Source organism: Bombyx mori, chromosome 4, assembly GCF_030269925.1.
Source record: "Bombyx mori chromosome 4, ASM3026992v2".
In the NCBI taxonomy this organism is placed as follows: Eukaryota; Metazoa; Arthropoda; class Insecta; order Lepidoptera; family Bombycidae; genus Bombyx; species Bombyx mori.
In genome coordinates this window covers 16,907,619-17,051,797 of record NC_085110.1, presented here as the reverse complement: position 1 = coordinate 17,051,797, position 144,179 = coordinate 16,907,619, and the positions used below count along the sequence as shown (strand labels likewise).

Sequence of the window (144,179 nt, the reverse complement as noted above, 5' to 3'; positions counted from 1 at the left end):
ATGTCGTGTAGTCCAGGCTTTATTTTATTTTATTTTTATTACATACATGGATGGACGAGGACACCTGGTGTTAAGTAGTTACCGGAGCCTATAGACTATAGAAATTTCGAACAAATTTCTATATATAAAATCCTTGATGTTGAGCTCAACATCAAGGAGAGACTATTGTTAACAGTCCAAATGGGAATCTTCAAGTTCTTCGGGCACATCACTCGTAATGAGGACTCCATTGAGCGGTTGGTGGTGCAAGGGAAAGTCGAGGGCAAAAGATCTTGCGGACGATCTCCAACACGATGGACTAACCTCATAAAATCTGTGACTCACTACAACATAAATGATTGCTCTCACTCTGCGAAACATCGTGTCACATGGCGTCGCATCAAGAGAGCATCGGTATCGCAGGATCCGACTGATGCATGACCACTGCCACTCTTTCAAGAGCGTACGAATAGGAAGGAAAGGAATAGACTATAGACATCTACAATTTAAATGCCGCCACCAATCTTGAGATATGAGTTCTAAAGTATAGCTGCAATAGCTACTCCACCCTTCAAGCCGAAACGCATTACCGCTTCACGGCAGAAATAGGCAGGGTGGCGGTATCTGCCTGTGTGGATTCACAAGAGGTCCTACCACTAGTATAAATCGATAAAACAATGAATGGTGAAAATAATTGAAGAACGTACTTTGTTACACTCCTGCTGATCAGTTACGACGTGTTCTGCTTTTGAGAATAAGTTGAGGACATATTTTTTTATATATCGGTTAAAGAGTCTCTTAGTTTTTACCGCTCACCTAGTAGCGAAAGATGTACAAAGCTGTTGATGATCCATCTGATAATCACCATCATTGATGTTTTTATTTCACTGTCGCGTCTATCAGACAGATTTCTAACTCTAAATATATTATTTAAAACAAAACTGACTTCATCAAAATTGGTTAGTTTAATTATTATATAGTTTAATTATACTATTACTATCGTAGTTAACATCTCAGAATTCAAAAGTTTTATTGAATAAATTTAATGCACAGACAAACATATGTTAGATATTTACAATGACAGCACACTTAATTTGTAACATATTTAAAATTCCCAATATTTTTTTATTACTATATTAATATGACGATTTCAAACTAACTGTTACGTTAAAAGTTTTCGGCTACTTACCGTAATACCCATTCCATTTGCCATGAAAAGATAAAAAAGTAAATTAAAAACAAAATTAGAGGTAACAAATTTTCCGAGATGGCAACACCTACGTGCCGTCCCACGCGCCAGGCGTATTTTAATATTCTCACTAAATTCTTTCGTTTCTCGAATCAATTTAATATAGTATACGTTATAATGAAACTTTAATTTAACATTTCTATCGTTGTACGTGTAACTCGCGCCGCTTCGAAGCGACAAACGTCTCCGAGAAATGTTCATTGTGTCCTACTCTTTGATATTTCCATTAAAATTAAATTTCTGAAACTCATCACTACAATGAACCTTTCAAGCGATCTTTAGACGAACGAGGACCGCTACTTATTATTTTGTCTAAATATATAATAAAAAAAAATACTTAGAAATACGCAAATTTCACAGCGGCTTAGTTGAATTATTCTCGGAAAGATTATTGTGAGGCGATTTCATTGATACTTCTCTGAGCGTCCGCCCCGGATGCTTTGTTAGCATTTTAGATATAAATTTCTTTTTTCTTCTCTAACGTCATTGTTCGTATTTGTATTTTAATATACGAACACACGACAGAATTTTGTAGATAAATAATGCTAAGCGTTTTTTTTTGTTGTTTGTCATTTGTTAGTTGAATGGTCGGTTCCAGAATGTCTGGACGTTGCACGAGATACAAATTTGAATTCGCCGTCCTGCCGCGGCTCGATTGTAGTCCGTCTCTTTCGTTCTTGAAGAGATTCGAATCGAACAGAAAGTGATAGTTAATTTGGTGGCTTATAGTTGACATTTCATTAGGTTGGTATGGTTATATTAATGGCGGGTAAAGATGCGTTCCATTCATCATTTATGGATGCGTTCTTTTAAAAAGTGAAAAATATTTGTCACAAAGCAGCCTCGATATTAACAAAAGTGTTTTGTGACAGTTTCAAATAGGACAGTTGTGTCGTGATGCTTAATCTATATATTAATTAATAAGTGAAACAAAAACTTTGTATCCTTTTTTACGAAAATTGCGCGGACGGAGTATCAAATTTCCCACACCTATAGAGAATATAGAGAAGGAGTGCAGAATGTTAATTTTTTTTTTAATTATACATAAAAATATCATTAAATCAATAAAGAAAACATTACACACACTACTATGTATTTGACACAACACATATATACACACATATACTCTGCGTTTATTGTCAAACTTTTGTTATTGTTGAAAGTCTGTGGTCAAACTGAGAATAGATTAGATATAAAGCACAAGTCCGGCCTCGCGTGGAGTACTGCTCCCATCTCTGGGCCGGGGCTCCCAAATACCTGCTTCTTCCATTTGACTCCATACAGAAAAGAGCCGTTTGGATTGTCGATAACCCCATTCTCACGGATCGCTTGGAGCCTCTGGGTCTGCGGAGGGACTTCGGGTCCCTCTGTATTTTGTACCGCATGTTCCATGGGGAGTGCTCTGAGGAATTGTTCGAGATGATACCAACGTCTCGTTTTTACCATCGCACCGCCCGCCACCGGAGTAGAGTTCATCCATACTACCTGGAGCCACTGCGGTCATCCACAGTGCGTTTCCAAAGGTCTTTTTTGCCACGTACCATCCGGCTATGGAATGAGCTCCCCTCCACGGTGTTTCCCGAACGCTATGACATGTCCTTCTTCAAACGAGGCTTGTGGAGAGTATTAAGCAGTAGGCAGCGGCTTGGCTCTGCTCCTGGCATTGCTGAAGTCCATGGGCGAAGGTAACCACTTACCATCAGGTGGACCGTACGCTCGTCTGCCTACAAAGGCAATAAAAAAAAAAGATTAATATTGTTTGTCTTTATTACTATTTATCTATAGTGTAGTTTTGGCGAAATCTGTGATTATATTAAAAAGGTCTAATAGTGTTTGACAATATAACCATAATAATGTTTATAAATAAAATTTCAATTAATTATAGTCGAAATTCGACTATTGCGGGACCACTAGTTTTAACAAAACGATCAGGGTGATCAACAACGTTCATGTAATTAATTAAATGGATGGCACATTTACTTTGAAGTATTCAACATACGGTCATATTTATTAGAATTTGATTTGGTAGGACCTCTTGTGAGTCCGCGCGGGTAGGTACCACCGCCCTGCCTATTTCTGCCGTGAAGCAGTAATGCGTTTCGGTTTGAAGGGTGCGGCAGCCGTTGTAACTATACTGAGACCTTAGAACTTATATCTCAAGGTGGGTGGCGCATTTACGTTGTGGCTATGGGCTCCAGTAACCACTTTACCAGGTGGGCTGTGAGCTCGTCTAACCATCTATGCAATAAAAATAAAAAGCCGCGATCAGGCAACATTTAAAGTTATTAGTTGAGCTAAAATCGCTTTCTCCATGCGCAATATGTTCCAACACAAACACCTGAATATGTGAAGCATAAACGTTAGACAATAATTATAATATCGTGTTCCCAACACTATACAAGGTGTTGTTCAGTCGCCGGTCGAAGACTTCGATTGTCATTGTACGAGGAGGAGTGTCACGGCGGATGTGTATGGTAATGCGATACCATAAAATGCTTAGACCCGGATTCGAAGTCCCGTGTTGCAGGTACGAACGAAGTTTTCTGTTTAGATAATATTAAATATTTGACATAAAAATCGTGATGTCGAATATGGTTTGCAGAAATCTTTTTGATGCTGTTTCGTCTCTGGAATACGTAGGTTAGAGATATTTTATTGGCGGTAGGACCTCTAGAGTCCGCACGGGTAGGTACCACCGCCCTACCTATTTCTGCCGTGAAGCAGTAATGCGTTTCGATTTGAAAGGTGGGGCAGCCATTGTATCTATACTAAGACCTTAGAACTTATGTCTCAAAGTGGATGGCGCATTTACGTTGTAGATGTCTATGGGCTTCAGTAACCACTTAACACCAGGTGGGCTGTCAGCTCGTTCACCCATCTAAGCAATAAAAAAAACGTATTATCTTAGAATAGATCGCGTATGCATAGATGTCTATAATCACGGTGTGTATACCTATTGCCATCCGCCTTGAGACAAGAGATCGGAGATTAATGGTTTTACAAGGGGTAAAGCCATTTGACGAGGAACACCTGACTACTTTATTGACATCAAATAATAATGCAAAGTTATAAATTTTACGCCTTTTTTTCTTACAAGATGCTCCTTGATCCTAGAAGTGTTTTTTTTAATAAAAAATCAGCTACGTATTTATATTGTAAAATCAGTAATTGTTTGCAGGATTTGAACGTCGGTAAAGTCGCGTTGTTCTATTTATTCTATTTATTTTTTCGCCTACGTATTCGTTGGAAGCCTAAAGGGCCATTCCAGCTACGCGCGGACAGGTAAGTGAGCTATCGGGTTTAGTCTGAGAGAATTTGCTAACACTACACCGAACAAGAGCAGTACTCCGGTCATCGTTCTCGTCAAACCCGTCGCTTGCGACGTAGGGCTCGGCGAGTAAATTAATCCACAGACACAGCCCACTGAGTTTCTCGGGTCTTCTCAGTGGGTCGCGTTTCCGATCCGGTGGTGGATTCTGCGAAGCACTGTTCTTGTTAAGGTTAGCGTTAGCAACGTCGTCAGGTTTGAGCCACGTGAGCTCGCCTATTAGTTAAGGATACGCTGAAATAGCCTCTCAAGGCTATCAGCTTAGGTAGAGAAAAAAAGCAGTGCATCGAAGTTTTTTTTTACGATTGAGGGATTACTGTTGGCCCGGAGGCCTTTCCAGTTTCACCAGGACAGGCTTTTGCTCGCTCTCCATCCACAGTAAAGGCTCAGCCAGACCTAGCTTAATGTTAACTAGTGTTCGCCTACTGGTCCAAAATGGATCACTGATACCTCAAGATTAATATTATATAACATAATTTATCTTTTGTCTTGTTATCGAAATCATCTGTACCCGTTTAATTGAAATTAAAAGAAAAAAATTAGAAAAAAATTAGAAAAAAATTAATTAGCTAAAAAAATATCACAAATATTTAAAATATAAAATTATTTTTCGTTTACCGATTCTTTATATTTACGGTTATAAAAAATAGCTTGGGCCTTTCTTAAGTAAACGATTCAAAATCTATCATCATATTAATATTATATAATGTTGTCTGCTTATTTGCATTTGAATTAACAAAAAGAACATTAAAAGATACCTATGTAATAAGGTACGTTTTTACCAAAGCCCCAATTCACAAACGTCATAGACCGAATTCCTATTTCGGAATACTAAATACCTACCGTTTGACGACGTAGCTCCGTGGAAGTCAATAACGTAATAAATTCCTATTGAATTATATCAAAGAGACTTGAAGTGGCGCGGAGTGCTGCTTTGATATTTGTACCAGAGCATTCGTTGGGTATTTTTTTGGGTACCAACTGCCCCAAGCACGAGGGTCATTGAAGTGTTTCACGGTGTAGCGAACTGTAGTGACCGTTCCGAACATTAATAAGGTCGAAATAAAAGGAAGCTTTATGGAGCTGCAATTAAATTCGGTTATAATCCTTGCGTACTAAAATGAAGGTTTAGTTTATTGCGGTGGGATCTTGTTAGGGCTTTGATTGGCAATTTTCTTAGAGCGCTTAATTGTTGAACGAACTCACGGTCTTCTTGGAGTTAAGTGGAGTCGGGGTCTCAGTTTTATTGTACGATGTCTCATCCTGGAAGTTGGAAGGCCAGATTGTTTCTCGGTAAGACTATGTGGGATGCTAGTGGCCATTTATGAGCACTGACAGAATACTGTTAAAAGCCCAATGGCATTTTGATTTTGGTTGATATTTAGTATCCCGAGACCGCTGCTATTGCTTAATGGCGAATAATTAATAATTTTACGACACCTCCGGGAAGAGGCCGATATCACAAATCCTTCTTCGTCGGTTAATAAACGAAAGAAATAAAAGGGGTCTAGGACAGTTTCAGTCAGTCAGTTCTAGGATAGTTTTCCAATTCTTTGTTTTACTGTTTTCTGTTAATGTTAAAATCAGTACCTATACGTACACACCTACCTGTACGTACTTGAACTAGTACGTTGCATTCTGAGCCTGCCTAAGTACCTTCCTACTTATTTAGCGAAGCAGTCATGAGTTTCACTTTGAAGCAAAGGAGGCCAACTGATAAATCAACGTGATTGAAACATTTAGTCGGAAAGTAAGCAGCAGGGTAGCACTCATCCGGGCTATTAACATCAGATAGGCTGTGGGATAGTCCATCAATAAATAGCCAAAACTTATTTTCTTTAAACACAGCTTTGATATTTTTAAATTACAAGGGTGAGGCAACTCCATCGCCATCCCTTAGACAAAATTCACACAAGCCGTTGTTAGTTAAGAAAACAACGTATTCTAATACTATTGTGCGTTCGATCTATCAATGTCTGTTCACCCCTTTCACTAGGCGTCGAACCGAATCGAATCCTGACCAAACGGCCCGAGGCCAGAATCAGGAAACGGGTTATTGAAACCGCTATACGCCTCTCTTTTCCTCGATATAGAGAGCGAACGGGACGCATGCTTGAAGCAGGTCTTGTTAGTTGTTCGACAGGTTTCACAGAACGTGGGTGAGTTTCGGTATTATCGTCACCGTTACGTTACGAAGCTCTAGGCGACATAAGGGAAGATAAAAATTTAAATGTATTATGTGCAAGGGCACTTTTTTCCTACCTATTCGCTGGGAGCCTGAGAGATTTGACTCACATTAGCCCTAGCAAGTGCTTTGCTAAACCTGAAGTCGTCGTGGCCTAAAGGATAAGACGTCCGGTGCATTCGTATGTAGCGATGCACCGGTGTTCGAATCCCGCAGGCGGGTACCAATTTTTCTAATGAAATACGTACTTAACAAATGTTCACGATTGACTTCCACGGTGAAGGAATAACATCCTGTAATAAAAATCAAACCCGCAAAATTATAATTTGCGTTATTACTGGTGTTAGGACGTGTTGTGAGCCCGCACGGGTAGGTACCACCGCCCTGCCTATTTCTGCCGTGAAGCAGTAATGCGTTTCGGTTTGAAGGGTGGGGCAGCCGTTGTAACTATACTGAGACCTTAGAACTCATGTTTCAAGGTTGGTGGCGGCATTTACGTTGCATATCTCTATGGGCTCCGGTCACCACTTAACAGCAGGTGGGCCGTGAGATCGTCCACCCAAGCCATAAAAACTACCACTGGAATCGCGACCCACTGAGTAGAACCGGGCGAGACAGTAATTGGGCCATGGGTAAAGTGGACTTTTTATGTTGTAATGTATGATTTGCAATGTGGTAATGTCACAGTCGTTATAAAACGATATTCGATCCATATCTCAAGCATTTAGATGGTAATGTCTACAGGCTACAATACCGACTACCACGAGAGCCGTGTACTGATTCATCCATTGAGCATTAATAATAACAACATGCAAATGCATTGTAAATTATGCACCTAATGTGGAATATGACTATATATTTTGTTCTAATACTCGTAGAGTCTAAATTGTAACACATGGAACAAGCCATAATTTATTAACCAATTTCTTTGGTAACAGCTAATGAATGAATCGCCAAATTTTCCCCGACTGGCCACTGAGCTAACCAACGCCTTCAGCTTCACATCCATATAAGTGTCACCCTCATAAATAAAAAGAGAGGGACAAAAAATAACATTCACATTCCGATTACGAAATAATAGTAATAAAAAAAAAACAACAAAAGCGGTGCCTCATCGTCTGGTTGAGGCAGACATCGTGGCACCTACCTGAGCCATCCTCGGTCCCGTTCTCTCATTAACGGGCTCACGTCTAGTCAGAAAGAGATGGAGATACCTCGTCCTTCTACTGTGAATGAGGGATTAAAAATATAGTAAATGCAGTTTGTTTGTTCTAGCCGCCCGTACGAACCCACGTCATTATAGTGTTATCTCTTATAAAGAATATATTTTTAATGCTCTCATTTTTTTGTGTTTTTTTTTTCGATGCGTGAGGAATGATATTTCTTATATAAATTGAGTGTAAAACTGTAGTATGCGTTAAGATTGCAGATAAATTTCGAACAGTGAAGTTCTAGTTTGTATGGATATAGTTGGAAAGTTTGCTGGATATAATTTCAGTCAGCATAAATCTTTTTGTCTATACTAAGTAGTTTGTGACTCCGAATGCGGTTGAGATTTTAAAATGACTAAAATATATTGGTGATTAAACTATAAAATTGATTTATCTACGTAGCGACTTGTGTTTTACAATCAGAGCCTATTTCACACTGATTTTAGCATAAAATTTGTTCGGTGATGCAATTTTGGACATGGATCGATAACCTGCGATACACTAAATAGAAGCATTGTGGAAACATTTGAAGATCTACCACTAAAGGATCTACCAACCAAAGCCGTTTTAGAACTAATAAAACAGGCTAATGTCTCCAAAACTTTCGCTCCACTAGCGCATCGAAATTCATTCAGCAATTATATTTTAGTTATTAATTATTTAAACATATTTAGGTATATTTCTGAAAACATAATACGTCACAAAATATTTAATGTTTTATAAGTCAAAATGTTTTATATTCTCGAATGTTTTATCTGTTTCAAATTCGTTATACTACAATCCACCATCCAGCGCGCAAAGTGACCAAGCTATTTATTGTAGCTTTTATTAATGCAAGAGGCACACGGTGTAGGCATTTTTATTTCCTTGTGCCCCCGAATGGAGGGACGTGGGAATCAATACGGTCATTCTTGGATCCTTTGCATGTCGTTTATAAAGAATATTTTGTTTTTTTTTGTCTATGTTTGAAGGGATAGAACATATTGGATGCTCGTTGGGGTGGTATACGTGGCTTAGACTAGAAGCAAGGCTGAGTTCATCGAAATATGCTTGGTAGAAATTTATCATACGCAGCATTACTAATTGTATACATGTATCTTATGTTAATTAATTTCATCATAACTTTATTAGAATGTTCCAAGGGAAAAGAAAAACACTACAACATGCTTAAAGCAATAAAGTAAATAGATTTTCTGTTTCTGATTTTTTCTCAATTCTGGTATTTGTTCAGTAAGTTGTGGTATAATTTTTAGCCAATACCTACAGCATTTAAAGCGTTGATTTGGTTCAACTTAAAAATAAACTTAGTGCGTCAAAGTTAGCCTTTTTTATTTTATTGCTTAGATGGGTGGATGAGCTCACGGCCCACCTGGTGTTAAGCGGTTACCGGAGCCCATAGACCTCTACAACGTAAATGCTGCCGCCCACCTCGAGGCATAAGTTCCAAGGTATCACTTTTAACGGTACAACGGCAGCCCCACGTTAGGTAGGCAGCGGCTTGGCTCTGCCCCTGGCATTGCTGAAGTCCATGAGCGACGGTAACCACTCACCATCAGGTGGGCCGTATGCTCGTCTGCCTACAAGGGCAATAAAAAAAAAAAAAAAAAAAAACCGAAACTCATTACTGCGTTGGAAATAGGCAGGGTAGTGGTAACTACCCGTGCGGACTCACAAGACGTCCTATCACCAGTGCGTTGATCTTAAACTCACTTCGTTCTAGACATAATTGGAAACAATTGGTCGTTAAATTTTCATATCATCGTTTAACATCCAGCCAATTGCGAGCACTTCGAGCTTAGATTCCCCGATCGAGTGGACGCACTCAAAAAGTAACGACAAAAATGACTCGACAATGTCTCCCCTATGATTTATCTAGGCGAGTGTCCAACAGCGACCGTCCCCTCGACACCTGCCAAATCGCTAAGCCGTCCAAACCGCAGTTCCCATAAAATAAGATTTAAAACACGGCCCATAAATAAAAGTTTACCTTTTTAATTGTACTCGCCAACATTGTGTAACGTGCTTTAATTAGTCACGGTCAGTGTGTACACGCCTTTAGTCCGTATGCTCGTGTAGTTAAGTTTCAGTATAACGCTATCATACAAAATTGCCATGCAGTAATTGCTGCATATATCACATAGTTCTAAGTGGTTAGCGGAACCTTAAAAAAAAGAACGCTAAAATCAACCCCCACTTTTAGTTTTTTTTTCCTACCTAAGCTTGAGAGGCTATTTAAGCGTAACCTTAACTAGTAGGTGATCTCACCAACGGCGGATCCAGGGGGGGGGGTCATGGGGTTCACGACCCCCCCTGAGCTAGTTCCAGGACTTGAACTAACTTGGACTAATTGAAGAACATCAAAATTTAATTATAAGTGCTTAGCTTGCCCACGACTATGTGACCTTGGATCTCACGGGGCTCAAACCTGACGACGTTGCTAACATTAACCCTAGCAAGAGCCGTGCTTCGCAAAATCTACGAGATCTAGATCCGGCGAGAAACTCAGTGGGCTGTGTCTGTGGGTTAATTTACTCGTCGAACCCATTGCTTGCGATGACAGGCACTTTTAATGAGGAAACTCAATAGCGTTATTCTTATTACGAAACATATACTGGATCATGATGCTTATACGTAGGATCAGAATGCCCTGACATTGCTCTGGCAATTTTAGCTTCAATCAAAAAACAAGTTAAGGCATTCTCGTTTAGGTATCTAAAAACTCCAGTAGCAGTATTAGCCAATATTTTAATTTCTTTTTTTTTTAATAGCCAATATCTTGTCAATCACAGCCCGACTCTTTCTGTGATTCTGTATGCTTAGAGCGTCGGCTTGATTGAAAGTATTGACCCTAAGCATACAGAGTAATAGATAAACTAGTAATATATAGTAGAAGTAATAGATAAACTAATAATTTATTTAATAAAAAATCAATTTTAACAAACGAACGTGTGACATATTCGTACTGTAGAAGAAGTATTCGCCCCAAAATCCACATTCAGCAGTTAAAAAATATTTTTGTCGTCATAAAACAAGATAATAAGTTTAATAAGAAAAATAAAATATCGGTGAAATCATACGGACGTCGTCGTGACGAGTTGTGTATCGTTTACGAGTCGCTACCAATTATAAAGTTTTATATCACGCGTGGCGTGGTGCAAGTTACAAAATTACAGCGGGCTTAAGTTTGGATTGTGACGTCGACCGGGAGATGTTTCGATTCTCGAACAACGACAGGGCCTTAATGAATCATTGCAATTTTAATTCATTGCAGTTTTAATTATTTTAATGACTATGAGCATCTATGATCACACCTCACATGTTTAAAAGGAACACGTAAATCATGCTCGCAGTTTTCACGTCAAATTTGTTCATCGAATAAAAGCAATCACCGAACTATAAATCGCTCGAATCTTGTTACTTAAGGCAGCATACAAAATACGTAAATACATCTTCTTATTTATGAGACAAGCTAATAAAGGCCTAGATGTTTACGATTCACGAAAAAACGTATTGCTTTTGCCTTGTCAAGTATTGCACGAATATTTTAAGCACAATAAGGATTAACTCTCTTTTATATCTTATTAGAAATCTTTTTGAGTGTTCGTGAAAGATATGGATAAGAACCTCGCTCATTAGTTCAATAAGATCCTCAGTATAATCCGTACATATATATATATATATACTATATGTCACTAAAGACTCTTTTTAAACCTGTTATTCATTTTAAGCATTGTATTCTCCTCTTGTAGTCACCAAGCCCTTTTAAAGGATTAAGTAATCGAAAATGTTATTTGGAAGACTTCTGAAGACTCTTCGACCCGAAAGATATTTTCGAATTGTCTTAGCAATAGAGACTTTGTTGTTGTATCTGTGAGGACGTCACATCGGACTCCGACAACACTTGTTACGCTAAACAAGACTGGAACTTGTCTGCTTATGGTTTTTAAGGTAAAAAATAGCCCATATTTCCGATCTGTTTGAAACGTATCACGCCAATTAAAGGAGCAAAGACGGACAAACATATTTCTGTTTTTTTATTACGTATTTTTGTCGCTGTTCTTTTTAAGACAATTTTTTTTGTTATTAATGTTGGTTAGGCGCAGTGTGAGCCTGCACGTAAATACCACATCTACTGCTAATCAGTCGAGCGCTCTGATTCTATTAGTGAGACATCCCTTATAATTATGTACTATGGGTAAAATCGAAACATTGATCTCAAGTGCCTTTTTTCCTACCTATGCTGATAGCCTTGAGAGGCTATTTCTGCTTTACCCTAACATGTAGGTGAGCTCACGGGGCTCAAACCGGAAGCGTTGCTAACACTGGCCCTAGCAAGAGCAGTGCTTCGCAGAATTGCGACCCACTGAGAAGATCCGGCGAGAAACTCAGTGGGCTAAAACTCATGTCCTTGACACATGAGTTTTAGAGTTCACGCGTCGTTCTCGTTACGACATCTATGAATTCCGGTATCCACTTAACGTCTGGTGGGTCGCGAACTCGTTCATCAATTTATAAATTTAAATAAATATGATAACTAGCATAGATGGCGCTTCAAACATCTCTATTAATTCCTACTCTCTATTCTAATAAGAAGAAAATATTCAATTGTAGTTTCAGTTGACGACACAGTATGTATTTAAATACTTATTAATACAGTCAAAATAATATGTCTCGTGTCTTGTGTTTGAAGCTAACACATAATAATTAACTGGGTGGTGTTAAAAATACATACAATAGATTTGATCACAATTTTTATTAGTAGGGTTACATTTTAATCGGTTTATATAATATTTTTGTAGACTAAATTATCAAACGATATTATCGTATGAGATAGTAACGGTCGCCCGCATTGTGAGCATATTGGAGTAGGTAACGCTATCCGGACGATTCGTCACAAGGTCGGAGAGTTATTGTGCAATATAATTAAAATTCTGACCTCTGACCTAACCTACTCTTGGCCACAAAGCGTATAGATGTGCCAAAGAATGGCATTATCTTAGAACATCTAAGTCTCAATAGATTGCACTACTCTTATCTCATCACACAGGATGGGTGCGATTCCGATCCGGTAGTAGATTCATTCGCGAAGCAGCTACTCTTGAGCTGTTAGGTCTTTTTCGGAGGCGTTCGGGCAGCTGTTAGCAAATCCCACCCCTTCTGGCTGAGCCTTTGCTCGCCCACCTGTCCTGGTGAAACTGGAAAGGCCACCGGGCCACCAGTAATCCCTCAATCATAAAAAAAGGATGGGTGTCCTTGAACGCTATTAGAAAGTAATATTCTTATCAGTTTCACGAGCGACTTATTAGTGTTGACTTGTAAAAACACATGTGCATTATATCGCACTAGAGGTCCCGCAGTAGTGCAGTAGTCGAAATTCTACTAACTATAATTCATTGGAATTGTAAATTTGTGCACTATTATGATTGTATTTTCAACGCCAAGACTACACTAAATATTAATAAAGACAAACAATATTTAATCCATTCCATAGATTATACACTTAATATTTTGATCTATCCTCAATTTGACCACAGACGTCAAGAACAAAAGTTTGACAATAAATAAATAGTATGCCTGCGTGTGTGTGTCAAATACATGGTAGTGTGTGTAATGTTTTCTTTATTGATTTAATAAACCTATTATGCATTATTTAAAAAAATATTAGCATTGTGCACTTCTTCTCTATATTCTCTGTAAGTGTGGAAAATTTCATACTCCTCCGTCCGCGCAATTTTCGTAAAAAGGGATACAAAGTTTTTGCTTCACGTATTAATATAGGTATAGATAGGGAGAGTCTATCTATACTAATATATAAATCTACAGTGGTATTTACGGATGTTCCGTTATAACTACTGAACCATGCATCCGATTGACTTGAAACTTGGTATCCATTTAGAAAATACATGTACTTAATGGATAGGCTAATATTTATATGAGTGTTGGACTCCCTAATAATAATGTTCATTTTAAAAGCGCAGCGAAGCGGGCGATTACGGCTAGTTTTTAATATAATTAGACAAGGGATGACAACATAGTTGTTTTTTTAGACGCCAGAGAATCTTGGCAGAAACCGGTGGTGCAGTATTAACCGAAACGGGCTGACAATGCAACAGCATAAGCTCCTATAGACACAGGTTACTGAGTTCCTCGTCGGATATTCTCAGTGGGTCGTGATTTCGATCCGATGGTCGATTCAGCGGAGCACTACTCTGCCCGTAAGCTACTCAAGTTCAACCAGTAAGCTCATCTACAAATCCGTGCGTAGCTGGGATAAGCCCTTACTTAGGCTATCAAAAATTAGGTAGGGAAAAAAACAGGACAAGAGTTTTCTAAATTACCAAAATTTTCTCGTTCAGTACGGCAATCAAATAGTTAACAAAGCTACGTTTTGCTTTAATATTTCTCTGTCTACACCGAAACATTGAAAATACGATCACAAAAAATCACATAAATAAAGTTAAAGATGCCTACAACAGCAATTTCTTCCGCGCAATTTATTAAAACTGACATTAAAGCAACGCCCACTTTATCCCTAACATAGCATATTAGTCCCTAACCCTTTTTTGGAGACATATTCTCTCTATCTATAATAAGGGAACAGAGTAAGAGACAAGACGATCCCCTGAGTAATAAAATCGTCAATACCTCGTTGCTAAATTTGACGTTTATTGTGTTTTCATACAAATTATCGTTGTTGTAATTTATATCGATGTATGAATTGATTCTCGATTGATTAATGTTCTCACGTCGCTTGAGCTGTTGTTGCGTCTTGTGTAACAGATTCGCAGATTCACTATGTCATAATTTACTTCAGAATCATTGATGCTAGGGTGGAAAGCCTCGTACCAAATTTGCGTGAAGATGAAACCTCAATTTAGTCAGATTTAAAGATACTTTTGTGTATGTGTTGAATCATATTTTTTTTCATTTTGAAACGGTATTAAATTTAAGCAATAGGCAGAGACATAGGACTGAGGAGCATGAGTGATAGTAATACTAACCAGGTAAAACATCAGGTATTTCGTACGGTCTTATCTGCCTACAAAGGCAATAAAATGAGTTTGTACATTTACTTTTTTTTTTTTTTTTATTGCTTAGATCGGTGGACGAGCTCACAGCCAACCTGGTGTTAAGTGGTTACTGGAGCCCATAGGCATCTACAACGTAGACGCGCCACCCACCTTGAGATACAAGTTCTAAAGTCTCAGTATAGTTACAACGGCTGCCCCACTCTTCAAACCGAAACGCATTACTGCTTCACGCTAGAAATAGGCGGGGCGGTGGTACCTATCCGCGCGGACTCACAAGAGGTCCTACCACCAGTAACAAGAGGTCCTACCACCAGTAAAAGTTCTTGATTCGAACTTACCTAATATTATTGCATGTTCTTATATTGATTGACATCCTGAAACACCAACGTGAAGCAATAAACTGATTAATTCCAAACGAGTCCAAACTGGCCATTTAATATCCAACACTACATTTTATAAGAAACGTCCGTCGAGGATTACAATCTTAATTTAATTTAATATTTTAAAGAAAACGCATCAAATTTCTGCTTTTCGAATACATAAACAGGATCAGTCGAGGCATGGCCAATAGTTTTGCAATAATATATTTTAGCTATTCTAAGTATCTGGAGGTCGGAAATCACATATAAGTAGAATCACACTTTTGTTTTTTTGTCTCGCAAAAACCAAACATCGCGCGGTGAAGATCTTTCTATAGAGCACTCGGAGGAATAGGACAGAGGGTATTAAATCGCACGGTAAATCTCCCGTAACAGGGACTGACCAGATCAAGTCTGCAACGGATTGTTCTCTACACGTGAGCATCAGCCGTGCAGCCGAAAGGGAGAGGTGAGGCAGGTTGGTAAAGCTATCTGACGCGCACCATCTCTCTGCCAAGAGTCTGGCGAAGAAGAAGGGAGAGAGAAAATATCTCTTATTGGGTCTCGTAGCCCGTAGAAAGAAAGAAAGAAAGAAAGAAGAAAGAAAATCTTTATTCGCCAGAAATATAGTTTATAAGATATAGGACATAGCTTCATATATTTCGCCTGTTTAGGCATGCGAAAATTTAATTTATTTTTATATTAATTATAACACAAAATTTACTAAATCTATCTATTTTTACATTCTATCACTTCTTATTCTAATATTTTATTATGTACAACACTTATCATTTAAAAATTCTTGCACACTATAATAAGCCTTATCTATCAGCCATAAATATAATTTTCTTTTAAATTGAGTTAGTGGAAGATCTCTTATGCTGTTTGGTATCTTATTAAATATTCTGATAGTCATAGGATAACAGTTTGTATGGTAGTAACGAGTATTTATACTTGGTAACATTAGTTTAGTAGGGTATCTTGTATTAAATTGACAGTACTCGCCACACGATTTATATAATTGTGGGTGCTTTTTAACAAACAAACAACATTCTTGTATATATATGGATGGTACAGTTAAAATATTATGTTTTTGGAAGAATGGTTTACAAGAAGTCAGAGGATGAATATTGCACATGGCACGAACACATTGCTTTTGTGCAATGAACACTCTATTTATGTGACTAGAATTTCCCCAGAGGGGTATACAGTATCTGATATTTGAGGCGACATATCCATGATAGGCCTGTAATGCAGTTTTTAAATTACATATTTTTGTAAGTCGCCAAAGTGCATATGAGAATCGATTAATTTTACTACAAGTAATATCTATGTGAAGATTCCAGCTACATTGATTATCCACATTTAATCCTAAAAATGTTATGCTATTACATTCATTTAGTGTGTTATTATTATAAGTTATATTTAAGTTATTAATAAATTTGTGTCTATTATAGAATTGTATATATCTCGTTTTGTCTAAATTAGCTTTTAAGTTATTCTTATTCATCCAATCTATGACCTTACTAACAGTAGCATTTATCTCATCATTTAAATCTAGAGTAGAGAGAGAGAGAGACCAATATAAACGCTTCAAATCACGATTTCTGGTTATGCTATAATCTGACAGGCTTGCAGCATCAGCGTATATCAGATAATCGGTATGTGGGCTATCAAGAACGAGCCTGAAGATGTAACGTGGATATGGTCGGGTGACCTGAAATCTGGGTAGATTGACCTCAAGGAAGGTTATATCCACGTAGACGACACCTGTCTGCCATGATTTGGAACGTTTCTGCTCGTACGAAACATTAAAAACCTATAAATTTCGAAACACATAAACGAATGTGTCAACTTTCTCTGATTTGATGGAAGAAAGCAATATTTGTTAAGATAAAAACATGAACTCTGAATAAACACAGCCGTCTGTCTGTATGTTCATTAAATAATTCAGTGTGTTGGGTATTTAAAGTACTAAACTGAAATTCACAGCGAAATATTCAAATGACACGGAATATCGTTTGGAACCTCTGGGTCTGCGGAGGGACTTCGGTTCCCTCTGTATTTTGTACCGTATGTTCCATGGGGAGTGCTCTGAGGAATTGTTCGAGATGAGATGATACCGGCATCTCGTTTTTACCATCGCACCGCCTGCCAGCGGAGTAGAGTTCATTAATACTACCTGGAGCCACTGCGGTCATCCACAGTGCGTTTCCAGAGATCTTTTTTGCCACGTACCATCCGGCTATGGAATGAGCTCCCCTCCACGGTGTTTCCCGAGCGCTATGACATGTCCTTCTTCAAACGAGGCTTGTGGAGAGTATTAAGCGGTAGGCAGCGACTTGGTTCTGCCCCTGGCATTGCTGAAGTCCATGGGAGACGGTAACCACTCACCATCAGGTGGGCCGTATGCTCATCTGCCTACAACGGCAATAAAAATAAAATAAAAAAATAGCCGAAGATGCTATATAATGTTACATAACAATATGAGTTATTTTACTAAGTATGATACGATTCACCTAATTTATGAATTACGATTTTTTTGTTTATTTATATGATACGCGTTGTTACGATCTTACAAACCTCCTACGGATATTGAAAAAAAAAACTGTACTAAGTGTCAACTTCATTCAAGCAAACAGCAGAACACAGAAAAATGTTCTTTTTTAATACAAAATGTTACATAGTTTTATAATATCAAATAGGCAGGTTCGCTTATGACCCAGTCGGTGTTAAGCGGTGCTTATCATGACGCAACCTTTTTCTCTCTCTAGGGCCGAAGGCCAAGCCTTCTACGAGGTTCTCGCATTTAAGGGGCGCGCGGGATATGTGGGACTGGTCCGCGATTGCGTACCATGGTCCCAAAGAAATTTCAGGGCCCTACCTACCAAACGACTCCCCTTGCACTCTTTCACCCGATGTCCGATCTCCGTCCGGGGTCAGAACTCCGTCAGAGTAGGGGGGTTCCCGCGGTCAACACTACAACCAGACTCGCGGCGCCACCTCTAGCACGCCCGACCGACGAGTCGTCGAAGCTATAGTCCACGATTCCACGTCGGCTGTTTCGGTACGGCAGCTTGACAAGCCATCCCAGGCGGTGCCGCTAGTGCTCCGGAATACCTCGCTGGACCAGAACCAGAACATGACGCACCACCATGCAACAGAAACTCAAACTCTCAAATATAAAACATTTACATGTATAGCTGTTACTCGCGAGTTTGTCTTGCGCGTGGTTAATGAAAAGTGTTAATGTCGTTTCCCGTGGGAATCAAATCTTATTTCGTCATCGAATGTAGCCTATTTCACTGACCTGTTTTAATATAATCAATTAAGAAAGATCATCTGTTGCTTTATGTCGACTTGAAAGTAGGACAAACAAACATGCTATCACATTTTTATTGTTAAATAATGTATGGAATATATGGATTAACGGCTGGATTGCTGTTGGTACCAAAACACAGAAAATCAGCGTGAAGTGGGGGCCTCCTAGAGGCCACCGCGTTTCGACTGGTGAGTGAGAGTCCCGGCGCCCTTATCCCTCTACCTCGGGGCCCAAATAGCAACTGGCACTTTCATTATACTACACGTATCGCAACAGATTTTCTAGGGACTGTTGCGCTGCGTGTGGGAATGAGTATCAGTTGGCCCCTTCCTGTCTTTTTATTCCCTGTCCCACAATTCCTCACCCTCTATGACCTTTCTCCTTCCCTTCCCCACCCCTTATGCTATTTTTGATTTTTGTGATGGCGACGAGTGATACAAATAAAATACCTCAGGAGGGTACCAGTCTCTTAGAGACTGGAGAATCCCTCTCTGAGCGAGAGCGAGAGATGCTATCCTCTCGCTCTGGCTCAGGCTGCCCATCGTATTCTGGGGGGGCACATCAAGCGTCGTTTATCACAGCTGCTGGGTGCAAACTGAGCCCAATAACGAGGAAGTCCCCCTCCACTTTAGCAGTGGATTTTTCTAACATCAGGGGACTTCACTCAAACTTAAATGCCGTCCACCACCATCTCAAGACGGAAAGGCCAGATTTGCTTTTCCTGACGGAGACGCAGATTTCCTCCCCAACTGACACTTCATACCTAAAGTACCCGGCCTATAGCCTGGAGCACATTTTTGTGCCACGCGCCGGCGCGTGTGTGTACATCAGGGAGGGAATTTGTTACCGTAGGCTCAGCAGTCTTGAAGGCAGAGACCTGTCGACCCTTTGGGTGCGCGTCGATTGTGAGGATCATATTCGCGTCTACGCGTGCCTTTACAGGTCTCATAGCGGAAATTCGGAAATTGACCGGCTCTTCGAGCATCTGCAGGTGTCCACTGACAGAATACTTGAGCAGATTCCTACCGCAGAAATTGTGGTTTTGGGCGACTTTAATGCCCACCACTCTGACTGGCTTGGGTCAACACGTACTGACCATGCGGGAAGGTCTGCTCACGATTTTGCCATTGCCAATGGTCTGACGCAGATGGTACCTTCTCCCACACGTGTGCCGGATGTGGAAGACCATTCGCCTTCCTTATTGGACCTTCTGCTGACCTCTCGCCCCGAACCCATTCGGGTATGGGTCGATGCTCCTCTCGGGTCATCGGACCATTACCTAGTTCGGAGCGTGGTGCCTCTCACCGTCTCGTCACAACCACTTCCATCTGGTAGACGACGTGTTTGGCACTACAGGTCAGCAGACTGGAACGGGATGCGCTCTTTCTTTGCATCCTACCCATGGGGGCAGATTTGCTTCAAGTCAGAGGATCCTAGCACCTGCGCTGACTCGGTTGCCGGCGTCGTGCTGCAGGGCATGGAATTATTTGTTCCTAACTCAGCGGTGCCTGTCGGTGGCAGGTCTCGGCCCTGGTTTGGTGGGTCCTGCCGTGACGCACATCGTCGCAAGCGGGAATGCTACCAGGCTTGGGCTAGGGCAAAGGCCGCTAAGGATGTAAACTCTGACTCACTCAAGAAGAAGTACAACTCTGCTTCCAGGTTCTTTAAGAAGCAAATTGCATTGGCAAAATCAAATTACGTTGGGAGAATTGGCGAGAGACTGGCGCGCCTGCCATCTGGCTCTCGTGCGTTCTGGTCTCTCGCCAAGGCTGTCCAGGGTAATTTCTGTCGGTCGACGCTTCCACCTTTGCGCGGGGAGGATGGTTCATTGGCCTATTCCGCAAGGGAGAAAGCCGATCTTCTTGGCTCTATCTTTGCGGAAAACTCGACTCTTGACGACAGGGGGAACACTCCTCCTACCATCCCGAGGTGTGAAACCACAATGGCGGACGTCCACTTCACACAGTGTGCTGTGCGGAAAGCACTATTCTCCCTGGATGTCAACAAGTCGAGTGGGCCCGATGGAATATCTCCTATTGTGCTTAAGGTGTGTGCTCCAGAGCTGGCACCGGTTTTAACGCGCTTATTCAGACACTCTTATGTCCTCGGCGTTGTCCCACATTCATGGAAGACGGCTCTAGTACACCCGATCCCTAAAAAAGGCGACCGCTCAGATCCGTCCAACTACAGGCCTATCGCTATCACCTCCTTACTCTCCAAAATTATGGAATCCATAATCAACCGCCAGCTCATGGGCTACCTGGAAGAGCACCAGCTGATCAGCGACCGCCAATATGGCTTCCGCAAAGGCCGATCAGCTGGTGATCTTTTGGCTTTACTAACTCACCGTTGGGCGCAGGCGGTTGAGAGTAAGGGTGAGGCACTAGGCGTTAGTTTGGACATTGCGAAAGCCTTCGATCGGGTTTGGCATAAAGCCTTACTATCGAAGCTTCCTTCCTATGGGCTTCCTGAGAGACTTTGTAGGTGGATCGGCAGTTTCCTTGCGGAACGGAGAGTTAAAGTCGTCGTAGACGGCTCATGCTCGGACCCCCGGACCGTAAATGCTGGTGTTCCCCAAGGCTGCGTGTTATCCCCGACATTGTTCATTCTGCATATCAATGATTTGTTGCATACCAGTGGCATTCATTGCTATGCGGATGACAGTACCGTGGATGCACTGTATTTCGGCCGCAGCAATATCTCTCGGGATCACGTCGATGAGTGTCGGAACAAACTTGTGTCTGAAATCGAATCATCCCTTGTGAAGATTTCCGATTGGGGGGGACTAAATCTAGTCCAGTTTAACCCTTCTAAGACTCAAGTTTGCGCGTTCACCGCTAAAAAAGCCCCCTTTGTCGCATCGCCACTCTTCGGAAACACTCACCTTTGTGCCAAGTCGAACATGGGCATTCTGGGCGTAGACATTTCGAGTGTTGTCCAGTTTGGCGGTCATTTGGAGAGCAAGGCTAAAATGGCCTCCAAAAAACTCGGAGTACTCAACAGGGCCAAACAGTACTTCAAGCCGCCTCACCGCCTTAAGCTGTATAAGGCGCAGGTGTGGCCTCACATGGAGTATTGCTGCCACCTTTGGGCCGGGGCTCCGGGTTATCAGCTATCTCCCTTTGACCGAATCCAACGTAGGGCATCTCGGATTGTCGACGATCCTGTACTTGCCGATCGGCTAGATCCTTTGGCACTGCGTAGGGATCTATCTTCCCTATGCATACTTTACAGAATTTACAATGGGGAGTGTTCCGAGGAGTTGTTCAATTTAATAGAAGCCGCTGATTTTCGCAACCGATCGTCTCGCCGGAACTATCATCCGCACCATCTGGATGGTTGGCGTTCCACTACAATGCGTTTTAAAAACAGTTTTCTGCCACGCACAGTAAATCTCTGGAATTCGTTGCCATCAGCGGTCTTCCCCAACAACTGCGACATTGGGTTATTCAAGAAAAGAGCATATTCTTATCTGAAGGGTAGGCAACGCACTGGCGTAAACGCTGGTGACCGTGGGTGGCGGTGAATCACTTACCATCAGGTGACCCGTCTTGCTAGTTTGCCTCTTAGTTGTTATAAAAAAAAAAAAAAAAAAAAACGCATCACGGCTAAAAGAATATAGCATTAGTACTCCGGTGAATCGCAAGAGATGTTTAGCAGCATTAGATCTTACAAATGTCACTAGACAACGCTCCACAAGACGTCGTCCGGTGGTCATCAGTCACATTATCATCAACCCTCTCGGAGGACAAGTAGTCAGGAGCTGGCATAGACGGTGCCATTCACGTGCTTCTCTGGAATACTCTAATAGAAACAGTATATGCTTAGTTGCCCAGTCTATCATCGCCTGGTTGGTATTTGGTCCAATGGTGTACGTGTAAGAGTCGAGCATCTCTTTCCAGGATCCGTCGTTGTCTAACAGCGAACGACTTAACAGCAGAGGGGTCGCAGTGTGGTCTTTGTCCTTGCGTCGATAGCCCTCGATGCTGAGGGTCGTCGCCTCGTTTAATTACTTTCTCCTGGATTACTCTGCGCCACTCTTGCCTATCCTCGGTTCAATAACAACTTGAACTGGAGTGTTGAGAGTAGAGCGTATCTGGTCTGACCATGCCTCTTGGCCTTCTTCCGCATACCTTACCTGTTACCCACAGCTTCTCAAAACTGTCACCTCTCTTCCTGGCAATGCATCCAAAGAACTCGAAAAACTCCTTCGCGCGCGTATAGTGTTGATATTGTAGTTAAATTAAATACAATGTTCACGTATGCTCATTATGTTGGAAATGCCGAAAGATGCGTGGGTGGCTGTCCGCTTAAACCGCATTCACGATCGGCAGCTAAAAGAAAAATAATAAATGACAGTCGTGTCCGCGAGATCGAACTAGTGCGATTCAAAAGTGTTCGCGCCGAACTAGTAGCCGAACATTAATATTCATAGAAAAATTAAAACAAGCTGACCGTTTGGTAATAAATAATATTTTTACAACTATTTTATAGGTTTTCTGGTGTCATTCTAAATATCTTGTGTTTCTATATTTGGAATAAGTGTTTGGCTTAATATCATGAATTTCGAACATAAAACAAAACACATTATTTTTAATTGGTTGGTTGACCTGGAGATTAGGAAGATACTAAGAAGCAGAACTGTGAATTTGATTCCACGTCTCAAGGTATGCATCTTGTTATGTCAATGGGCCACGGTAACTCCTTAGTTCCACACAGTATTAAAAACCCTTACAAGCTTTTGAAATTACCCTTTTAAGCAATTATGTTGGTCTACATGGTATCGCTGGCTTGCTGCTCCAGAGACTTAGGGTAGAAGTTAGGGAATGAGACAAAAACCCTGAAGTGTCGTACATTTTTTAATACGCAATGACATTTGCAACCAAGAATGTATTTAAACCATGGTTCAAGCAAAGCCTAGTGCACCAAGAAATAAGATATTCGTTAGCTGCGTAACAGATAGCGAATTAAATTACAACTAGAGGTCCCGCAGCAGTCGAAATTCGACTATAATTAATTGGAATTGTAAGTTTGTACACTATTATGATCGTATTTAATACTTCTATAATCACAAATTTCGCCAAGACTACACTATAAAAAATATTAACAAAGACAAACAATATTTAATCTATTCTCAATTTGACAACAGACGTCAAGAACAAAAGTTTGACAATAAATAGTGTGCATGCGTGTGTGCGTCAAATACATGGTCTGTAGTGTGAGTAATGTTTTCTTTATTGATTTAATGTACCTTTTATGCATTATTTAAAAAAAATATTAGCATTGCGCACTTCTTCTCTATATTCTCTATAAGTGTGGAAGATTTCATACTCCTCCGTCCGCGCAATTTTCGTAAAAAGGGATACAAAGTTTTTGCTTCACGTATTAATATATAGATGCGTTTCCAAAGATCTTTTTTGCCACGTACCATCCGGCTTTGGAATGAACTCCCCTCCACGGTGTTTTCCGAGCGGTATGACATGTCCTTCTTCAAACGAGGCTTGCGGAGAGTACTTTATGGTAGGCAGCGGCTTGGCTCTGCCCCTGGCATTGCTGACGTCCATGAGCGACGGTGACCACTTACCATCAGGTGGGCCGTATGCTCGTCTGCCTACAAAGACAATAAAAAAAAAAGAAGATAATATCACACTTAGTGTCATAAGTTAGGTAGCAAATGTAATTAGCGCAAATTTCTCAGATTATATCTTTATAAGAATGTAAATGGGATAATAAGCTAAACGGCACTTTCTTCCACAAATGCTTATTACGCTTTAATCTTTCCATAACTCAGGATTGTTACTTTTACTTTTGTACGAAAACCAGTTAAAAGGATTACAGCACTTGGCTTAGTGAAAATAACTTTCTTTTGTGTCATGGCTGTGTTACAATTAGATTGTTCTACCGCTGAATGGGTTGCGTAAATCGTTTTTCTTCTTCCACCACTACTGCAAACTTTGAATACTGGCTCTTTTCTTACATACTTTCTGGATTACTCAAGAGTATCTGCCTATTATTAGCGCAGACGGGTAAATGAACTTGGAGAGCAGCGTATGTCTAGTGAACTCCCAAGTTCAGATATCGTATTTCGTGTCGAACCAGGATAAAATTTAAGGCTAGTTTAAGTAAATTTGGTCGCAAATCGATCAATTTTTATTCACAGCCATCACAAAAGAGGCCAATTGAAGAAAGGCAATACCAAATTTGAGTTTAATAAAAAAAAAAAAAAAACAGCAACGTCAGACAAATTCGAAAACGGAACAAAATAATGGCATCTGTCAACGAACGTCTCCGAAAAAAAAAACCGATTGACAAAGCGCAAAATCGAATTCGCAATTCAACCCCAATAATAGTTTATATTAAATTTAAAACCCTTTTTAAGGACAATCGTATGATATTTATTGCGTTTTTTTTTAACACAACGACGCTCCAGATAATGACAATTGGAATTGTGAAAAAAATATAAGAAGGCAAGGGTGTACGGTGGGTAACTTGAGGTCATTATTGCTCACACCCTGTACTTCCTGTTGTGGATTTGTTTAGGGCTGATGCGATGTTCTTAAAGAAATATTATATTTGTTATCTAAGTGCGTTTTTATGCGTTCGTATTGGTATGTTAACAATTCTATGACTTTCATTAGCATGTTCGACAGGTATATCATTCTCTACAAGTATTCTGCTCAGATTCATAATTTTTAAATATTATTCTACTGCTCTTTTCGCAGGTTTGATAGAAGATTTGTCTTAAAGAATTAAGCTGTGCCTTTATTTATTTGTATGTACAACAAAAACAAACATTTACTATTCATCACAACGTGAATATCGCCACTAACTTGGAGACTTGAGGTCTGTATGTATTAAACGGTAATTACGCAAAAAAATAGGGCATTTTTAATGTTACTCGCCGACGTTATTCTTTCGTCGTGGAAATCATTGGTGAATATGATTTTTTTATGATTGAAGAATTACTGGTGGCCCAGATGCCTTTCTACTTTCAATGTATTGATTAGAAATTGGTACCTTCTCGCAGGATTCGAACATCGACACGCATCGCACGATACAAGTGCACCAAGCGTCTTATCATTTAGACCACGGTGACCTCGAGAAGGTACAACAACACAGCAAACAGATAACAGATAACAACAAGTTGAAAATATGTTACCAAAGCGTTATATAGGTACATTCAAAATACATTCCCCTATAGATTTGACTAACGCACGTTGGCACATTAAGGTGTATAAATTATGTAAAAATTAAGGCATTCCTTCATTACAATAATTAGTTAGTTACTTTAATTAATATATAAAACCGATCGAGCGAACGATCTAATCGAATTATGTTAATCTTTATATTTACGAGACGTATCGTCTATGATTTTTGTTCGACTTAATGTACAACGTAATGATTTACTTTCACGTTTTGTCGTTATGATTTTGATTAAATCGCGACTTTATTTAAATTTAGGTATATTTTAATTATCCAGAATCGTTATCGAGATTCTCAAAAATGTTATGTTCTATTGTAAAGAATATTATGAAGTTGTTTTTTTATTTTATTTTTGTCCTGTCGATTTATGTTAATTCTATTAGCTTCATTTTGGTTTTAATTTGTGTCTCCTCTCTCTTTCTGGTGTTTCAGGTCGCTTCGTTCCTCATCGGTAGCGCTATGACATGCTCTTCTTCAATAACTTGTCTGGGTCTGTGGCATGGAGATGAGAAATTAAAAATCATAGAGTAGTGAATCAGTTCTACTACCATGACAGTTGTATTAACCTTCAAGTTAACAGTTACGACAAAAACACTAATTTTAAGGATTAGGTTAAATTGGTACCTACTATATTGAAATGGATTGTTTTGCCATCTTTGTTTTTTAATAAAAAAATATGTTAATATATTTTATGGGGCGATTTCACGGTATACGCAATGATGAGCGATTATGTGAATGTTCATTCTTGATTAAAGAAATTGTGATAATTAGAAACATTTATTTTTGCATAATACCAACCCTACAGGGAATAACCAGTACAAAAATTTCGCGACAGGTCAAAGATCGTAGTGTCAGTAACGAACAAACATCCTCTAAGCCTAAACCTCAAACGAATAAAGTCTATATTTCTATAACAAAATCCAATGGAACTTCATAAAAGCACCTTACACGAAAATCATAGTGTTCAAATTGGCAAATCCCTCGAGCGTATTTAGTAAAATTTGTAGTTTATAGTAAATGTTGTGGAACTTATGTTACGGGAATAAGGTTCAAATTTCATAGCGGTATAGTCGTGAGAAAACCAGCGAATGCCGAAGCCCAGCTGAAGCGTTGACAAGCGGATCATTGACGTGTATTGAAACTTAAGAATCTAAGACACAAATAATAAAAATGTACCAATTGTATTGAAGTTTAGCGTATCTTTATCCCATCGATGGATATCGGAAGTAAACAGTACCCATTCGTTTATAAAACTTAGGACAATAACGTTAATACAGTGGCAATAGCAACGGTCTTCTGAATATCATATCGAGCAACATACAGGGACTGTCTTTGCAACAGACACTTAGGAAAGACTCCAAAAAAGTATGAAATACAGTCAGATAAATGTGTTACGTCTTTAAGTTACTAACATAGATTATGAGTAATACTAACAATAAATAATAGCTTAAAAAAGCTATGGGTGTTTTTCAGGATATTATCAAAATAACCTTTCTACTCATATCTGTTCATAAAATATTTATGACTACTGATACCATGCTTTTTTTACAATAAAATCATTTTTTCTTACACTATTTTTAATTCAAATTTATTAAAATATATTTTCTATTTTTTAGTTGGATTTTCTATAAAAGTGTATTTTGTTAGTTTTTTTTAACTATTATTTATTGGAACGAAGTTCCTTATTTTTCCTTTTTTAGCTAAATTTAATTTTTTTTTCTCTTTTTTTTAAATATTGAATTGTTATTAGTCCTTAATAAGTATACCAAATTTCGAGTTAATCCGACATTTTAAAGGGGGCCAAATCATGTTCAAAGATTCCATACAAACATACATACGTCTGAAGCTAATAAAAACGTGTTAAAATGTATGGTTTTTACTGAAATAAATGAATGCGAGTACGGACGGGCGGGTAGGTACTATCATACTGCCTATTTCGGCAGCAAAGCGGTCACGCGGTATTACGGAAGGGGGGAACAGCTGTGATGTAATACTAATTAAAGTAACGACCTCACGTCTCAAGGCGATCACTGGTATTCTATGGGCCCCTGTCACTAATTAATATCTGTAAAATCTTATAACTGTGAAAACAATGTAGGTAATTTGTAAGGGATTGCTAATACTCATGTCAAAAATAGTAGTCTCCTGTTCCTGTCCTCATAACTACAATGTAACAAAAACACGAAATTACATTTTTATTCTTTTAAAATGAATTACAAAAAAATACCTATAAACTTCTCTTTTGCTGGATGATGAATTATTAATAATTTTGATAGAAAATCATGTAAGGAATTTACCATTTTTAAGATTACCTACTATAACTCTTACATTCGTTAAACTATTTAAAAAGAATAAAACTAAAAACGACGGGATTTGAGTTATATTATATTATTTTAAAAACGGCGCTTGGTTTAAAGTGTCCAAACATGCACTGAAAGTAGCTCGCCAATAATTAGATAACAATAAATTATAATAAACGGGAACAAATCACGTAGGTACGGTCATGCGGCCTGTTCTGAGATTCTCTGTGTTATAGGTACAAGAGACTCATAAACATATTTATAAATGTTTCAATATATATACATATAAATAATAAACGCTCAGACAAAGAACAAACAAACCTGTTTATCAAACGATGCGGGAATAGAACCTAAAACCCTCGACGCTGAATGAATGTAACTAAGCACTGCGCTATTCAGTCAGTCGAAAATATAAAAATAATAAACGGAAATTCCACACGATATAATACAAAACTATTTAAAGTAAAGTACCTACTCCAATTATCCGGGTTCCTCGTGTCCGGATCTAGCACCGATCTGTTACATCCAACAGACACAAATGTCTCGCTCCACAACCCGCCTTCGCACTCCGGTGCTAAGAGACGAAAATCAGTTCGAAGGATGCTCTTACTTAAACGATATAATTTATGAGTCGAAATGATGCCTGAACCAATATTCCCACTGAGTTTCTCGCCGGATCTTCTCAGTGGGTCGCGTTTCCGATCCGGTGGTAGATTCTGCGAAGCACTGCTCTTGCTAGGGCCAGTGTCAGCAACACTCCCGGTTTTTAGCCCCGTGAGCTCAACTACACGTCAAGGAGTACGGTAAGGTACGGAAAAAAAGAACCAATAGTGGATACGTTTTAAAGAAGAATATATATAAACCCCAGAGGCAAAAAGGCATAAACAGCAAATACTAATGACGTTAGTATGTTGACTTAAATTATACAAACAGTGCTTACGTTTTTACCTACCTATTCGCTGGCAGCCCAAGAGGCTATTCCAGATATGCCCGAACGGGTAGATGAGCTCACGGGCCCAACCTGAGAGATTTTGCTAACAGCCCTAACAAGAGTGCTGTGCTACGCAAAATCTACAATCGGATCGGAATCGCAACCCACTGAGAAGATGCGGCGAGTAACCCGGTGGGCTGGTGTTCACCCAATGACCGATATTAGACAGTATCGCTGACACCGCAATATAGAGATTCATATTATGTAATATATGTATTTAGAGATCTATAGATTAGAGAGAACTTTACGCATTTAAAAAAAAAATCGTTTGATAAACACTCGCCAGTAGCTAATAATAAAAAAGAATTGGGACAGAAGCGGCACTAGCGTTGCCTTTTCTATAAAAAAACCTATAAGTAGAGAAAGTAATGTGTCTTCTAAGTTACCTTGCTGTTCAGAGCGCCTTCTTTGAAACTAAGAACGGCAATGTTATTTATAGTCCAACCTCCGATGTGAGTGGAATTATTATTCTAAAAACCAAGAATAATTGTAAAAAACATTTAAAATACGTAAGTGCGAAGTCATACGTATCTCAGTACTTTAGATTACTCTAGCGTTCATCTAGCGTAGTGTAGTAGTACTTCGTAGTTAAAAAAATCTTCTTTCTTTTTATTTGATAAAAAAATTCTTGTTAAAAATACATTATGCTTCGCAAAGATAAATCACAGCAGCAAGATTAAATTTAAATAAAGTTTGCTCCAATAATTTAAAAGTACCTCGACCGAAAATACCGTCACCAACCTTCGACAGAAGCTACCGACGAATCCTATGGGAAACTAAAAATCGGACATCGATAATCCCCAAATAACAAAAAAGCAATTGTTGATACAATGAACAATAGTCATTATTCCCATCAACACAAGATCCGTATTAACGGTATACCATTCATCAAACACTCGAAGATTTTAAAGAAACCTTCTGTAGCGTGCGTTGTATAGGGCGGACTTCCAAAAGCCATTCAGTCTAGGCTCAATGAGAACCCGCAAAGTCTGAATTGGGAATTAGATTGTTATCTTTGCTCTGACCGCTTTTTCATCGTATCCGGTTTAAAAGGATTCCGGACCAATCAAATTCACTTGAACGGAAAACAGTACATTTCTTCCGTCAATAGCTACCTTTTATGAACTAGTTTAATCTTCTTCGTAATTGAATTGTCATATATTAAGATTACGAGCATCTGCTCGCTCCGAAACGACGTATTGAGGCGATTTGTAACAACTAACCACAGGGTCTATAGAATTCATTGAGTTTCGTTAAGTAAATTTTGGAGAGCTTAATCAGTAACGTGTGTTGGCTTTTGTTGGTCATTAACGTATGAGATGCCAGATGGACCATTGACTTTCCGGGTACTATCATTGTTAAGGGTTTAAATATGGAAGGTTTTGAATTTTAGTAGAAGGATTGTATTTTTCGGAAGCAAATCACGAGCGGACGATAAGTGTAACTTGAACAATGAGAATTCTTTGAAATCCGTTTGTTTTATTTAAATATTTATTTGCGAAGAATGCTAATAGAATATTTATAATGCGCACAGGTGATAAATTTGACAAATTTTCAGTAGATTTTAATACGGAAAGCTGTTGACAGATTTTGACTCGTTTTAATCTCTCATCGACAATTAAATAAACTATTGTTTATTTGTTATTGCCTTGATGGGTGATCGAGCTCCGGCCCATCTGATATAAAATGAGTTCTAAATCTCTATTTTACAGTATAACGGCTGCTCCATCCTTCCAACCTCAAAGCATTACTGCTTCACGGCAGAAATAAGCAGGCTGGTAGTTTTTACTCCCGCAGGATTATTAAAAGGTTTATTTATTTATTCATTTATTTTATTAGGCTCACAATACACATCATGTAATATGTTAATATGTAAGTAGTCATAATTAATATCATTAAAGTTTAAAAGGGCTCTATGACATCTGAACAATCCACAATCCACTGCACATCCACTGTGGGATGAATTAGCTGTCATTCTCATACTGCCAATGTTTCTCGGCGACAACATCTACTTTAAGATCTGATGAACCGTCAGCTTGGATTGCAAAAAAACATGTACCCTGATTAGAAGTAGCCTAAAAAATCCTATATATTTTTGTTCTTGAAGTAAATAGATAAAAACACTTCAAAACTAGTTGCATTTTTAACCGACTTCAAAAAAGAAGGATGTTCTCAATTCGACTGTATGTTTTTTTATGTTTGTTACCTCATAACTTTTGACTGGATGAATCGATTTTGATGATTCTTTTTTTATTAGAAAGCTGACGCTTTTCGTGTGGTCCCATTATAATTTAGTCCAGTTCTGATAATGGCATCCATGAGAAAACCATATAGGTCTTAAATTTGCATTAAGTACGTGCGCGACAAATAGATGAATAACTCAATATCACGCCAACCGATTTCGATGATTAGGTATTGTTTTTAGTGTACATTAATTTGTTTTGGAATATCTTTTTTTTCCTATTTGAAGTCGGTTTTTGTTAAAGCATTTCTATTTACAATTATCGTATATAATGAACATTAGGTATGTACTAATGAAAACATCTCAGTCCCCTGTTTGCATTCAACAATTAAACAAATACAAATTGAGTTTATGTCGAAAACCAGAAATCGGAGATTAACCTGACAGGTTTCCATGAGAGCAAATTACGTGCGAGATTGGACTCTGCTACTGATTTTATCATTGCACCTAAACAAATACTTATCGAACGGATAACGGAATCGAGTTAAAAGCTTAGTTCGTGAAAGCTAGAGTCGGTTTTTGAATGGCACAAATGCGCGCAGTTGACACAAAGGCCGTTCCAATTTTTGCGCTTTACAACGTGGATTAGTGTGTGGTCCAAGGCAAAGGATTAATGTCAAACTAAGACAAAAATATGAAAATGAAAAGTAATTGCTAAATGTAGTCATAATTTAAAAAATAGTGTAAAATTGTCGAATGTTGACCATAAAACAGCGTGTGACGCAATTTGTAGAAAATAACCGTCAATAATTATTTTAGTTTTCGAGAAACAAACAAAATATGGAGACGTCCCTATGTCTCATTCGGTGACCTTGTGTAGGATAGCCAGTAGTTGCAGTATCATCGCTGGTACTAAGACCTGTATTCTTAGTGCGAGCTTTTTGACGTTCTCCATAACGTTAGTTAGCTCAAATTTATAATATAACGTCCTTACTATCATCACAAAATTCTTTAGTTACCTTTTTTTATAAGCAAAGTGAAATATGTATATTCTAGAATTCTTCGCCTATTAGAAACTTACTTAATAAAAACAGTTTTTTATGGCATGACAACAAAACCTTTGCGTCGGTTAAAATGTAGACATTCTCAGACTCTCAATCTCAACATGCTAACGGAATGATTATCTGTGTGCTTAGTGCGAGTTTTTTAACGTTCTCGATAGCGTTAAAGTTAACTCAAATTTGTCTGTAGTTGGAACTGAGCCCCTAGCGCAAAACTTAGGCAAACGTTCCGACTCCATACAAATTTGAGTTAACTTTTACGCTATCAAGAAAATTAAAAAAACTCGCACTAAGCAAACTGATCACAGCCCCTTTTGAATACGATCCTTGTCCTTTTGAATATTCGAATTTAAAATCCGTATATAACGAATTTATAGGTATTCCGGTCCAACCGCCGCCGACTCACACCAAACGCCATCGGTTGCACTAAATCCGACACAATAAGTGCAGCAAATGATCAAGATTAAAACCACGGATTTTCCGCTCGATAGAAAACCAAAGAGCACTAATTTTAAGGGGATTCTTCATTATGAATGAAGTAGCGCTCAATTAGAATCAACCGAACGATAGTGTTGTTGAATGTCGGTGTTTATCGATGTTTGATCGACTGGTGCACAGCCGTGCGAGAAAAATATACTAAACTATTTATTTATTTACAATTTACACTTACGTCCGTCAGTTACAGTAATTAAATAAGTCAGTCACTTAAGAATTACAAAATTAGGAGTTGTTTTTTATTGGCCAAATAATACGATAATATTTTTAAAGGAAATCAGTTTTGTGTTTGATCTGACCATGTTTTTTTTATTTATTGCTTAGGTGGGTGTACGAGTTCACGGTCCACCTGATATTGTGTAGTTACCGGAGCCCATAGATATCTACAACGTATAAGCCGCCACCTAACTTGAGATATGAATTCTAAGGTCTCAGTTTTTATAGTACAACGGCTGCCCCGCCCTTCAAACAGAAACGCATTTTTTTTATTGCTTAGATTGGTGGACGAGCTCACAGCCCACCTGCTGTTATGTGGTTGCTGGAGCCCATAAACATCTACAACATCTACAACGTAAATGCGCCACTCACCTTGAGATATAAGTTCTAAGGTCTCAGATAGTTAGGACGGCTGTCCCACCCTTCAAACCGAAACGCATTATTACTGCTTCACGGCAGAAATAGGCAGGGTGGTGGTACCCACCTGCGCGGACTCACAAGTGGTCCTACCACCAGTAAAAAGTTTTTGTTTTTTTTTCCAGTTTAGGTGGATCGTGATTTTTTAGATCACTAGGGCAGTGAAGTATTTCAAATAATAGCTTTATTTCGTTGGTTAGTAGTTCGGAAAACGATTTTAAAATATTATTGGAAACCGTAAATCTATGTTGATGGTATATTTTAAGCTCGCCCGGGTAGGTACGACAATCCTGTCTGTTTCGGCCGCGAAACAGCCATGTTGTTAGAACTTATATCTCAAGGTGGGTGGCGCATTTACGTTGTGGATGTCCATGGGCTCCAGTAACCACTTATCATCAGGTGGGCTGTGAGCTCGTCCACCCATCTAAGCAATAAAAATAAATAAATAAAAACCCTAACACAGTCGCCACTCGAGGACAATCATTGTAAACAGAAACCAAAATTACATTTACAACAAACGAACGTCTCTGTTCACCCCAAAAGAACAGTGGCCAGTCACGTATTATCAGATGACGTCATCGACACGTCCACTCGATGACACCGGCAGTCAGTCGTCGATTATCGATAGGCGCGTGGCTCCTCACTAGCCGTGGGAAACGTAAATAGACAGATCGACACCTCCTACGTATAATATCGTAACTCTGTTTTATCAACTTTACAGTATCGCAATTCAAAGTTATGCAAGCAGATTTTTGATGATAGTGAAGTCAAATCAGCTCATTTAAGAATCAAAATTGGCATACAAATATATTTTTAGGAACGGAATATTACCTCTAAAAAGGTATTTTGAATTTTTTGCTAGAATTTCTTAAAAGTCACATACGGTTTTCTACTACGGAAAATATCAATGGTATTTCGTTGTATGTAGTACTTACTACACTTTACGTTGATATATATGTAGGATTAAGTAGGGTATGTTACACGTACGATAACTTACATTGGAACTTATCAAATAATAATGTGTCTTGGGTTACAGTTACCATAATATACAATGGAACAAAGACGTTTATAGCATTAGTGCTATTAAGGGGAATAATTAAAATAAAATAATTATCTTCCATTATACTGAAATATAATGTATTTCGTAATCAAAACAGTCTAAATAAACATTCCCTCTAAGAAAATAATCTTAAAATATTAATCAATGGTATTGTTGTTATTTTAATAGTATGTAGTAAGTATTAAGAACATGAAATAAAATCTTTATATTATCATAAAGATTGTATTTATTGTTTTATTAATTTACGGATTGTCTAAATCAATTTGCTTTATCCAAAATAAATAGTATTTTGCTTTAAAAAATACACGTATTATTTAAAAAATGCAATGAAATACTTATATCTGAAATTTAAAATCAACTAAATAAAATCTCTTTCAAATTTAAAATATAATACATATTATTATTATGAATTATCTATTCATCCCTGCACTCCTTATCAACTAAATAAAAATATCTTTTACTAACAAGAAAAAAATATTTATTCATTACTTGAATATTCGTAAAAAAATCAATCAGTATTGTGCAGTCTCTAAAATCTAAAATTTTTAGTACAAAAATAAAAAGAAATTAATAAAAACTATGTAATATTAAAAAAAAACCATTAATTATTACAAAATTAGTCTGTATCTAAATCCGGAAAACTATCGTTACCAGTATCTGATAGGCTTTGGACAAAATCATAATGAGCGCTGCGTATGATTTGAGATTTGCACATGCTCATCAAATCATATTTTTTCACCTGAGGTATCATCGGCAGCCTATTGGCATACAGTACATCTATATTGATTACACATTGTCTCCTGGTAGACGCTTTTATACATAAAGCATGGTAATTTTCGGCAGCTAAATCATATTTATATAATAATTTATAAGGATCTTCAGGTTTTAAACACTCTTATTTTATTCCATTGAACTTTTTCTCCATTAGTACTTTTAACCCCATTGTCCTTTAAAAACGTTTTGCAATTAAAAAAATCGGTGTGTTGTAATTCTTCTACAATATAAGGCTTTCCTTTTTGCTTAGCTCAGCGTACTAAACAAAAACACTCAAATGGTGTATAAGCAAGTTTATTCTTGGCACATTTTTCTATTAAGGTGTGAACGCTATCGCCCTCATTTTGGTTATGACCAACTTCTAAAAAACAATGATGTATTGTCACTTTAAAAATAAAAGCGACAACCGAAGCTTGCTTGTACCTTGATCCTTACGTTTGGAGATGTACTCATACAAGCCACTTCGTTTGCCTCGCGATTCCCTTGGACTTCATGCCACATAAAACAAGTACCTTCCTGTTCAGCCACATTAAAAACTGTAAAATTAAACAGTTAAAGCTTTCGTTTATAATAAAGGATACTTATATTACCATTTGGAGCAGTAAGAACTTTTGAAAGTCGAAAGTGGCGACTAATAGTTTACCATCTGATACTTTGGCCAGTTCTTTATCGGTCGAGTTTTTTTGGCGAGCTATCTCTTTATTTTTAATATGTGCTTCATATAATTGTGTTTCAGATAGTGTCAGACTAGATATATTCTTATAGATATGACACTTGTCACATTGGTACTTCTTTGGCATATAAAAACTAAACTTAAAGTATGCATTGACGATGTCGGGATATTGCCGTTCAGAACTAGCTTTTGAAGAGTATGTTAGTGTATTAAATCACTCATTATACAACTCAAACAAGCGATGGAAATTTAGATCTCCGTCTAGGTAAATTTTACTACTTCCTTGGCGAGAGTAATGAGACTCTACAGGCTGAAGAGATTTTATGTGATCGGATATACTTCTGATAACATCCCTAGTTATTACTTTGCGACGCCTTCGCAGATCCGCTTCTATCAATCCACTTACCTTACCTTTTTTTCTAAAGACTTATAGACAAATTGTTTACTTAATGGAAATGTGTTTAGAAACATCTTCTTGTACACAGTTAAATAGTTTTCCTGGTCGTCTAAAACAGCCCTTGGTAATCTATAAATCAAAGTAAACCTACGCCTAGATTCCATGTCAGTGAAAATCCTTAGTTTTTTTGTTTGACAACCAAGTTTTCAATAAAAGCTGCTGCTGCTAAACTGCTTTTCACAGTTTCCTAAATCTTAAAATCTATTGAAAATCAATATTCTGTCATCATCACTCATTTTCGTTGAACATTTTAGTCTGCAGTAGGTACATATGACACATAGGACCCAAAATAGGACAAATCCATCAATTGGTTTATCTCATCAATATCTGCGTCAAAAAGGGGTGGTAACTCTGTAAAAGAAAAACAAAAATATCTTTTTATTGAGATTTTTTGAAAAGAATACTATAGTAAGTTATGCTTTATATCGAAGTACAATATCTTAAGTGTGACATAGGATAAAAAAAGTATGTGAAATTCCAATGTAAAATATCGTAAGAGCAGATACGGGACTCGTTTATATTTTTTTCAATAGTAAAGTATCGTAAGTATTTACTTACGATATTGGAGAAGGATCTAAATTCAACGTATAGTATAGTATATATATACTTACGATATTTTACTGTGGTATTATACTATTTCATATTATTATATTTTAAATAAATCATAAAATCATTATTCATAGTGTAAAACATATATATTACCTTGTACCCTCGTAGTATTTTCCACAAAAGGGTTGGATGTAAACACATCATCACTATAAGTTGAATTATTAGCGTTTACCGGTTTTTGCCAATCAAATTATCACATTGTTTTACCGGTTTCATTACTGCATCAATCATTCGTTTTGACCTAGATGACACAGTTGATAGTTAATCTTATACTTACTGTCCATTAAATAATATAAATCAGTACATTTTTTTAAAATGTGATATTGGCCGCGCTCGAGCTCCTCTCCAGCGTATACAATCGGTACTACTACTTACCATTCCTTCGCGCGGCTAAACGATCACTCGCCTCCCGCGTACAGCACATTAACTGCACTATACGATATATTACTACGGTAAATATGAACATACGACAATATGCACTCTCAATATCTTTGGTTCTATTGCAAATATATTTTTTTTTATTAGATGAAACGATAAACGATGTTATAAAGTATTTGAAAATCTAAAAATGTCATTTTCGTCAATTTGTTGGTTACGATAATATACGTAGGAGCTGTCGAGATATTACTATGATTCTTGTCGAAAAACTAAGATGTAATGTGACTTACTTTTATTCAATACATTCTTTGCTTGGCGCAGGAATTGCTTAGCGGCAAAATAGTCGTATTGGAGCTCTACATATGTGGACTTACATGTGCCTTATTAACAGATAATAAGACAGAATAGGCGTTAGCAACGTAGATTATATTATTTAAAAAAAAAAAAAGAATACACGACTACAATTCATTCAACTTATAATATTTAAGTATTACAATAACTTGGCCTTAAAATTTGTCGAATCTCTTATTATTTTCTGACAAAAGATCAACGTGACATTTACCTAATAGGTAATATATTAAATTTTATTCCTGATACTCATGCACTTATATCGTAGATATTTCGTTACAAAAGTACATATTTAAATCTCAATAAATCATATCGGAATCAGTAGCACACGATTGCTTTTATGGAATATATTAAGTGTATTATCTATGTTTATGGATGTCAAAAAATATCACCGATTCCACAGAAAGTTGTCAATCAAGAAAAAAAAATTTGAATTTTAAATTGTCTTCTTTCTATTCGAAATACAAAAAATATAGCTCTCGTTTAATGCAACAATAGAACCAGGAAAAAATCGATTTATATTTTAAAAAAAAATTAGCATGATCATTTTTATCGATAACGGATTTCGAATGCGTGTTACAAAGCTTTATGAAATGCGAGACAAATTATCAAAACGGTTGCAAACGTCAATCGTATTACCATATGACACTGTGGATACGTGTGTAATGCAATTATATGCATATGTAAGGCGGTATGCTAATACAATTGAATAGAAATGGACTTTTGGAATCACGGTCATGGTTCAATGTTGTATCGCTTTTTGTGTTTATTGTATGAGCTGTGAAATTGATCCAAATAGAAATTGTTGTATTAGAAAATTTCATTGTACATTACGGTACTTGTCTGAATACTTGTTTGAACGTTCTGTGTAAGCTTACTAATGAATACAATGTTTTGTTTAGTAAGTTTCTACTATCGCTTCGTGAATATTTGCAAAATCAAATTGTCTGGTCTTAGAATAGGTACATGTATTAAAAGAGGAACATTGTATTTTTTAGGGTGTACGATAGATAAGTTGTCAATAATAGACTTACTCAATTTTGTTGCAAAAATGTAGGTCACTTCGTTGTAATAGACGTAATAATTACTAATATTACCTAAGTGTTGACGGGAGGTCACATATTATTTGCATTTATTCACATATTATTGTTGGCAGCTAATTTCATTACTGCTTATTATTTAATTACCTACATGGCAAAGGCGTACCTACTTGACATGAAGCTATGTATTAAGACGGGTTTTTACCACATTAGATTATACCATACGGCCCACCTGACCGTAAATAGGTACCGATGTTCATGGGCATTAGCAAGAGCATCGTTCTAGTTGTTGGCTACTATTGAAACTACATAAAGAGTAATTTTGCAATGAATTCCGAATGGTACGCGGCTAAAATAACACTAACACAGACCGTAAAAGTGACTGGATTTAGGTAGTAGTAGTGGTAGGTGGATAAATGAAAGTAAAGTGGAAATTATGGAATTGTCTCAAACGATTGCTCAGACAATTCTCCATGAGACATACAGTAAAAACTCAGGAAGGCCAAAGTCGCTTCATCGATCCAGATATATGAAACTATCCGCGATAACGGAAGTTAAATAACCGAAATACGTTATTTTGTAATAGTAAAATGAACATGTATAAGTACAGTAAAATGAATATAACTGATATTTGGAAGCCCTCATCCAAATATTGGAGCAGTAGGTACTCAACGCGATACGTTAAACTCATCTATCCAAATCAAAAATTTTAGCACCGCATTTGTGCTTAATCATTTAAGCGTACGCTATCAACAAAAAGGCCATTACATATTTATTTGCTTAAAGCATTAACATTCGAACGCGTATCAGCGTAATGGACCATTCACCTTTCAGTTATTAAAGTATTTATAACACTTGTATAATAAACGGATTCGTAACGGTCTGTTAGTTTCCGTTCGTGAATCCGTCGAGCGAATTTGAATCACAGAAGCCGCAGCTATAAAACTTCACGAAACTACCTGCTTTACACATGTCACGGAATCAGCATGACTATGGCATCCGGCAGGCCCCGATGTCATATGCAAAAATCATTTATAGGCGTTTAAAAGAAATCTTTATCAGCGGCGCATGTACTGTGCGTCGCGAATCAATGAAAAGAATTTTATTGGCAATAAAATTTTTTTTGTATACGAATGCAGTTAATTTGCTTACGTCGTATTGTAGACCGCACATTGTGAGCGCGTCTGTCGCTGAACGCCCTTAGGGCGCGACCCACTGCCCTCGTGTCGCCAACATTTCACACAACGTTACAATTCAATTATAATCGAACGCCTTCATTGTGCTATATTCATGAACATGGTATCGAAAAGCGTTGCATTTGTCGGTAGCCATGTCGATTTCACGACAATTCCTAATTTGAATATTTGACAAGAAAAAAAATATCGATTTTTACAAGCAATCGAGATGTCTTACATATCAGTTACGAATTAGCATTTAACTTATACTGTTGTTATTATTGGATCATATCTAGTGTGATGGACGTATGTTAATTTTTCACAAAGAATGAAATTATATTTTTAACGGTCACAGAAGTTCCTTGGGATACATCGGATATGTTATTCTTTCATCTGGCTTCCGTTATGAAATCTATTCATGTGAAAATTATCTATGATATTGATTGTGGTATCGATTTTGCCCTTAAGTTATTATCAAGAGCCTAACAATTTTTTTTTAAATATAATATTAAGAATAGTAAATTTAAAATGATAAAGATATTTAGCTACTGTAGGTATTGTGATCTTAAACCATTTTTTTTTTAAAGTACGTGCGTATAAAATCCAATAATTTATGAAACAAATAAATCTACCTTCACTTATTTCTATGCATCCCGAAAAATAACATCTGTATTTATTTTTAATTTCAGTTGGATATTTTACTAATTCTAGGGTTAGAGAATACGAAGCTGTGTGCACTATACATCACATCAATACCAATAACTAGTATTAATTTTGATAAAAATCAAAAATACTTAATAAATAAAATTCACACAATGAGATTTTAAACGAATGATGAAATCAATTAACTTAATAACAATAATTTCAACTAGGCTTATACTAAGGAAGGTAAGGAACTGATCTTTATGGTATAATAAACATTTACTCTAAAACCCACACTAACTTCTAGGAAGTGACGATTTAATTCTTCACTCTTACTTACACAGAGTGCATACGATTTGATATGTAGCATATTTATTCTGCCAAGCGTAGCGCTTTAGATTGGTTCGTACAGTATGCGTTTAGAACCATTTTTAGTCTAAAATGTCGACAGGAATGAATGAATGACTTCGACGCAATGGGGGATTTTACTTTACCAGTCCAAGGCCAGTAATGATGATGACTTTGCAGCATTTAGTTATATCTTTAAATTGGCAGCAGATTTGTTATTTAGGAAATACATATTTGAGACGACAGACTGAAGCAAAGAAATTTTTATCAGAAATCTCCAAACGCTTGAAGGAGGCTACACGTGATGCTAAGGCTGGCTGGTACTTTGCACAGAGAGTGAGTCTGGGTGTCCGACGAGGTAACGCAGCCAGTATCTTGGGAACTGTGCTTCCTTCAAGAGCATTGGAAGATTTGTTCTACTGTATGAATTGATTTATGTTAAATTATTTTGATTTGTTATTTATTAATAAAGAAAAGAAATGGAAATACATATTTAACTGATGTTCACGAAGTACTTCGACAACGTAGTAATGACGTTGTGTAATAAAAAAAAACCCTGAAAGTTTATCTGTAATTAGTCGTGGCAAGACGTATTTCTAGTCCGCGAGGCTAGGTACTAACATACTGTCTATTTCTGACGTGAAATAGTCATGTGTTCCCTTCTACAGAGTGGAAGAGGCGTCAAACAGTACAAATTTACAATACATTTCTACCTTGTATCAAGATGGTTATTGGAATTCACGTTGTGATGTTTACAAGCTCCGGTAGCTTCAATGGAAATAAATGCAATAGAAGAAGCGATTGATATTAAAGAAAATCATATCCTATTTAAGTGGTCTCTACAAAAAAAAACATTCCTTTTTTATTTTAATTTTAATACTAAACATAAGGTGGTAAGAGCAGTGCTTCAACTATATTAACAATGTTTGATGATCCTAAAAAAACAGTTAACATTTGCACGCTTAAATAAAAATACATCTTATTTGTCGGCTACTTAGTCTAATAAGAACTATTAATACCTACTCAGAGAGCGCTCAAATATACCAAGCGCACTTTATATCTATAAGGAAAGCTTACAATTATTTTTATTTCGTCTTTAGATAGCCGAGCCACATCATATCGCTTACAAAACGTAAAAAATATAATATATATTCAGATTGAGTATTTTTTAGATTCATACAATAACATAACATTCTTTGGTTCGTTACTCGAACAAGCGTTATAAAGAAATAATGCTAAGTGGCCATTGAAAATCTCAGGTGAATCGACCGCAGGCTGTCATACGAAAATATTCTTGTTTCGTGCGGCAACTCATCGTAAACAAAAAACGAAGACAACGGAAAGAAAGAGACCGCGGCTCACAACGCGCGCAACCAATTTGCATTGTACGCCTGGCTAGTCAACGTTTAAATTCTTATTTCGAATTTCGAACTGTTGGTTTCGTTCTGCATAATAACATCCGTAAGGCAATGGCAGTTGCTTGGCCAATCGGAGAGCGCGGCATGCACTCGTGGGCGTAGAGGCGGCCGCCTATTGGTGCTAACGTTCGGTTTTATCACTCGATTTGTCGGTAGTGCGGTGACCGCAGTCGCGCCGCGCGATTGTCAATTGTCGCCATTGTGTCGAACGGGAGCCGAACGCACGGAGCTCGCGCGGTTCATTCGCACGCGATAACGTCGAATTCACTTAACAAATCTAAACAAACAACCGCGTTGATCAATGAAACACATGTTAAAGTTATCGTCTCATATAAAATTCGTATAAAGATCTTCAGTGTTGAGTGCCGACGGAGCGGTTTCCTTCGAAACGTGGACCTAAAACAGCGAAGTGGATTTAGAGCTACATCAACGTGCCAGCGGTCACTTTATGAGGTAAATGAAATTAAATTAAAACTTATGTTGGCGCTATTTGAGTTTTCAAAAGTTATTTCGAATGTCATTGAACTTGCGACAGATCTATTGGTTTTCATGTTTGTTCGGCGGCCATTATTAGATGCACAGATGTTTTGATTTGAATCACTTCGCGTATTTTTGTTGTTTGATGTCCCTGAAGGGAGTATTAGGAAATTTTTTAATTACGAATTGAATTAGATTTTTGTTAAAATTTAGGTGTATATTATATTTTTCTAAATAAAACTGTTTCATTGGTTTGAAATGTTCGTATCAGGAGTACTAAGTATGTAGGTAGCTATATTATAAGTGTGATTTTAAAATTTTGTATTTACGATAGATATTTTTTTATTATTATTATTAGAGTAGATTAGATTATAGATAGGTATTTCTGACCTATTTTTGAGTAATAATGTTCGTAATATTTCTAGGTATTTCTTGTTATTTAAGGATAGGTATACATTTGTATCTTTGCAGTTGATCAAGTTTCAGTTCTATAATGTAGGAGAAGCGTTGGGTTAATTAAAATGAGTCTATGATATGAAGTCTCCAGTTGGATGGAGTTCTGAGAAAAAGTCGACGTTCATGAGTGACGGTGATCCCTCACCATCAGATGAGCTCTACACTCGTCTGCCTAGAAAGGCAATAAAAATAATTAGTTTATTAAGATAGATTTTATTAAAAGTTTCAAATTAGTTTTGGTAAGGCGTGATTTGTATTGATATGGGTATTAAATGTGTATTAAGTGTAATTACGTGCTTCTTCAAACGCACGGAAGTGTACAGGAGTAGATAGCGTCTTATCAATACTGATGCCCATGAGCGACGGTAACCATTCATCATCAGGTGTACAGTATGCTCACTTGTCTATGAAAGTTATAAAAAAATTATTGGGCCAAAAAATTATAGGAAATTCTGTGCTGTTTGAGTTATTGTGAATATTAATGTGTATGTGTGTGTGTGTGTGTGCATATGTTTAGCAGGAATAGGGTTTTTAATTCTACGCTCTACGGGAAGAAAGCTTACGGCTTCTTTGGTATTAAGTGGTAACTGTGAATACCGCTATTGAAACACGAAGTTGAAACCTCGGTTGCGTTGCAATTTTTTTTTATTTTTCTTCCTACCTGTGCTGATAGCCTTGAGAGGCTATTTCAGCTTCTCCTTCACGTGAGGTGAGCTCACGGAGCTCAAACCGGAGGGTTGCTAACAGTGACCCTAGCAAGAGCAGTGCTTCGCAGAATCTACCACCGGATCGGAAACGTGGCCCACTGAGAAGATCCGGCGAGAAACTCAGTGGGCTGTGTCTGTGGGTTAATTTACTCGTCAAGCCCGTCGTCGCAAGCGACGGGTTCGGTGAGAACGGTTAATGGATCGAGAGGATCCGTAATGACGTGTTTAGGGCGACGCCGACTGTTTACCATTTGATCCACAGGATCGGATATGACCCAAAACTCTATTCCCATGCTAACCGTCTGACGGCTTCGTGGCTGAAACGCACAGGATGCTGATACCAGCCCGTGCGGTCCTACAATACGCGTACTAAGCTGCAATAAAATCTATGTCCGTAGATATATGGATTGATACTGATGTACCTATGACTATTAAGATTAATTGTCATATGTGGTTATGTGGGCCAGTGGAAACCACTGTGAAGCAACATGTCATGTCAATGTCACTGTACGTCTCAATCAGTTTCTTTTCAATCAGGCTGCATTGTGAGCTCACACCACCACCGTCATTCTGCTAGTGCTTCCGCAAATTGGGATTTGAAACGATGGAAATTTCGTATTGGAATTTCGATCTCTTGTCTTGAAACGGGTTGCGAGATTCACATTGGGTTCTGTCACCCACTTAGCCGATGCGATTGCTTCTCTATCCATTTAACGCAAACAAAAGATTAAAGACAATCCAATTTTTTTTGTGAGTGTATAGGTAAATTTTATATATCGGCAAACATAAAGTCTACCTATACACTATGGTAGAATTACCAAATACAAAGTTTTAACAAAAAAGAGAACCGACATCTGCAAGATATAACCTCGTTATATCTTGCTGAAGTCGGTCAATCATCAATGTAGTTAAAGTCAACTGTGGATGAGTTAAAAAATAATAATGATAAAATTCAAACGGGAACACGCGAGAAGCACCTGTTAATAAGTTTTCAAATAAAAAATAAACCTCAAAATCGATTCACGTAGAAAAAAGTTCTGATAGATGACACACATAATGTAATAGAGTCGGATTGATAACTTCCTCAATTTTTTTTATATCAGTTAAAACACAGTGCATGTCCCCGCTGCTTAAAAGTGCCTAATCTCGAACTTGCATAAGTAGGGTGCACATGGAACGCATCTTCTGGGCGAGCAAGGGCTCAGCCAGGTGTGGTGAGATATGCTAACGGCGACCTGAGCGCCTCCAAAGGAGACCTATAAACTCAAGAGTAATTGCTTCGCGAATGAATCTACTACCGGATCGGAATCGCGACCCGCTGAGAAGATCCGGCGAGAAACTCGGCGGGCTCATGCTTAGGTCAGGTTGCACGTCGAACTCTTTGCCGGTACGGTTATCGGGGTTTCTAAGCTCCTAGTGTTAGAGCTAAATGCGAAACGGTTATTGGAGCTGATGGATCCATAAAGACGTGTAAACGTATTAAGCCAAGATTTCCTTAAGCTAAGCTTCATTAAGCTAAGTTAAGATATTCCTCTACATATCACCTGCGTCAGAGCTAAGCTGCACTGAATTTGAAAACAAAATTCCGCCAGTAGGCGGTAAACACATTACAATTTCCGAGATACCGAGTGGTCTTTATGATCGAACGTGACCGGTGCCAGACCACTGTCCTAGATATAGTTAGTTATTAGCGCAACAAGAATTTCACTTGCACTATGGTCAAGTTCCAAATTACAAGCCATAACAAGCTATGAGGAATAAAACATTACATACAATAATATGGCATTTTACTGGTGGTAGGACCTCTTGTGAGTCCATACGGGTAGGTACCACCACCCTGCCTATTTCTGCCGTGAAGCAGTAAAGCGTTTCGGTTTGAAGGGTGAGGCAGCCGTTGTAACTATACTGATACCTTAACTTATATCTCAAGGTGAGTGGCGGCATTTACGTTGTAGATGTCTATGAGCTCCAGTAGCCACTTAACACCAGGTGGGCTGTGAGCTCGTCCACTCATTTAAGCAATAATTAAATTAAAAAAACATAGGTAGGTATACCAAATTACCAAGTGCTATTTCCGATTCTGACCGCGTATCGAAGAACCCAGTCCCCAGAGTACAGAATGTAATGAGGAATCAATAACGCGTTACTGAAGCAAATAATGATATGGAATATTCTAAAAACCGTTGAACAATAATAAAATACTTAATTGCATTTTCTGTACAATAAAAAAACAACATTTTAAAGCCTTTACTTTCCACAAATTATTATTTTACACAGTATTATTGAAGTTTATGAAGTTATAGGACATAGCTTGAACAAACTGTACTCTGCTACTTATGATAAGTAGGTATATTAGAGAGATTGAAAACATTTTTTTGTTTATTGCTTACGAGCGTGCACGAGCTCACGGCCCATCTGGTGTGAAGTGGATACTGAAGTCCATAGACATCATTATATCAATGTCGCCACCCACCTTGAGAGATTAGGTTTCAATTGAGTATTAACGTTTTTATTACACGCAGCTACTCTTTCATTGTGCAATTCATTCGTGAGAATTTGTTAAGTACGTATTGCTTTAGAAAAATTGGTGCCTGCTTGTGGGATTCGAACATTGACACAGTAGCATCGCTCGATCCGAGTGCATCGGGCATCTTATTATTTAGGCCACGACAACTCCGAACTTCTGTCCATTGGCTGTTCAGTGCTATACCTATATAAGAATGACGGGGTTAGGGATTAGATGGAATAGTTGAGGTACTTACTATTACTAGGTCGAAGATACGGAGATATTTTAACTCGAATAGGCCGGAACATATTCATGTGCTATGATGAATCAACCAAAATATTATCATAAGCGCCTCTGCTCAAGACGGTCGGAGTAATTAAGTAAATATGAAACGATTTAATAATAAATTCTAAGCACTTCCATACGTCGGCTCCCAACAAAGACTACACCCGATATTTTGGTATTGTAAAATATAAAAAAGATATTTACAGCGGTTGTTGTAAAATCAATGATTTCGGTGCACTAATGAGTGTTGTTTAATTGGCCTGATGGCTTCCTGTGGAAGGGCCACCAATAATAATAATTATTATTATTATTATACACTGTCCTGCTGACGGGCCATTCGATATTCGGTGTATACCTAAGTTCCTACTTTCTGTAACATGGAGTGGACTAGCTTACTACCAGATGGTGAGCGGTTGCTAGTCTCCGTAAATGCCCAGCCTAATTGAACTTTACGAGAATCACGATCATGCTGTAGTTTAAACCAAGCTGAATAACAATATTAATGGGACTTTTAATGGTCTGCACATGGAGATTTAAAGCTAGCCTTAAAAAGTCCTATTAATAAATTTTAGCACTTAGAAGTCGCGGGTTGAAGGGCTTCTTGTGAGCCTGCACGGGTGGGATACACCGCTCTGCCTGTTTCTGCCGTGAAACAATAATGCGTTCTGGTTTGAAGGGTGGGGCAACCGTTGTACTGTAGATAGTTAGAACTCGTGTCTAAATATTTCTTGAACCTCAACTTTTAAAGGATATTTTTTGTGGTTGCGTCAGTAGATCTTAGCTATCTAGAAATAAATGTAGTCGTAGATATAGAGCTGGCGGGTGCCGAAAAATACTTATTTTAAAATAAAAGTTGAAAGAGTCTCCAGCATGTAAGTTAAATCATGTAACAGTTCGGTGAGTATTCGGGCCAACATCGTTATGTATTTTAATGGTACCATACCAGAAACTTTCCTCAAATTGTCAGTAACAACTGCATAAAATTTCAACCCAACGAGATAAACAACCCGTATAGGCACCTACGTATTGAACACAAACAAAAATAGTAAATTAACCCATAGACACAGCCCACTGATATTCTCGCCGGATCTTCTCAGTAGGTCGCGTTTCCGATCCGGTGGTAGATTCTGCGAAGGCCTACTCTTACTAGGGCTAGTGCTAGCAACACTCCCGGTTTGAACCCCGTGAGTTCACTTACTCGCCCTGTTACGCTGACATAGCCTCTCAAGGCTATCAGCTTAGGTAGGAAAAAAAAAGTATAGAAACTATAAATCTTTAAATTGCAACAGGCTCTACAGGGACACGACTTCTGAAAATTCGAAATGATTCGAGTAATTAATATCCAATAGTTAATTTCAAATATCTGTAATGGATTTTGCGTTTAGACAGAACTAAGATTTTGCTGGTTACCTCTAAAGACTCTTGTAACCTCATTTGAAGAAGATTATGTCATCCAGCTAGGCTAACATCGAGGAGGTAATGTGGAAATATGGTTTCACAAAGCAGATATGAGCTAGCATTCACTAGCAGATGATAGTGACAGGGATAGGCGTGGTACTAATATTTGCTGGGATTAGTAGTTTTAGTAACAAGCATAGAAATGAATTTAAGACTTCTGTCACGCAGAGATTAGATGCGATTCACAGCAAAGGCTGAAGTTACTCACTTATACATACATATAAATAAAATTGGAGTGTCTGTTTGTAATATTGAAATAGCCTCTTTTTACTACATGCATATGAATATATATACGGTACATACACCAAAATAACATTTTTTACAATTTTTGTCTGTCTGTCTGTCTGTTTGTTTGTTCCGGCTAATCTCTGGAACGGCTGAACCGATTTTGACGAGACTTTCACTGATAGGTAGCTGATGATATAAGGAGTATCTTAGGCTACTTTTTTAGACTAGCTCCGCCCCGTGGCGACACCCGCGGTACGACAGTAACCGCGAGTAGCATCGCGAGACTCAGCTAGTTTAGAATAAGCCTCTTGTAGGGTACTGCTATTTCTAGGTTAATTAGCTTCAGGGTAGAACTGCTTCAGCCGACACAGATGTTCCTTATCTCATAGAAGCAATCGTAGCAGTAACTCAAGCGAAGATATTCGCACAACTTCAAAAACAAATCCTGTCTTTGTTTAAAACGAAGATTCTGAGACAAGTTTGCGACAGTGGTCATGTAAATTTGTACAGCGCGAGCACTTTGTAGTCGCCGTTTCAAAGTTTCTCTGTTCTGGCCGCAGTACAAACAATCGATCATGCAGCTTGCGTTGTCCATTAGCACTCGCTTACAGCCGACGATTTCACTGTTACGTTGCTGAGACAATGGGGATCGATGCCTTGAAAATCTTGTTGGAGAAAAACCCAATTTGTCGTATTGGAATATTGTAGACTGTCTGTGTGGACTGTCTTATTGGAGTGTAAGTGAAATTGAATGTTTTTCGCATTTTAATGACAAAATCTGCCTTGCTTTTAATCAAATGATAAGGACATGCGAAACTGGTTTCCATCTACGACATCGTTATCTTACGGTTGAAGTGATTTTTTTCCCTACTTATTGGCTAGTAGCCTAAGGGGCTATTCCAGCTCCTCACTGACGGGTAGATGAGCTCCAGGACTCAACCTGAGAGAATTTGCTAAAACTAGCCCCAGCAAGAGCAGTGCTACGCTGAATCTAACACCGGATCGAAATCTCTGAGAAGATCCGGATGAAGTGATCTATTCTCATTTTATTACGATAGTCTCGCTGATGTATATCCTAATTCTATCCCTTGTTGAAATTCTTTAATGAGGTATGCAGAGTTTTAGCTGAATCCCTTGCCAGTCTAGGCTAAAATTTAATTAAACAAATCAAATATCCTTAACTTCTTCTTCTTCTTCAACCCGTGTCCACCCAATGCTGAGTGTACCTAGCTCTCTTTGAATGCACCCCATTCTCTTCGGTCTCTTGCCTTTCTCATCCAGTCTCTACCAACTACTTTGACCAGGTCATCGGTCCACCTCGTTGGCTGTCTGCCCACGGTACGACGTTAATTTGAAATCTTGTGCTGACATTAGTGACGGAACCTGAAAACGTCTCAAGAAATACGATCTCAGAGTGATTTTTGTAGTTGAATAACGCGTTCGTGTACCTGCTAATTGCTTAGACAAAGTGCGCCGCAGATTGTGATGGTCGCTTCACGGCCTCTAAGTAGTTTGCAGTGTGTAATGTAAGTGCGACTCGAGGAATGCTTGGTCAACGATCCGTGACTTGGGATCAACGCAGTTTCAGCTTCAAGAAATCATAAAGAAGGAAAATAAGCGCTTTTATAATTTCTTTGAAAAATATGATTTGAACCTTTTCGATTTAATCTTACGTTTACCATTTTTGTGTTTCCGAGGTTTTCAATATTTCTAGTTTCGTGACAAACATTCGTTTGATGAACAGGTTTGTTTGCTCTTTGTTTGGGTGTTCATTATCTATACACATATGTATATATTTTAGCGTATATAAGTATGTAAGTCAGTCTCTGGTAACCATAATATAGGAAGTCCTAATTTGGGGTCGGATGACCGTGCGTGATTTTTCCCCAGTTTCTTATTTATTATCTATATCTTATTATAAATAAGATCGTGAAATAGAGTATACTGCCAAACGACGGGATACATACCCTTTAACCGGATTTTACCCGGATACATAGTATTTTTATCGTCCAAACATAATTTTAAATGGTTTGTCCAATGAAAAAATGCCAATTAATAGCTCGAGGTAAAATACAATTGGCGTCATAACGTAGCGATTTCAACTAACACCTAAATCCAAAACGACCACGGGAAAGGTTAAATTCCAAACATTTGAACAGTAATGTGGAATGTGGGCCAATATTTGGACATGAATTCACGAGCTACCGTCAAATAGTTACAAAGAATCCGTTGGTTACGCGGCCCTTTTTCTTGTGCCACAAACAATCAGAGTTTGTCACTTAGTGCCTTTGCGTTGCCACCGGTTTCTGTATTGCTCTCGAAAATGCTTTGTCTACTTTGAAGGTAGACGATCGTACTGCTCAATACTGATGGTGAGTGCTGAGTGTACGTCAGTTAATGCCAGGGATACAAATGCACATCCAAGTTGCTGTTGACTAAAGAACACGATTCGAAAAGGACTGTTTTATTGTTATTTGCGACGAACTAGGATGCCTATGTTATCTTATTAATAAATTGTATACCAAAAATTTGGTAGCTATTTTATAAGGTTATCATGGGTTATCCGGCTATCGTTCTTGTCGAACCCATCGCTTGCCACGAAGGGTTCGGTGAGTAAATTAACCCACAGACACAGCCCACTGAGTTTCTCGCTGGATCTTCTCAGTGAATCGCGTTTCCGATCCGGTGGTAGATTTTGCGAACCACTGCTCTTGCTAGAGTTAGTGTTAGCAACGACGTCAGGTTTGAACCCCGTGAGCTCATCTATTTGTTAAGGTTATGCTGAAATGGTCTCTCCAGACCATTAGCTTAGGTAGGAATAAAAAAAAAAAATGGGTTATACAAAATTTTGACCCCATGTCTTCAATAAATGGCGGTATTCACACATATTGTTAATTATGAACATCGTTAATTCGCTTATTACGTGTCGGCCAATTAAAAAGTACATACACATTCCTAGTATTTCCGATATTCTAGTCTGTTCGCATCCGAAAACCAATTTTTAATTTTTCAGTCCTATCATAAAAACACATATTCATATCTGCGTCCTACATTGTCAGATTTTATGGTCACAACGAATAAGGTGTTATTAGTCTACATTTAAACATTTCGTTAGCTACCATGTTTAATATATGCACACATAAATATATAAAGCCGTAAAAGTAGCTTTAATTATGTCGCAAATATGGAAGAAAATACTATAATAAATTCATGTTACGGACAACTGTATATTATTAGATAGAATCTACATACGGGGCACTTCCCTCTAATTAAACAAAACTGGATTGATGTTAGTAATAACTTGACACGTAACTTGTTGTTTAACTTGGCTAACGCTCGTCATTGTTAGTTAAATATGAAATATCCGTTTTTTGATTAACAAATGATTATTTCTTTTATTTGAGACGCGAAGTTTCCGCTGGTAAAGTTATAATTGAAATAATGAAGCCAATGTAATTTTGTTTTCTTTCGCAATGTATACCTAACTTATTTTTGTATGAAAATAACACCTATTTTTACGTATTTATAGTCGTAAATTAAATAAATCCGTTTGAGGAATAATCGCCCTTTTTGAAGTCCATATAACTTTACTGTCACGATAAAAGATCTCTTTCCTTTTTTTTCAATAAACACTTTAATTACCCAAATCATAATCTCTTTTGTATTAGCTGATATCACCTAATATGAAATAATATTATTTCTATACTGCAGATGTGTTTTCGTGAACACAAAAATTACTTATTACGTTAGTAAAATTAATTACTGCATGCGAATTTGAATCGCGGCATAATCGCATCGGCCGTGGACATCAGGCATCTAATTTCTGGCTAACTCGAATCACACAGTATACTCGTAAATATTGACTGTAGTTAACCAATAAACCGTGGAAGCGATCAAATATCTTCAAAAGATTGGTACAGGTATTGGTGGTATTGGCCCAATCACAATTCGCTCTGTCTATCACTTAACTGCACGAGAAACACTAATTTTTTGGGAATGCACTCGCGCCATCTATCCTTCGTTCATCTTTCTGTACTTCATCGTACGTAACGTTATAACCTATACGCTATTTTGGCGTTAGAGCTATAACATTGTGAAGTTATGTCAAAATATGATCAGTAGTTTTAATACTTGTACATCTGGTGTCGTTAAGACTAAGTGGCTACTCGAGTCTATATGTTTTATAACGTGGATTCCACCATCCACCTTTAGATATTACGTCTGTCTCAACTGCATATAGCTTAACAGATGTCCGCCCTACAAAACTTACCGCAGGTTTGCTTTGAAATGTGCAGAGTCGTGCTACCTGTCCGCGCAGGATCAATATAACATTAAATTTACGTTTATTAGTTACTAGCGACCCGCCCTCGCTTTGCTTCGGAAACATTAAAACACACATGAAACCAAAAAAAAAAAAAAAAAAAAAATGAAAAAAAGTAGCCTATGTTCATCAGGGACAATGTCGGCTTCTAATGGAAAAATAATTTTTCAAATCGGTCCAGTAGTTTCGGAGCCTATTCGAAACAAACAAACAAACAAATCTTTCCTCTTTATAATATTAGTATAGAGTATAGATAAAAGGTTAAAAAAATTCAAGATAGCTTTTCCCTACGTATGTGTACGTTACCTTTGCATCAATATATTACATTACATTATGTAATAGTGTTAGCTTTTAATTGTTAACGAATGTGTGTTTAGTTTTAAATTAATTAACACTGAGTGATTAAGATAGTGTAGTTAACACCTGTGTGCTTAGTGCGAGTCTTTTAACGTTCTCGATGGCGTGAAAGTTAACTCAAATTTGTATGCAGGGTCAATGGTAAAAGATCTCATGGACGAAACCCCATGTGCTGGATTGATCAAGTGAAAGACTTTACCAAAACCCCACTTAACGATTGCGTGCGCCAAGCTTCAGTTGGCGAACTATGGAGAACATCTGTCAAGGCTTTAATAAACAAGGATTTCACATGACCACGACTGCTCTGCCAAGAGCAACCGACTATGATGATGGAACAGCGCCCCTAGCGGCAAACGTAGGAAATCGTTCCAATTACAAATTTGAGTTAACTTTTTCGCTATCGAGAGCGTTAAAAAACTCGCATTAAGCACACTGGTTCATTTGCCGGTGGCGGGGTCGTCTGTGTGCTTTTTGCCTCAAAACAATAGAGTTCGGGCTTAAAGGGCGCGTTGTACTCACAGATCATAGATGATCTCTGGTTGTACAACTCATTTATTATAAATACGAAAGTGAGTTTAGTATTTTATACTTTACACTTTAGTTTTATAAATACGAAAGCGAGTTTGTCTTTTTGTTACGCTGTCACGTCTTAATTACTCAACTAGTCATCAAGAGTCCATTATCAAAAAAATTATAGAGATTAGATAGAATAAAACATTAAATTTCAAGATAAATTGATAACGTACGAACTTAATTTAAAATTTCAATTGCTAAACCATATCCCGTATGGTCTAGTGGCTAGGATACCTGGCTTTCACCCAGGAGGCTCGGGTTCGATTCCCGGTACGGGAAACCTTTTTGGTATTTTTTTATTCAATATTATTATCTCTAGATTCTTTAACTTACCTTTAAATCAACGATTATGTCTGCACAAATATATGTACTACTTTATCACAAAATAAACATACCTTGTGAATGAAAGTGTAGCTGTAACTTTCATAGAGCAATTTTATCTCTCAGGCGGTTTTGTCAAAGTAATGCCACAATCTATACAGTTCTTAACCACAACCGTGCATATATTTCTCACATAATTAAAACAAAATTGTTCATTAGCTAATCCGCGATTAATTAATCTAATCAAATTTTGTTATTTAACGAATACCCTATAATTATTTATCAACAATTAAAAATAAATTTACAATCGCGTAAAATACAAAACACAATCACTTGACGTTCACTCTTATCATTTCACGAGTGAAAAAAAAAAGCGTTTTGTAAAAGCGCCTCTTCAGAATACATCTCTCTGCGTCATAATCCGCCAATTTATCAATCTCCCCTAGCGCTTCACAATATTAATATTTTCCACTTTGACGAACGCTATAATTGTCGGGCGCATATTAAAAGTCACATTGTACACGTGTTCGGTTCGTTGTTACGTAGGGATTAGATATTGGGGGGCTCAGGCGTAGGTGACCGAAGAAGACACCTTGGCACTCGATACGTGAGCGCTTTCAATTTAATAACCAATTTAAAAAGTATTAAATATTTGAATGCTTAAATTGTTTTCTTATTTTTTCACTGACTTTTTTTCCTTACCTATTCGTTGGTAGCATAAGAGGCTATTCCAGCTATGCCCAGACGGTTAGCAACGAGCTCACGGGCTCAACTTGAGAGAATTTGCCAACCCTAGCCCTAGCAAGCGCAGTGCTTCGCAGAATCTACCACCAGATCGGAATCGCGACTCACTGAGAAGATCCGGCGAGAAACTCAGTGGGTTAACGCCGACTGTACTTTTGTGGTAGCAGTTCTATCATCATTGAAGCGTGTAGAGCTTAATGATAAAGCGTTTATACCTATTCTTATAAGTATAGCCTCTAACTTTACGAGAAAAACAGCTACGTATGTTTTGAAACGTATTCCCATGATGGATTTCCGAATACTAAAACAAATTATAAGCACTATTATTAAACGGATTCATAACGCTTTAGTTTTAATCAGTTCCCTCATGATTCCGATAGAGTAGTGAGGTCTGATCAAGACTCAAGTTCAATATAGAAGAAGATAGAGGCGAAGAGAATTACAGCGGCTAACACCGTTCATTCACCTATCGATCTTCAGTGGAATAAACATAGCCATACATAACATTCTCTTGTGGTCATCATCCTGCCTATTTCTGCAGAAAAGAATCAGTGCGATCCAATTCACCCGCCCATATACAATACAACGATATATCTAAATATATGTCGGAGCATCGGGAGGTCGGGTTGTCACATGTGCTCGTTGATTCGTGAACTTGTCAGCACAGAAGTATTCAGTGGGCGTTGAACTTCAGGAAACGTTGTAATATGTAGACTATACCTACTGTTAATTTTTTACTATTCCCATGATCTGTAAGCGGAGTTCAAACGTTCACGATTGACTTCCACGGTGAAGGAATAACATCGTGTAATAAAGATCAAACTCACAAAATTATAATTTGCGTAATTACTGGTGGTAGGACCTCTTGTGAATCCGCGCGGGTGGGTACCACCACCCTGCCTATTTCTGCTATGAAGCAGTAATGCGTTTCGGCTTGAAGGATGGGGCAGCCGTTGTAACTATACTTGAGACCTTAGAACTTATATCTCAAGGTGGATGGCGCATTTACGTTGTGGATGTCTACGTGCTCCAGTAACCACTTAACACCAGGTGGACTGTCAGCTCGTCCACCTATCTAAGCATAAAACTGTACTGTTTAATTTTTACAATTTTAACCATGCAGACATTTTGGGGGTTGCAGTAATAAACTAGTAAATTAGGCCAATAGGTTTGATAATGACCACCGCGGGCGACCGGTGTCAACAAAAGAATTACTTGACATTCACTCGACATGACAAATGCATGACAAAAATAACATTTTCATAATCTGAAAATGTCATGTATCGTTATATACATTATATCTTCTTCGTATGCCCGACTATAACCATAACGGACTGGAGGCTTGGGTTTCTTAGGTCAGGATACTCCAATACTTACCTAAAAGCAAATTTATTTAATTATAGTTGTATTCCACAGTGCCGCTGGCGCGATGTGCGACCGGGCCGGCTTCGGGAGCTCGATGGGACACTTTCCCATGAGCCACATGTCAGCGATGGGCGCCATAGGCACCATGGGCTCGCTATCCATGAACGGGCAGCCGCAGCAGAAGAAATCCCAGGAGGAACACATAAAACGACCAATGAACGCCTTCATGGTTTGGTCTCGGTTGCAGAGGCGGAAAATAGCTCAGGACAATCCCAAGATGCACAATTCAGAAATATCAAAGAGATTAGGTAAGTTTTCTTTTCAGATTCATAGGCTTCAATATTTAATCAGTGATTATAGTAAGCACTTGTACAAATTTATTGTAACTGTTTAAATGTTGTTATATTTAAAATTGATCTTAATTTTTATCAACTTTTCGAAGTCTTGAATATTTTAGAGAATTGTAGACGTATATAGACAAATCTACTATACCCGCACTTACATTAAGATATAGTGACAGCACAGATTTTAGTTTACATTTAGTTTTGTCGCGCCTAATAATTCTACTTGTACACATAGGAAAGTTAGCATCTAGCAAACTATGTTTATGTAAAAACATTTAATATTCATGAAGGCTTCATTGGTTTTATTTAAACACGTTTTTTGGCTTCTCAGGTAATGTACCTATAAAGAAACTCTGAATTTTCTATCACTTTATTCATGGACGATCGCAACATAAATTTTGAACTAGCTAAGATTTCCTCTACGGTATTGTAACAAGACGCTATTTGCTTGTACTTGCAGACTTTTAGAATTATCATCGAATTAGCCACGTCCCTATTGTGTCCTTTTGTGTCACATACAATCTGAGTTTTACCAATGAGGCATTTCAAAGCAAAGCAACCCTAGCGTGCTGGTACAATGCTGATTTTCGTAAACTGTAATTAGAGATAATTACGTCGGACCTTGTATCGAAATGCCTCAGCCGACAGTTCAAATATAAAACAAACAAAAAAAAATGTTTTTTCAAATAAATTATTAAAAAACATTTGTGCAATTCACTCGTGGTAGAAGATAATTGTAGGTTTTAGTAATGATCATAGTGATACAAAGTTTTATAATTATTTTAAATTTTATTCGTATATATTATATAGATCCATTCAGAATTTATTAAGTACAAATATAAGGTAAGAATCAGAGCACAAAGAGAACCACGAATATAAGAAATACTATACAATGCTGCCTTTCTCATTTTCTATGACGTGAAATCTTACGAATTTATGTGTCTGTCTCTTTTTACTGTCGCTTTTTCGTTTCATCGACTTCAAATCACAATATTGTTAGAGAAGTTTTTACTTCAAAAAGGCTTATTACTGAAACTACTTGTCAGTACAATATGAAGAAACCACAGTATCGTATTACTTAATTAAACAAATTAAAGAAATATATGTTTTTCTGTCTACGCACATTTGTGTTTACAGTGAATTATTAAATCTCATGTATCCAAGTCTTATAGCAATGTAAAGAATAAACTCGGTTTGTATGACGAATGTTAAACATTGTACATTGGATTGTTCAGTGTGAGTGACGTCACCTATTGTGAAAAATATACAGCGCGTGTTTGTTTAAGTGTAATTAACTATCGATACGTGAAAACATGTATTCAATAACGCCAATTGGAATATTAATGTAGTTAATTATTATTATTATTATTTATTAATTTCAAGCTAACTTTGTCTTATTCAGATGTTGACGGGGTATTTTGTCATTTGTTTCATTCGTATTATCGGTGATGTATATAGAATTGTTTTTGTTAATTTCTGTGAGAATGAATTGGTAGGCTAAAATTTAAGGTACGCACATTATGTAGTTAACATTGAGACGACCAATGCTGAGATTTTCTTCTGTGTTATAAGCATACCTACGACGAGTTTATGTACAACGTACCCCATTTATTTTTATTTTTATTGCATAGATGGTGGACAAGCCCACCTGGTGTTGACCGGTTACCGGAGCCTATAGACATCTATCTACAACGTAGGTAAATGCCGCCACACACTTTAAGACATGAATTCTGAGGTCTCAGTATAGTTACAACGGCTACCCCACCCTTCAAACCGAAACTCATTACTGCTTCACGGCGAAAATAGGCGGGGTGGTAGTACCTTCCCGTGCGGACTCACAAGAGGTCCTGCCACCAGTAAGATATGCTTCAGTAAAGCTACAACGTAGCGCGACCGAGACTCACTATTTACTAAAAAAAAACCAACGACAAAAAATGACCCACGTCACACAGCTCGAGACGAGATCGATAACAGTTCTGAAGAATACAAATCTCGTGCAAAATAATGAGCAATCAAAGTACTGTGACGCGACGGGTGGCCGCCACCGAAATAATTAAAGGACCGAATGTAAGCAAAAACCTTTATTCGAAAATGCACCCAAAGGGGGTTCATATTAAGAGTGAGTTTTAAAAAAAACCCAATCGCAATTCTGGCGGTGACGGCGCAGTGAAACACGACTTTTTTTTTGGTACTGTACGAAGCGCCTGTGTCTGTAGCTACTGAAAATGTTTTTAATTTTGTTACAGCGACTTTTTTTTGTTTCTATGTTCGTTAGCATTTTTCTAGACATGTAGATAGTATTTACATACAGATTCTGTTGTTTTATTAATGTTAAACTAACTAAAAAAGTGTTAGCAATAGGTGTAGCAGTTTCAAAACTTATATAAAATGTTATTAATTTTTTTATCACAAGTAAACAAATTTCTTTAGCGGTACTTGTTTAAAGTTTAATAATTTAGTTGCACATTAAGAGTTTTTATACCACTAAGACCAGTAATAGGGTCGTTTTCAAATTTGGGGCCAAAAGCGAGCTATTTGATTTAATTCTCATAACCCTAATGTTACCGTAATCATAAGTACAGTAAATTTGTTGCTGTGACAACAGGCATGTGGTCCTATAACTATATATTCGTAAGAACTGTCAGGTAAATTATGAGTTATACATTAAAAACTACCCCAAATCTCATTCGTATCACTGGTTCGAAATTCAAATTCTAACTCATTTGCTATTTTTCCAGTAATGCGTGTTGAAATTCGGCAATTTTATTTAATCAGTATATAATTATAATAAAGGAAAACTAACTTGATATTAGAACATTATTAAAAACAAAAGAAGTACGATTTCTAAGCTTATTAAAGAAGGTTCCTATTTAAATTGTCATCCGTGTTGGCGTTATCAAATGCGTAAGATGAAAAATATAAATTATTCTGAACATGCCTAAATACAAAAAAAATATGGAAAATTAGAGAAAGTTTAAATTCATGAAATCGTTACTTTTTTGGCTGCAAAATTGAAAACGACCCAATACGTGAACACAGTGAAAAATATATTATTATAATATGTAGTAGGTATCAGTTATATTTGAAACTCGGAAGCAAAGAAAAGCAGCTAAACGAAGATATCAAGAAATTCGTGTTAAATGAAAAATAATACCAGCACTTTAGAACTAAGTGGACACTTTTGCTTTTGTGGATTTTAACTTTGAAAACAATATTTACATTACTTCGTTTTTCCAAATTATCTAGATGCTTTAAGGTTATGTAAGTGATGAAAGCTTTTTTTTATTGCTTAGTTGGGTGGACGAGCTCACAGCCCACCTGGTGTTAAGTGGTTACTGGAACCCATAGACATCCACAACGTAAATGCGCCACCCACCTTGAGATATAAGTTCTAAGGTCTCAAGTATAGTTACAACGGCTGCCCCACCCTTCAAACCGAAACGCACTACTGCTTCACGGCAGAAACAGGCAGGGTGGTGGTATCACCCGCGCGGACTCACAAGATGTCCTACCACCAGTAAAAAGCTAATCGTAATATGGTGCAAAACATAACATCTCTGTTTTATCTAACCCGTTTTAATTAATTTTGTTATTTGGCACTGATTTGTCTTAAATAAACACAGAGTTTTCTTTCGATGTTCAGTTAACATATTTTTCTGTTGTCCCTATGCGCGCGCTTCCGAAGCTCTAGCAACGCTTTTGTCCTGTGCAAACTGTTCATGTTTTATTCATGCACTGTCTTCTGGGACGCGTTTGCCTGAAACTCCCCCTAAAAACATTTTCATTGTCAACATTATACTTTCATTCAATTTTTTGTGTTACTGAAATACAATGTTAATATGTAAAAAAAATGTTTGTTGCCCTTGTAGGCAGACGAGCATACGACCCACCTGATGGTGAGTGGTTGCCGTCGCCCATGGACGTCAGCAATGCCAGGAGCGGAGTCAAGCCGCTGCCTACCATTAAATTAAGTTGCTATATGCGCTTAAAATTCTAATGCAATCCTTCTTGAACATAATATAACACATTGGGATTATTAATATAACTGGTGGTAGGACGTCTTGTAAGTCCACACGGGTAGGTACTACCACCATGCCTATTTCTGCCGTGAAGCAGTAATGCGTTTCGGTTTGAAGGGCAGAGGAGCCGTTTTACTGTAAAATTGCCACTTAGAACTCATGTCTCAAAGTTGATGTTGGCATTTATGTTGTTAATGTTTATAGGTTCTCCTAAACATTTAACTTAATGTTTATGAGTTCTGGTAAAAACTTAACACCAATTGGTCTGTGAGCTTGCCAACCCAACTAAGCAATAAAAATAAATTATAAAAGACACTTTTTTAAATCATTAATTATGAGTTGTGACGTATGTGTATAAGCGTCTTTAGGCAGACAAGTCTGATTCCAGTACCAGTACTACTCATAATAGGGAAGAGCCGATTTAGGTAGGCGTGGATACCCCAAAATCCCTGGTTGGGCTTAATATAATCTGCAGTTACTAAGGGTAGGATCATGGAAACTCCTCGGAAAGTGTGTGAATGCCATAGTTTAGGCTGTAAAATATACTTCAGTTCTTGAAGACATTATAAACCTAGGTGATTAAAATAATATAATTTAGGTCCAAGAAAAAAATATGGGTCTGAAATATTTAAACCTTTTGATGTGAAGCTAGTCAGTTTCATAGTTACGCCAATCAATTTCTAGTTATGGTACCTAGGGGATCGGGTAAGTAGAAAATAGCTGTCGGGTTGTTAACATACAAGCATGAATCCTAGTTTACACCGCAAAAAAATTACATTTTGTTTTCTTCATAACTCAAAATAATTAAACGAAATACAGGACTCTATAATTTACTCCTAGAGTGGAGTGAGTCGTACTATTTTTATATAGTAAAACAAACATCTGTCCCGAACCTGCCAACTGAATATAATACCTACCTACGCATTGTACACGAAACGCCAATAATAAATCGTTGCACAAAACGCGTTTTGTTTACGAAATCAATCGAATTGTCGATGAGCGCAACAAAGGTGCGCTCACAATGCGATCCGCAGAGACTTTTTAGTGGCGCTAGTGCGGACACACGGTCGGGAAGATTGGTGAGCAAATTTTTTTTTCCTACCTATGCTGATAGCCTTGAGAGGCTATTTCATCTTCTCCTTGACGTGTAGGTGAGCTCACGGGGCTCTAACCGGGAGTGTTGCTAACACTGGCCCTAGCAAGAGCAGTGTTTCGCAGAATCTACCACCGGATCGGAAACGCGACCCACTGAGGAGATCCGGTGAGAAACTCAGTGGGCTGTTGTCTATGGGTTAATTTATTCGTCCAGCCCTTCGTCGCAAGGGACGGGTTCGATGAGGACGGTTACCGGTGCTAGTTTTATAGCATTCTCGATAGTGTAAAAGTTAACTCAAATTTGTATACACTTGAAACGTTTGCCTACGTTTGCCGCTAGGGGCGCTGTGCCTACATACAAATTTGTGTTAACTTTTACGCTATCGAGAACGTTAAAAAACTCGCACTAAGCACACAGATAATCATTCCGTTGGCATGTTGAGATTGAGAGTCTGGGAATGTCTACATTTTAACTGACTCCATCCATGTCTTCGTCGGTCGACCTCTTCCCCCTCTACTTTGCACTTCCATTCTAGTCACATGCATTTTATAATATAAAACTGAAATATCAAGCGCAATGTATAACTCGTCAACTTTATTTCATTTTCATACAGTTTGTATTACGTTGAGGGGTAAAGCACCTTACGGTTCATTTGGTTTTAAATAGTGATAGGAATACTTAGACATCGAAAAATTGCGACCAAATTGCGACATGAGTACGAAGTCTAAATATAAAGTCTGTTCTAGCCTTAAATCGAAACGCATAACTAGTTTGAGGCAGAAATAAGCAGAATGATAGGATTCACCCGTGCGAGCTGGCATCAAATCTTACCATCACTTATAAAAATTATTATGCACAATTTCAAGTCAATGAAAAAAAATATCATGTGAACGTACATTTTGTTGGCAATCCCACGTATCCGTGTGTCGTTCTTTGTTTGTTTTCATCAAAGTCTGATGCACAGACTTCCCTCGATAATTTCCACCGGCCAACTGTCGGGGGCGTGCGCAGTTTAATATTAATTAACGCAGGGCCCTTTCGTTGTAGACGTGATGGCTTCGACGGTCGAACGCACCGTGCGTGTACCGCAAATATTAGGACCCGGGTTGAATCTTAGATGGGTCGCGTCTGGTGAGATGCTAATAATAATTAATTTATATCAGAATTCACCATGCAATCAAATTACAGACTAGATAAAACTGTTGAAGATAATAAAAAAAAAAAAACAAGAATTGTTATGGATTTTATCTGAAACCTCAAACTTCTTTGGAATGCATCATAATTGCAGACTGAATACAAGGGGAAATGCAAAAAGTCGAAATCGTTTGTCGCTTTTTATCTGATCTGAATTTATTTAGTATTATTTTCTTTGGGTTTCACGTGTCGTAGAAAACGTATTTTGAAGCCATCCTCACTAGACTGCCATCTTTACTAAGCTAACTACTTGAAATGTACCATAATAAACTAAAGAAAAAAAAACAACTTCTATATGTATTTGCAACTTAAACAAAAACACTATTATTACAATTCTCACAGTGTTTATATAATATATATAAATTTATATAACATGGAATATTCACAAATGCCACGATCTTTTTTAATGGCAACATTACAAAGTCACTATCGGTCAATTACAAGCTCATTGGCTACGCTACAGTTTCCATTACCTAACATTCATCCATTACATACAACAAAAGCAACACATGCTCTCGACTCTGCCTGTATACCAATTTACAGCAATTTTCCTCGCTCCCAACTATGTACGTTTCTTTTTTTTTTGTGGTTCTGTAGAACATTTTTTGTTTCAAAAACTGTCTCGTTTTTTGCGTTAGATGCAGTAATTAAAGTCTCGAAAATGCCATTGGACGCCGTAGAAGCAGAATGCGGAGGCATGCCCAATAGTAACACCGTGGAAAATCGGATAAAGAACAACGGTCGAACATAAAAAGTGCTCTTTTAATGTACTGGCAACAAATACCCGCACTTTGAATAGAGAATCTATTAGATGGGGTACAGTTGAGCGTCGATTACAATGACTTAGGGCTCTTCTTAATTTAAAAATTCGAGTTTACTTTTTGTTTTTAGAAGCTATTCGTCGTTTGTGTTGCCAACATTTAAGATATTACGAAAATGGAGTAAAATAAAAATCTTCTTTAAAACTATTCCTGTATTGCACAAATAGTTTAACGGGCTTACGAAAGGTTATTGAGACAGTCACACTAAAAGGCCATTTCAACACATTTACTCCCAAACTTCTTATTGTATTGACTGTGAGAACTACAAAGGTTATCGGCCTTCCAAAATGAAATAAAACTCAAAGAAGATATTATCTGAACTATAAAGCTTTTAAAATTTACGAAGGCAGAGAACGTGTGCCTTACAGACCATGAAAAATATTAAAACCTATCAAATTACAGTCGTAAAATTTAGACGAATTTCGTAGCAAGCGCAAAAATTTGTAGGCCGCTTTCGTCCGCGACATTATATTTAGCGTATTAATTTTGGTTTAAAATGTAGAAATTTACGCTACATTAGACCGTAAGAGTAGTTTCAATTACGTTTACGAATTGCGCAAATCAAATATGTTTTTTTTTACAGATATATAATATATACAGTTGGGTTCTCAGTGGGTCGCGCTTCAGATCCAGTGGAAAATTATTCTGCGAAGCACTATTCTTGCTAGGGCTAGTCTTAGAAACATCCTCTGGTTAGAGCCCCATGAGCTCACCTACTAGTTCGGTGAATCTAGTATACTACTATACTATACTAGAATAGATAAGTAAAAAAAAAGATGTGTGGTGTCGTGGGATACCGGATAGAAAAGAAGTTCCTTATTATATTATAAAAATATTAATTTAAAGTTCTATTCGAGGTATAAAGAAAATAAAACTGGAGGTTTCGCAACAACCCACGGTCATTCGGTAACGTGCGAACTTATTGTGGTACACTTCATTCACGGTTGTTTGCATAAGAGTTAGTGTATTACGCAAACGAACGCTCTGAGATCGTGGTCAATGAATGATAAAAAAATATGTTATTTTTTGTACGTTATTACAAATTTAAGTCGTACACTGTGTGCATTACTAATAAAAATCTTACGTTACGGACGTTTTTTCCCGGTTAGGGTACCCCTCCGCATCGTCCCATAAGGAACTTCGTTCCAAAAAACCTATTAATACAGTAAATTCGAAGACAAATGAAAATTTATAATTAATTTAAAATAGTACCTACACTTGATCGTGTTAATATAAATTGTCTTATATTAAATTTTATATAGTCGCATAGAGGGAAGGGCCCCGTGGGCAGAACACCAGCTGATGGTCAGATCTAGTAAGATCTAGTAAGACCATGCGGTCCATGCCACCCATGATCGAACACAGTGGAAGAACCTCACATCGTCTTTTCGCATTAAAAGTGTACAATTTCCAAATTCGAAATGGAGTTAATATGCGGAATCATTAGGTATCACCTGTATTTTTCTCATAAATATTGTCAAAAGAGCGTAGCTAGTTTAGGTTTAGTTTTTTTTTTTTTTTAGTTTAAGTACCTATGTTTTGACCACTATTAACAAAATTAATATATAATTTTATATTACTTTAAAAGACAAATAATGTAACTGGTAAAAAAAAAAAAATACATGTTGCAAAGATGATTAATATTAAAAATATCACATGTTACTTAAACCTTTAAAACACTCTCCTGTAAAATTAGTAAGTTTTGAGATTATAGTTTTCATGCGAGGCTACGACATATAGTCGCGATTTTCAGCAGTGAGGGAACGATATAGAAGATTTAAGATATTAAATTTTAGCAAGAAACAGGTTTATATGGTTCAAATACAATTGTATCGTTGTTTTGAGAAGCAAATGTATTATTTACTAGTGGTCCCGCAGTAGCCTAAATTCGACTATAATTAATTGAAATTATAAGTTTGAACATTATTATGGTTCTATTGTCAAAGACCACAGATTTCGTGGTGGCGTAAAAAAAAAAAGTATTCTGCACTCATTCTCTATAGGTAAGTGTGGGAAATTTCTTTATTCTCCGTCCGCGCAATTTTCGTAAAAAGGGGTACAAGGTTTTTGCTTCACGTATTAATATATAGATACACAATTTGTTAAAAAAAATTAGTATTCTGCACTCCTTCTCTATATTCTCTATAAGTGTGGGAAGTTTCATTTTTCTCCGTCCACGCAATTTTCCGCAATTTTCGTAAAAAGGGGTACAAAGTTTTTGCTTCACGTATATAATATATAGATAATTTTTCCGCTAGCTCCTGTGAGCACGCACGCGGTCTAGTTTCGTGCGCGTTATCTCGAATGAACAGGCGGCTCGGTTACCCCAACAAAAATACACTTGTCTCCTTATTGTGCTACGATGTTAATTTTTTCATAAAATAATTTTCCTAGCAGATTTTTGTATTGAGAAAATAATATTTACCGTGATACTAAATTTTTACGCTAAGACGGTTATAAAAACACTCATTTAGATGCGATTTTCGTAATCCGTATGCGCTCTGTGGTCTCTAGCTAAGCGATAAAGCTGTGAAGCATTTTTTAAGGCTTAGGCACCTGATGTTAAGTGGTTGACTGAGACAATTAATATTGACAACGTAAACGCATTACTGCTTCGCGGCAAAAATAGTACGGTACATAAATCATAATTTTTGCTGGTTTGATTTATATTACACGAAGTTATTCATTTATTAAGTACGTATTTCATTAGAAAAATTGGTATCCGTCAATAATCTAATAGTCTTCACTAACACAAACAAAATAAACTCATCGCGATGCATAGATTTAAATTTACGAATGAAATATGTATATTTTTCAAATGTTTTAAACGTTATTAATTCCAATATATTCTCTTTTATGTAATAAAACATAGAACATATTCTTTCTATGCATTTTATTCGAAATTCAAAAAATGGACTGCGTTGTAGGTATCAGTTAAAAATAGCAATTCAATTTGCTATCTTGAGTGTGAAATGCGATTAAGGGATTCCCTGGAAAATGGAGTTATATTGTCCGATAATAGCGGTTACATTTTTAAAGACTATTTATTATACTTCTATAATCACAGATTTCGCCAAGACTACACTATAGACAAATAATATTAAAGATAAACATTAATATCCTATTTTCAATTTGACCACAGACTAAGCATTAACTAAAGTATAAACAAAGAGTATATATAGATATGTGTGTGTGTGTCAAATACGTAGCAGTCCGTGTAATGTTTTCTTTATTGATTTAATGTATCTTTTATGCATTATTTTAAAAAAATATTAGCATTGTGCACTCCTTCTCTATATTCTTTATAAGTGTGGGAAATTTCATACTCCTCCGTCCGCGCAATTTTCGTAAAAAGGGATACAAAGTTTTTGCTTCACGTATTAATATATATGTAGATAAATGTCGCGTTATTACACGTAATGTCGCTTATACCAAACTGCCTTTTCCCCCTCGATATAACAAAACATTTGAAATCATTATCATCGTAAAATTACACAGAGACAAACATATTTAGACAGCATTAAAAGAAACAAACGTGTGGCACTCGGGAACTGCCGCGGTAAAGCTATTGCATAGCACTTTTTATCAACTTATGCAATTACAATTAGATAATGATAATTTAATATTAAAACAATAATAAAACAAGACCACGCTATATTAAACATTAATAAAAGCAAAACCTTAACTGTCCCCTTCACACTCATAAGCTAGACCGCCGAGAGAGAGATGGGCAGACTTTTCATGATGCGCATGCAGTGTGACGTCACGCCACGCGCTTATTCACAAACACTACACAAACGCAACGTGCGAATGTGTTGAACGCGAGCTACATGGTAGGGGAAGTGAGGGGTGTAAGGTTTTTTTCGTTACGGAATTTCATGATTCGGTCGCCGCGCTCAAGGTCCGCGATAAAATCTATGCAATAGCTTAAAAAACAATAAAAGAAAAAGAAAAAAAAATATGTCTAATAAAATCATGACCTAAATAACGTTTCTTCAATTTTACGGGAAAGGGTGGGGCGGTTTCTTTGTGGAGGCTCCCCCCTCGAGCATTGTCGCAGGGCACACAAGCTTTCAAAGTAATGAAGAACATTTTCGTCCGATTCCAGGCACAATGCCCGCTTTAATACAACGCTGAGAGAACGTCCTTTGTGTGACGTTTTCATTGTATTTCACGTGTGTGTACTGTACTCCACTGTACCGTATTGTACTGTACTGTTGTTTTCGTGTATTCGTTGTTTTGCAGTGTACGACAATGTATGTTAAGGGATTAAATCCTTTTTTTGTTTCTGCGAAGTGTGATTGCATTGTTGTTTTACGTAGCGTTTGATGTCAGTGTTGTACTACGACTTCGTAATCCGAGGTGGCAGTAATGTAAGGATAGCTCGATAAAATTGGTTGCAAAAACTTTTTAATGATACAACCTCCAAAACTGTTAGGTACACTCTCGTGTATATCTCCATCAGTATTATGTGGGGCATATATTATCTTCATGAAATCGTGTGAACGGAAATTAGTAGGTACTTATTGTTTTAGGATGTTGTTAAAGTGGTTTTTTTTATAATTGTGATAACTGACATTGGTAATATCACACAGTCTGAACAGAACATTGAATTACTAAACGATTTATACTATAAGAGGTCTTGTACGAAATAGATAATATATGTATAATTAAAACTAACACAAAATGTGTTAAGCCAATTTAAAACAGATTTGAAATAAAATAAAACAAAAGTCATTCAATACAATTCACCAGCTAAAGTTCGCGTTAATTAAGTCACCATTTTTCTCTTAAAACAATTCTCTAATACCTAATTCAATAACTGAAAACCGGAAGGGAGTTGTTCAGTGTTGCTAGCGGCGTCATTGTTCGCCCGGTAACGAACAGTCGCTGTAGGAAATAATTATAGTGCACTGGCAACACTTGCGACACGTGACGCGTCTTTGTACACGATCGTTGCACGTTATTGTTAATTAAAAGGAAATGTTCTTAGGGCGAACCGAAATTGGATGCGAATGTATTTCTATCAAAAGGCATTAGAAGATAAGTTGTCGCTCTGCTTTCATGTTTAATGTAAAGAAAAACCTTTCAATTTCTCTGATTTAGAACATTGCTCAGCGCTAACATTAATCTCTTCAACACGAAAATGCAGATTTTTCTTAACATCATCAGTACCTAACTTAAAGTATGTTCATGAGTACCTATCCATGATTGGCCACATGTCAGATGTCGTCGTAGCCTAGCAGATAAGACGTCCGGTGCATTCGTGTTGAACGATGCACCGGTGTTCGAATTCCGCCAGGTACCATTTTTTCTAATGAAATATGTACTCAACAAATGTTCACGATTAACTTCCACGGTGAAGGAATAACATCGTGTAATAAAAATGAAACCCGCAAAATTATAATTTGCGTAATTACCTACTGGTGGTAGGAACTCTTGTGAGTCCGCACGAGTAGGTACCACCATCCTGCCTATTTCTGCCGTGAAGCAGTAATGCATTTCGGTTTGAAGGGCGGGGCAGCGGTTGTATTGTTAAAAGTGAGACATTTTAACTCATATCTATAGGTGGGTGGCGGCATTTACGTTGTAGATGTTTATGGAAACCGGTAACCACTTAACACCAGGTGGGCTGTGAGCTCATTCACCCATAAATGCAATAAAAATAAATAAATAAATAAACTTTTTCATTTTCTTTCTTAATACCTAATTCAACGACTTAATGTAGTAAGTAATAATTAAAACTCTACTCGAATCTAAAAAATCTGTAGTTTTACTTGACATTGTTTATATAAGGGATCGCTCTGTCACTTTATGAAATTAATTCAAAAATAATGGTGCAATGCTAATAAAATCCTCTATATTACCTCAATATTCAGATAAAAGTATTTTCTTAGGTATTTTTTTGTTTATACGTCATCAAAGAAAAAAATTGCGCATATTTGAGGAAATACTCCAATTTGAACCGGACCAAAGACATTTTTAAGATAAACGTCCATCCAAATTACGAATTACAGCAATCGGAACGTGCAATAGCCCGTATTTTCCTACGCTATTCCACTCAAACGCTTACAAATTATTATATTAACACTACCTGACCCGGTTGTTTTGCCATATTATATAAGATTTCTAGGAAATTTCTAGTATAGAAAAAAAAAACTATGTAACTATATTGTAAGTGTGTAAGGATGTGGTAAATGAGTGAAAGAGCCATATAGCGCTGTGAACGATTAGGGAATATAAAAATAACAAAACCTCATTCAACCACATATGGGTTCCAAACCGTAACGCGCGGTAAAAAGCGTACTCGCGCCGTGGAGTCCCGGAGCTCCACGACGAAGCAGACAAAATCCGCGACCGCCTCCCGCCCGCAGGTAGTCGTGACACCGGAGTCGGACTCCGCTCGCCGCGTAACCCCGCCGCCGCGTCCCAAGCCCGCGCCCGCTCCTAAAGCAGCTGCCCCGCCCCCGCTGATTCTCCAGGAAAAAACTGCGTGGAACCGCGTTTCCCAGGCCCTTCAGGCAAATAAAATTAATTATACCCATGCGCGTAACGTCGCGCATGGGATTCAGATAAAGGTCGCAACGCCGGGCGACCATAGGGCCCTCTCAGCATACCTCCGAAAGGAGAACATAGGTTTCCACACCTATGCTCTTCAGGAGGACCGCGAGCTCCGCGTAGTGATACGCGGAGTCCCTAAAGAACTCGACATCGACTACATTAAGGAGGATCTGACCGCTCAGGCCCTCCCGATAGTTAGTGTGCACCGGATGCACAGCGGGCGGGGCAAACAGCCCTATAATATGATACTCGTGGCGTTAGAACCCACCCCGGAGGCCAAAAAGAAGATCGCATGTCTCACGACAATTTGCGGCCTATCCGGGATCTCGATCGAAGCCCCCCATAAGCGTGGCACTCCCGGGCAGTGCTACAGGTGCCAACTCTATGGCCACTCAGCGCGTAATTGCCACGCGCGCCCCCGCTGCGTGAAATGCCTCGGCGATCACGCTACGTTAGATTGCGTTAGAGATAGGGAAACCGCGACCGAACCTCCCAGCTGTGTCCTATGCCTTAAGCAAGGGCACCCCGCGAACTACCGTGGATGTCCCAGGGCTCCGCGGAAACGTCCAACCCACCCAGCTCCGCGAACCGTCGGCCCAAAGACTTCGGCACCTTCAGTGCCGAAACCCGCCTTCGTGCCGGCTGCAGTTCCCACGGTCTCGGCGTGGAAAAAGCCGCTGCCGTATACGAAGGCGGGAACGGAAACCGCACCCCCGCCCCCGCTCGCGACACGCCCCGCGCCTCAGCCCCTGCTCGCACCTCGCCCCGCGCCCGCGTTCCGTCCCCCGCAACCCTCTGCCGCCAACGACTTCGCGCTCGTGCGCGACTTCGTCACCGCGGTGAACTTCGACCGTCTGCGATCGTTCGCTGACGCTATCCGTAGGTCGACAACCCCCGAACAGCGGCTCGCGGCCGCGTTCGATCACATGGACGTTTACGAGTCCGTGTCGCGTACGTTATAAAATCTTTACCGGTAATCAATGGCGCAAAAAGGTAGAGAAAAACCGTATTCCCTTACGTTAGCATTCTATAATGCTAACGGACTCGCGCGGCAACGCGATCAAATTTTCGAATTCCTCCGCGATAATCTTGTAGATATTCTATTAGTGCAGGAAACCTGTCTGAAGCCCTCGCGTCGCGACCCGAAAGTCGCGAATTACGTCATGGTTAGGAATGACAGACTCACCGCCTCCAAAGGCGGGACTGCCATTTACTATAGGCGGGCCCTGCACGTTGTCCCTCTCGATACTCCCTCGCTCTCACATATCGAGGCGTCAGTGTGCCGTATCTCGCTGACGGGACACCAGCCGATCGTCATCGCATCCGTTTATCTCCCCCCGGACAAGCCCCTTCTGAGCAGTGACATCGAGTCACTGTTCGGCATGGGAGACTCCGTCATCCTGGCAGGCGATTTAAATTGCCACCACACTAGGTGGAACTGCCATCGTACTAACGTTAACGGTAGGCGTCTCGACGCGTTTATAGACGACCTCACCTTTGAAATAGTCGGTCCCCCAACTCCAACATGTTATCCGTATAACATCGCGCTCCGTCCGAGCACTATAGACCTGGCATTGCTTAGGAACGTAACTCTGCGCTTGCGTTCCATCGAAGCAATGTCAGAGCTCGACTCAGACCACCGACCTGTCGTTATGCAGCTCGGTCGCCCCCACAACCCAGTCACTGTTACGAGGACCATGGTGGATTGGAATAAGCTGGGCACGTGCCTAGCCGACACCGCTCCGCCAATCCTCCCTTACGGCCCGGATTCGAATCTATCCCCCGAGGACACCGTCGAATCCATAAACATCATTACCGATCACATATCTTCCGCGATCATTAGATCTTCTAAAGAAGTCGATGTGGAGGACAGCTTCCACCGCATCAGACTGTCCCCCGATCTTAGGAATCTCTTAAGAGTTAGGAACGCGGCAATCCGGGCCTACGATCGTCTTCCCACGCATTCAAACCGGATTCAGATGCGTCGTCTACAACGCGAAGTCCACTCCCGCTTAAGCGACGCGCGTAACGATAATTGGCATAGTTATTTAGAACAACTCGCGCCCTCCCACCAAGCATACTGGCGACTAGCTAGGACTCTCAAATCCGAAACTACCGCTACTATGCCTCCCCTCTTACGCCCTTCAGGCCAACCACCGGCATTCGATGACGATGACAAGGCTGAGCTGCTGGCCGATGCACTGCAAGAGCAGTGCACCACCAGCACTCAACACGCGGACCCCGAACACACCGAGTTAGTCGACAGGGAGGTCGAGCGCAGAGCTTCCCTGCCGCCCTCGGACGCGTTACCCCCCATTACCACGGACGAAGTTAGAGACGCGATCCACAACCTCCAACCTAGGAAGGCACCAGGCTCCGACGGCATCCACAACCGCGCGCTAAAATTTTTGCCAGTCCAACTGATAGCAATGTTGGCTACAATTTTAAATGCCGCTATGACGCACTGCATCTTTCCCGCGGTGTGGAAAGAAGCGGACGTTATCGGTATACATAAGCCGGGCAAACCGAGAAACGAAACTTCTAGTTACCGTCCGATTAGTCTCCTCTCGACGATAGGAAAAATTTACGAACGTCTCCTTAGAAAACGCCTCTGGGATTTTGTTACCGCGAACAAAATTCTCATAGACGAACAGTTCGGATTCCGCTCAAAACACTCGTGCGTACAACAAGTGCACCGCCTCACGGAGCACATTCTGATAGGGCTAAATAGGCGTAAACAAATCCCGACCGGCGCCCTCTTCTTCGACATCGCGAAGGCGTTCGACAAAGTCTGGCACAACGGTTTAATTTACAAACTGTACAACATGGGAGTGCCAGACAGACTCGTGCTCATCATACGAGACTTCTTGTCGAACCGTTCGTTTCGATATCGAGTAGAGGGAACTCGTTCTCGTCCCCGTCAACTGACTGCCGGAGTCCCGCAAGGCTCCGCGCTCTCCCCGTTATTATTTAGTTTGTATATCAATGATATACCCCGGTCTCCGGAGACCCATCTAGCGCTCTTCGCCGATGACACGGCTATCTACTACTCGTGTAGGAAGATGTCGCTGCTTCATCGGCGACTCCAGATCGCAGTAGCCACCATGGGACAGTGGTTCCGGAAGTGGCGAATAGACATTAACCCCACGAAAAGCGCAGCGGTGCTCTTCAAAAGGGGTCGCCCTCCGAACATCACTTCGAGCATCCCACTCCGTAGTAGGCGCGCAAACACCTCCGCCGTTAGTCCCATCACTCTCTTTGGCCAGCCCATTCCGTGGGTCTCGAAGGTCAAATATCTAGGCGTCACCCTCGACAGAGGGATGACATTCCGTCCCCATATAAAAACGGTACGCGACCGCGCCGCGTTTATTCTAGGACGACTCTATCCAATGCTTTGTAGTCGAAGCAAACTGTCCCTCCGCAATAAGGTAACTCTCTACAAAACTTGCATACGCCCCGTCATGACGTATGCAAGCGTAGTGTTCGCTCACGCAGCCCGCACCCACTTGAAATCCCTTCAGGTTATTCAATCACGATTCTGCAGGATAGCCGTCGGAGCGCCTTGGTTCCTTAGGAATGTGGATCTCCACGACGACCTGGAGCTCGACTCTCTTAGTAAGTATCTACAGTCGGCATCGCTGCGCCATTTTGAGAAGGCGGCACGACATGAGAACCCTCTCATCGTAGCCGCTGGAAATTACATACCCGACCCAGTAGACCGAATGGTAAACCGTCGACGTCGCCCAAAGCACGTCATTACGGATCCTCCTGATCCATTAACGGTGCTTTTAGGCACCACAAGCACCGGTCACCGTCCTCGTCGAACCCGTCGCTTGCGACGAAGGGCTCGACGAGCGAACTAACCCATAGACACAGCCCACTGAGTTTCTCGCCGGATCTTCTCAGTGGGTCGCGTTTCCGATCCGGTGGTAGATTCTGCGAAGCACTGCTCTTGCTAGGGTCAGTGTTAGCAACTCTCCGGTTGAGCCCCGCGAGCTCACCTACTAACGTTAGGGTGAAGCTGAAATAGCCTCCCAAGGCTATCAGCATAGGTAGGGAAAAAAAAAAAAAAAAAAATCAACCACATAATGCGTTATTAAAACAAAAAATAAATGGTCCAAAAAATAAAAATACTAATGTTAGGGGTGGACAACCCTTATCACTTAGAGGTATGAGGAATAGATAGTAGCCATTATTAGACTTACTGAACATGCATATAAAATTTCATAAAAATCGGTCAAACCGTTTCAGAGGCGTATGTTAACTAACATTGTGACACGAGAATTTTATGATTAAGATAATAAATTAATCTAAAAATCAACAAATAATCCATCCATTTTTCATTTAATTACGCAGCGATAGAACAAGATAAATAACGCAAAATGAAATCGCAAACACGAATGGAACAAAAGCCGTATGTATTGTAATAACAAATACTGTGTTCAATAATAAGTGTTTTGCATTATAATAAGTGTTCTGTATTGTTAGTTCAGACAATGTCTCTCTCGCAGAACTTTGAGAGTCGAAGATGCGGGAATACGTAATGTTCTTAGAGCTTAGTTCACACTGTACAATCGACGCCCTAGTATGGTAATTGGAAATTTCTATACCCTTAGTGTGGTACATGCTTATATTTAGTTTGAAGTATGGAGGATTTCGAGCTGAAATTACCTATTGAATTGATTAGGTACATGCAATGTTTTTACGCTAATTTAATAAAAAATATAAAACTTCAGAGGTGTCAAGGGACACCCGGATGGAACAAAGTTCCTTTCGATTAATTAGTGAAGGAATTGTAATTTTTTTTTTAAGTTATAATAATAAATTACGGCATTATGAAGAAGAAAAAAACAATACTATGAACTAAATTACTATTGTTGAAACGCTATCTCGAGAAACTGTACTCATTACGCGGACCAATCGGATACGAGCAATGTCACGCGATAAGCGCCTACACGTTGATTGGTCAGAATGACGGATCTAAATAGTGTCGTGACAACTTTTCGTAAGAATTTTTTCCGTCTAGCCCCCTTTCACAACGCGCGATAAGGAACTTCGTTCCAAAAATCATTTAAAACTATTCCGCTATCGTCTTAGTGACAAACAAGTTTATTTTGATATTTTATTTGTTCCGAAACACAAATATTTGAAGCAATTAAATTTCCAGTCTTCGCTATATTGTTTTTTTGTAAATATTAGTTAATCTTTTACATCTTCAAGAACAATTTGGTACCGTGCCATTTAATGTTTTATTTACCCTGTGGTGAATACGCAATGTTAATATGCAGGTTTTTTTTTATTGCTTAGATAGATGGACGAGCATACGACCCACCTGGTGTTAAGCAGTCACCGGAACCCATAGACTTCTACAACGTAAAGCCGCCACCCACCTTGAGACAAGAGTTAGAAGGTCTCACTTTTAACAGTACAACCGCTGCCCCGCCCTTCAAACCGAAACGTATTACTGTTTCACGGCAAAAATAGGCAGGGTGGTGGTACCTACCCGTGCGATAGACGTCCTACCACCAGTAACAAACCAGGACGGCGATAGGTAGCTAACTACGCGTGCCGGTTCTTTGTAAGCACTACCACCACTACTAATGCAAATCCGTATCGTTCCATAATGTTGGAAGTCATTCTTAAGCACTTGTTACCTAAGTGCGTGTCCTTAGAAAAAAATTAATAGAGACACTATCGCATCACTTGCTTCAAGTTTTTCTAATACTTACGCTTTTATTAGCTTCGGACTTATGTATGTTAGTATGTATATTTGTAACGGAATCTTTGAACATGATTTTGACCCCCTTCAAAACGTCGGATTAACTCGAAATTTGGTATACTTATTAAGGACCGATGACAATTCAATATTATGATGAAAATGAAATGATGGAAAATGGAATGATGACATAATGAAAAATAAAAAATCGTTTAAAAAAAACTAACAAAATACGCTTTTATAGAAAATCCAACTTAAAAAATAGAAAATAAATTTTATTAAATTTTAATTAAAAATAGTGTAAGAAAAAAATTATTTTATTTAAAAAAAAAACCTGGGGTGCATGGTATCAGAGTTAAAAATATTTTATGAACAGATATGAGTAGAAGGGTTATTTTGATAATATCCTGAAAAGCACCCCTATAGTAAACTATTATTAATTTAATAATTAAAGTCAAACAATTTCTAAGACTCAGTTTGAAAACATATTACAGACATGCCAATAACAAATAATACTTAGTGAATATTAATAAAAAGATATTTAATTTTCATATTTCGTTCCACATCTGTTCCATTACAGAACATCAATTATGTAGTGTAGGCTCGAAATATTCGTTTTAGCTCACAAAGCATTGGGCACGGGCGGATCATCTCAAGGCGATCGCACCGAGCCGAATATGAAACACTAATTGTGTATAATCTTTAACTGACAGCCGTTAACGAAGATCGCCCGAAAGCGACAGATATTTGCAAGCCATTTGTTCTATACAACATTGTCGTTGTCATGTTTGTTTATTGTTTGTTATGCAAATCGTTGTCGGACGCACCAGGGCTCTGTATACGTGTTGACTTTTGTTTTCATAAGTTACTTTACTGGTGGTAGGACCTCTTGTGAGTCCGCGCGGGTAGGTACAAATAGCAATTCACACTTGAACCTTATGTCCTAAGATGGTGTCAATGTTTGAGACATCGAATAGTTGCTAGTGAACCATTTTATACCACATTGGCTATATATACGTCTGCTAGTTTACAACAATAGAAAAATGTAGTTTAATTTTACCAAAAACCAAAGATAGGTAACTAATAAGATAACTAACTAACATTACTGGTGGTAGGACTTGTGAGTCCGCACGGGTAGGTACCACCACCCTGCCTATTCCTGCCGTGAAGCAGCAATGCGTTTCGGTTTGAAGGGTGGGGCAGCCGTTGTAACTATACTTGAGACCTTAGAACTTATATCTCAAGGTGGGTGGCGCATTTACGTCGTAGATGTCTATGGGCTCCAGTAACCATTTAACACCAGGTGGGCTGTGAGCTCGTCCACCCATCTAAGCAATAAAAAAAAAACTTAAATTCTTGGCGTCGATATCTGAGTGTGTGTGTGTGTGTTTTTTTTGCGACTTTCTAGACCTCTCCAGTTCGAAGCTGGATAATTAGATTAAGGAGATTATAACGGACAAAAACTTCGTCGAAATTTTGCTTTAGATGATGCATTTTGATGTAGACGTTCAGGAATCATAAACAATTCGAATATTGTTGTTTCGTATGAATTTATTTTCGGCAACCTGACACCAATATGTAGTTTTTTTATTAGCCTTGTAGGCAGACGAGAATACGGCTCACCTGATGGTGAGTGGTTACCGTCACCCATTGACGTCGGCCATGCCAGGGTAGAGCTAAGTCGCTACCTACCGTTAAGTACTCTCAACGAGCCTCGTTTGAAAAGGACACATCATGTATTTTCCGCAATCAATGGCTTGATCTTGTTTTTCACTAAAATACAAGAAGATAATGTATTTTTCTATTATTACAGTAATATCTAACAACATTTCTCGACTTCGTAAGTCAATGGTTGTTTATTCCAAATAACCAAATGTACGTTCTAAAGCTACGTATTCGTTTCCTGATCACTGCGGAACTTTTACTTATGCAACTTCGAGTTTCTGAAGCCTTCGTTAGATTAATTCTTAAATTATCAAATTATATTCACTATTATATATTATAATTATATACACTACCACTAAATGATAATTTAAAAAAAAAAACCAATTATTAGGGCAACACATTCCATAAAGATAGGTAACCTATTTACTACTTTACGCAACGTCAATTGTTTGAAAACAAATGCTCCTTAACAAAGCTTAGTGAAAGGGCGACTTGATTGATTGAATACAAACTTTGTAACCAACAATACAATTATCAATTACTATCGTCTTCGAATACGTAAATAGATTTCAGGTTTAATGACTTACCTTCGACTATTCGACATTGAACAACTGTTGGAGTTTTTGTGTTGACTGTGCCAATGACCTACCAAAGGACGAATTTAAATTAGCAGATCATTACTAAGACATAATGAAGAAGATATGAGTTTGGAAGGCTCCTGTTGCATTAATTCGCAGTAGTGCTCAATGATTTTTTTTTTTTCGACCACCCCGGTCGCAGACCTAGAGGTAGACCCAAGACAAGGTAGAGGGACTTAGTGCTGAAGGACAAGAGAGAATGCAATGTTGCTGACGAGGATGTCGAAGACAGAACGAAGTGGAGGAGTAAAGTCAGGAAAGCTGACCCCACCACCATGTGGGATAAATAGCTGGGAAGAGAAGAGTGCTCAATGATTTTTTTGTCCTTATTTTTCAACTTCCCCAACTTTTCCGGTAGAACGGTTTTTATTCCTAATGAAACTGAATTTTCTAAATGATATCTCAAGGCTTGCTGCAAGGAAGAATGCTTGTCGAAATACATAGCTTACGTTCCGACAATGGCTAACAAATGCCAGCGGGCGCTTTGTTAACCTCTTTAAGCTAATTAAAAAGGGAACTAAATTTTCTACTGTTACGATTTAATGTGGTGACAATTGAAAACGTTATTAATATTATAGTTTTTCAAAAAATATTTTGTATTTCTATACCAAAATTAAATAAACGTTCACTTAAATATCCGGTTAACTTAAATATCCGGTTAAGTTAAATATCCGGTTAACTTAAATATTCTTAGTCTCGAATCTAATCTGCAGATGATTAAACTTTGTATTTCACTTCGGAGGCGGATGCGTCTACTCCCGACAAATCAGTCATGGGCACTGTTCAGCCTCTGCCCACCGAATCTAGGCTTTGCCAATCCAATAATCCAGTCTGCGTTACAATGTACATATTACAGCAAACCGAGTCTTCATCACGTATAATAGGGCATTCATCTGTTGTAGCTATTATAGTCGCTAAGCACGCGATCCTATCATCCCGGCCCACAAAAGACGAGAACACCCACCCCAAAGTATTGACAGAATAATGAGGAACCGGGAAAAACTTCTGTTGCGGAATGAAAAGCGCAAATTCGTCATTAGGCGGCGTTTTCCGCCATTGTTCTCGCCGTCTCCTTTCCCCGCATCTGGGGTATCGTTAGCGCGAACGAGACGAGACTTGGTCCTCGGAGGCTGATTGTTCCTTTCTATGTTAGAGACATTGTTTTCGCTTTTATACCCGTCTGAATTGGGATTGTCTTGTCTGTTTCAATGGACGGTGGCGCCCCTCCACGGTGGATGAATACAACATTCTATAAATGGAGGGAGACAAAGGGTTGGTCTCTTGAATCGAGCTGGGAGACAGGTCGTTCGGGCCTTCGATTATATTGTATCGATTGAATGTTATTGTCTGCGCTATGAACGATGCTCCGGGCAAATTACTTTTCAGTTATCTTTTTTCTTTTTATAAATAGTTCTTCAGCTTGCTTTCCTTTTTGCTGAAATCTTTTAAATTATGAAGACTTAAATATATTATCATGTTAACCACTAAATACAGAGCTGCTAATTTCTTTGTTAAATAATCTTTTAACAAAACCGCCTTTCTAGAAAGTATACAATAGTTTAATGATTCTCTAAATATTAATATGAATGCAATTTATTTAAAATCATATTGAAAGATTTGTATATTCGTTCTGTGACAAACATATCGTTAATTAGATTGATATGAATTTTTATATAGTTATTGTTAACGCTTCGGGAAAGGTTTCAGGCATTCTTATTATTAACAATGTTTTCTACAAAATATATTTCGATTGATAGACGATCGTCGAATGAAAGCAACGACAATTAATGGTATTGATTGAAGAAATTAAAAAATAAATTGAAATAATAAAAAATATGGCTTCAGAATTACCCTTCGTAATAATAGAACCAAACCGTACCGTAGCGCATAAGTAATATAAGATTTTCATTCACGTAAATTACCCAACAATGTTAGCATAATAATTGAGTCTCAACGAATTAAAACCTTAACATTTGTGATAACGAAAACTGTTTAGTATTTGAAACTTCGGAAAACAGTAAACTCATTGTTCAAATGCAGTCTTAACATTAATCATATCAACACTTATTGGTACCTATTTCTACTATAGCTGGTAGATAAAATTATAATAACTGTATATTAATTGGTAAGAAAAAGTCATGAAGTCAAATGTCTTACTGGTGGTAGGACCTCTTATGAGTCCGCACGGGTAGGTACCACCGTCCCACCTATTTCTACTGTGAAGCAGCAATGCGTTTCGGTTTGAAGGGTAGCCGTTGTAACTATACTGAGACCTTAGAACTATATCTCAAGGTGGATGGCGCATTTACGTCGTAGATGTCTATGGGCTCCAGTAACCACTTATCACCAGGTGGGCTGTGAGCTCGTCCACATATCTAAGACATATAAAAAGTGCAAAAGCAATAAGATGATACGTGCATTTTCAATGCAAAATGGGTCACTTAACCCGTTATGGTATGTTCAGTGTTAGGTATTATATAACGAACTAGCTGACCCGGCAGACTTCGTAGTGTCTCAATCTATAAGTAAAAGACCTAAACTTTTGCATAAAATAAACTTAAAACAAACAAAAGGAATCCGTCCGACGGGGGACATATCAAAGGAAAAACAATATTGTTATTTTTATTTAATTCCGAGCATATTCATATTTATTTACCTTTTAAACCTTCCCTGGACTTCCACAAATAATTATAGAGCAAAATTAGCCAAATCGGTCCAGCCGTTCTCGAGTTTTAGCGAGACTAACGAACAGCGATTCATTTTTATATATATATAGATAAGTAAAATCTTACAAAACTATCGGTTTCCATCAGGAGCTGAATGGAAACTCCTGACAGAAGACGAGAAAAGGCCGTTCATCGATGAAGCCAAACGTCTCAGGGCGATGCACATGAAGGAACATCCAGATTACAAGTACAGGCCGCGGAGGAAACCGAAGACTCTCAGGAAGGAGGGGTACCCGTACTCGATACCGTATCCCAGTGTGCCCATGGACGCGCTCAGAGCGGGTGAGTGACATGTTGTATTTTTTTAATGTTTTTTCATTTTAAAATCCGAAGCCATTATGGCCTATAGGATAAGACGTCCGATGCATTCGTATGTAGTGCGTCAGTGTTCGAATCCCGCTGGCAGGTACCAATTTTTTCAATGAAATACGTACTTAACAAATGCTCACAAGATTGACTTCCACGGTGAAGGAATAACATCGTGTAATAAAAATCAAACCCGCAAAATTATAATTTGCGTAATTACTGGTGGTAGAATGTCTGCCTATTTCTCTCGTGAAGCAGTATTGCGTTTCGATTTGAAGGTAGACGTTGTAGTGTTAAAAGTGAGACCTTACAACTCATATCTCAAGGTGGGTTGCGGCGCTTACGTTGTAAATGCCGCCCAGATGTGGCTCAGCCCTGATTCTCTGTTATGTTGAGTGTTTTTGTTTAATTGCACAGGAGGGCATTTAGTTCAGTCATGATGCAATTTGTGCCTAATCGCCAATAACTTAATGAAAAAGTGAGTATAATACATAATAAACCATTTAGAACGAACCCATCGCGATATTAAAATCCAAAAGTAATTTCTGAACGTATTTATTATATTCTTGCTATATCAGATTTCATTGGTTATGCTGTATAACTATTGTAAAAATAAAAAAAACATTTGGTTAGTTTTGACTGAATTAAAAATACTAACATAAAAGCAATAAATCCAATATATACGTTTATATATTGGGCATTCGTAGTAACAACTTCATATCAATACTTTAGAAAAGGTCAACGTTCCAAAAAACGTTCGCCGAAATGTACATAGATAATTAAAGGCAACCTCAATAACAAAAATGCACCACGGATGCACGAAAGCCATTTTTTTCTACCAAAGCTGATGGTCTAGAGAGATCATGTCAGCGTAACCATAACTAGTAGGTGAGCTCACGGGGCTCCTGACTATGTTGCCAACACAAACCCTAGCAAGAGCCGTGCTTCGGGGAATCTACCACCGGATCGGAAACGCGACCCACTGAGAAGATCCGATCCGTAAGCCATCATTACGTGCTGTAAAACGAAATTTTACAATAGTCGTAGTATTATTTTATATAAGGCTCAATCGATTTATCTATTGTTATGGACTTTGTGACGTCAAAATAAGGTTGTTGACAAATCTGACTGACCGGTACACGCTCAAACACCAATGCCGACAGAAAAACAACTCTAAAATCATATCTCAAAGAGAATATCTAGCAAAGAATACAAAAAAAAGTTAAATTACAGACCGTATTATCAATGCAATCTAATCCAAGACAATTCCGTTACGTCCGAAAAACGAAAGAATGGTCACAAAAATAGCAGACGAGCTCAATGGCGCCCTCCTGCGTCGAACGATACCATTCAATTCAGACGATGTCATCGGATCCGCCGAGATTACACAATCGCGCTGCCTCGTTTACACGTGCTCTACACTTGATTGATGATTATCTACTTGCAACTTGTTACTTACATACTATCTACTTGCAAGTTACAGTTTTATGAACATCCATGTTATAAGAGTTTCGATTGTGTATATAGAATTAAAATATATTTAAAAACCAAGAATTTATTAAGTTTCTAAATTCAATATTTGAGAATTGCGGACAAATGAAGATTTTGATTTTAGCCGCCATTTTCGCGCATTAGTGACTATAGCATATTGCACTGGTATAGATGACAATAGTTAGTATAAAATCTGATAGTAACCTCTACTCTAACCACAAACGTAACTGTGTAGATTATAGCTGACAACAAGTTTTATTATCATAAAATAAAACTCAATTAATCGATCATATTACATACCTGAACGTAATTTTTGCAGAGCGTGGGCTTTACGTTATTAAATTGATAATTAACGCAATTTTCATAATTTTAAAGCGAGTAGTATCGCGTCGGCCAGCAGAGTCTATCGAGAAACTTGTTGTTCAGGGTAGGGTCAATGGTAAGAGATCTCGTGGACGAATCCCCATGCGTTGGACTGATCAGGTGAAAGACCTTACTGAAACCTCACATAACGAGTGTGTGCGCCGGGCCTCGGTTCGCAAACTGTGGAAAACATCTGTCAAGGCTTTAATGAGCAAGAATTCCACATGACCACGACTGCTCTGCCAAGAGCAACCGATTATGATGATGAGTATACACTACTGACTTGTTCACGTTTTCGGAACTACGCTTTATAACATACGACAGTTACTCGCACAATCAAAAGGCTTCGTATCAAACGCGGCACAGAATTGGTCACTAGCCTCGTTCCGATAACAAAAACTACGCCTATAGTCACGATTTTTTGTCGTGACGTATAAAATAAAAGCAGACGCGGCAGACGTACGATTTTACTTTTTATTTTATTTTAATACCACCTGAAATTCGGTGAGACAAATTGCATTTGCAAAAGTGAAAAAACAAACTAATTGCCTTGGATGAGTAAACAGGCATCTAATCTTCATGCTAACATAGATATTATATATGAATAAAAAATTATCAATGTTGTACACAGGATTACCAAAGACATAATTTATTTATTTATTGCTTAGATACCCATTTAGCTCACAGTCCACCTAGTGTGAAGTGGTTACCGAGCCCATAGACATCTGCAACGTAAATGCCGCCACCCACCTTGAGATACAGTTCTAAGGTCTCCGTTTTTACATTATAACGGGTGCCCCACCCTTTAAGCCGTAACGCATTACTGCTTCACGGCAGAAACAGGAAGAATGGTGGTACCTACCTTTGTGGTCTCGCAAGACGTCCGACCACCGGTAAAAGTTTCCTATTGAAAATCAAGAAAATTATTTACTAATTATGAAAAAATAATATAATAAGACAATCTATAAAATTGTAGATTTTGCGTAATGTAAGATTTGTTGATTTAATTTATTTATTATATGCTTTAGTTTTCAGTAAAGTAAAATGAAATAGATTGAAATTATCTTGAAAAAAAATAGACAAAGATTATTTTCTTCACATAAATAAAAATAGCACAAGAACAGCCCTAACTATAGCTGTATAAAACGTTATGTAACTATATAAGGCTAGCCACACATCCACCAACAATAGCAGCATACGACACACAAAACCCGACGCAAGAATATTGAGCGCCCGCCGACAGCACACAAAAGATTCCAAATATGAAATACGAAAATGGAACGCATAGTTTAAACCGTCTTGGCTGCTTTTGACAGTTGACAGTTTTCACTGTCATTGAAAGTGACAATGGGGGTTAGTTTGAGGGTGCGTCAAATTTCGCTCGCGCCCGCTACTCGGGGTTGCATTGACATGCGATTAAAGTTATTGAAATATCACGATTTTTAAAGTACTTATGGTTCAGTAAAGGGTTGTTATTCCCTTTTCTTGTTCTGTTCCGTTTTAATTTCGCTCATCTTTGAGCGTTATCTATATATTATTAATACGTGAAGCAAAAACTTTGTACTCCTTTTTACGAAAATTACGCAGACGGAGGATTATCAAATTTTCCACATTTATAGAGAATATAGTGAAAATGTGCAGAATGCTAATATATATTTTTTTATTATTCATTAATAATACGTTAAATCAATAAGAAAACATTATACACACTACCATGTATTTGACACACACACATATTTAAACTCTGCTTATTGTCAAACTTTTGTTATTGTTTAAAATCTGTGGTCAAATTGAGAATAGGTTAGTATTGTTTATCTTTAATATTATTTGTCTATAGTGTGGTCTTGGCGAAACCTGTGAATGAAGAAGTATATTAGTCTTTGACAATAGAACCTTAATAATGTTCAAACTTATAATTACAATTAATTATAGTCGAATCACGACTACTGCGAGACCACTAGTGTGAATAAATGGCTTAATTTTTGATCAGTGATGGTTTTTCACAAATATTTTACATATACAACCTTATATGTATTTAATATATTCTTTACGACCTCACAATTTTTTTCATAATAACCAATTAAATTTTTTTTCTCGAAGTATTTTATCGGAACCAATATATCGTGACACTTGTTATTCGCGAGTGCTTGTTGAAATCACACAAATTGGTCGCATATCACGCTCCGTCGACTCTAATAAATGAAGCGTGGAAGCATCGCCGACTCCGTCGGAGCTGCGGTCGCGCGACTTACCGTGGGCGGAGTCGCCACGTGTGCCGCGACCCTTACTCAAGGGTTGTGACAAACACTAACATGGCTTTTAAGTTAATTGCTGCAGTGGATTTATAGAAACAAGCTAGGGGTGAATAATTACAAGTGCTCACGGGATTAAGATTTTTTTATCGGCGCGGACAAGTATGCCGGCTCACTACCCATCTCGGGACTATTATTTGAGTATATGACAACTACTACATGGGTCGCCTTCAGATTTCAGCAAATATAGATGTTAATAGCTCATATAATCCACCTTTTGTTTTCCTACCTATTCTAGTGACCTGGAGTCATACTAGATACACTGGGTGAGTAGGTGACCTTACGGGGCTCTAACCTGAGGATCTTGCTAATATTAGCCCTAGTAAGAGCAGTGCTTCGCAGAATCTACCACCGGATCGGAAAGAGGATCCGCTAAGAAAATCCGGCGAGAAACTCAGTGGGCTGTGTCTTTTGATAGTCCACCAGAAACCTACATACCTTTCATATTTAAATTTCCATTAGACTGTAATATTATAGTTCAAATGTGATTATACAATAATCAACGAAAAATTGATATTTAATCAAATATCAAAACCCGGCCTAGCTTCGTTGTTATTGGCGCTTAAAGAATCAAACACACCCATTTATGGAAACGCGCGCCACATGCTGTATATTAACTACATAACGACACTAAACATTATCAGTGGGACCGACAATACTAAGCTTCACCACAATCGGTTTAATATTTTAGGAACGAATGGAGAACAAACATACAAACGTACAGTCAGTTATAAGCGCAGTAGCTTTATCTAGTCTCTTTTTCTCTTCTCTTCTACAACCCGTGTCCACCCAATGCGGAGTGTAGATCTCTTCGAATGCACCCCATTCTTTTTGGTCTCTTGCCTTTCACATCCAGTCCCTACCAACAACTATGACCAGGTCATCGGTCCACCTCCGGGCTGGCTCCGGTAACCACTTAATATGGGCTCCGGTAACCACTTATATGGGCTCCGGTAACCACTTAATATGGGCTCCAGTAACCACTTAAAATGGGCTCCGGTAAGCACTTAATATGGGCTCCAGTAACCACTTAATATAAGCTCTAGTAACCTCTTAATATAGGCTCCAGTAACCTCTTAATATAGACTCCAGTAACCACTTAATATGGGGCTCCGGTAACCACTTAATATGGGGCTCCGGTAACGACTTAATATAGGCTCCGGTAACCACTTATATGGGCTCCGATAACCACTTAATATGGGCTCGGTAGCCCCTTAATATAGGCTCCGGTAACCCCTTCATATGGGCTCCGGTAACCACTTAGCATCAGGTGGGCCGTGAGCTCATCCACTCATATAAGCAATAAAAAAAAAACTCTTTGGCCTGCCTCTGCCCACTTTACGACGTCCCATGCGAGATCTCCACACCAGTAATTTTGTGCTCCACCGATTGTCAGAAACTTACTTTACTTAGCAGTACTTTATCTAGTAAATAAGCCTAAAAAGCAATCGAATAATAATTCTTTTATTTTCCTTCAAAAATAGAAACGGCCTATAAAAGGCCCGATTGCACACGCGTCATGCACGTGTTAAGCAGAGGACACATTTGCAAACATTAGGGTCGGTGCGCTCTGCTCTTAGGGCGATAAATCAAGGTTCGCGCCGCCCATAACCGGCTATTTGACCTTAATTGATACTGTGAGCTTAAGGTTCCGAAGTCTTATTTAACTAATGACATATACAGGGTGATTCAAGTGTGTATGTCAAAACTTTAATCGAAAACTAAATAGAATTGGCCAATGTTGTTATTCTATGTAGCATTTTGGTATTCGCTACGAAAATGCAGATTGTTCTTATCTGTGAATCAATTCTAAGTAATATTAAAGAACAGACTAAATACGTATCAGACCACTTACGGTGTATGGCGCGATAATCACAATGAATGTCCACGGCTAAAATTAAAAATTATTATTTTCATCACTACTACGCTACTACACTTTGATTTTTTTTCTAGAATTTTCACTTTACAATAAAAAATTTAAAAGGAACACACAGTTGTTAATGTTTTAAAAAACGAAAAAACGACGATAAACACGTATGGTATGGTAATCTGCCTGGTATGGTAATCTGCCTATAAGGGCAAAAAAAAACTATATCACACCAAGTTTATGAAGTCGACGTGGCCTAAGGGATAAGACGTTCGGGGCAATCGTGTTGAGCGATGCACCGGTGTTCGAATCCCAGGCTGGTACCAATTTTTGAAATACGCACTCAACAAATGCTCACGATTGACTTCCACGGTGAAGGAATAACATCGTGTAATAATTACGCAAAATTATAATTTGCGTAATTATTGGTGGTAGGACCTCTTGTGAGTCCGCGCGGGTGGGTACCACCACCCTGCCTATTTCTGCTGTGAAGCAGTAACGCGTTTCGGTTTGAAGGGTGGGGCAGCCCTTATAACTATACTTGAGACCTTAGAGCTTATATCTCAAGGCGCATTTACGTTTTAGATGTCTATGGGCTCCAGTAACCACTTAACACCAGGTGGGCTGTGAGCTCCCCCATCAAAGCAATAAAAAAAGGACGTAAATTAATCTACCTAAAAATTTTATGCAAGTTAGGTCACGTTTTTTTTATTGCCCTTGTAGGCAGACGAGCATACGGCCCACCTGATGGTAAGTGGTTACCGTCGCCCATGGACTTCAGCAATGCCAGGGGCAGAGCTAAGCCGCTGCATACCGCTAAAACGTCAACGTCACGTCCTTTCATTCATATTCTATCGACTCTAGCTGGTTAGTACCGGGTGTGTGAGATCACCTATACACATACATTAAAAAATAGCATCTTGTTATAGGTACATTAACACTGTGCTTACTGGTCCCGCAATAGTCGAAATTCGACTATAATTCATTGAAAAAATAAGTTTGAAAATTATTCAGGTTTTATTGTCAAAGACTTATTCTATAAATCACAAATTTCTCCATGGTTACACTGTATACAATATGTATATCGTGTCAGATTTCATAAATTAGCGAAAAATTATTAATTTTCACCGAATAAATTTACGAAAAATACACAAAACGAACAACCTTGTACTTTACACAACGGCTTTTGTCTCCACAAAACATGTTGTTTTAATATGAATTAATTATGAAACTATCGACGTACAATCACGCATGTTTGTCCAAACGGAAGCAAATGTTTGCGCAATCGAAAAACCAACTTTTTGTTCGCTGAACACTATTTAGGAGTCCGTCGATTTTCGCACGATTTTGACAGAGTCAAACGATGGGACTTCATTGCTGATGGGACTGCAGGTCCTGCAGTAGTCGAAATTCGACTATAATATAATTAGTTGAAATTAAAAGTTTGAAAATTATTATGGTTCAATTATGAAATACTATTATACTTCTGTAATCATAGATTTCACCAAGACTACACTATAGACAAATAATATTAAAGATAAACAATATTAACCTATTCTCAATTTGACCACACACTTTAAGCAATAACAAGTTTGACAATAAACAAATATGTGTGTATGTCAAATACATGGTAGTGTATGTTATTATTTTTTTAATTGATTAAACGTATTATTAATGCATAATAAATAAAAAATATTTGCATTCTCCTCCTCTATATTCTCTGTAAGTGTGGGAAATTTCATACTCCTCCGTCCGCGCAATTTTCGTAAAAAGCGGTACAAAGTGTTTGCTTCACATATTAATAAATAGATAATAGGAAATGCATTTAGTTAATAAGGAATGCCTGGTTACGAGCTCAGGTTTCTACTCAATAGACAGTTGATACAAGCTTGTTGAGTTATTTGTTGAATATATAAGCAATATTTTTAATAATTATCTCTGACTACTGCGATTCTGGTGATGCCAAAAACTTCCCGATAAGAACTACAAAATATTGACAAGATTAATTTGTAACATTTTTTTTTCAAAAACAAAAGTAACTTAGATGAAATGACAGTTGAAAATTGCAAATCAAAAAAGTTATGTCACTTTTTATATATAGACTTTTACTAAATTTTACGAATTTTATTTTAGAATTGTTCAATGCTTTTACAATTATGTATATAAAATTGCTATTCACGACAACAGTTTGAAAATATTTCATAATTATATCAAAATATCACATTAGCAGTAGTTTTAAGCATCAATGACTTCTGAAAGCTCGAGAAAGTTCTGAAAAATTACGCAGTTTATTGTTCCTTGTAATTTTACTTTTGCCCAAGGACCGGCTGTTGCCCTGTTGTTTTTTTTTAAATAATTTCTAAAAGAATGTGAGCTAATTACGAAGCCACAGGTTCATATTGTACGGACAGCCAACACAAATGTTTGCACAACAGATTCCGAACATTGTGTGTCCAACATAATTCGTGTCGAGGTATTCACTTGTACAATTACAATGGGCCAATATTTACTTTGATTGGGCGTTGGACAATCGTTAACGAAATAGCCTATAGAGTTTCATAAAATCAGAGTTTTTTTTTTAATATTACAATTTATTAAATTTTATTTTAATTGTGTGCAAAGTATTAAATTTTAATTGTGTAATGAATGTAGGGATAATACATTAAAGTCAAATACAATATGTTAATTTAAAATATTTTCACAGCTGCCTTTACGCGAGTTAAAGTAAAATAGCTGGATATTTTGACTTCCCAATAAGAATATCTAAAATAATAACGAAAATTTAGGTTACATATTATAATTTTGATGAAGTCCTTGTCTACCACACATTACTTACTATATTTTAGTTAACTTATAGATTAGAAAGTAACGACATTGACAGCGCTAGTAGTACTTCTATTTTTCCAACACGAAAGACAAAGGTATCATACCATACAGCCTAAGCTTTTATTTTTATAAAAAATATAATATCAAGCGAAATGAAATGAAGTTGATTACTTTTAAACATTAATCAATTGGCATGAAATTAAATGAAATTAAATGTGATGATATGTGATGAAATATAATCTCATTAAAGTGGTGGTTTTTAGAGGACTTTTTGGAAGATCCCGAGAAGCTACTTCTAGCAGACACCGCTAGTTGTAAGACTAGGCAAACAGAATGACATACGTTTACCTTATCATAATCTACAGATATTGCTAAAGTAGCCATTTCAATATTTATAAATTATAATCTGTGGATATTATTTATAATCTACGGACATTACAATCAGCGAAAAGCTGCTTACACCCTGCGCTTTCATCAAAGCTCTTTCGTGTCGTCTTTATATTTTGCTCTCTATACATCCCACACTGGTATGTTTCAAATTACAAGCTCTATTTACTAATATTTCCGGTTTTCAAGTGTCGCCAACTTTCTTAGAATTTATTTCGCGTTTAAATCTCATTATTAAAATGAAAAACGGAAATTAAAACTGTTATTTCATTAAAATAGAAAAGAAAAAAAAGAAAAATTGAAATAAAATTTAATTATGTGGTTTTTTTTCTTTAATACTTAAGGTTCTTCTCGGAACTTTTGTTTTCATGGCCTATTAGTGTACAAAAGATTAGAGAATTATGTTAGAGCATTAAAATAAGGAAATGTTGAAATTAAAAACTCCATTGCTTTGCGGTAACGGCTTTCATATTTATAAACCCGAAGTCCGAGAAAGGTATTCATTCGGAAATGGCTAAGTAAGAAACCTTTAACATCCGGCGGAGTTGACGTTCTTGTCCGTGACGTCACGTAGAAATGCCTTGAGGTGTTCTTAAAAATACTAGTTTTTGCTCATCATCATCAGCCTTTATCTGCCCACTGCTGGACATAGGCCTTCCCCAATGCCTTCCACATAATGCGGTCTTCCGCCTTTCGCATCCAACGACTTCCCGCCGTACGCACTAAGTCGTCAGTCCAGTTTTTGCTCAGTAGTTCGAAACTCAACCAGAATCAACGACACCTCTAGATTCCTATTAATTTTACGTGTGTTTTGTTTTCGATATTTAGAAAGGAAAAAAGTTATTTCCAATATTTTTTAATGCTTGAAGCTCAAAGTTGATTTTAACAAACTATTTAATAGCTATAGTGATCAAAAAAGAAGGAACAATCGGTTGACAAATATATTATAGAAGTAACAAGGTTGTGTAAAAAAATATTTTAATAAACAAAATAGACATTGGTTTTTCATACTTAAATATATTATTGTGAAGATTAATTGCTGTAAGCTTACAGTTAATTTCGATGTTGAGACAAAAGGTTTATTAGCGACTGCGTCGTGTGAAATAAGTTATGTTATTTTATTATTATTAAAGAAAGAGAATGTTAATATTTTTTTATTGCTTAGAAGGGTGGACGAAATCACAGCGCACCTGCTGTTAAGTGGTCACTTGAGCCCATAGACATCTACAACTTAAATGCGCCACCCACCTTGAGATATAAGTTCTAAGGTCTCACGTATAGTTACAACGGCTGCCCCACTACTGCTTCACGGCAGAAATAGGCGGGTTGGCGGTACCTACCCGTGCGGACTCACAAGAGGTCCTACCACCAGTAACCAAAAGCTTCCGCGAGAGATATTCGCATATGTCAAGAAATTCTGCGTCATGAGCGATGGGGATAAATTTAGGTAGAACTATCTATGACAAAATACAAAAACTAATTAATATTGATTAAATTAATATAATTAATATGCTTTATAACGGACATTGTCAACGACAGTACCAAAACGCTTTTAGTGACACAAGTGCACGTTATTATCAGGTAGTTAATGGTCCCATTGTGTTCTGTCCGTGTTTGTTATATCTCAAATAATAGAATTAAATACGAGTTTTCTTTTATTTGTATGTTCACGCCGTTGTTCGGGTGTGTTGCCAGCAGACGTGTGGTAATGTTCAAGTAGAATAATACCATTCATTTTTCTTCTGAAATTCGGGAAAAAAATCTATTATAATATAGTTTCACTAGCCATTTACTCGATTAACAATAAGAAATGTATTAGATGGTTATGAAATTTAACCGAAAAGAAAAGAAGCTGTATTTTGTAAATTAGGTAGAAAGAAATATTAATTAACGTAGATTCAGAAACATAATTTTTATCTTCTTCAACTTCTTTATCTTATCAACTTCACACGCATGCAACAAACTAAACGTTAGAGAAAAATATACGATGCAACAAATAATAGGAGTACAACACAACCCACACGAAGATAAAGAGATTTATAACTCACAGGGCGACATTTTTTTTCCGAACAGCACAAGTTCTATTTTCGTTTTATTTATATGTAAATTAATGAAATTCCAATAATCTAAAGTTGTTGTCACAATTCGTTTTAAGGCAACTTCTGGTGTAACTAACCACCAAACAGCAGCAATTCCATTATCCAAAAAACAAAATGACACCAGTGTAACGATGTGGATGTTCCTCCAACTGTCATACCAGATTATGGTTTAGTGAAATAAAAGCCTACTAAAATAATATAAAAGTCTTAATGCGTAATTGAGCAAATTAATATGGTTTATTATCAACATTAAGGCCCTTACAAATCTTATAAACTCGAAAGAACTAGATATCTAACCAGACATGAGATTTAAGAGCCAAGACGGGAGAACTGTAGACCAAAAATACGACATAGACACAAGAACAACACTTGCAACTGCACAATTTAATAAAAACAGAGAGAACGAACGACAAAAACCTTTTTATAGAATTTATCTGTGCCTCTTCAAAAAGATCTTCAGAGTAACTCGCGATTTTAAACCAAACTCCTGAACAATCAACGACGGAGAGAGGAAATCAATAATACTAGGTATTGTAGAGGCGGTGGAGAGATGGAAGAAGTATTGCAAGGATTTTGCCAATACCGATCCGACTACACTAGGATTTGAGGAACTAGAACTTAATTTTGAAGTCGTCGCGGCCTAAAGGATAAGACGTCCGGCGCATTCGTGTTAAGCGATGCACCGGTGTTCGAATCTCAGGCGGGTACCAATTTTTCTAATGAAATACGTACACAACAAATGTTCACGATTGACTTCCACGGTGAAGGAATAATATCGTGTAATAAAAATCAAACCCGCAAAATTATAATTTGCGTAATTACTGGTGGTAGGACCTCTTGTGAGTCCGCGCGGGTAGGTAATGTCAAAGATAGAGCACGCCATGAGCAAACTGAAAGTAAATAAGGCTCCAGCGAGACAGCACTTTTGTTGTCTGGCTGCCTCTGAAACATAGATAAAATACTTACTACAGCAAACTAGCAAAGAACTTGATTTCAGTATAAATAAAAGCAAGATCAAACTGATGGTGGTTGACAGATCCAATAGAGTTCAGCTTACCGGCTTACTAGATGAGTAGTCTTTCTAGGAATTCCAATACCTTGAATATGAGAGGCTGTCAACAAGAAATTCGTCGACGCGCTGTAATGGTCCAGACCCTAACTAAGCTTTTCAAGATAAGGAAAGATCAGAACATCAAAAGAAACACTAACATTTACTGTATCCGCACGTTGGTCTTCTCCATATTCTTTTAAGATTCCGAAGGTTGTTCACAAAAGGTATCGAACAGGGTACGAGTCGACGTTTTGGAGATGTGGCCTGGCGAGAAATGCTTAGCACTCCTAAAACAGCTCGACATACTAACGTTCCCATTCTAAAAGAACTCGGGATCGACAATCACCAAGCCTTCTCTACAATATGCCTCTGTAAGGTAGTTACCCCAGTGCTTTGGTCACATAGCGTAGTGAAATACAGATAATCTAGAAAGGCGCATAATTATGGGCCACGTAGACGTAAAAGTCTTCGGCGAAGAAGAAGCTTAGACGTTGTCTGGCGTTGTGGCCTCAAAATGCCAATGCCTCAGGCTCACCATTAGGCTGAAGATCATAGCAAGCGGAGGAGTTTGCTGTAGCGTTTACGTCGAAGGCAGGATCCTCATTATTGAGAAAATTACTTGAGGAGGAAGAAGAAGGCCCTTAGAATATTCTTTTTTCCGCTTTGGAAAACAATTACTACATCCTGTATTACTTACTAGAAATCCAGCTAATGTAGCGTTTATGATATATTACAGACGTCAAAACAATATTTGACACAATAATATATCGGAGCACCATTATAGTCTAAAAAGGACCCTTTACTAATCCGTACAATAATCCAATAAAAATGCCTATTCACTATTAGCATATTACATACTGGCAGTTTGTTACTGAACGGAAGTGACCAATCGCGTGCGCTGCCGGAAACTCCTCCCCCCACCAAACTGCTTCCGGTCACGTGACGTCATTTACATGACAGTTGATCGCGAAACGCCGCTTGGAGTGAACGTATGCAGCGAGATTATTTTTAGTTTATGATATAAGGAAATGACTTCGTTTGTAAATTTTCTGTTTTGTTTTCAAAATAAATCTAGGTATCATTCTGAAAATGGAACTCCATTTCAATAAAATTAGTCTGTTTTTTATAGAGCTGGGATGAAGTACTAATAGATATTCAGGTACGGGTTAAAGTTGATGAGTCAGGCAATAGTACTTTTGGGGAATATCTAATTTAGGCATCTGCCTAAAAATCTTCAATCGGAAACATAACTCAAAAACAGAAATCCCAACTAGAGTTCATCCATGATTCTAATCGAAGCTCGCACAAGGAAACATTCTAAACAAAACATGATGATTTGCACGAAACACAACTAATCTATCAATTCAACCACGGTTTGTTAAGTACGCCGACAGTCGGACACTGGGGTGAGGCTTGTGATGCGACGTAAAATTTCGCTCGTCATTTGTTGGCGTCGAATTCTGATTTAGGTAATCGATTATCGTCTTATTATACGGCTGTGACGAGGAAAAATGCGTTTGAATATGGAAAAAACTCCATAAAGGCTTTCTAGCGATTTTCCTATATTTAAATTGCATGCGAAATGGAAACTTAGCAATTCTTAGTAATGTTTGCTCCGAACACAATTGATAATTATACTGCTGGGACATATTTTATGATAATTATACTGCTGGGACATATTTTATTCTCTACTTTACTACAAATTTCATTGCAGACTTCAGTCAAGCTTAAACCAGTAAGGATTTCGTATAGTTATATGTATGTGCTTACATTCATTGCTATTTTTCTTTCTAACTAGATCAGGATACTCAGACAAATGTTCATAAAACCGGGGTCCAAGACAGAATTAATAAAAGAGAAAAAAAAAATTGGTTGTCTGTAAAGTCGGTTTACTGACGATAGTTGAACGTGACAACGTCATAAGAAAATACTGATGGAATGGTTTCATTTTTCAAATTTTTATTCGCGGAGGCAAGGTTTAACGCGGAGGCCGATTGTGCCTCTTTGTCGCTCGTTGCGCGCTCTCGGTTGCACTTCAAGCCTTAAATGGAACACCTCAGAGCGAGGTAACGCCGCATGAGTCATGTTTTTTCGTGCGTGCAGCCGGCTCCATCGAATTATAAGACGTTGTCACGGCAAAAAGCCTTGATAGATTTTTAATTCTGTAATATTTTAAGTTCACAGGTAAATGTGTGGTACTTTAATACTCTACAAATGAGACTTCTGTCAACCGAATTCCTAATATTATTGTATCAAAAAATGAAAAATACTTTATCGAAACAATAGACACATCGTGATTACGTTGTGCAACGCGAATAGGCATTTAGAGAAACCCACTATTTAAACGATAAGAGAAACGAATTATTTTCCCCTTTACTTCCATCCCCGCTTCTAATACGCTCTGTTATCGCAACGAATCCTTACCGAAACATCAAAGCACGAAACATAAAATACACGACAACAGATCCAACGACAAAAACCCAATTAATGCGATCGAAAGGTTTAAATTAACTCTGAAACCGATGCAGTGCAACATCAAAAGTGTAATGTAAATGACTAATTTTAATTAACAGGTAACGTTGAACTTTATTCGTGGAAAGCTCTGAAACTTTGTCAAAGGTACGTTCAGTGCGACGGGTCGGTACGGTACGGTAGGTACAGACGATACCGTGGAAGTTTTCCTTCGACAAAGAACCTCACCTGTAAGTTTGTTGGTTTGGAAAAAAAATGTGGATCCAAATAGAACAACTCGAACACGAGGTTTGGATCTTGAGGGTCCATTTTGCGGTTCTAATCAGGATTCCGAACTAAAAACTTTCTTGTGCTATTTTTACTAGAAGCTTCAGTTTTGAAGTTTCTTGTTTAAAAAGTACAAATTAAAAAGTACTCAAAAACGTAGGTACTTAGCAATGAGTTAGGGTAATTCTTGTGTTTATTGACATGAAAGTTTAACTACTTTTAAGAAATTTAGTAACGGGTACCTCAGGTTTGCGGTGCACATCAAAACGGCTTGGAAGCGATTCGATTGTGAAGCATTTAATAAGGGCCAAGTTCACGATCGATAATTTCGATAAAGAGATTACACCTACTTTTACTGGTGGTAGGACTTCATAAGAGTCTGCACTGTAGATACCACTAACCTGTCTATTTCTGCCATGAAGCAGTAATGCGTTTCGGTTTGAAGGGTGAGGCAGCCGTTGTAACTATACTGAGACTTTATACTCATATCTCCAGGGGGTGGTGGCATTTACTGTGTAGATGTCTATGGGCTCCGGTAACCACTTAACACCAGGTGGGCTCTGACCTCGTCCACGAAGGTCTGCAATTAAAAAAAAACACCTAATAACGGATACCAAACTTTTGATTCTCAACGGTCTGTCTGATTATGCTAAATCAGTCAAAGCACGAATATTGATTGATAATTGACGAAAGCTGTAGATTTTTTCCCTACCTTATCATTGATAGCATAAGGGACTATTCCGACTTCATGCGGACAGGTGGGTGAGCTCAGGGGCTCAACCTGAGAATTGCTAACACTAGCCCTAGCAAGAGCAGTGTTTCGGTGAATCTACTACCGAATCGGATTCGTGACCCACTGAGCAGATCCGGCGAGAAGCTAGGTGGATTGTGTCTATGGAAGTATTAGTACTCGTAGTGCACCGGATAGAAAATCGCATTTAAGATGACAGGCCAGATTAGAATATATACGACTGATTTTCTAACGGTAACATAGAAATGGAGATACTGACTTGAGTGTGACCATTAATTCCAACGAGAGAAGTAGAGACCTTAATATAAGAAGATAAGGATTGGCTATAACTCTTACGTACAAATGATGAAGAAGTATCTGTTGTAACCAGGCTGGGGTCGTTTACCTGGATCATTTGATTAATAGCCGACGCAAATCATTACCACACTACTTATTCTATTTAGCCTGCTAATACTAAAATCACTAGAATATTCGAGACCCGTAACACTAAATCCTCGTTCGATCCGAATTACCTGGACCATTTTGCATGCACAAACGGGATCTTATCGCTAAGGTCACCATAAATCACCTAAGAAAAAACACCTGACGTCACGGAAAATAAGAATTTTTTTCCGTGAAATTTAACACATTCAAATAGCCTTATTGAATAGGAAAACCCGAATGGAAATCCCATTTAGGGGTCGTGTCCGACCTTTTCTATTTATCGTGGACACAATAAGGGTGCCTACTCTGTGCTTAATGCAAGGAGCGGGCCGGACTTGAGCGGGCTTATGGCGAATCATGTATGAAATTACACTCATTGTACATGTTTCTTTTATGGAAACTAGTATGTCTGATTACGTGTTTTTTCATCGGATTTATTTCGAGTAAGCCCTTGGAATTTTCGCTAATACGGGTACAAAATAAAAAGGACTTTTTTCCCAGGTTTTGTTTTTGTCTTAAAGGAATTTTCTCATATTAGGTGTGTCGCATAAATCCTGTTATAAGGGTTTCCAAGAGTGTGAGAGATCGTACCTACTACTGCCACGTACACCTGCATAAACTTCATCATAAGCACTAGTGGTGTTTTAACCAACAGGATTTTTCCAGTTTTGAAGTCGTCGTGGCCTAACGGATAGACGTCCGGTGCATTCGTGTTGATCGATGCACCGGTGTTCGAATCTCGGGCGGGTACCAATTTTTCTAATGAAATACGTACTCAACAAATTTTCACGATTAACTTCCACGGTGAAGGAATAACATCGTGTAGTAAAAATCAAACCCCCGAAATTTTAATTTGCGTAATTTAATGGTGGTGAGTCTGCGCGGGTGGGTACCACCGCTCTGCCTATTTCTACCGTGAAGCAGTAATGCGTTTCGGTTTGAAGGATGGGGCAGCCGTTGTAATTATACTTGAGACCTTAGAACTTGTTTCGGGGTGGGTGGCGCATTTACGTTGTGGATGTCTATGGGCTCCAGTAACCAGGAAGGCACGTCGCGGAACGTTGTAGATGTCTATGGTCTCCAGTAGCCACTTGACACCAGGTTTTTGGGCTGTGAGCTCGTCCACCCATCTAAGCAATTAAAAAAAAGTTTCTAGTATGAAGCAATCATACACTTCGATGATTAAGCTGGATAGAGCATCTTCAAGTTTGAGAGTGCAGAATTTCCGGCGATAGGCGATTTCGATAATCGCTTTTCTAAAATGTATGGATTGTCAGCTGCTTTTGCGGGTTTCCTTGCAAGCCAATTATCATGATAAAACACGAAATAATTTTAAAATTTTAATTGATAGTTTCTGTGACTGGACATAATTAAAACAACCATTACCATCTTAATTCGCGGATACATTTTATTTTAATTTTATTATTGTATCGTCTATAGTCAGTTAGTTACTTTAGTATGTAATCCGTGACCACGAAACTGTAAAATATTCGAGACTTTGGAAATATTAATATAAAAAACGCAAAAACGTGAAATTAAGCTGCAATTTAGTTATAATTATGTCTACGACTCGTGAAAGTCGAAGAAAACGCGTTTCACACGAGTTTCATAAATAAAAATTGGATAGCATTTTGAAATAGACACTCTGAATCGACAAATGCCAATAGATATCGCCATACCCACAGGAGATGACAGCGAATTTAATTATAAAATATAATAAAAACATCTCCAACGTCCCTTATCAAAACGTTGTTAGCGTTCACGAATACACATACAATTTCCACCCTCATGCCTGCCGACATAGAGCTCACGATTCTTTGACGGAACAACATTTTAATTTGCGGTCGCGCCTCATAATATATTATAGATAGGATTGACGCCACCACAAAGAGGGTGTCTCATATTTTTATTTATTTAAATTCTATTTTCGAATATTTTACGCGGCAAGACATGAAGTGTATATCGAGTCTCATGTAATAACGTCACAAGTGGGTAGACTGCGGTGACATCCTAATTTGGTTGAATTATACACGTACTTAACTCGAATATTGACATTCGTATTGGAGAAATCAATTTGTGCCCCGATTTGTCTAAGAATGGATTTAAGTACTTAAAATATATTTAAAAAAAAAATACTATGCTGCTATATTATTGTGAATGCTCTCTTTCTCTTGATCTTCTCAGGGGGTCGGGACTCTGATTCGATAGTAGATGCATTCGAGAAACAATTTCCCTTGAACATTTAACACTAACTGTTCAAATTATTTTATAAATCAAATCAAATCAAATCAAAAAATTTTATTCAACATAAATGAAAGTACATACTTGTTGAACGTCAAAAAAACTACCGCCAATTCACAAGAACTAGCCTCCGTCCTGAGAAGAATTGGCAAGAAACTCAGCGGGCATGTCTTTATTTTTTTTACATATGAAATTATTATTTATTTATTTTTTAATATTAGATATTTTTTTTTAATATGATTTTTTTACAATGAGTAATATAACGTAACAATTACTACAATATTGAAATGCCTGGAGCGAGCAACTCATTCCCACTTTGTGCAATCTTCTAGATAATCATTGTATATTGTTATATATATTTGTTTCGTCTATAAATAATAATAAAAAAAAACAATTAACAAAAATACGTCGATAATCTCAACTTTCGTTGTAGAGATATATTTAATAAATAAATCAGAATAAATAAACCAACCCTAATAAACAGAAACAAATGCTTGTAATGAATACCGATCTCCACTCGTAATAGCAACTCGAATCAAACCGTTAAAACGCTTACAGCATTCCGCCACTATTTAATGATAATTCATAACAACCGACCAATGCAAACTAACCCGTACCTAAGGCGCATTTAATATAAACCTCTAAGGAACTGACCGTCAGTTAATAGCACTCGAGGGCAGCCGGATTATTCATAGTACAATGAAATAATTAATTGGTGCTCGAATCTGAGTTCCCGGCGAGCCATTATGAGTGTTGTGGAAGCCGGACTCAATGGAGCAGTGTCCATTACGGGGCGGCCACTTGCCGACTGAGGTGTGAAACTGAATTAGACGTTTTGAATGTTATTAGCAGTTCGAATTTAGAAATTCAAATAATTTTTTTTTATAGTTGAGGTTTGTTAAATGTACGTGTGTGCTGTTTTTTAGAAACATAAGTACCTACATATTTGGCAAATAACTTTTCTCTTTTTTTCCCTACTTATGCTGATAGCCTTGAGAGGCTATTTCAGCTTCACCCTAACGTGTGTAAGTGAGCTCACGGGGCTCAAACCGGAGTATTGCTAACACTGACCCTAGCAAGAGCAGTGCTTCGCAGAATCTACCACCGGATTGGAAACGTGACCCACTGAGAAGATCCGGCGAGAAACTCAGTGGGCTGTGTCTATGAATTAATTCGCTCGTCGAGCCCTTCGTCGCAAGCGACGGGTTCGACGAGGACGGTGACCGGTGCTTGTGGTAACTAAAAGCACCGTTAATGGATCGGGAGGATCCGTAATGACGTGCTTTGGGCGACGTCGACTGTTTACCATTCGGTATACAGGATCGGGTATGAACTCTTCTCGAGTGCTTCTAAAACTTACGAATGTAAAGCAAATAACAAAAGTAAATCATAACGTTTACCAATATTTTACAATTAGATTAATGAATATTATTAATCGATGAATGGCTTAATTATTTTAAATATATTTCATAGGTATGGCCGGTGGGGGCATGGGTCAAGCGATGGGAAGCTACTACGGCGCAGCTTACGGTCCGCTTGGAGCCAGCATGGCGGCAGCCGCCGCAGCCGCTGCTCAGCAGAATGCTATTTCAGCAGCCTTGACCCCTAATGCTCAGGTAAGAAGACCTAAATACTTTCGACTTGATTATTTTCTGGGAGAGATAGTTGATCGCCCGGAGTCCTGTACAGCTTTTACAAGGGGCTGAAAGTGCTTGAGAGTTTCCGAAGGTCGCCTATCTGCTTAAGGACAGCTTCTTGTAGAATGTATTTACAGCTAGATCTGTAACTATACTTGAGACCTTAGAACTTATATATTTAGGTGGGCGGCGCATTTAAGCTATAGATGTCTATGGACTCCAGTTATCACTTAACACCAGGTGGGCGGTGAGCTCGTCCACCCTTCTAAGCAATAAAAAAAATTGACGTTCTCTTTCTTTAATAATAATAAAATAACATAGCTACATCATCATTTAACATAGCTTCAACAGCACAATATGCAGTCGCTAATAAACCTTTCCATCCCACGATAAGATCCTAAGATAATAATAAAAGCTATATAAGCGCACTTTTGTAGGTAGCTGAACTAAAAAAGTAAAAAACAATTTGAATTCCTTGTTAAGTGTGCGAAGTCTCAATTCAGTCCAACTCTTGAAAGAAAACAAAAATTACGTTCAAAAATTCTGAAGCATACCAAGTCATTAAAAGCGTGCTAAGATCGTTTAAGCTTTTGATAAGGTACAAAATAATAAATCGCAAATTATGCTAAAATCATAACATTAAATATTAAGCGTGAAATAAGGAGATCGTGCTAGAATAATTATTGTCTAACAATACATATCGCTCAATTAAAAATAGTTTTAAAAGTATTGGCCAAAGGTTCTTAACGCTATAAACATCACTTACGCTCTTTTTGGAAAACGATACTTTTGAAACTACCCCCGATCAGTTATGGAAGTCGTAAAATATTATAAATGGAATTAAGATTTTGTCTTAATTTTGCTGACGCATGAATCTTCAATGGTGCCGCCGCTACCAACAGGTTCCGACATACCGGAGGCTGCGTTCAGTTGAGGATTGATGTCGGCGATAATAACTCTTGATAAGGTTATTAAAGTAATTTATTAGATTTTTAGCAAAATTAGGGCGGGTAAACTTTTTTAAAAAAAAAAAAACTTGAATAGTCGCTGCTAAATTGAAAATTCAGACAAATTTTTATATTAGAGTTGACAATTCACCTTTTTTTGTGATAAAAACATATCGTTTTCTAGTATGGCGTGGATTCACATGACGAATGGTATTAGGCTTCCTCAAGATCCTCTGATTTAAAGAAAATAGTCTAACTAACCAGACAGTTATCACGTAGGACCGACGGTAGTTTCCAAGGGCAATGAAAATGATAATGGCATCCCGGACAATAATAATTGCAACTCCCGATGATCGCGCTAAAATCGTTGAACCACTGAGTGAATTATATGAGATTCGCTGAATATCAGAATATTGCCCCTAACTACAGAATCTCACTAATTATATTGTGACGACTCGTCGCTTTTAAACCGTAAACAATAGCCAAGGAATAGGGATGTCAATTAATTTGTAATTTAATTTATATAATTTCAATAAGGAATTTAAACTGGTTTTACGGATAACTTTGGTATCTATGGTGTTCGTCTAATGATGGAAAGTCGATCATAGCAACTGAGACCTCAAAACTCCGATCCGTTGTATCTATGTACAAAGTTTTTGTGTTTTGATTCGTTGACTCTTCAATAGTTCCTAATATAATTTAAAAAAAAAATTGCTTGACAACCTGCCTTGAGAAGCTGATGCGAAAAATATACTTAGGAGATTTTTTTTCCAAATATTCACAGAAAAAAAAATCGGTTGGAAATATAAAAAATGGTACTTAGCTATTTTGTATTGAAAACTATTCCGTAGCTCGAATCCGATAGCTGCTTAGCTTCAAAAGGACAAGTCAAGTTATTCACGCACGTTTAAACTAATATCGCGACTTTAGAACCTCTACAAGACACAAAGGAATACTACTGACGTTTCAAACCTCTCAACCCGGAGATAAAAAAAAGAATATAAATGTCAAAAATTATTTCATCAAAAGGATGACAACCCTAAACCGGTATTATCCGGAAATATTCGGATGAATACATTCATAGCGTACATTAATCTTTGCACAAGCTTTTGAAATGTGCCTTATTATTAATCGTATGTCTGTTTATGTGTTTTCGTGTTCTTAATATTAATGTCTAATGGATAATAATTTATTTTATTACTGACAATAAGTACCGGAACATTATTACTGATACCATTATTACGCTAAAGTTCCGAATCGATTTCATTGAAGATTTATTGTTTTATATTCTTGGAGTAAATGGGTAGTTAGTACCCATCTGTCGCACAGTGACTACTGAAGACTATTGAGATCACACATAGAATATCGTCACTATTTTTTAAATATAGGGTCAAAATTTCAATCTTGTTGCAATGCAAAATTGTTGTAAAACAATTTTCTCGCTTAAAAACGGAACGCTTCACTGATCTAAGGCAGAAATAGAGAAGATGATACATACGCTATGTATCAAATTCAAACGGAAAATGTGTAAGAAGCACTGATGAATTTATGGATGTAGGTTCGAAACAACTTCACGTAGGTTAGTTACGATGACCTCGTAACATCATCCAGGTCATTTAATAGTCTACTCCATAAAATTAGCAAAAACCACTAACCTTAACCTTCCATTAATCTCATCATAATTCAATTCTCCACAAATCGTAATACATCATTTTCACAACCCCAAAACCGCCCCTAACAAAATAATCCCCATTAAAACACTACACTTGACATACTACTTAGACAATTGAACCTACGCAATCGGCCCTCGTCTCAGGGTTGAAACCTTCAGACTACCGTAGTAATATTCACAGTGCAAACTTTAATTACCATTGACTAGGTACTACTGTGATACTTCCGGACCTTTAACGGTTGGTACTTGACCTTCGACACAGAAAGACCTCCTTGCTTTCAGTACATGCAACTCCTGAGCTCAGAAAGTGACATGTGTCGGTAAAGAGGACTTTAGTAGCAGCATTTGAACGTAGTGAAGGTTCGTGGATAAAGGAATCTTGTTTGTTGGATCTGGATTAAATTTTGCGGTCAAAATCAGCATTTTTACTTAAGATATTTGACATTCAATCTTTGGGTATTCACTCGTATATCTCAAATGTTTCCGAAATATATTCTTCTTTGTATTTCCTAGATAATAATTATTAGTTGTAGTTATTTGTCGACATTTGAATATTGTGGAAACTACCGTGTATTTTTCTATAAAACAATATTTCAGGACTTTCCCCAGGTAAGTCATCGCCAAAGACGTTCAATGACGAACCATACATTATTCTATTGTAATCACATAAACTCTAAAGTATTTGACGCGTCGCGTTGGTACATATTTTTATTAAAAAACTATTTTTCGTTTAAAAGTTTCCGTCATCCCTAAACCAGCCCTCGATTTAAAAACTCCTCGATCTTCCCCTCTCGTGTGACGTTTAATCTTATGTCTGTGACGTAAATGTTTAGCGGGGGCGGTTCACTGTTTGCACTCGATCAGACGAGGCGTGATGAAATCGCATTAAACTTCAACGAATCGAGTATGTTCATTATGATTTTGAAGTCGTCGTGGCCTAAAGGATAAGACGTCCGGTGCATTAGTATCTAGCGATGCACCGGTGTTCGAATCCCGCAGGCGGGTACCAATTTTTCTAATGAAATACATACTTAACAAATGTTCACGGAAGTACCAATTTTTCTAATGAAATACGTACTTAACAAATGTTCACGATTGACTTCCACGGTGAAGGAATAACATCGTGTAATAAAAATCAAACCCGTAATATAGTTCTTTATGCATGTGATAAACGCGCCTGATTAACTTCTTTAGCGATAATTGCAGCTCAACGTTTAAACTTTTCTTTAATAATTTTGGACATCAACAGCTAAACATAAAGGCACACTGTGTCACCATTATGTCAATTTGCTCAAAAACTGTCAATTAAATTTGACATGACATTAATTATACTTCCGATTAGTAAAAGTACAAGCTAAAGTACAACACTTGAACTTTTAAGAATGTACAGTCGTCTAAGCACTGTATAAGCTTTGGTCGGGTATGGTAATTGTAAGTCAACTGTCGCAGAGATAAAATATGTCGCTACACATGCTGCGTACTTAGTGCGAGTTTTTTAAATTCAAAATTTGTAGGCATTTGTAACAGCACCCCTAGAGGCAAACGTAGGCAAATGTTCCAACTCGATAGAAATTTGAGTTAACTTTTACGCTATCGAGAACGTTAAAAAACTCGCACTAAGCACACTTATAGTTAATCGTATATTAATATAGATGGATACAAGAAAAACATCGATATAATTTCGAGGTAGGGACCAAATTATCACGCGTCAAATTCTAATATCGAACTTTGAATGGCAAAATTAAAAGCATTCCGAAATATGGGTTATCTGTAACTCAATCGATTAACTGCATTAATAATTGTAATGCATGTTAGCTTTCACTTTATAATTGATTTTTTTTATTGAAATGAGAAATTGGATTTCATTGGGCTGTATTCAATCCAAAGTTTGTGGGTGAGACCGCGGTTTGACTTTGGATTCTGGATATTGGCTGTCTGGTGAAGTTGCATCAGATTTTTGCGTGAGAAATGCGCACGTTGTGACGTCGTTTGATAAGAATGGGCGCCAATCGTCATTATCTGTGAATACACTTCAAAACATATAAATTTCACTGGTGGTAGGACGTCTTGTGTACCCGCATGTGTAGATGCCACCGTCCTGCCTATTTCTACAGTGAAGCAGTAATGAGGTTTGAAGGGTGAGGAAGCAATTGTACTGTAAAAAATGAGACTTTAGATCTCGTGTTTCGAGGTAGATGGCGGCATTTACGTCGTAGATGTCTATGGGCTCCGGTAACCACTTAACATCAGGTGGGCCAGGTGGCTCGTCCACCCATCTAAGCAATAAATAAAAGATTTGTTTTTTATAATAAACATGTTAATTCAAGCATTTATATGTAGTACCAGCTCTGGTCCCATTTGTATTATCATGCTTTTTCGTATAGTTTTCACAGATGCTTTAAAGGTAGCTATTTTGTTAGGGCAGTAATAACTTTGGCACCGAAATACACCTATAATTTACGGAATCCAACGCGAATTCAAATTAAGACTGGTGAAGCTGTGATACATTACTAATTGTACCCCAAAACGTGTCGGCGTTATGTATCAGTATTTCACGCCCACATAATATCTAATAAGTTTTTCATCGATTCCGTTGGGGATATATCATTTAATTAAAACGATCGAAGGCCTCCGGTAGCGGGTCCCGGCGGGGAGGCTATCGATCACGCCCTTTGTGCCGCCTAATAGACTCCCGAACTAGCGAATGAAATAGCAGTTTTTGGTTCTTTCTTTTTTTTTTTTCTCAATCATTCGATTAACGTATCGAGAAACGTGCCCTAAACTCGCGAAACAAAATAATCAGTTGCCATTCAACGGTAGCGTTCGGGTATACTGTGAGTACGCTATGTTTAGTGACGTCATTTACGTGTTTTTATTTATTTATTGCCTAGATGGGTGGACGCGCTCGCCTGGTGTTATGTGGTTACTGGAGTCCATAGACATCTACAACGTAAATGCGCCACCCACCTTGAGATATAAGTTCTAAGGTCTCAGTATAGTTACAGCTGCCCCAACAAACCAAACCAAAACGCATTACTTTTTACGGCAGAAATAGGCGGGGTGGTGGTACCTACCCGTGCGGACTCACAAGAGGTCCTACTAGCAGTAATTATGCAAATTATAATTTTGCCGGTTTGATTTTTATTACACCATCCTTCACCGTGGAAGTTAACATTTGTCTGCGGGATCCAAACACCGTTGCATGTGAAGACTTTTAGTTATTATTTTTGTGGTAAAATGTTTTTTTTTTACCGATGCAGTTACCAATTTCAATTCGATCTTATGCTGCTGATGTGGACACATATATTGCAGTTATTGGAGATGCTTAAAACCAGTTAGGCTGTGAGGTCGTCCCAAATAAAAGCAAATACAACACGCACAATGGAACACATGACAGAATCACGCAGGATGGTGGTAGATCATACACAACACTTTGTCATGAAAAATACTTTGTAAAAAAAATATATTTCAATTCTCTATAATAACTTATTCTCATTATTACACCAATAATTCAATGTTATTTTCTATTTTAAAATATGAATGATGATTCTACGAGTATTTTCAGATGGTTTCACCTCTATTAATTATTAGGTCTAAAATTAAAAACCAAAAAGTGATCCCGACTAATATTTATCAGCTTTATGAATTTGGTTTGAAGTGTGCTCTCACGAGTACTAGCGCGAATCTGTCAGCAATTGGTAAGCCAATAGAACAGTGACGTCGCAAGACCTAGCGTACCACAAATATGCCCAGCAAGTAAAGTATTAACACGTTTTACCTGCGCCGTATTAAATATAGTGAATTGGCGTTTTTCGTATTTTTTAACGAACCATTGTGATTCTGTATATTCGATTATGTTGATTGATGATGTGTGCGTGTCCGCCGGTCGAGGTAGTGGACTCATTAGTTCGTCGATTCGATAACTTAGTGTGAAATCATCTTTCTAAACGTTGCTGGATAAGTGGCGCTCTTTCGATCCGTGTTTACGTTCAATAAGTCCAAAAGCAACATTTTGTGTTTTTGTAATATTGAAGAATAGAGGTAATTTAGGTCATTTAGATCGCCATTACAACCGTATTTAAAGGATGAGACAAACGATCGACTCGTATCCACCTATGGAGACTACGTCGCTGTTCGGATCCAGCACAAGATACCAAGTTTGTATTATCAGGATTCGTACTTAACATTACCACGATGAGAAGTAATATCGTGCAATTTATATATTAATACGCGAAGCAAAAACTTTGTACCTCTTTTTACGTAAATCGCGCGGACAGAAAAGTATGAAATTTCCCACACTTATAGAGAATATAGAGAATAAGTGCAGAATGTTAATATTTTTTTAAATTATGCATAAAAAATACATTAAATCATTAAAAAAAAACATTACACAAACTACCATGTATTTGAGACAACACCACTGAAGTATGGATAACACGCATGCATACTATTGTTTAATGTCAAACTTGTCTTAATGCTTATACTTTGGTATAGTCTGTGGTCAGATTGAGAATAGATTAAATATTTTTTGTCTTTATTAATACTAGAGGTCCCGCAGTAGTCGAAATTCGACTATAATTAATTGGAATTGTAAGTTTGTACGCTATTATGATTGTATTTTATACTTCTATAATCACAAATTTCGCCAAGACTACACTATAAAAAATATTAACTAAGACAAACAATATTTAATCTATTCTCAATTTGACAACAGACGTCAAGAACAAAAGTTTGACAGTAAATAGTATGCATGTGTGTGTGCGTCAAATACATGGTATGTAGTATGTGTAATGCTTTCTTTATTGATTTAATGTATTATTTAAAAAATATATTAGCATTAGCACTTCTTCTCTATATTCTCTATAAGGGTGGAAAATTTCATACTCCTCCGTCCGCGCAATTTTCGTAATAAGGGATACAAAGTTTTTGCTTCACGTATTAATATATAGATTTGTCTAAAGTGTAGTCTTGGTGAAATTTGTGATATAGGAGTATAATAAATAGTCTTTGACAATACAACCATAATAATGTTCAAACTTATAATTCCAATTAATTATAGTTGAAAAAATATGTAGTGTTGTCGTAATGCCGTGAGCTTGTCCACTCATCAAGTGACGTAAAGATAGGCATGTAATAAAATGTAACAGCAATAATAATATCGAAATTTAAATTGTATAAAAACACGTACAATAGTTAGTTCAATAACATTACGATGCAAACTTTAAAAACGAAGAATTCCTTGAGCATCTATTCCAAATTCAAACAGCAAAGCATTGAAACGAAGAAAGGGTAAAAGGGCCAATTCGAAATGAACTGGCTGTATAAATGGCCGGCAATAAAATAGTTGGAAGCGGCAAAAGGCATAAAACCTGGTAGGTGATGTCGCGGTGTCCGACTCTAATCCTGATTTAGCGCGCCGCCCGTGACCGAGGACCGTATGTTGTGCGTTAACGTGCTATACACACCGCCGGCTCGGTTGTCCATCAATAAAATTTATTTTCATTCATTTTTCTAAATAATACGTAAATAAATAAATAAATTCTCAGCATAAATACATAGATTTACACTGCTAAAGGTCAGGTCTAGTCCGAATTTTCCTTGAAGAATTGATTTTGCATCAAATTCCATATCTCTGTTTTCTCAGTGCTTCTATACGTAAAATCAACACTGCTAAATGTGTTTAGTCCGAATTTTTCTTGAAAAGTTGATTTTGCATCAAATTCCATGTCCCTGTCTTCTCTGTGCTTTTGCCTTCGTTATAGCGTCAGGTGTATTTGAGGCGAGGGATTTCAGATAAGCTTAAGGCCCACCTAATTTTAAATTGCCCGATCGAATGTTACCGCCCACGCTGAGAGGAATGTCGAAATTTAAAGGTAAAACTGCTTTCCCATCACTCTTTCTCTGTGATTCTCTCACTAGTGCAACTGTAAGTTGGGAGTTCGTACGAGTCAATCCTGCCATCGTGACTTACCAGTTACGAAGAAAATCCCACAGCTCTTCGAAATGTAACTGAGCCTTCGGAACTGACTTCGACTGAACCATCGGGTTGGATGGATGCCTTTGTTCATTTATTGGCATATTATCAGGATTCTTCGTTTTGTTAATAATATAGACGAAATACTTATATTCTAGTCTCTTTCTATTTTTTAGATTACAAAGACTTCTTCGGGGGTTTTCTATATGTTTTCAATATCTTCCATTAACCCCCACTTATTAACCCCCACTTAATTCCATTAATGAGGGGATTAGTGTATTTGGTTCACTTTCCTGTTATATTTTTTAGATCTGGTTCGACTACCGAGCCGACCGTGTATTATGATATATTATGAATACGAATCGCGATTGAATATATTATGACCTCGTCGAATTAAATTAGGCGTATCTTATTTTTTCGCCGAACCGCAGGACCGTGTGTAAAATATTCAAACGATATTTCCCTGACGTTAACGTGTTGGGCTCACTTCATTAAAAATTACCGAATAAAAAATAATTCAAAACCTTTACACGTATCCTTTGTAGCTTTTGATTTGTGGGCTTGAATTTATCACATACACATTTGACGTATATGTTATCATGCCAATTTATATCTTATCGTTTAAAGTATAAGGTCTTTGCGTTTTTGCAATTTCATAATCTGAAACAGTGTGATTATAAAATAATTCACGCATTCAACGCATACATATTTTTTACATTTTACTGGTGGTAGGACCTCTTGTGAGTCCGCGCGGGTGGGTACCACCGCCCTGCCTATTTCTGCCGTGAAGCAGTAATGCGTTTCGGTTTGAAGGGTGGGGCAGCCGTTGTAACTATACTGAGACCTTAGAACTTATATCTCAAGGTGGATGGCGGTATTTACGTTGTAAGTGTCTATGGGCTCCGGTAACCACTTAACATCAGGTGGACCGTGAGCTCGTTCACCCAACTAAATAATATTAAAAAGAAGTTCGCAGTAAATTGAAAGGAGTCAGTGATATTGCCAATTTTTTGGCATAATTAAGGGTATTGATTTCTATATTATCATGATGTACTTGGGTTAGATTTAAAAATACCGCTTCATTTTCAATTTTCTCCACAAAATTCGATTAGTAATTCTGGAAAATAATTTCCCTTCATTGTTACAGGTCAGTGCATCGATGGACATGTCGAAATACTCGATAGAAGCTGAAAAATACAGGAGTTACGGAATGTACCCGGATCCTTCACGAGGCTACCTGGATTCGGCAGCCTTGTCCAAGGCCTACATGTATATGGACCAGCAACAGCAGAGATATCCCGTGGACATCAGCAAGATGTACACGGAGGCTTCAGCCGCCATGGCCGGGCTGAACTCTGTCAATTCAGCTCCGTCCAGCCTATCGCCCAGGTCTCCAGCAGAGTCTCCGGACATGGCCAAAGCACAGGAAAGGACTGAAGGCAGTACATCATCAGGATCGAATCCGTCGCCATCCCTGCCATACTACCAAGGGTCATCAAGTATCCTGATGCCGCAATATCCTGGCCAATACGCCCAGAGCACCCAGGCGGGGGAGTTTCGGAGACCGTTGACTGTCATATTTTGACCAGACACTTAATGTACTGACTGCTCATGATCAGTGTTGTTATTTGTTTTTTGAGATGTTGAAGTTGTTGTGCTTTTATAGCGCTCATGATGACGTCATAGCGAGAGAGCTTTTTTCAAATGACGAAAATCGAGTGTTTTTTTATTGATTGAATCTCATTTGAGGATTTCATATGTAATGTTATTTTGTTTAAAAGTAACATATTATGTGTATGTATGTGACATGCTCACTCATAATTCAGACTGGATGAAAAAATAATTTACTTGCACACACAAACAAAAAAACGCATGAATGTACCTTGTTAATGTCAAACTATTAGATACGTCAATGTCAACTGTTCAAAGACCATAGATTACGATCGACCATAGATTATTATACTTTCGAAAGTTGAGAATTTTGACTACTGTTAATATGTACTATGTTAGAATAAGTTTTAACTGTTTTGTTGGTGCGTTGTACAAATTATTAATTGTTTTAGAGGTTCTAGTGGCACGGGCGGCTGTCGCAGTAAGTATGTGTAGCGATATGTACAGAATTTCAAATTAGTTATTTAAATACATATAATAAGATTGTCTATATAGGTCATTGTACTTTAATATCACCAATGTTTAGTTGGTTTTAAACATTTTTTTGTTATATTCAAACATGATCAGACATACGAGTCGAGATGTCTACTAAATGGCCAGTTCTCGTTAAGGTTGCGACACACTTATCGGCTGTAAAGTTTCGGCATAGTACATATGAGCGTCAGGTTTTGGTCAAGACTTGCGTTCTGCTTCTAATGGCGATAAACCCAGTGAAGACCTTAGAGCAAAATACGTTGTAGCTTAAAGTGAAACTACCGACCCAATTATCGGTGTATATAACCCTAAAAACATAGAGCCTTTCTCGCTTAATTTCATGTATATTTCTTCGCTTCGAACTGTCTGGATCCATTAAACTGTAGGTATATTTGGACCAAATTCCATAAATCCGGTCGCGCCATAAGATGGTGGTAGGACCTCATGTGAGTCCGCACGGGTAGATACCACCACCCCGCCTATTTCTGCCGTGAAGCAGTAATGCGTTACGGTTTGAAGGGTGGGGCAGCCGTTGTAACTATACTGAGACCTTAGAACTTATATCTCAAGGTGGGTGGCGCATTTGCGTTGTAAATGTCTATGGGCTCTAGTAACCACTTAGCACCAAGTGGGCTGTGAGCTCATCCACTCATCTAAGCAATAAAAAAAAAAAGATTTGCCGAAAAAGAACGGAATTATTTTTTTCTAAGACATCAATCTAGACTGCCAATCATCGTCAAAGATATGTTGAAGTTCCTTTTATCTCTTTTAATTCAATGCTCAGTTTCCAAAAGCTATAAAATAATGTCGTAAGTAAACTAACTGATAACAGAATAACGATGTTCGACATATTAATTATTATAAAAAGTTTCAGTGAAATTTCAAATGCAAATAGTCAATCTTTGTGTGTCCCGCATTCGCTTATCGCCGATCCGGTGTGTTGGAACGAGACAGTATCAGTCACTGTGATTAGTCTTACTATTAATATTGTTACAAGCATCGATATATATATGTATGTATGACAATGGTTACAAATTTACTATCGTTTTTTTTCTTCTATTACACGTAACGTTTATTATTCGTCGTCCTTGTGGCCTAAAGGATAAGACGTCCGGTGCATTCGTATCTAGCGATGCACCGGTGTTCGAATCCCGCAGGCGGGTACCAATTTTTCTAATGAAATACGTACTTAACAAATGTTCACGATTGACTTCCATGGTGAAGGAATAACATCGTGTAATAAAAACCAAACCCGCAAAATTATAATTTGCGTGATTACTGGTGGTAGGACCTCGTGTGAGTCCGCGCGTGTAGGTACCAACACCCTGCCTATTTCTGCCGTGAAGCAGTAATGCGTTTCGGTTTGAAGGGTGGGGCAGCCGTTGTAACTATACTGAGACCTTAGAACTTATATCTCAAGGTAGGTGGCGCATTTACGTTGTAGATGTCTATGGGCTCTAGTAACCACTTAATACCAGGTGGGCTGTGAGCTCGTCCACCCATCTAAGCAATAAAAAAAGAACAGACCAAGTTCCATTACACCTTATCTATGAGTCACGTTTGATATCTTCGTTGTTAAGCCAGTATTGATGTGCAATCTCGGAAGGTTCATAAAATAAACAATACATTAGTTGGTACAATGTCACACGTACCAGATATTTGATGATTCTGTTATATGAATTTACTATGTCAAAATAAATAATAACGTATTTGTAAATCTTTATTCCAGAAGGTTCTCAATAAAACTTGTTTAATACAAGTTGAGCGTCGAAAGATTTTAAATTAGGAACGATTGTGAAAACGTAAGAAGTATTTTAATGTTGTACAATAATATAGATAATACCTATTTAATTAGACGAAAAATGTAAACATCGATCTGTCCAGCTCGCACACAGCATAAAGGAGTGAAGAGCGAACGGGACAGGGTGATGATGGCCAACAAAAAATAGTCCAAAACAAAACTACAACGATTTAGGCTATCGAAATGTAAATATAGCACATAGTATTTATAATTAAATTTATAACGTCAAAATTATTCTTAATTAACTTTAATGCAAATTGAATATAATGGTTATGTAATTTTCTTCAAGTATTTTACTTAATCAGGTTTTTCACTAAATCTCACGCCATAGACACGATTTCTTAAGTTGCACATTACACGATGTTTCCATGTTCCAAAATGTATCTACCCCTTGATAGGCACACGTTTTCATACAGATTTTCAACAGCCGATAACGGTAAGGAAAGTCGATGGATTCTTCATCCTCTTCTAACGCTCGCAGCAGAAGGAGATGGAAAGCGTTTTAGCCAGACACGCCGTGTAAGATATTTTTGATCCTACCTATTCACTGGTAGCTTGGGGCTACCCAGCTACATGTAGACTTGTGGGTGATCTCACAGGGTTAAACTGAGAGAATTTGCTAATACTAGCCCTAGTAAGAGCAGTGCTTCGCTGAATCTACCCCCGGATCGAAATTGCGACCCACTGAGAAGTTCCGGCGGGAAACTCAGTGGGCTGTGTCTATGGATGTAAGATACACCACAGCTGACACAATCTTAACACTGCCCTACATTTTGACAAGTAAAAAATCCATCATTATATAACACTTAAAAAAATTATTAAAATAATGTTTTTATTTTAAACATATTATATTTTTCCTTTGTCGATTAAAATCTCTTAACCAATCTCAGAGGCTTCAGATACAATTTGATGTTAACGTGAAATTTATGAAAGATTCAACTAGTTCACATTTCTTCTGTAATTATATATCTTTATTCGAAATATCCTGTATTCAAATAATCGCTACGATAAACCACAAAATTGTTTTATATTCAGTCATGTACCAACTTTAAAATTAATTAACATTGAACGCGATCACGATAATTCACTATGGTGTACCCGTCATGACTTACGCGAGTGTGGTGTTCGCTCACGCGGCCCGCACACACATAGACACCCTTCAATCCCTACAATCCCGCTTTTGCAGGTTAGCTGTCGGGGCTCCGTGGTTCGTGAGGAACGTTGACCTACACGACGACCTGGGCCTCGAATCAATTCGGAAATACATGAAGTCAGCGTCGGAACGATACTTCGATAAGGCTATGCGTCATGATAATCGCCTTATCGTTGCCGCCGCTGACTACTCCCCGAATCCTGATCATGCAGGAGCCAGTCACCGTCGACGCCCTAGACACGTCCTTACGGATCCATCAGATCCAATAACCTTTGCATTAGATGCCTTCAGCTCTAATACTAGGGGCAGGCTTAGGGACCCCGGTAACCGTACTCGTCGAACTCGACAAAGAGGTCGACGTGCAACCTAACCCATGCATCAGCCCGCTGAGTTTCTCGCCGGATCTTCTCAGCGGGTCGCGATTCCGATCCGGTAGTAGATTCATTCGCGAAACAATTGCTCTTGAGTTGTTAGGTCTCCTTCGGAGGCGCTCGGGCAGTTGTTAGCAAATCCCACCCCTCTTGGCTGAGCCTTTGCTCGCCCACCTGTCCTGGTGAAACTGGAAAGGCCTTCGGGCCACCAGTAAACTTTCAATCATAAAAAAAAAAAAAAAAAAAAAAAAACTATGGTGTAATTTAATATGGACTTCAATTTATCGATTTATTCCACGCCAAAGAACGCCATTATATCGTTCATTCTTTTTAAATTTAAATTTCGGGTGGTTAACGAAAAGCTTACATCAGTCTTATCGCGACCACGGTCAAGGTAGCACGAACGGAATGTTATAATAGATTTAAATGACTATAATAGCACTTTTTTTTTGTAAATCGGAATGTAATGATTTGAATCGTGTTTTTTTGTAATTTAATCACATTCATTTTAATTTTTTTGAACACTTTTAAATAAGAAGCCATAATACGTAGACACCAGTGCATTTATTTTGTTGCCATAAAAATAACCTTTATAAAAATTTACGAAAACGTTTTTAGCCAATTTCAGATTTAGTACCTATAAGGAATAATTGTAATTTATGTAATAATTAAATGTGTAAATTAACAAGACATGTAAAAAATTACTTGTAAAATTAGAAATTTTATTGAAACTAAACATTATGCGTAATTAAAACTCATTGATTAAAAAGTAATTAAAGTCAGTTTTATTTCATTTTATCATTTACCAGTGACTGTCATTAATGGACATTGTCATTGGCTTGTCCACCAAGTCTTCTGATTACCACCGAGTCTACATTTTGCATTAAATTCTCCCCTTATTACCGAAAGCTTGGGGGACAGTATTCTTTAGCCTTCCTAATGCGAGTTTTAGGGAGAGATAGAGATACTCCTCGGATACACACGAATGGACACGTGCCCGAGCTAAATACTATGCATTCCATAAACTAAAATGTTGTATACATATCATTTGAATTCGGCCACATACGAGTATCTATCTATCCGATTAGGACGGTGTGATGATGTAAAAGATATATCAGGATCATCACTAACAATTCTTTAGAGCACTACCTATTGAATAGAAGATTGCACAAAGTGGGAATGAGTTACTCGCTCCGGGCATTTCAATATTGTAATAATTGTTATGTTATAATTACTTATTGTAAAAATCAATATTTAAAAAAATATATATAAAAAAAAAAATAAAAAAAAAAGTCATGCCCGCTGAGTTTCTTGCCAATTCTTCTCAGGACGGAGGCTAATTCTTGTGAATTGCGGTAGTTCTTTTGACGTTCAACAAGTATGTACTTTCATTTATGTTGAATAAAACTCTTTTGATTTGATTTGATTTGAATGTATAGTATAAAACACAGCTTATCTCTCGGTAGTGATCTTAATTACGTTCGTATGATTTCTATACTGTTCCCGATCTTGTCATTACCAACGCCGAACACTCAGAGCTATGATGCCCACTGTATAATTCAGAAAATCAGGTTCGTTTTTAGAATATTGGATTCCTATTATCGCAGTACGTATATTTATGTAGTAACTACGCAGTGAAACAGAAAAGTTAATTTCAAAGCAAAACAAAGGTGAGTTAAGTAAGAATGACAGTAAGTACCTACTACTAATTCCAGAAAAATCCATTCTATTTGTATTAATGTTTCTTTATATGTTTCTGGTTTTGAGGCGTATTGCATCCTCGCATAAGCCAGCGTGCAGCCTTTTTTCCTACTTAAGCGTTGCCGGGTTACGGAGCTATTCTAAATACGCTCAGACGGGAGTGTGGCAAGCTCATTTCAAAGCAAAACATAGGTGAGATAATTAAAAACGACAGTAGGTACTACTAATTCCAGAAACATCCAATCTATATGTATTAATGTTTCATTATATGTTTCTGGTTTTGAGGCGCATTGCATCCTCGCATAAGCCAGCATGCAGCCTTTTTTTCCGGGTAGGGAGTGTGGCAATCGATAATACACAGAAGTTTTGACTTTATATCTCACGTTGGCTGACGGCATTCATATTTTGATGTCCATGGGCCCCGGTCACCACTTTACGCCAAGAGAGCCGTTAAGTTTACCCATTCAACGACCGAAAAATAATTCTACCCTCGTCCTGTGATAAAACTCGGCAAAAGTTTGCAACAGACTTTTCTTGACAGGCGCTGTGTCTGTTGTTTCAACAAATATGTTGTTAATTTATACGTGCGTAAGACTAAATATAATGCTTGTATAATATTATTTAGGCGCTTTAAACTATAAGTAGAAATAAACAATCTCCAGGTGCTTGATTTGACGAGTACTAGTATATCCAGATTTTCGGAATCGATATCTTTGTTTAGGATATTTGATGTTACGGGTCTATGTGTATTTGAGAGAATGATAGCCAAGGGCCGTTGAGTTTGTATGTTAAAATGATATACCTAACGTAATTTAAGAACTTAATTTAAAAACTTAACTAAATTTACGAAGATATAACGCAAAAGTCCAATACAAGACCAAGGGCCGTTGAGTTTGTATGTTAAAATGATATGCCTAACGTAATTTAAGAACTTAATTTAAAAACTTAATTTTAAATTAATTTACGAAGATATAACGCAAAAGTGATAAAGATATAACCAATAAAAAACGGTATCAAATTTGTTTACATTTAAAAAGGTTACTATAATAATACGAGTACCTATGTTTCAAATAATAAACTAATAAAATGTCACTATTAAATTAGAGTTGGTATTAAAAATCCAACGAAAATAATTTTAATTTAACAAGTGTTTATTTAGAAAAAAAACGTTAATGTATTAATGATCAACTCAAACCCCTAATGTTTTTAAATAAAACCTGCACACGATGGATATCATCGCGCCGTAACTCGATGGGGTAGTAGTGATTCGGCATAAAATCAACAACCGGCTTGCCTTTTGTACGCCACACGGAATAACATAAACAGTACTGAGCCCTCTTGTTAGGTAGGAACCTGTATACAGGATGATTGAAAATTTGTTTTCTTTCGTTTCATATTTTGCATCGTCAAGAAATTTTCAAACAGAATCGCAAATATTGATCAGAATCTTAAAAGCATCTAGAATGTTTGGTTACATTTTAGTTCTGACCCGATTTTTTTTCGGGCTAAGGGTATAAATAGACATTTAGATTGGTTTTGTGGAAAACTATGTGACCAACTGCGTATTCACAATATGCCTTGACACCAGTACACAAGATTGAAATTAGTATGCAAGTAGAGACGGCAGGAAATGGACTCAAAATACTACTACGAATCCACGATGACAGCTTTACGAGTCTTAACTAGTCTCAAGTCATACTTGATAGATAGTAAAAGTCTACTGGCCTCAAAATATGGGTATATTTAAAAAGGAATAGAGGGAAAAAATTCTCGATTACTAAACCTCTTAAATTATAAACAGGTAACATATTACAATCAAGAGCATGAAATGTACTTCTTCAAACGAGGCTTGTGGTGACTATTAAATGGTAAGAAGCAGCTTGGCTCTGCCTCTGACATTGCTGACGTCCATAAGCGACGGTAACCATTCACCATGAGGTGGGTCGTATGCTCATCTGCCTACACGGGCAAAAAAAACAGTCAATGGAAAAATAGAACTGTAATAATTTTGTACAATAAATCATGCTGTACGGACCACTTCACACTCGTTGCCGTATTGTAGCGACAAAACTTCGTAAAATAAATAAATAATCAACGCTTGCACGGGCTCGATTGTTTTCATTACAAACAGAATTATACCTAATAAAATTCTACCCCTTAAATTAATAAAAAAGATCTATATAAATGCTATTGAATTTTGCTTGGAAATTTCGAGGGGGCGGTTGAGTTTGCGTCGCGTTTCGTTAATAATATTTTGAGGTTCGAATGAATTATATTGGCATAAGGAGTTGGCTCGTCTGATCACATCCGTAACTTTAGGAATCAAAAAGGTCGGCTTTAATCGTTAATTACACATTGCGAATGACGGAAATGGTAAAAAAAAAGTTTCACTCAAATAAGGTGGAGACTAAATATTATTTTATCGTCAAAGGATAAGAAGGTCAATCATTATTCGATATTTGTATATTTAAACAAATATTCAATTTTGTTAAATCATCACGTGTATATAATACAAAGTGACTGCCTACCGTTAAGGCATTTTTTGAAGTTATACTTCTTTAGGCGCTTTATGAAAAATTGATGAGAGTGAAATTTTACGATGCGCGCGCACTGTGACACAAAATTAACCAAAATGAAGTGGCCCACTAAATCGCTCATTACAATACGACCGACGTAACTTGGCGAGTCTGAATATAGCCGCAGGTGAACTTTCCGAACCGTACCGAGAATTACCGAATTTATACGATGTCAAGAAAAGCGATGTCCAATATGCATGTTTGAGGATGTTGTTTAATCGATTTTTTCAAATTGATTAAAATATAAATAAAAAAATTAAATAAAAAAGTATAACTTCTTACGCGCGTACATAAGTATACGCACCCTTTTTATTTTTAGCTGAGCCTACCTACCCTTCAGTTAATTAATAATTATAAATGTCACATCTTACAAACGACTGAAGTCGTATTGTAAGCATTACGTATAACACAATAAGGTCGATACGTGATCACTAATCGTATGTGATCATGAAACACACATCGAAAATAAGGTAATTGCTTAGTAATCTAGGAAAGATTTTTTTATGGCACGTGGTGCTCTGTGGTTATCGGAGCTCATAGACATCTACAACGTAAACAAATAAAACCAGCGTAGCCTTATTGAATGCTCACATTGTAATTCATTGTGAGTATATATACATACATAAATCACGCACTTCCTTAATAAGGGCGCAATGAACAAAAAAGCACATTATCTACAAAATCACGTATACATTGCGCGCTCAAAGGCAAAACGTTAATGCCCAACACCCTTTCGTCGAAAAACCAAAACATCCTTCAAGATTGACAGAGGCCGTCACAATCCACGATAACAGTTTAAGTCGCACACGCCGGCACGTGGCGCCTGACAGTTGACAGGTCAGGTTGCGGCGACCTGTCAGATGTGACGCGGGCGTCGGTCATTCTTTTGTTCTGGAAAATGAACTTTTAAATTGAAAGGAAATTGTTTTGGTTAAATTATCACCCGCGGAAGAGAAGCAATCTGTCTATCTTAGATCAACTGCAGATCAAGACTAGACTGTCCACACTCTGCCTTCGCCGCGCACTCGAGTACTTCGGTCATATTGCTCGGAAAGCACCGGATAGCTCAGAAAGACTATTCGTGACAGGGAAGATCGAGGGAAAGAGACCGCGCGGGCGCAGTCCGACAAGGTGGTTCGACCAAATCCGCACCACACCAGAGATCCCATTCCACGACGCCCTTCATGCGGCCAATGATCGGAAGCGCTGGCGGGACATTACAAGGAGTAAAATCATATCGAATTATGATGGTCCCGACCCTCAGCAGTGAGGAAACGACGCGAGGAAAAGGAGATCACCCGCGGCGCTGATAACGGCCGCAGGATTCTATATATTAAGTCGTACTGTATATGCGCGCACGAGCTCACATTCCCTGTGACCGTTTTGCATTGAGCCAATAGAGCCGAATTTCGCTTGCACCAGAATAACAGTTACACTGACCTTCAAATGGAAGAGTGCGACGGAAATAAGTAATGGTGTTGACTCACTCCAAAGCTCCCGATGCAAATTTTCACGTGATTATTCACAGTTTTCTATGCAGATTGATGACTGACACAATTCACAAATTTTCCTTTTTTGGCAGCGTTGTTTTGTTTATTAAATTTAAATGTTTTTGTTTGTCTTTTTGTTGTTCTCTTGGAGCGTCAACAGATGACGTGGATAGAGGATTGAGGAAGGAATAAGGAAAATGAAGACTTAAGTAGTGGATGTTCATGTAAACATCCTTATGGCTTACACCAGCTTGAGTGATCATGTGACAAACAAATCTCGCAATTCAAACTACTTTTACGGATTATCTCGCATTTTTTACTGTTTATTATAGTATTATTATTATATATTATATTTATTATGTTATTTCTTAGGTTATGAACACTTTACGGTTTGACAGTACAAAAAAAGGCACGATTAAAGTGTAAAAGTAGATTTTTAACTGTTTTAAATTTTTAGGGGATTTTATGACCTGGTAACTAAGACCTTTAGGTCAAGTCTTATTTTAATTTTTATGAAAACTTTTTTTTGAAAAATGATAGTAATATGATGAAATGAAATGAAGTTGATTCTTATGAAACATGGCATGAAATGAAATGTAATGATATGAGATTAAATATATGTAATATTATATAATCTAATTAAAAAGGTGGTTATTTACTGACAGACTTATTTAGTGGACTTTTTGGAGGATCCCGAGAAGTTTGTTCAGCGGCTTTGTTTCATTTTCCCTCATTTGTGCACTTTCACAGATACTAAACAGTTAATAAGCCGCCGCTATTACACATTTAAACCTGAAGAAACACTAAATAGACAAAATAAAACAAATCACACAACTTCATTGCTCACGTCCCGCCAAAAAGTCCCATTTTTAATTGTGTCTACAACTCACAGCCGAAGAAAATATTATGACATTGTGATTTTGACATTATGACTTGTGACATTTAATATTTTGTTTTGTTGCCAACTTTTTGGTACAGCGTTTTAAATATATCTTTGTTCAAACAACTGCTTATTATCTTCCTGTTTATAAGATTTTAAAACATTTATGTAAATTGCTTACGATTGTCGAAAACTCCGAAATTTAAATGTTATAAAACACTAAGCCTAATTGCAATTGTGTTCTCATGTTTTATGATTATTTGCTAAAGTTTCCATTATACTAGTGAATCACTGCACCACATGATATTTTTCAGAAAATTGAAATGTGAATCAAACCCGGACTTGTGGTGAAGTAAATACTACTGGATCACTAATCCCCACACGAATGAGACTCAAAATCATACACATTTATTGGCTCGAGTCGCGAGACGTATGTAGTATGTTAATACTTCAATTCAGACATTCGGATACTTGAAACATAAACAAACAAAGAACCAAATCCACTTATCACAGGTCTCATCAGGTGGGCCGTAAGCTAGTTCATTCACGACGCCATTTAAACATTAACGATAAAGATGACTTTTTTAATGTTAAAACAAAACCCTACATCCTAAGTCGACGTCGCCCTAAGCACGTCATTACGGATCCTCCCGATCCATTAACGGTGCTTTTAGGTACCTCAAGCACCGATCACCGTCCTTGCCGAACCCGTCGCTTGCGACGAAGGACTCACTGGATGTTCTTAGTGGGTCGCGTTTCCGATCCGGTAGTAGATGGTGGTAGTAAGCACTGCTCTTGCTAGGGCCAGTGTTACCAACACTCCCGGTTTGAGCCCCGTGAGCTCACCTACACGTCAAGGAGAAGCTGAAATAGCTTCGCAAGGCTATCAGCATAGGTAGGGGAAAAAAACACCCTAATTTAACGAAGACTGGCGTACGGTTATACTTAAAAAACATTATTAAATACGTTTCAAACACAAACAAACAAATTATTCAAACAATAAACAAGTACAACGATAAATTACATGAAAAACTTTTCTTGCGTACAGCGAGTTTTCTTCAAAAACACATTATTTACTACGAACTGTCAGTTAGACGTATTGTTGCCGAGTCCCTCGCGTTTCGATGGAAATAACGTCCTTCATTCACACCGTACGAGGAAATAATAAAATGTCTATATATTATAATGAAATTGAGTTTGCACGCAACGAACTTCTATTTATTTTTTATTGCTTAAATGGGTGGACGAGCTCACAGCCCACCCGGTGTAAAGTGGTTACTAGAGCCCATAGACATCTACAACGTAAATGCGCCACCCACCTTGAGATATAAGTTCTAAGGTCTCAAGTATAGTTACAACGGCTGCCTCACTCTTCAAACCGAAGCGCATTACTGCTTCATGGCAGAAACAGGCAGGGTGGTGGTACCTACCCGTGCGGACTCGCAAGAGGTCCTACCACCAGTAAAAAGTATTCATTGTTCGTAACAATACAATACGTAATGTATGTTCGCATGATTAAGTTTACCATTCTCTTTTTCTTTGTCTCCACCTTATCCCACTACGTGGGGTCGGCACAGCGAATTTTTCTATTCCATTCTCTTCTATCAGCCGTCATCTCAAAACTCACTCCTTTCTCATATCGCCGTTCACACGCTCCATCCATGTCTTCTTCAGTCGATCTCTTCCTCTCCTGTAAACGCATCATATGTCCATACCGCGCTAACCTTAACATTACCATATCACCCGTAAATATCGAACATAAGGACTACGGTGTCAGAAGCTGACGGAAGGTTCTTTGTACGCGCCCTCACAAGACTTTAAACCCTCGTATTAAAGATTGTCCCTCTTCAATTGTTAAATATTGATTATGGGTTATTGTGCCTGATATTGATGTAAGTTTTTTTTTGTTTGATGAATATTTTTTCTCTTTTAACGTCCCATGGGATTATCCGATTGGGGAACAGATTCTTTTGCGGAAGAAACAAGCAAACCGATAGACTAGTTATTGGTGTCTGCTTATATGTAAATGTTTTCTGAACGCTACCGCGTGAGGCTTTTAGGATCCCACTTTATCGAGACAAACTGGCCTCATTACTCAAATTTTTGCTTTTGATATTCTTTACTTTTGATACGGACATTGTTAGTAACACGGATGGTAAGTCGTTGAATTTGGTTGACAATTATTCGTGCGCTTATAAAATATGTCTGAGCTAATTTTGTGAATACTGCATGATATCAGAATAACACAGAAACACAACGCGCTACTTAAATTTTTAAATAAACACAACGTCGCTACATTCGAATGTCGCTTATAATTAAAAGAGGCGTGCACACGTGCCGATCCATATGACAATAGGACGACTGTATACACAGGATAGCTTGAGTGTGAATCTAAATTAACATTCATGTTGTAGAAGCAAAATATTGGCGCTAAGGGGGCAAGCATTTTGTGCTTCGAATCTATTTGGATGCTAACACTGATTTCCGATAAGTACATGATCATGTATTTTTTATTTATTCTGAAACTATGGAATCTAATCAGTTTGGGATGTAATATAATTTTTTATTGAACTTAGAACATTTCGTGTCTGACATTGACGGGTCTGGTACCCATTCAACCGGTACTGAACTTTGTCTATCTATCATCATTATTTTCATTAGTATAATACTTTTTTCGTGATCATGGTCGGATTAATACCGGTTAAAACTAGAACCTCTACTCTGACCGTGTTTTGAGCCCTGGTGGGGGTCGGATATCGGGAGAGTGAGAGCGAGGGGAGACGTTTGGTACACTAGAGCCCTTCAAACATCCTTGGGTCCGTGGTCTACGAGAAAAAGGCCTATAGACATCACAATATGATTCCCGTCACGCACCTTCAGCTCGAAGTCCCAACTGAATTGTATACCTATTTTTACTGGTGGTAGGACCTCTTTTTTTTATTTTATTTTTTATTGCTTAGATGGATGGACGAGCTCACAGCCCATCTGATGTTAAGTGGTTACTGGAGCCCATAGACATCTACAACGTAAATGCGCCACCCACCTTGAGATATAAGTTCTAAGGTCTCACTATAGTTACAACGGCTATCCCACCCTTCGAACCGAAACGCATTACTGCTTCACGGCGGAAATAGGCGGGGTGGTGGTACCTACCCGTGCGGACTCCCAAGAGGTCCTACCACCAGTGATTACGCAAATTATAATTTTGCGGGTTTGGTTTTTATTACACGATGTTATTCCTTCACCGTGGAAATCAATCGTGAACATTTGTTGAGTACATATTTCATTAGAAAAATTGGTACCCGCCTGCCGGATTCGAACACCGGTGCATCGCGTCATACGAATGCACCGGACGTCTTATCCTTTAGGCCATGACGACTTATAAACTCTTGTGAATCCGCACGGGTAGGTACCACCACCCCGCCTATTTCTACCGTGAAGCAGTAATGCGTTTCGGTTTGAAGGGTGGGGTAGCCGTTGTAACTATACTGAGACCTTAGAACTTAATATCTCAAGATGGGTGGCGCATTTACATTGTAGATGTCTATGGAATAACCTCTTAACACTAGGTGGGCTGTGAGCTCATCCAACCATCTAATCAATAAAAAAATAAAAAATAAATTTAATTCTTTGTCTCAATTGTTTTACTCTTGAAACAGTGGTCGTGGCCATCATGAGTGTCGGGGAGGGAATTTGGGAGGTAGACTTGTCGCGTCTCATGATGGCCAGCCGTCTCTTGCTGTAGTCCTGATAAGTCTTGCACCGTCCACCTTTCCTTTCGACGAGGCGTTTTATAAATCAGTTATCTGGTCGCGAAACGTGTCCTAAGAAAGGTGTTATGTGAGACTGTAGCATAGAAAACAGACTTTGCTTGATGCTTTGAGTTCTTGAAGAATACAGATTCTCATGCGAAGGTCCGTCCACGAACTCTTCACAAGCAATCTTCTCTGGTATCACATTGCCAGAGCGTCTATTTTCTTTCTTTCCACTTTTCGCAGAGCTACGTCTAAGCAGTGTATAAAAACATGGAGAATATTAGCATTCTAACGAAAGCGGTCTTTGTCGTCTAGATTAAGTTTCTAGTTCTCCATACTCTCTAGTCCGCCCATGGCCGACCTCGTGAGACCATGCGTCTTTAATTTCGACAATGGATCTGCGATTATTTTAGATATCAAAGCTTCAAGATATGTGCATAATTGGATTACTTCACAGGCCGCTATTTAAGTCCGTTCCGGTGAGCTCTTGTTAGCGCGATCGACATTCTAACGATTGTAGGGTAATCTTTAGTTTTGCGGCAAATTGATCCTAAAGCCAAACTTTGGTCTTAATTAATATGTATATAGAAAAAAATACGAAATAAGAAAAACAATTGTACGCATGAATAATTTTCAGACATTTTCCAGCTACAGATATATTGGGACGAGGCGCTGTGACGCACAATGGCGGTGTAATGCTGAGTTTACATGGAGTTTTTACGGAAATATATTACAATTAAATAAATGTACTGGTTATATAGCTCTCGTTCTTAAGTTTCAGCCATGAGCAGACTTTTTTTTTCTTAAAGATTTCTGGTGGCGCGGTGGCCTTTTTAGTTTCACCAGGACAGGTGGCCGAGCAAAGGCTCAGCTAGGAGAGATGGGATTTGCTAACAGATGCCCGAGCGCCTCCGAAGGAGACCTAACAACTCAAGAGCAACTGCTTCGCGAATAAATCTACTACCGGATCGGAATCACGACCCGCTGAGAAGATCCGGCAAGAAACTCAGCGGGCTGATGCATGAGTTAGGTTGCACGTCGACTTCTTTGTCGAGTTCGACGAGTACAATTACCGGAGTCCCTAAGCCTGCTCCTAGTGTTAGAGCTAAAGGCGTCTAAGGCGAAGGTTATTCGATCTGATGGATCCGTAAGGACGTGTCTGGAGCGTCGACGGTGACCGGCTCCTGCGTGACCAGGATTCGGGACAACCATACATTCGGCTTGAAGGACTACCTTTGCTTGGATGACTGCAAACTTTGAACTCAAGGTGGTTTTTGATCACCATGTCATCATAAGAACCATTATCTTCATTCCAAAATCATTTTGATGTAATAAACAGTGTTCACAACGTGTTGTACAAAACAAACACAGCCTCCTCTTCGTTCTCAGTCGTTCTCTCATTTTTGAGGATCGTGATTCTGCTGTGGTCTTCACACTGTTTCTCTCCGCTTATTCCTCTCTTTTGCCTAGAGCTTCGTCGACCAGCATTTCTATTGCAGAGTAACCTGGTCAGATCGCCTGATCTGTGGGCTTCGGCGTATAGACCTTTTGCCTCTTATTTTGCTGGTAATTATGAGTCTTTCCACATCATCAGTGTTCCTGTGGGCAGCTTGACCAAAACGTATACATGGTGACAGCGGCTTACAGTTGGATTATTCATGAACGCTTTCAGTTCTCTGAATTAAAGAATGTGTTACAATTATTGTCTATTTTAAATTGGCATTTGTAAAGTTTTCAAAACTGAAAAAAGGGAGTATACTATTAAATAAACAAGTCAAAAAGTACTTTTTTGTGTACGATCTCACGACCCGCCTGGTGTTCAGTGGTTAAGTGTTTGGCTCAAAAGACGCCCTACCACCATTAGAATTACGGGAATCAGATTGTCAAAAAAATAATAATATTATATAATACTAGCGACCCGCCCTCGCTTCGCTTCGGAAACATTAAAACACACATGAAACCAAAAAAATAAAATATTTTTTTTTTTTTTTAAAGTAGCCTATGTTCATCAGGGACAATGTCGGCTTCTAATGGAAAAAGATTTTTTCAAATCGGTCCAGTAGTTTCGGAGCCTATTCGAAACAAACAAACAAACAAACAAATCTTTCCTCTTTATAATATTAGTATAGATGTTGTCAAAAGCGTATGGATTCTTATACCAGATGGACAGGTCAATTCATGCTGATCAAAACAAAAAAAAAAAACACAAAGGCACCATGCAAACCCAACTTAAAATTCGAACAGCGAACCGAATACGACAACGAGTACAATGAACGAAAACGATTCTTTTCTAAGACACAATAAGGCACAGTTTCCGTTCCCCGAAGTCTACACCATCTATACAAAGCCATACACTCACTTTCCAATATTGTGTCTCGAGAACATACATACATTACGTAGGTACGTTGAATTGATTTGAATTGTATTTAGGTGAAGATTTTTACGGCTACTTTGTTCTGTGGCCTAAATTATTGATTGTGCTCATCCTGTAGTCGGATCTCGCCTTCAGCCCGTACAAGAGCTAATCGATTAATCGTGGAATATTTGATATTTGAGACCTCATATCTCAAACCAACAGAATCAATTAGATTGTGTTTACGAATGATAACCTCCTTAAAATTAGAGCTGTAAATAAAAAGAGAAGTATCGACCACGCCCGCTATGAACGTTGGTCTCTTAATTGCTTCTATAGCCTCCAAGGATCACAAAGTCTCTTGCATCTATCCATGCAGACCGCAGCAGTTCGGCTAATGTTTTAAGCCGAGGCTGGAACTTTTGATCTTCAGAACCAAACGGACGATCCTGATAATTTATATTATATTTATATATATTTTCGGGATACTGCTTTAAATAATTTTAAGTAAGACTTGCGCTATAATCGTTTGCTATTTTAAAATATCTTATAACCGCTCATTGTTAGGTCAATACAGGAATAAGGGCGAGAAAGTATTGTTCTCGATTAAAAGTTTTACATATGAAGATCCCTACACACAACACGGTTTTTAGGTTAATTACGACCAACTCAACAAGCGGACAGAGCAGTCTGCTTGCCACTTTAATTTCATTCTACCCACCTAGACTCTGTTTTCTTTTTATTGCTTAGATGGATGGACGAGCTCACAGCCCACCCGGCGTTAAGTGGTTACTGGAGCCCATAGATACTACAACTTAAAAGCGCCACCCACCTCGAAATATAAGTTCTAAGGTCTCAGTATAGTTACAACGGCTACCCCACCCTTCGAACCGAAACGCATTACTGCTTCACGGCGGAAATAGGCCGGGTGGTGGTACCTACCCGTGCGGACTCCCAAGAGATCCTACCACCAGTAATTACGCAAATTATAACTTATAGTATAGTATACTGTGTGCATTACTAATAAAAATCTTACGTTACGGACGTTTTTTCCCGGTTAGGGTACCCCCTACGCATCGTCCCATAAGGAACTTCGTTCCAAAAATAATTTTCGAGACCGAATTCATTTATATCGGAAAAATGCAGTACAAATGTAAATTTTCCTCTGGTCAACTGCTTGTACCTACACCCCCTCACTTCTCGACTTCAGCTTGTTATGCGTCGCTGATAAGTTATGATAAGTTATCACGAGTGCGTTTATCGAGTAGTCTCGAGTTAGGCGTACTAGAATGTCGTCAAACTCGGATTTGCTTGACAATGAGCCGTCTCGGCGGCCATGTTGTACTGTCACCATAAATATACGAAAAAGTAGACATTCCCAGTTTAAAGAACGCGTAATACAGCTGAATCTGGCTAACCCATAGGCACAACCCACTGAACTTCTTGCCGAATCTCTTCAGTGGGCTATGACTCCGATCTGGTAGGAATTCAGTGAAGCACGACTTACTAGTTACCACTTACCTTCAAGCCCGGTGAAGCTGGAATATTTTTTTTTTATTGCTTAGATGGGTGGACGAGCTCACAGCCCACCTGGTGCTAAGTGGTTACTGGAGTCCATAGACATCCACAACGTAAATGCGCCACCCACCATGAGATATAAGTTCTAAGGTCTCAGTATAGTTACAACGGCTGCCCCACCCTTCAAACCGAAACGTATTACTGCTTCACAGCAGAAATAGGCAGGGTGGTGGTACCCACCCGCGCGGACTCACAAGAGATCCTACCACCAGTAATTACGCAAATTATAATTTTGCGGGTTTCATTTTTATTACACGATGTTATTCCTTCACCGTGGAAGTCAATCGTGAACATTTGTTGAGTACGAATTTCATTAGAAAAATTGGTACCCGCCTGAGATTCGAACACCGGTGCATCGCTCAGCACGAATGCACCGGACGTCTTATGCGTTAGGGCACGACGACTTCAAGCCTCTCAAAGCTGCCAGAGATTAGGCAGGAAAAATAAAACTAAATTCAGTCTATCTGTGGTTGAGGAAGAGTAACCTCGTCGAACTTGTCGACTCCGACGAAGAGTTCGACGAGCGAACTAACCCATAGACTCAGTCCACTGAGTTTCTCACCGGATCTTCTCAGTGGGCCGCGATTCCGATCTGATGGTAAATTCTGCGAAGCGCTGCTCTGGCTAGGGCCAATGTTAGCAAATTCTCTCAGGTTGAGCACGTGAGCTCATCTACTCGACCGGGCGTAGCTGGAATAGCCTCTTAAGCTCCCAGCAAATAAGTAGGGAAAAAAAGTAACAGGAACGAACGCGATTTTCACAATTATTTATCGGTTTGCTTATTCACTAACATCTTTATACTATTGAAGGGATAATTATGTACTTTCACTGGCAGGTCGATTTTAATTTGGAGCAGAATATACAAACATAAAATGAAACCACTTTTTAAACTTATTTGGATTTGTTAAAAAATGCTCTAGCTACAGACTTGTCTGTGCTATTTAGTCTGTTAAACACATTCAGACTTCACCCTCTCTCGGAATTATATACCTTGTAATTAAATTTCTGGGCTTAAATTACTTAAAAACATTCAAGGATAATTTTTTTGGTTTGAGCATTTCCAATCAGGATGAAATTAAAGAAGACTATTGGTAAATCGATAAATTGCAGTGGGCAATCTCGCATATTTGTGTAAAATGACTGCTTATTTGTGTTTGTCCTCCATTCTAAACTGTTCATTCTAATATGACGAAACTCTTACTATCAAAAATTCAGGCAAGCTCTTTGTATATCATAGTACCTTCATCTTACAGCATTTGACGGGTTTCCAAGAACCTGATCCAGTTCCACTAGTACCTACTTTATAAAACAGTGTTCTGGCCTTCCGTGTAAAACAAATAACGTGTTTTATTAGGGTCTTAAACAACCTAGTAATAATGGTCACCGTACGTCAGGGGTGGCACACCCATAACACAAAGCCGTAATAATATAATCGTCGCCGACACCGCTTGCTATTAATTAAATTTAATATTTTCATTGCAACGGGAGCGCCGCTATTGTACACACCCCTCCCTGCCTTCTTAGATATTTATAGACTATAGTTTGAGACAGTATTTTGATACTTGTGCTTTTGTTGAGGAAACATACCTACTGTTTTCAGGTTTTACCTCGTGCCAAATTTTATCGATCAAGCTATGATCTCATATCGAGGGCTGAAAAGGTTTAAGCTTTGGCTTAAGCGATATTCCGCTTAGTATGCGACATTTATCTTTGTAATTAAGGGTTCGTTTTATTTGTTATTAGTTTCAACAATTCGATGTTTTTAATTGGATTTCAATAATATTTACTCGCCCTATTAGTTAAGGTTACGCTAAAATAGCCTCTCAAGGCCATCAGCATAGGTAGGAAACAAAGAGGTTTAAGTTTTCGTGAATTTGAATTTGCGTAGGCAAAAATATAATACGTTCAAAAATAATGCTTACCAAGCCATCTGTTTTATATGGGTGAAACTATGGATAGGCAGGTTTTCCATCAATTATAATTTAAATAAATTGCAATAAACATAATTATCAGGCATGATTATTTAAAATTGTGGGTTACGCCACTTTTGCGCTGACGGCCTCAACTGTAGGTACTCATCTGCGATCGAAAACAAAAAAACCTAAAAATGTTTTAATTCTAAAATAGGAAAGAATAGCACCTACCTTCATTGTGCTGCGTCATCGAGCTACATTCTTTTCCACAATGACATTTAGTTACGGGGCCGGTGGAAAACATGAAAAAAAACAGTATGGGACCAGTAAATTCCTTGGCAGCGTTCCACAAAGAGCATGAATGAATTTTTTTCGTCGCGCCGTTCCTACTCATCATTAGACAAACGATTAGCGTTTTATAACCTGGACGCATTTTGACGTTAGCCATTTATTTTTGTTATTTAAGAGCTTCTAATTCGGTTTGGGTGCAGATGTGGGTACGTTTTAAGGCGTTTATGAAGGTTTCTAAGTATCCCTAATACGATATATATGTAACTTAACGTATAGTGTTAGGAGAAATTATCATTAAATTTTTATAACCCAATATCCTTTAACTTATATTCAGTAAGGAATAATAATTATTTATTTAATAATGACAAAACGTTTTCAATTATATAAAAAAATATTTAATTTAAAATCAAAGCTATACCCATCAGATTTTGATCTAAACAGATGTTGTCAGAGAATTTTATCATTATTATCATTGTCAAAAACACTTTCCGTCACACCAAAAGATCACATTGCCACAAATTTAATGAATGAAAAAAAAAGGAGTCAAGAATTAGGTGTCAGGGTTGCCAAAGGTTTATCACTTCCTCTTCTTTATCTTTTTTTTTAAACGGTGTTGCTATTTATAGTCGTGTTGTGATAATAAATGGGCAGGTGTTGTAAACTTGCAGCCAATGATTAGATGCTGAACATGGACGTAACATAAACTTTAACATTTTTACTTCTATCTTTTCCTCTTTCTTCGCGAAAACGAAGGAAACTCTTAATGCTTGATTTTTAATTGTAAACTCATTTCTGCCATAATTAATTTTGTAAATCCACATAATGTAGTGTCAATTTTATACGTCATCTTTTATCATCATAGCACACTTACGACACAGCGTAACAAAACTTAAGTGATTTCAAAATATTAACAGAATAAAATAATGGACGTAGAAAATCTTTAGAATATAAATTCGATTCTGGACGTGTGATTTTCTTATATAGTCAATGGAGCTCAGTTGTCAATGGCCAAGTTTATATGAAACACCGCCATATTTTTTTTGTTGGTTCTACAAAAAGCCTATCATTCACCAAACGATATTTTTTCATAGGTTCTTTTTATAATTAATTACGACTGTAACCATTTAAATTTTGTTGGAGCTTGATCGAAAGGATGCTAGACATTTTTTGGAAGATGATTGAAGACGAGTGCTATGGGAGTATTCTAATAATAATAATATTCATAATGAAGACCCTTTTCATTCATAAAAATACATTTTCCAAATTTCGTTACAAATTAAGTTTTAGAAAATTATACTATCTTACAGAAATAGATGCAATTCACAGGCGCTCGGAATTTTTGCCTTCGAAGATAGACGACTATACGGGCTATCTGATTAACTGAATGAAGCTACCTATTGCTGAGAACTTTCCAAAGAAAATTGAAGATGAAACTATAATTAAAAAAATGAATCGGTTTTATTTACCTAAATATTAAATTTATCTTTTATCTATCTATCTTCTTCTTTAAATAAAAATGAATTGCTCTTCGTTAGTCTCGCTAAAACTCGAGAACGGCTGGACCGATTTGGCTAATTTTGGTCTTGAATTAGTTGTGGAAGTCCAGAGAAGGTTTAAAAGGTAGATAAATATGAAAACGCTCGGAATTAAATAAAAATAACAATTATGTTTTTCTTTTCTTTTAAGTTTGTTTAATACAAAAGTTTAAGTCTTTTATTTATCGATTGAGGCACTACAAAGTCTGCCGGGTCAGCTAGTTAATTATAAATATAAAAGAGAATTGAATGAGAAATAATTAAAAAAAAAATAATTATTTATACGCTTTTTCATAAATCGGTAGCCTTCCTTCCCTGCCGAGAAGTAAACATCTATTTACATTTGACGAGTAGGTAGGTACTACTGCCATTGTATCAACACAGTTGTAACTTTGACTTTAGGTAGCACTGACATCAAAACTTCTATCTACAATAACCACGCTTCACGCAGAAAAAACAAAATAAACCAGAAACCGAGATCCAAAATTCAATAAAACAAATAACTGTCGTTCGTAAATAAATAATAGGAGAAAACAAATGAATTAATTAAAAAGCACTGGAAATTCTTGATCGGCTCCCGTTGTGGTTTTAATTATTGGCCTCAATTGATCTCCGGGCCTGGCTATGACGTCGAACCACGCACAATAAAACTTGGCTTGTTCCGCTGCCTATATTCATTATAATTGGCCTGTATTCTAGAGGTTAGACGGAAGCCAATCAAAGTTTTCGCCGTTTTCAATACGCGGAGCCGCTCCTAATTGCTTATCGGTCGAGGATTGTATTGAAATTTTCACGGGATCTGATTTTATATTTCTAGTATTTTTTGATGGTCGATTGTGTTTTCGTACGATTTTTTTTTCACGTCATTTTGAACTTCATGTTATTGTTGTGTTGCGAAATTCGATCTTAATCACTGACACCTCAAGATTTCGTTTCATTTTGTGTATTAAATTTACTCATTTATCTTATGATGGACAATTTATAAAAACTAGAGGTCCCGCAGTAGTCGAAATTCGACTATAATTAATTGGAATTGTAAGTTTGTACACTATTATGATTGTATTTTATACTTCTATAATCACAAATTTCGCCAAGACTACACACTATAAAAAATATTAACAAAGACAAACCATATTCTATTCTCAATTTGACAACAGACGTCAAGAACAAAAGTTTGACAATAAATAGTATGCATGCGTGTGTGCGTCAAATACATGGTATGTAGTGTGTGTAATGTTTTCTTTATCGATTTAATGTAGGTATCTTTTATTCATTATTTAAAAAAAATATTAGCATTGTGCACTTCTTCTCTATATTCTCTATAAGTGTGGAAAATTTCATACTCCTCCGTCCGCGCAATTTTCGTAAAAAGGGATACAAAGTTTTTGCTTTACGTATTAATATATAGATAATAATATTGACAGCAAAGAAGGTCGTCAATGTTTATCTATACTAATATTATGAAGAGGAAATGTTTGTTTGTTTGTATTGAATTGGCTCCGAAACTACAGAACCGATTTACAAAATTATTTCACTGTTATATTTTCAAAAACATTAGGGATCCTTACTGAAACTCCAATAATGTAACATAATGTGTAAAAAAATTACCTGAAATTCTTTACATCGCGTGCACTGCTAATCAAGCGAAGCCGGGGCGAGCCGCTAGTTGCAAATAAAAAGGATATCAATCGGCAAAGGCAGAAGGGAATAAATATCTTGATTGTAGAGTCTGTACCTGTTTATGATATTATATCCACGAATAAAGAGGCAGGGCGGTGGTGCCTACCCGTGCGGATTCACAAGACATCTTACCATCAAATATGGCAGAAGTTTTTCGCGAACACAAAAGGTACTTTTGATTTGCGGGTTCGATTTTTATTACACGATGTTATTCCTTCACCGTGGAAGCCAATCGTGAAAATTTTTTGAGTACGTATTTTATTAGAAAAATTGGTACCCGCCTGTGAGATTCGAACACCGATGCATCGCTACATACGAATGGCCACGGCAACTTCATTTAAGTAGAATCCCACGACACGCCCTACCACTAAAGCTTGATGAATTAGCTACGTAAGAAAATAGCAGATACAATTTTTTTTATTGCCCTTGTAGGCAGACGAGCATACGGCCCACCTGATGGTGAGTGGTTACCGTCGCTCATGGACGTCAGCAATGCCAGGGGCAGAGCCAAGCCGCTGCCTACCGAAATCACTACTAGTGATAAAACAAAAGACAAATGAGGATTAAAAAAAGTAGACTAACCCGTATCATATGTGGATAACAAGATTAGAATGAAAATCACAAAATTAACAACTGAACTTGATAAATTTCGACCAACACACAATAATCCCATAAGGCTCGTCGAATCAATGGGGTCTCCGCTCAGGTGTAGGAGGGTATTACGCATTCATTGTACACAATGGGCCTTTATGGATTCCCTGTCTCCCCCACCGGAGTCTTCGAAGCGTGATGTCATTTAAGTTTATTAATATTCCCGGTTCGGGAATAGTTTCAGGAGGCCGTCGTGCCACGTATGCCGGGAAAATACAAATCGATGTCTTACGCTTACCACTAAAAACCCCGCCAATCTTATAGCCGCGGTTTAGAAGTGCCCATTGCAACGATAGGATATCATATGCATCATAACCCACAACTCTTCTTGGTGGTACGACCTCTTGTCGGCAGTGAAGCAGTAGTGCGTTTCGGTTTGAAGGGCGGGTCAGCTGTTGTAGCTATACTGAGACCTTAGAACTGATATCTCAAGGTGGGTGGCGGCATTTACGTTGTAGATGTTTATGGGCTCCGGTAACCATTTAACATCAGGTGGGCTGTGAGCTCGTCGACCCACCTATGCAAAAAAATAAAAATAAAATAAAAGCTGTCGGACTCACAGTACACAAACACACAAAAAATACGTATACCTAACTAGTCTGTTATTTTCTGCTCTGAGTTGTTCTGAAGCAGTCCTTATATATCTTAAGAAATAATTGACGAAGACAAAATTAATAGTAGGTAGGTTAGGTATCATCCGCTCTACTGTTTGTCAATGGAATTATTTTCGTCTACCTACTAAAGAGCTTTCATGTTATTAATGAAATATTTGGAATCAATTTTATTTTACACTAGCGACCCGCCCTCGCTTCGCTTCGGAAACATTAAAACACACATGAAACCAAAAATATAAAATAAAAAAAAAAAAAAAAAAAAAAGTAGCCTATGTTCATCAGGGACAATGTCGGCTTCTAATGGAAAAATATTTTTTCAAATCGGTCCAGTAATTTCGGAGCCTATTCGAAACAAACAAACAAACAAATCTTTCCTCTTTATAATATTAGTATAGAAGTATAGATATAGATAAAGTTAATGAGAAGAGAATAAATAAATTTTCTTTTCCTCTACCTATTTGCTGGTATCCTAATAGGCTATTCTACTTTCTCGTGCACGGGTTGTTGAGCTCACGGGCTCAACCTGATATAATTTGCTTTCACTAGCCCTAGCCAGAGCAGTGCTTCGCAGAATCTACTACCGGGTCGGAAACGCGACCCACTGAGAAGATCCGGCGAGAATATAGACATACAATCAATCTAAATTAGGTGTAAGAACCTTTGCTTCGCGGACACTAGAGATGGTATAGGGCCTAATGGTGGTAGAACGTCTTGTGAACCCCCACGTATCAGTATTACAGCCCCGCCTGTTTCTGCCCGAAGCCACCATCCGCTCCAGGTTGAAGGGTGGAGCAGCCGTTGTACATTATTTTTTTTTTTGCTTAGATGAGTGGACGAGCTCACAGCCCACCTGATGTTAAGTGGTTACTGGAGCCCATAGACATCTACAACGTAAATGCGCCACCCGCCTTGAGATATAAGTTCTTAAGTCTCAAGTATAGCTACAACGACTGTCCCTACCCTTCAAACCGAAACGCATAACTGCTTCACGGCAGAAATAGGCAGGGTGGTGGTGCCTACCCGTGCGAACTCCGAAGAGGTCCTACCACCAGTAAAAACCTGCGGTATAGACTTGATGTCTCAAGATGGGTGGTGGCATTTACGATATCTATCGACTCCGGTAACAACTTAACAGCAGCAACCGACAGTTCCCGTCTAAGCTAAACATAAAGCAGCTTAAATAAATGTATTTTTATTAAGAGATTTATTTATTTATTTATTTATACTTTATGCACAAAACAAAACTTGTACACAGGCGGACTTAATGCCATGGGCATTCTCTTCCAGTCGACCATAGGGTGGTGCAGAGATAATGCATGGTAGGTGCATTGACAAAAGAACAACAAACAACAACAAAACAAAACAAAAAAGAACAAACTCAAAACAAAAATCTTCCTTAAAATAACATCTCAGTATTATAGAATACACATACTACAATTCAATATAATTAATTTAATCTTTCCTTTCATTATTAATCTGCAGCCTTATTTCACTTTGTTTGCTTAATTCATTTGTCATAATCTTATATTCTTATACAATCTAACAGAGTCCCGCTTGTTACATAGCACGCAGTCGGCACAAGTAATTTTGTTAGCATTTTAATTACCTAAAATTAATTTGAATCTTCCATCAACTGTTACTCTGCTAAATATTATAAAAGCATACGAATTTTCTTATTACAACTTAAAAAAATCACAGTTGTATTAATTAATTATAATTGTTTTCAAATTAAAAATAATAATTATAAAATAATTCGCGGAAAGATAACTCAATTAATTTTCTTGTTTTCACTTGAACTTCAGGGATGCTACGCAATTATATAGTTCACAAGTGTCTATGTAGACAGCCACTAATAATTTTACTTTGAAACTATATCCGACTTGTGGTTAGATCTAGCCCACACACCCACACACTCACACACCCACACGTACACACGTAAATCCAAACTACACAATGTGTTCGTAACAATGTATCGTGCCAGACAATGTTATCGATCGGTCGGGCCGCACACCACTCTCGTATAAATACCACTGTGTATCGTTTTAACCGACTTACGGATTACTGCGCGACTGTCGGCCAACATTGATACAAGCTACATAGATTAGTATCTTCTTTATACATAATTGAGACGCACTTACTTCTCAATGTTGTTGTTTCTGTCGATTTTCGGGACCCACCTTGAGTTTCTGAATTGTATTTTAGCTGATGTATTTTAGTAGTGTAGATTGAAGTGTGGTACCCAGATATGGATGGATGAAAAGCTTTTTTTAAGCGACTTTTCGCTTTTTTTTCCTACCTAAGCCGATAGCCTTGAGAGGCTATTTCAGCGTAACCTTAGCTAGTAGGTGAGCTCACGGGGCTCAAACCGGAGTGATGCTAACACTGACCCTAGCAAGAGCAGTGCTTCGCAGAATCTACCATTGGATCGGAAACGCGACCCACTGAGAAGATCCGGCGAGAAACTCAGTGACCTGTGTCTGTGGGTTAATTCGCTCATCGAGCCCTTCGTCGCAAGCGACGGGTTCGACGAGGATGGTGACCGGTGCTTGTGGTGCCTAAAAGCACCGTCAATGGATCGGGAGGATCCGTAATGACGTGTTTTGGGCGACGTCGACTGTTTACCATTCGGTCTACAGGATCGGGTAATTTCTCTTGATACGCTATAAGTCTCTTTGTAAATAAAGGTCCGTTTTATTTAGTATTGACATCAACAATTTTTTTAAGTTTACTTCATTAAAACAGCTGAAGACGTTTCTTAGTTACCTATGATTTTTTTTCAAATTATAAACTTTATATGGCTCTCCTGTAAAATTGAAAAAATGTCGCTTAAATCAAATAGCTTTTCACCCCTCCTTGTATTCTATTTCTTCTATAAAGTAGCAATGCGTCTCTGCTTCAAGGGTGGAAAAGTCTTGCTATGTAATAGAGGATTAGTTCTCGTCTCTCAACGCGGATAGCAACATTTACATGTCTATATTCCGGAAGCCATTTAACATCAAGTAGGCCGTCAGCACGTTAAGCCTTTTAAGCAATAAAATAATTATAGTTTTACTATAAATTTTATTATTGATAGTTGAGTCCCGCCATGTTACCCGCGGTTATTGTCGTACAGCGGGTGACGCCGCGGGGTGAAGCTAATCTAAAAAAAGTAGTCTAACTTACCCCTTATGTCATCAGCTACCTATCAGTGAACGTCAAAATCAGTCCAGCCGTTCCAGAGATCAGCCGGAACAAACAGACAGACAGACCAAAATTAAAAAATATATATTTTAATATAATAATATATTTTTTAATTATGTACCTATAATATGTACTATAACATACTTACGCATTTAGTAAAAAGTGGTTATTTTATTATTACAAACAGACCCTCCAAATTTATTTATTAGTATAGATTAAATGTACGTACGCTTTAGTTGTCTCGAGCTATTGTCCTATTCTTAAAATCAACTGATGGTAAGCCCGTAACAAGCTCACAGAGCTTTTCTATTAGAAGAGTACGACAGTTTTGATAGAAAGTTTAATTTCAAGTTTTTAATAGATTCCGAGGTAGGAACTCTTGTGAGTTCGCATGGGTAGGTACCACCACCCAGCCTATTTCTGCAATGAAGCAGTAGTGCATTTCGGTTTGAAGGGTGGGGCAGCCGTTGTACTGTTAAAAGTGAGACCTTATAACTCATGTCTCAAGGTGGGCGGCGCATTTACGTTGTAGATGTCTATGGGCTCCAGTAACCACTGAACACCAGGTGGGCTGTGAACTCATCCACACATCTAAACAATAAAAAAAGGTACACTTCATAGCAGAAGTGTCGCGATTACACGTGCAACGCGTTCCCAATGGATCTTAACAATTTAGTTCTAAACAAGTAGGTGTAGGTACGTGAATCACAACAAGTTAATTCTACAAGACAGTGTGTGCAACAAACAACAAAATCCAAACACAATGCTCTGTGTGCATTTTGTACAGTCGCGCACAGAATCGACCAGCCGATATATTTAAACTTAACAAAGCTTCGTATCAAGTTACGTAACCACATACAACAACCGGTCACACCCACACACGCGAAGGACCTATAAAAACATCTGCTCGATAAAATCCGAAGCAATTGAAGCTTTATCCGATAAACTATAAAGGTTAAGTTTGTGTGGATCGTTATACGTAACGATGACTGTTTGATTTTTTTTTCGCCGACATTCCTTCGAACGGCGGGTGGTCAAGTAGCCGCTTGTGGTTTTCGACCAATCGAAAACGTCTTGCAGGCGATGAAACAATGCCGATTTTGTTGTGGGCGGAGCTTCCTTTGTGCGGGACAATGGGATGACGGCGGCTCCCTTTGTGTCTATTGTTCGGCCTATTGTGCCGCTCCGACGTGTATGTAAGCGAGTGCTGGTAGCGAATTGCCGTTCGGAGGTGTGGCTGTGTAAGAAGCGCGCTGAAACAAAAATCGGTTTTTAGGTAAAATTTAACATTGTTCGCTTTGTTCACGTTAAAGAGAGACAGAGAAGAGAGAATACACTTTATCGCACACCAAAACACAATTTACATTCAAAAAACAATCAAAAAAGCAGATATCCATTCTACAATATGTGGTATTATCGCTAAAAGAGATATCTACAAGATAGCCGTTTAATTTACAGAAATTCTGGAAAATATAAAAATATAATTTGACGTTACTTAATATTTTACGAGCAACAAAAGTACTTTAAGTACTAAAAGCTTTTTACTGGTGGTAGGACCTCTTGTGAGACCGCGCGGGTAGGTACCACAATCTTGCCTATTTCTTCTGTGAAGCAGTAATGCGTTTCGGCTTGGAGGGTGGGGCAGCCGTTGTAACTATACTTGAGACCTTATATCTCAAGGTGGGTGGCACATTTACGTTGTAGATGTCTATGAGCTCCAGTAACCACTTAACACCAGGTGGGCTGTAAGCTCATCCACCCATTCATGCAAGAAAAAAAGGTTATAACGAAAATATACGTAACAATTAAAATATATAGAAGGTTATAATTGAGAAGATCTCCCACCGAAATACTTTATCGAATGACTTTAGCGCTTTCAGGATTTTCAAAGTTATCGAAGCAAATTTCACACAAAGAATTTGTTACTTGGATTAATACATAAGATAATAATATATTTTATTGCAACAAACAACATGACCCAGACGACGTCGGGTGTATCTGCTGTATATATAATAATAAACAAAATATATCTACCGTTTTTGTGCTTATCTGAAAACAATTAAATGTCGCTCCTTCCTATAAAACGTTGGATTGAACAGTATGGTTTTTCATGACTACCACTAAAACTCCTTTTTTATTTATTTTCAGACTTAGGTATACTAGTGGCCTATACTTAAACTACGTTCGCTTTTTTTGGTTTTTAATGTATGTTTTTGTGTTATAAGTCTTTTAGATTCAAGGTGTGTGGCGCATTTACGTTGTAGATGTCTATGGGCTCCAGTAACCACTTAACACCAGGTGGGCTGTGAGCTCGTCCACACATCTAAGCAATAAAAAATAATAATATCGATTTATACTCAGTAATTTAAGATTCGTCTTTTCCAAAGTCTACTAGATATTACGGTGCCTTAAAAACAGAAATCGACATAATGTCTGGTGACTTACATGACAGCAAAGGGTAAATGGTAGCCGCTACTGGTAATGGTCACAACGTTTTGTGACTTGAGCTCTTAGTTTCAATGGTATACTAATATAGAGTGTTCCAAGAACAGGCTTCATTTTGAATAGCCCGCCATTTTAACAGCTCTCATGAGTCAACCACCACTGACCACTTGACAGATGATAAAAAAACTACATCATTAATAAAAACAAAACGATATAGCTCCCTACACTTCAAGACCTTATTGCAAATTAGCGAAAATCACTTCACAAAAGAAATGGCGTAAAAATTTCGCGTTCATAGTGGGTACCTACTACATACGCAAAAATCAAGAATTTTTGGGTAAAGCTCAAGCATTTTTGTTTTTTTTTCAAGAAGTGCTTTCTCGGCCAGAAATTTTGGAACTGGAGGAAATTTTTTAGGTGTCGCGACAAGTTGGTGACGTGAAGGAAAGAACTGGTCGATACCTATCGCTCAAGGGCAACTTAGAATGTTGCTTTTGTAGCCTATAGTGTGAAGGAAAACCCAGTTTTGTCCATATCTCGTCGATCTTTTGGGCATTCCACAACGTATTTTGCGTAAAGACCCTAAATAGGTTAGAAAGTCGTCGTGGCCTAAAGGATAAGACGTCCGGTGCATTCGTATCGAGCGATGCACCGGTGTTCGAATCCCGCTGGCGGGTACCAATTTTTCTAATGAAATACGTACTCAGCAAATGTTCACGATTGACTTCCACGGTGAAGGAATAACATCGTGCAATAAAAATCAAACCCGCAAAATTATAATTTGCGTAATTACTGGTGGTAGGACCTCTTGTGAGTCCGCACGGGTAGGTACCACCGCCCCGCCTATTTCTGCCGTGAAGCAGTAATGCGTTTCGGTTTGAAGGGTGGGGCAGCCGTTGTGACTATACTGAGACCTTAGAACTATATCTCAAGGTGTGTGGCGCATTTGCGTTGTAGGTGTCTATGGGCTCCAGTAACCACTTAACACCAGGTGGGCTGTGAGCTCGTCCACACATCTAAGCAATAAAAAAATAAAAAAAATCATAATTGGTTTACAATAAGAATCACAATCAGCTAAACAGTTTTTGAACTTAGCTCTGGATTTGACAAAGCAAGAAGATATTTCTTTTTGTAAACTACGTGCTTAAATGCACTGATCAAGTCACTAATTACGTCCATGACATAGTTTCAATTGATTCCAAATCGACTGAAATTAGCCCCCCCTAACTCCGTAAAGACGCTTAGGACGAATTCTTCTAAGGAAATAAACACACACTAGAGCGATAGGGCAGTACTCGAGATTGGCAAGTTGTCAGCAGTAAGAGGCAAACAGACCAAGTGTTTCCCGGTTAGGGCAAATTGCCACTCAAAACGGTCCGGGTTCGACTCACGACGCTGTGAAATTGCCTTATGATTTTCGAGTCTCAAGTGGCTACACGTTCTACTATTAGGTATTAGGATTTGAAGATTGTTTCAGGGGAATCGAATAAGGTAATAATTGTTTCAGAGGAATTTTGAAGGGAAAACTTCTTTAGCATCGTTGTGACTCGAAAGTCGATGAAACGAAAAAAGCGACATTAAAAAGAGACAGACACATAAATTTAAAAGATTTAACGTTGGAGAAAATGAGATAGAAGGAAATGAGTTTATTATATTAAGGGTGAAATAAGCCCTGGTAATTAACAAATTAAAGAGCGGACGGTTATCGTGGTATGGATATGTGATGCGTAGAGAGAAGATGCATGTGACTAGGAGATGCATGGAAATGGTAGTGTAAGGTAGAGGGGGAAGAGGTCGACCGAAGCAGACATGGATGGAGTGTGTGAATGACGATATGAGAGAGAGATAGGAGTGAGTGTTGAGATGATGGCCGATAGAAGAGAATCGTATAGAAAAATTCGCTGTGCCGACCCCACGTAGTGGGATAAGGTAGAGAAAAAGAAGAAGGAGAA

General features: G+C 38.0%; 1 protein-coding gene, 1 long non-coding RNA gene and 1 other non-coding gene across 3 annotated transcripts; 2 read left to right on the top strand and 1 right to left on the bottom strand.

Moving 5' to 3' along the window:
- The first annotated feature begins 42,581 nt into the window (after window positions 1-42,581).
- On the top strand, window positions 42,582-116,363 carry LOC101735973 (transcription factor Sox-21-B). Its single transcript, XM_004930974.5, has 5 exons — window positions 42,582-42,904; window positions 56,301-56,557; window positions 81,117-81,311; window positions 101,359-101,501; window positions 111,263-116,363. The coding sequence occupies exons 1-5, from the start codon at window positions 42,900-42,902 to the stop codon at window positions 111,698-111,700; spliced, it is 1,038 nt and encodes a 345-aa protein (XP_004931031.2). The 5' UTR covers window positions 42,582-42,899; the 3' UTR covers window positions 111,701-116,363.
- TRNAE-UUC (transfer RNA glutamic acid (anticodon UUC)) lies at window positions 54,027-54,098 on the top strand. The gene has a single exon. It is a non-coding gene; the product is annotated as a tRNA-Glu (tRNA).
- On the bottom strand, window positions 92,068-121,776 carry LOC134198829 (uncharacterized). Its single transcript, XR_009973048.1, has 2 exons — window positions 121,350-121,776; window positions 92,068-92,323 (listed from the first exon to the last, which is right to left on the bottom strand). It is a non-coding gene; the product is annotated as an uncharacterized LOC134198829 (long non-coding RNA).
- Window positions 121,777-144,179: the final 22,403 nt, after the last annotated feature.

What these genes read in the sequence shown, in the direction of transcription:
- LOC101735973 (XM_004930974.5), top strand. An exon ending in AGAAATATCAAAGAGATTAG is followed by an intron (nt 56,558 to 81,116) that starts GTAAGTTTTCTT and finishes GGTTTCCATCAG; the next exon opens with GAGCTGAATGGAAACTCCTG. An exon ending in CATGGACGCGCTCAGAGCGG is followed by an intron (nt 81,312 to 101,358) that starts GTGAGTGACATG and finishes TATATTTCATAG; the next exon opens with GTATGGCCGGTGGGGGCATG.